The sequence below is a fragment of the Dermacentor albipictus genome, chromosome 3, assembly GCF_038994185.2.
Source record: "Dermacentor albipictus isolate Rhodes 1998 colony chromosome 3, USDA_Dalb.pri_finalv2, whole genome shotgun sequence".
Lineage (NCBI taxonomy): Eukaryota > Metazoa > Arthropoda > Arachnida > Ixodida > Ixodidae > Dermacentor > Dermacentor albipictus.
Window position 1 is genome coordinate 43,351,993 of NC_091823.1, and position 144,179 is coordinate 43,496,171.

The window sequence follows — 144,179 nt, forward strand, 5'->3', positions numbered from 1 at the left end:
TCAGCGCCTGCTCTCTCATGTGTGTCAGAAACACCGCAGACGAAGGGTTGTTGACAGGGAGCTCTTGGCATGTGGGCGGCGGACGAGTCCAGCATGTCTTTGACGGCCGAAGCTGCTTTAGCGAAATAAACTGCTCGGGTGGTGCCACCTCCGAGTAACAACTCGCCAAACTCGGGTCAGGAGCCGACAAGAATCTGTCACACGCATTATGAAGACACAATCACGGCACACAATGACAGTTTTTTAATGCGATCAGCGTTGTTTAGGTACATCAGGCACTACTCGGTCAGCCGGTGTCTAAACTCTTTCACGGCTCTCTTTAATCGTTGCGAGCGCACACCACGGGAGCATGTCCGACTCATAAAAGTGAGAACACCCGCTTTTTTTTTTTAAAGCTGACAATGAATAAAAGTTGCACGCCTGAAATAAACGCATGCGCAATCACGCCGTAGTTTTCTTTAAGTCAGATAGGCTGAACCTTAATGGTACATTGCCAGCGAGACAAAAGTTGCTGAGGTTGGAAGGCTGCGATTAGTGAATCGTTTGAACGCGCACACGCGGTGGTCGGCGCTTGCACTGCGGCGCATGCGTGTATTATTAATACGATCAACATTCTTAGTGTACATCCTCAATAAAGTGTCTTCCGCAATAATGTTTTTCGCTGCATTGCTTGAATGCTAATCGCATTAAGGTCGACAGTCATTGCGAGATGGATTGGATTGGATTGGAAAAACTTTAATAAAAGTCCTGCAGGACGCACGTCAGCGCGCAGTGGGCGTCTCCCACGCAGGGACCGACAGGGAATACCTGGCAGCCGCTGCGCGAGCCTGCTGGACGGCCCTTTGCTGGTCTTGTAGGAGCGGGCTTCTTAGGGTCTTCTCCCACTTGTCGGAGGTAGAGCCGGGCGGAGCGTTTCTGCACTCCCAGAGCACGTGTGCGAGTGTCGCCGTGACCTCGGACGAGGATTGCGAGATGGGTTCTGCTGCAATTTGTCGTGTTTGGTTTGCCTTTCATAAAATATTTTTTTCTGCTTCTGTTTCTCTTTGGCGAGATAATTGAAGCTGCTTTTGAAGACTCCGCCTACATAATGGCGATGCTTCTGTTTATTACGGATCAACAAACAATGCAGAACTGCAAAACCGAGTGGTAAGATACTATTATTTGATAAAAGTTGCCCGTTAAGCTCTAACTATCCAAATGTGACTAGCTCCGCAGTCGGAACGGCCAGTGAAATCGGCAATGCTAAAACGCACGCCATTCTTCCACAGGTAATAGCTTCATGCTATTTTCCCCGGTACAGGCAAACAACATGAAGGTAACTTCGAGCTCTGCCGCCATATAGAGGCATGTCCAATCAAATGCGTCTGCGTCACCATAAATGAGAAATGCGGTCATTCCAGGGATCCGGGCAAGGCTATATGAATAATTTATTATAATAGGAATATTATTAGTACTGTGCCATCAGCCTGTAGCAGTGATCATGAAGTTTTATTGCACGCTCTCGTCTTTTTCAGTACGCAGATGAGCTGCAGTATGCCGCACAATGATAGCTTTGCAAGATTTAATGTAAACGATGCCGCCAAATTCGGGAGATTTAACCAGTAAAATTTTAAGCGTGATGCAAAGTGGCGTCAAGTTCGCGCGAGAACCTTACGCGATAGCCTGTCCAGCCTTTGCTTGCTGTGTTAAATGTGACGGCGAGAATTCATGCGCAGTTGATCTGATCACCCACAAAAGTACACGCGGCGCATGCCCTAATAGACATATCTGAAGCATGTTGCTTAACTCCTGTTTAACTTCAATCGCACCTGATTCTCTTGAGACACGCGCAAGATTATCTCTACGATAATCAATCGTTCGATGCTGTATCGGGCATTATAGCTAAGTGCTTATCGAGGTTAGGATATTCCGGGCTCCTTCAGTCATTGCCCAGAGCAAACTTCCATTCGGCGAAATTGGCTCCATGCACCCTTCCTGTTCGGTAAACAGAGGCGCCGAGTCCCTCTCCGCAGCAGCGAGCTCAGCGTTCGATCGGTCAGCGATACATCCTATACATTTTCTCGTGGAGATGGGCGCCTCGTAACAAGCTGTTGTCCCAGGGAAGGCGCACGCGCGACCACGACCCGTGGACGTGACAGAAGAGCCGTTCTCCACAAACGCCGGATACAGTGACCGCTACGGAGGCTGCCTGTGACGTCAAATTCACGTCGAGAGCCGGCGTCTCGAGCGCTTCGAATGAGTAAAAATAGCAACCATGGTAACGAGAAAAAAATGAGCGCAGCGTTCTCGATCAGCGGGCAGTGTCTGTTCCGCTAAAGCATAACACAGAGCTATAGATACTCGCCTTAGAATTGTCAGCACGAGGTTGAACTTAAGGTGGTTAATGACTACTCCAAAAGAACGCATTTATCTCGCTCGTACCGTAAGCCTCGCGTAAACCTGCAACATTTCACGACGTAAAAGCGCAAATCTCTTTCCTAAACGACGCAAACAAACCGATTAGAGCAGCTGTATAAAGAGAACCTGCACCCCCCCCCCCCCCCGCCCCCCAAACAAAAAAAGAAGAAGCGCTCTTCAAGGCCACTCGCTCAACTCGATCACTTTTGCTATAGCCTGCTTCGAGAGCGCGACTTGTTCCTAGACTCCCCGACACGAATGCCAATGCGACCCTTTCGTACTGCGTGAAAACCCGTAACCGAGCGTCGGGTATGCAAACGAGAGCGTTCGCCCCTTCGCCTTGCCTTGGTTCGCCCGAGTCGTTTTCAAGGGCCCGCTCCGAGCCCTCAGGCACGTGGATTTGCAGCGCGAACGACGCGGGAGGAGATAGGAAAGCGAAAACAGTGTTGAACAACGTAGCCGTGCACACCTCAAACACGAACGTCCCTGAAATTCGGCGAGGTCACAGTGAGGTGTAACCTCACTCTGACCTCACCTTGAGGTGTAACCTCACTGAAAGTGAGGTTACACTACCGCGGAAATAATTTGCGGCTATGGCTAGAGCCCTCGTAGAGCAAGTGGGCGAAGTGAAATCTTTGTGATGATTAACTTATTTGCCGTGACTTAAGTATTTTGCAATGCCATTTACCCGACCTTTGAGTTGATACGAGCGACTAAGCTGCGGCAGCAATGCTCGAGGTTAAAAGAAGCGGATTAGCTGTCGGCCACAGCAGGTAACAGCGGAGGCTATCACAGCCAACAATCTATACCCTTCGCGCCGTTTGCGTTGCAGTGAAGGTGCTCCTATTTCGTTACCTGCTCCACAGTGCCTTTTCACAGATATACATAAACGCGTCAGTCTTGTGCACTGAAGCTTAGTCATGCGAGATGAAAGTAAACGCAGAATATCAAAGGTGCATGTGGTGGCTAAATATATTGAATTACACAACTTCCCGCCTGACAGTTCGAAAGCCTCTCGCTCCCAGTCGCCACCAGGCACAACGATTGATTACATATATCCACAGCCAGAGATTTTGTAGCCCGATTCCATCGCCCGTCAAGTTTGATTTACATAACACTCATCCACAGAGCTTCCTTTTTTTTTCTTTCCCTTGTTAAGATGTTACCAAACCAGATTTATCAGCGCTGCAGCCTTCACACAAACTACTATAGTCAGTCATCTTCAATAACAGCGGGCTTCGGAAATACAATTTACTTCGAATGTGCTTGACAACGTAATTCGCATGTTTGAAGTCCGCATGCATCAGCATTTAGATCGATATTTTCGCTAAATGACACAGTAACCCACTACATCACGCGAGTTTGCAGGCACGGTGTATAGCTTTCGATAACGGCAGACATCTCCGCGCGCGTACCTTGGTGACTGACCTGTTCGCAGTCAAAGAAAAAGAAAAAAAAACCTTGCTGAGTGTAAGGACAATGCGCTCGACACACACGCCTTAAAGAAACGTATATCTGCTTAAATGTAGGGTTGTCCCTCCTGCTTATTGACACGGGACTACGCGCTCTTTCTCAAGCTATAAGACGACGTCTGAACCGTCTGTCAGGCGGCTCCATAGTCTCGAGAAGCACAAGTCATCTGTGGAAGTAGATTTGGCCGCGGACTCGGTTTCAGTCACTCGGGAGATTCAGAAGGGGTAGCTGGAGCAGAAGGCTTCAGAGACGCTGCCGGTGACTGCTTGGCAGATTGTTCCCAGCAATGGTCGGGTCTTTCCACCGGCTCTTGGACGCGTCCGGAAGGTGACCCTAGGGGAGAGTTCAGTGAAGATTTGAAAGGGCTGTCCGAACCGGATGGCTTCCTAGACGTTGCTGGCGACTGTTTAGTGGATTTCGATTCTTTAGGAGGACTCTGCGGCACCTCTGTAGCTTGAGGGTGCCCAGAAGGGGAGCCAGGAGAAGAGGAGCCTTGAATTTCAGTCGGAGATTTAAAAGGGGTGGCCGAGTAGGAGGAGGACTTCCGGGACGTTGCAGGTGAGTGCTTGGCCGATTGTTCACGAGAACTCTTCGACTTTTGCGCCATGTCCTGGACACGGCTGCAAGACGGACCAGGGAGAGACGACACTTGAACCGAAGTCGGAGATGTGCCGGCTTTGTTACCTAAAACGGGGCATTCGACGGAACTCTGGGCAAGGTCAACCACCAGCTCCGAACTGCCGTAGGTAACGGTTGCTGCGGAGTCGCGAGCAGCAGCAGACGAAGCTGATTTGAAGTCTTCCGTAGTTGGGCTTTGCAGACGGCCATTAGCATCGGCAGGGCCCGTGGAAGCGCCTTCAACACTGCCGCGGGCGACATCCGGGGAATTGGCCGAAGCAGAACTCTGTACGCGACCCCCGGTGTCACCTCTGGTGGGGCTTTCAGCAGCGCCCGGGGCGGGAGTGCAGCGCGCTTCGTTTGCAGCGGGCTCCGAAGACGTAGCGGCGGGTTGCACGTCGACTAAGGGCGAGCAGGTGTCTGCGCCCGACGGATTAAACGTCCGAGGCTGTTGGACGCCGAGGCTTTGCTCGGGCTGGCGCGGAGCGTTGTCCTCCCTCGGCGTCGGTTGCCGCTCCACGTACGGCACTAACGCCGTTTTCGAAGAGCACGACATCGAGGCGCCCGACAGGGTTTGGGTGACGGAACCGAGTACCTCTCCCGCCGCGCCGTCTTCGGGTAGCCTCGCCGGCCCCGGAAGGCTTGTTACCAGAGTTTCCTGCGCCAACATCGAGTCGCGTCTCGATGAAGAGCGCGAGCTGCTCCTTCGCGGCGAGCTCGAGCCGAACCGCGGGCTGCCCCTCAGCGGCGAGGACGCGTTGCTCCCTCGGCGCGGCAGGGCGAGTCTCGCTGCGGCGGCGTCGGCAGCCCGCGCGGCCGCGATGGCCATGGCTACGGCCTCGGGGTTGGGCACCGCAGGCATCGGCGGCGGCACCGGTACGGGAGCGTCGTTCGCCCCGGGGCCGTTGACTAGCTGCACGCGGATGCTCACCGTAATGCCGCTCGTGTAGAACCTGTGAGCGGCAAGCAGAAAGTGCGGGTCTGTGGACTTATAAGTAATATATGATTCGCACTCTCAATCCCCCTCTGCAATGGGGTTGTAAAATTGGTGCCAGTTGGTTGTTAATACGGAAATTCTCATTCCGTCTTGATTTGATTACGCCAGCAGACAGAAAGGATCGCTGCTTATGCCTATAAACGGTTGCCATGTTATTGAATAAGCCGAAGGCCAGTGAAGTTTGAAAACAAAGAACACACAAATTTCCGCTGTTTGCAGCTAAACCGCCGAAATACTCGTTAATCTGACCCGTATGTTGGATAGTTGCGGACGATTCAATATAAGTAAGGCAGCCGCATCATAACGTTTATTGTCGTGACTATTTATTTATTTATTTATTAGAAGTTATTGAATACTTCGGATAATAATTTCCTTTGCTCACTCTGTCACTTTGTGGCAAGTGCCTCAAAAAATCACTACCTGCATGCGCCCTCTGGCAGTGAGCACGCACGCTAGACACTGCAATTACCCCTTTTTCGTGACAGTTTCGAGAGTTCAAATGTGGGAGTCTTCAAATAGCTACTAGCAAAAATCGTCTCTATAACCAACTTTAATAAGACAAAAGCTGAGAATACCGCGAGCCTGGCCTGCTAATCCTACCGGCTATCGGACACGTTCACTCTCTGTCAAAAGTTCAGGGCATACGTTGTTTGCGATCGTCCGCATGATTGTAGACTGCTTTATGGACATGTTTTCGTGGTACGCCATATAAGTTGCAACGCCCTGTAAAATGCGAAGAACACTCGCGTCCACCATGTCCAGCGGTGATCCGTTCACCGTACTCTGTGGTACGAGAAGCGCCACGGAAACAGCACCACATAGCCGATCGACCAAGACGCCAATGTACACTTTTTCAAATAGACTGTATACGCGCAGGGCTACCTTGGCCAGTGGCAAACGCGGCTTACAGACACATAATTGAAGCGATGTGTGTTCGTTAATCTAGCGCAGTGGGGCGCGAACATTCGCGCCAAGAGTGCAGCGTTGTCCACGTGACCGATCGTTCGTCACCGTCATCCCATATCGTGGCCACTGCGTGACAAGGCCAGGCGTTGAGCGACATTTCGCGCCGAAATTGAAGGCGTATAGGTGACGCGCGCGGTCGGCACGCACCACACAATGCCGGTGTGGAAGAGGAAGCTGGTCCAATGATAGACGTAGGAACGAGCATTCCTCTTCTGCGTTGTCCACAGGTAGTGCACCAGCTGCCAGGTGCAGAGCAGCATGTGGAAGAAGTGAAACTGCATGTCGCCGAAGAATATGGCCGCGTCCGAAGCCAGCGACGACCGGGGCCTGCGACAGCGGCGCGCCGTGAGCTCGTCGTTACACTGATGGATCGAAGGAAAGCCTATTGGGTTATGTATACGTCTGTTTGGACTATAATACGATAGGTTACGCCGTAATATTATTGAACACTTAAGGACCCCGCAGTGGTTTTTCCCATGGCTAACGGCCGTATATTTAGGGGTTAAAAAAAAGTTGTGTGCACAACTCTAACTATGCTTGCGATGAGATAATCAGTAATTGAAAGGCGTTTGTGAATTCTGAGCACCTTGTGCGTAACGTAATATGTTGACACCAGTGATTGACGGCGACGGCTATTGACGTTTATTTGATACAGTTCTCGTGCCATCTGTCAAAGTTATCATAGTGTTTACTTGCCATGAAATGTCGCAAAAAAAAAGGAACAAACACGGTTGTCCCCTTCAACAATGCGATGTTACACCTTGAGGGCGAGTGTGTTAACCATCGGAGAAACGAACGAAGCACCCCTTTTACACTCACGAGAGTTTCAAAAATGGCCACAGTGCTTAGAAAGAAGAGAAACCGTTTCTTTTCCTGTTTTGAAAAGGGAAGGCGTTCTGCGAGGAAGCGGGGTTTCTATGTGGTATTCTGAGAGACCCATGATATTCTGGGTGTCTTCGATTTGTCGTCCCTAACTGCTCAGCGCTTTCGAGGACTGTCCGGCCAGGCTATACTTCGAGCAACTGAGTGTTGGCACTCAGTGGCTCGAAGAGTCTAAGAGTCTCGGACATACTTATGGGCAGTTCGAGGCGGCAAATAAGAGGAGTCCTTCTTTAAAAAAAACCAGCAGAGGCCCAGAGTGGCTGGGCGACGTCCCTTCAGGCCGGCCGCACACCATATACTCGCTTGTAATTCGACGTTGCTTACCTGGCGAAGGTGAATGGAAGAAGAGAGCTCTTTAGCTAAACACCGTGCGCATTAGCATTCTGATGCGCTGAGCTGCCCCGATTTGGAATGAAGGTCTCCGTAATGACATATTATCTGGCGTTAGGCGTAATATCAGCCACTTTTCCCCCATCAAGTCAAAAGAATGTGGAATGTTAAAGGAACATCGCACTGAATACTGATGAGCTCTTCCATACGAGACCGGATGACCCTGTACGTTTTTTTCTTCCCGTTTTGTACATCTGGCAGTCCCACGTCAGATGGTAAGCGGTGTGCATAACTTGCGGCTTCCGAAGTTAGACGTCATTATTTCAGCATCCTGCGCAGGCAATTTCGACCCCCTAATTTTTCGTCCTTTGCTTGCACGCAATATATAAACATAATATAGACAATATAGGGCAATTCACTTTTAATGCAGCAGAATGTCACTTTTCAGAACTAGCCGCTTTAGTGACCTAACCTACTGCATTAATTATACGGAGAAATGAACCGAACACAACAATACCGTTGTCAGCGTTTATCGTGAAAACGATGAAATTTCCGCTGCGCAAGAGCCGTTTTGCTGGTAAACCGGTGACCATGCAGATAAAATAAAGATTGCGAAATGGCTGTGAAGCAAACGATCTCAGTGGGCTCGAGCCTTGACCAGCGGATACCGCGTATTCTGCGATTTCGCGGAAAACTTAAGCAAACCTAAGCACTGGATGAAAACGGGTAGCGTTCAAACGCGATACGGAACGTCGTCGTGAAGGTCCACTTGCGGCATAACCGACAAGAGTTTTAGGGTTTCATTAACCCTCTCAACGTCTATATAAAAGCAGTCAATATACTTGTAATCGAATCACTTACACCGGAGCCGCTTCCTTTCCTGTTTATTTTCTATTTCGTAGGTACTAGAGCGCTTGTATACAGGTGTCAACATACATTTATAACACTAGCACGTCTTAAAGAACACGAATATGTGACAGTACGCCCGAAGAGGACAACAGAAAAGAAGCTTTGCTCGTAAGGGAGTGCATGCATATTTCTCATTCAAATGGACCTTTCAGGTGCCTTTAAATGAGACGTCAAGCGCTTATGATCTCCGTCTCGTGAATGTCGATATAAAGTGGGCTACAGCATAGTTTACTACAAATATGCAAGGTGTTTGAAACCCCATAAACTACCCTTAGAAAGACTCTAGGTCACTACTCAGCTCACATTTGATTACAAACTTTCAATGGACTCCGTCCGACAGAAGCTGTATACATATAAATTCAGTGGAAATTTCTACTCCCATTATTGATGTGCTATGCATTTCACATGGGCTGCGTCCTTTAGGCGCAAGATGCTATGTGCGTGTTTTAAAGACTCCAGATGATTACACCTGTAGCTAAAGACTTCTTGCAATATTCTTACATTAAGATTTTAAGCAAATAATTGGTCGAAAATTAGAAAATATACACGAACTGTAATATTGACCCTAAACAGCAAACGGATGTACCGTCATCAGGAAAACGTTTTTGAAGCACGGGATCTGAGAAAAAAATTCAGCGGCGATTACGATACTCTCTAATGCGGAATTTCAGCGCAGCTCTATACGTGCTTTCAACACGCGATATACTGGCTGGCGTGGACAATTTGCCTCGTGCGGCACGTTGCAAACGGAGCGAAACGGGGCGCGACTACCTCGCTAATCGGGAGTTCGCGAGAAGCAGCGCGTGGGCGACGCGTGGGCGCGATTCGCAGCAGACGGCACAGAAAGAGACGACGCGCGCTACTCTGGCGCCATCTTGCAGCCGTCGTAGCCGCAGAGCCCGTCTTGCGCGGCACTACGCTTTCCTTCTCACGCTTACGCCCACACCTTCCTCCTCCGGTTTCTTCCTCATGGTTCCGCTGCACCCTCCCTCTCCATTTTCCTCCTCGCGCTCTCTTCGCTCTCATCGCATTTTCCATCCCCCGCTGCACTCCGCGTTCGCCCTTTCGCCCGCTGCGCTCGTTCGCTCGGTTACACCAGGAACGCCGACGCTCGACGCAAGAACGGCGTACGGGCCCCAACCCACGCACGGAACGGGCCCCAACCAGACGTACGCGCTGGTACGCGGCCGCACGCGCAGCGCCGCGTCTGAACGCGTACGGCGGCAGGCACGGAGGCTGCATGGCATGTTGACGCGCGGTGGTGTGGAGGCCTTGCACTGCTAGGTTTCTTGCGCCCGCGCCGGAAGCTGCCGCTAGCGTCACTCGCCCGACGCGCCTCACGTGACGACGGCGAACCAACGTGACTTCCGGAATGATTCTTTGCGTGGCGTGCAGGCAAGCCCGGGCAAGCTGCGTGCGTTGTGGTCGGAGTTCCGAGCGGGATTGGGTATTTTTTTATGGCTGCCGCTGAAGTCTTCAGCCGCAACGGGTGCATTATTAGGGAAATGTTCATCGCCGAAGTTAGGGACCTGACACAGCGTGCAGAACGCGTAAGGCACAGACCACGCGAGTGATCCTATGTATATATGCCGACGCTGCTGCAGGTTTCACCAAGTTCACAATATTGACAGATGAGCTGAATGAACCACTAGGAGTCCTGCAACATCATTTTTTTAAATATCAAAACAAATTTAAAGTTAAAACTTATTGCGTGCTATTGCCATCTTTAGCACATTGCCTTACGTGACCGTTAAGCGCAGGCTGAGCTGCCTTGAATCGCCGCGACGAAACGCGCGGCGACGAGCGCGCGGCAACTCCTCCATCGTTTGGGTGCTCGCCCTCTTCCTCCGCCGGGCGCGACGCGACGTCGAGTGAGCGCGGCGCGTGCGGACGCGTTCCAACGCTTACATCTGGTTGGGGAGGTGCGGTCTAAACAGCAGAATTCCTTCGCAGCCAATGCATCCGCCCTAGAAACCAAAGGTACGAAGGATACCTCCCCGTAACTGTCACATCGCTCGCCTAAATTTACGACTACGCTTCGAAGTAACATGGAAATTTGACTGCGTGAATTCGATGCTCCGAAAAACTTTTTTCCCTCTAAACCTCTTCTTCATAATCATCGCGATGAAAGTGTGTGTACGCGTGCATGTGCGTGTGCGCGAGTGAGTGAGCGAACGAATGAGCGTGCGTGCGCGTTCTGCACGTTCGTGCGCGCGTGTGCGTCTCCTGACATTTGCGATCTGCCGCATAACATCTGCTGTACGACACAGCTACGGCGCCTTTCTTAAGCGCTCCTGCAACGGCATCGCCTTCTCCTATTGCACAATGCGAATAATTTCTGTCGTCATACGAACCGCATAAACGTCACCTTATCGCAGTCGACGCTCTTGAGGTTTCCCGAAGTGCCGTCACGTGCCGGCGAGTTCCACCGTGACGCATTTTAACATGCGGCAGGCAGGGGCAGTGGGGCGACATTTTGAATCAGGTGAAAAAAAAAGGGGGGGGGGGACCGAATCGCTACATAACACGGCCCCTCAACGACAAATGTCCGTCTATTCCCGGCTCATTAGGAGCTCGTTTGTGCGAGTAGATGATCCTCGAGAACACGTTATTAGACGCGAACGGGCACTCACGGAGAATTTCACAGATTAATGGAACAGGTGTGCATTACGCAAGCAGGTTGAGGTTACGCAGAGGTATGCGACGACGACGCGCTTCGCGTGGGCGAAATAACTCGAAACAGGAGATATCCGGCGGAATACGCCTGCAGGTTCTCCTATACGTAACAAGGACATAATTTTAAACGCAGCGCGACCATATACGACACGCACGAAAGTAGCATTTGCTGGAGGTAAGGATTTGCCACGCGGAACTATATATGGTTATCGACAGCTAGTCAATACTGCTTCAATAATCGTTGATATTCAGATGCATCTCCTCAATTCAAGAAACCGTCTCCTTCGCATCAAGAAGACCGATATCACGAATTTGAACATATGCAGCAATAAATTTGTAACCTAAGTAAATCAGCCTGTATTATGCGCTTACTCACAAATATTTCCGAAACCGTTTACCTTGAAGAATTCAATCACTACCTTCCGGCTGCTAGTTGCTGGCCGCTGCCTCATGCGATGGGCCGCTCCCAGAGATTGTGCAAGCCGAGGCGACGCGGAGCAACCATGGACGTTATATAACGTGGAGTGAACACGTTTTCATTAACACAAATCAAACGGGGGCAAAGCCTGTACTGAGTGCCATGGAAACAGAAGCTCGGGAGAATCGTCTAACGAAGCAGTATAACGTCTTCGTTACGCAGCCGAGCGTGGTTTAAAACGTGAGTGCATGCTGGCTCATATAAACGCGAGGCAATACACAGAGAAGAATGGGTTGGAGCGTGAGCGCCACACTTTCTCGTTAAGCGCGATGCCAGAGACAATCGTTACATCGTTACACGGTGATCAGGTGAACAGCGTTTACGCGTGTAAACAAGGACCTTTAAAAAAAAATACGCTCCCTGTAGTGCCGAGTTTGGCTCGGTGTATAAGGTGTGCGACATAGGCTTCCGTCGGACGTGTCTGCGGTGTTGAAGCACCACATCTTTGCGTTGAGGAAGGCGCCTTCCGGTAAAAAAAAACTTGTCAAATCAACTGCACCGTGGGTGCTATAACTGAAGAATGGTCGATAAACAAGAACATAATTAATCGCAAGCACCAAGGAAGGCTTCGCCTAAAACGATCCCCATAGCGCGTGAGATCTCTTTCTATTCTTTTTTTTTGAGTGAACCAGAACTGCTAAAAAAAAACGTGATAACATTTTTTCCACTTCGACTGAATTACTCTCCTAAAGCACCCACCCCGGAAGAGGGCCACTGTAAGTGATGCCAGTGACGAGGAAACGGAAACTAAAGCGTTGAGGACTGGATGGAACCGCAATTGAATAGTTACGCAAGTCCACACGGCAATATAATTAGAATCCGGATGCCCATTGATCCCCTTCATGTTCGCGTTTGATCATTGGACGCGCCATTGACCAATGCGACCATTTTTATTCCGATTTCATCCCCTTTCACGTTTGGTCGTTGAGCTGCTTACCGACGCATCGACTAAATTTCAATTCCATTCACATTCCTCTCCTTGTCGCGCTTCCCCACTGGCGCTGAGCGGCGCCCCACCTGCCCAATGGCGTCAGGCATATATCGGTAAGCGACAGCCGAGGAGTGTAGATTGGAGGAGAGAAAAAAATTATCGTCCCATTTTATCGCTTCAGGCTTAACATCTACATTACATTTACACTTAACAAGACAAACAACGTAAAGGCACGCGGTGCCATGTGTATTTGCTAATGCAACGCGCGAACAAAGCCGCCGCGAACAATTAGCTATAGGGCGCGCTCATACCCGTGTGGCCAGCCCGACCACGCGAAGCAGTCGAATCCTTCGAAGCTATATCGGGGTTGTATAACGTCGACGGCCGCTCCGAGCGAACACAGGCGGACGGCAGCTGTGAGCAGGAAGTATGCTGTATAATGGCGACTCCTCGAAACGACCTCTCGAGTTCTATAAGGAGCACTTGGGCACGCGTGAGAACAATCCGCTCCGGGCACATCTACGCCGGAACGAACCACGCCCTGCGGCCCGTTATACATATTTCATCCTGACCGCAACGTCACGTTGCTCGGCGAGAAACACGCGTCGATTTGATCTGTCGCACGCAGTGAGGAATCACGCCAAGCCCAACGGCTTAATGCGCGGCGAACGAGTTCTGCCAGGACGTGCCATCGTTGGTCGTCGCTTTTGCGCGCATCTCGACATACCGCGAGCACCGTGCAGACTCTCCATTGAAGAACGTTGCGAAGTTTTCTGGACATTTTCTTTTTCCCCCCCAATCTCCTAATTTGTGGAACACGGCATGTTTCCAAGAGGTCTGAAACACCCGCCGCCAAGAGTATATGCGGACAAACGTGTAAGAAGGCTACCGTTGCCAAATTCACAAAGCTTTTTGTTCGTACAAAGCTTTTTTGTTCGTAAGTGCTGTTTCCCAATGGCCGGCCACATATGCTGCTGATGATAACTCCATCAGTGCGATTGGCTGAAATCTATTCTGAAGAACATTGCTAGGGCAATTTTTTTTTTCGGGGGGAGCGGGGGGGGGGGGTGACACAGCAAATACCAGCCTAACCTGATGCTGGACACATTCCCGAAGGCGGCCGCCAATGGCAAAAAATTCCTGCGAACGAGAAGATTTGTGAATACGGCGCGAAATATTTATTGTAATATCAACGGAATCTCTGAAATAAACACTCCGTAGACGAGCGTTCTTACACGTTTTGTCGATGATATATATATATACATATATATATCTATGTGTGTGTGTGTATGTGTGTGTGTTACTGGCCAAGTTGCACGGTAGCGGTGGGCCTCAGAATGTGCGTGATCATTGTCAATACAATTATCAATTAACCATGTTTTGCTAAATAACTGTTGAACTAATGACGCAGATGGTATGTTGTAATTGCAGCATGGAATAAGTGCGCCAACTCTCATACGTTACTATTTTTCTAGAAACATTGTGCTTTGAACTGTAGATTCGAAAAATAAGTTTTGTGAAATCTGCACTGAAGTGCGCTGTTCCTTCACCTATTAAGTTTCCACACTGTCAAGGAAAAAAAAAATAACGCCTCAGTCGTACTGAGCATATGCTATAATGCTATGTGCAAAAACGGAACCAGCATACAATTCTTACGAACGAAAATATTGATAAAAGCTTTGTTTGTCACGCATAGGTTGCTGCACAAAATTAACCGAACTGAATTTTGCTAAAGCAGTAGAGAGAGAGAGAGAGACAGAGAGGGAGGGAGGGAGGGAGGGAGGGAGGGAAGAGAAAAGTTAGCGTGAAGCGCCAGCGACCGCATCGAAACGTGCGCAATTCCACGTCCCTTGCAAAAGGTATGCATTACGTTCAATCGAACCTCAACAAAAAAATCGGCTAAAGCCAATAAAAAGACAACAGCGTTTCTACAATGAATTTTGTAAGGAATGCTATACTACTGATCGGAAAGACATATCCGTTCTTTGCAGCCCACGCAAGCTTCAGGTTTTCCTTGCTTCCCGACTGCATACTTGACACTGTTCGAAAAGGTGTCGCAGAATCAAATTCTGGCGTTTAGCATCCCATAGCAAAACTTGGGCAATGAGACACGCTGTAGTCGAAGGTACCGGATTAAGTTCGAGCCCCAGCGGTTTAAGCACACACGTATTTTCGCATTTGATCCCCCTCCATCGGAACGTGGCTGCTGCCATTAGCTTCGCTGCCTGAGCTTATCGTTTTGGATACCGAGCTGGTAGCAAAGCTATATCATTTAGCCTGATAACTTCCGCGTCAGACGGCATACATCCTGCGAAAGTGTCCGGAAGCTCTCAGGGCCTTCTATGCAGACCCTGCCAGCGTCCTGCAGTGAGAAGACGAACGCAATCGCTCGCGTAAACAACAACCTCCCCGATCGCAGAAGCCGGCGATAAAGGATCGAGCGTGACCCGCCGGCAGCGTGTGTATACAGAGGCGCCCTTCTACAGCCGCGGAAACGAGACCACGAGCGACAGCTACACGTCGTCGCACACCGGCGATGCCAATCTCGACCTTCCGAAGCTGTGACGTCGCCCCGTGCCACGTCAACCGCACGCATGTTCGCTCGTAACGAGGGAGGAGATTGTTAAAGGAAGGAGGTGAAAGTGGGATAAAGTGCAACGCAGCAACTGTCTCTCATTAGAGGTGCACCGACCATGATGCCCTCACCACCTTGGTCGCCCCAATCAGCTATAGTTATAGCTATAGCTATAGCACGCACAGCGGAGAAATTTTGGAGGGCGAAGTGAATCGACCCGAACGCGGCAGCCCGGCAAGAGAACGCGGGGAAGTGCGAAGTAAATGAGCCGGTTAAGATTCCCAGCTCGGATATTAGCAGAGGCGACGCCGCATGCTTTCTTTCTTCTTTTTTTGTTTCTTTGTTTGCTTGTTTCGTTGTTCGTGTAGCGTCTTGTTCGTTTTCTTATCTTATACTTTTATTGAAGTAAGCATTACACGGCATCGCTGTCACGGACACACACACATTGTGCGGCACTGAAGGCAGGGCAGATTTTATCCGTCCTTAAGTGGCGTTGACAATTTCTTTACTGTTTTTTCTTTAGGGATGCTGAGTTCGCGTTCTTTTTCTTTAATTTTTTATTCTTTGTCATGAAGGCTACAAGATCCGCCGGGGTCGCCCTGAAGCCGTAGCAGAAGTTCTGCTGCAAAACATTAAGTCGTGATTCGTAGCGAATTCTTGGTCCCGGTCGCTGCATTCCCGTTGGGGGCGGAATACGAGAACACTCCTGTGCCACTAAATTTAGGTGCGCATAAAAAAAAGCGCAATGTGGTCAAACTGAATCCAGACTCCCCCGTTACAGCGTCCCTCAAAGTCACATGTGCAGCCCAAGGATGCAGCCCGCAAATCCCCATCTGTAACGATGGCTACACGACCAGAGCGAGCGTGCTCTCATTGACTTCCGGAAGCATATGTGCGCTGACATGGACGATGTGTGCATAATTGCCTATTAAAAAAAACAAATCGCTGAACTTTGAGATGTATCTATATGGGGATGAGTTGAAATTCAAATTAAAGTTCAGGGTTTTACGTGGCGAAACCGCGATATGATTGGGAGACACGCGGTATAGTGGGACCCGACTCCGGAAATGTTGACTTCCTGGGGATCTTCAACGCGTACACAATGCACGGAACCACGGGCGTTTTTGCGTTTCTCCACTATCGAAATGTGCTCACCGCATCCGAGGTTTGATACCGCCACCTCGTGCTTAACAGAACAACACCACAGCTGCTAAACCATCATGGCGGTTGATGGGGATGAGTAAGCGCATCCGAGGGTCTCGATTTTTTGTTAGTCCTATAGCCACACGAAGCAACGAACATTAGAGCTAGAGAAAACATGGGGGAAGTTGATACCTACGTTTCATTGAAATGTAGAAATGATAAAGCAAGGAGAAACGAAAGCGGATGAAAAAAAAATAACAATTTATCACATGGAAGAGCCGAACCCACCTCTTCAACATTATGCGTGCGGCACTTTACTAATTAATACCGGTGTCATATGGCCACTTTTGATCGCGATCACGCCCGATCCAGATCGAAATTCTCGACTGCGACTGGCTCCCTCGCGCAGCTTGCGCAAAGGAACCAATCGCGACCGAGAATTTCGATCCGGATCGGGCTTGATCGCGATCAGAAATGCGCCGTGTGACACCCGTATAAGCTGCCGCTGCGGCCATCCTCCTTGTAATTTTTAGTGGTAAATGCGAGAGAAATGCGTTAGCACTACGTTGCATCTCTTTGAGGTCCCGGATGCGCATTAACCGCATTGCAAAGTGTCGTTCGGGAGCTCACTTTGCACACGTCCTGCCTCTTCGAGACTGACCAGCACCAGCTGCATTATAGCGTACGTACGTACGTTCGCCGGGTCACCGGCGGTCCCAGGCGTTATTCGGAAGCGCCAACTCTGTGTTAATTACGCCTGACTCGGCGGCCACGTGAAAAGTAGCGAGGCATCGGTACTGGCGCTGGTCACCGAAAATTGCTTCTCCCGCGTGAAGCGCGATGCCACTGCAGTGCGCAGCGGTATTGAGGAGGAGGAGGGCAAAGGCATCGAGCAGAGTTCGTTCTCCAGAGTAACGCCTGCGACCGCTGGTGTCTAGGTGCGCGTACGCGTGGCCATGTGGATATATTTTGATATTTCGTGGCTTTCCTTTAGAACGCGAAAAAAATTAATTACGTGAGGCGTAGCACACTACTGAGTCGGGTGCTTTAAAAAACAATATACTTTCGTATCAAAATTTGCGCGCTCAATTCAGTAATTAAAGAATTCGTTACTTAATATAATTATTCATAATTCAATTATGAAAAACATTCTCCCGATTTGGTACGTCACTGCTGAAAGAATGCCATTCGTCGCGTCCTCGTACAAGTTACATATTTTACATATATTTAAGAGCTTGGCTAACTTCAACTTGGACACCCTGTGTAGTAAGTACGATCGTGGCCGGTTGCGAGCACCGGATGCTTACTACCTTGATCCCTTGCATTTTGATTTCGAGAATATCCCGCATGCAGTCATCACGGAGGCTACGTACGCCGGATGCCGCCGATATCTCCCCCACGGGCGCTGTGGCCGGCCGCTTGGGATATGCATTAAAATGGCGCTATAATCTCGCACATTCGAATACGAGTAAGAGAAGTTGTAGTTTGAAAGAAAAAAAAAAGATGCCTCACAAGAAAACCCTAGCTTTCCGACCACGCCAGGAGTAATGTCGACTACCATCGCCATCTGTTCGCAAAGCCCTCAGCAACATGCGCTTCCAGTGAGAAAACGAACGACGTGACAGGCATCGAGCTAAGGAGACATAAGTGGTCACGACGGTGAACGGGGATGGGTGAACAGAAAGAATGGACGAATGAGGGGCACGACGCAGTCCGCGAAGCACAGGAGTGTATATACAGCTTGTCCGGTGTACACGTGGGGTAGAGTCGCTTGTTCTCATGACCACGGCAGTGTCGCCGAGTCTGCGGGTTCGTCGAGCTTGGGCACTCTATTGGCCCGTCTCAAGCTTATTTGGCAGCATCGAGTTCCAAACGCTGCGCCTATAGCGCTACCCGCATGCAAACTGGCAACAACCGAAAGGACGCCCGGCGCGATGGCACTCGTACTTAACCACACCTTCACGTGTCGGACACACGCGCACGAATATTTACGTTCGCGCCGCCAGCACAGCAGCGACGGCCGTGAATGGCTTACTCGCGTGTGCGCGCACCAAAGAAAATAAGTTCGAACCTAGCTGTTTCACTACCTTGTCCCTTTCTTTTTCCAGCAACTCGCCTATTCATTCCAAATGGAATGGAATGGAAAACTTTAATGACTCTTTTAAGGTTTTAGCGGGTCGAGGCCGAAGTCTTCATTCTTGAAGCTTGGGTCTTCTTCAGCCATGGATGCGCCCCTAGTCCAGGGCTCCACTGAGCCGGGCCGCCTCGCACGCAAACTTTTTTTTTTCCGTTCGAAGGACAAGAAGGAGTCGCACCGCTGCAGAGCTGTGCCTCATTCTGGTCTATAGGAGAGCCACATAAGAGCCTCCTCCGAGGCAGCTGCTCTCGGGTACGCATGACGATATCGCCGAGCGCGTTGTGCTAGTCGGTCTTCTTCGATCCGTCCACACCCTCCGGCGTGCTCTATTGGTAGCAATTCGGCTAGCCGACACTGGTGTATGAAAGGTGCAATAAATGCCCGTGTGATCGTCTGCCCTACTGCGTTGTCGTTCCTTTCTCCCCAGAGCACGTTTGAAACCCCACAATGTGCAGGCTCCACAAGAACGCGAACAGTGCTCTCAGTGTTGGGATTTCATTTTCTGTCGAGATGAAAACATACTGATATTCGTAAAGGAGCTCGTCTTCTGTCCCTGCTAGTAAAAGCAAGCGCTAGTCTACTGGGGCTGTAACACTAGTGCGGGCAGTCATTTACGAACAACAAGCTTTCTTCGTATTTCGTTTCTTCGTATTCATAGAGGACTTCATGCGCTATATAGAAGCGCTGTTTGTTCGGGAAATGCGCCGATAAATCGTGAGATGGAAAATATTATTAACAAAATCACTCGGCAAATGATAACCGCTTCTCAGGAACGAAGAGGAGCGCGAACTCGGCCCTAGTCCCGTCCGTGCAGATTACCGACCGCGTTCATCAGAAAATGGCGCCGAACAAAAAATGCAGCATGACATAAGTACGAAGTCTGCGCTGAAGGCGTTGTCTAACTCATTCATCTGACGTGCGGGAAAAGTAAAAAAATGAAGATAAAGAAAGAAAGTCGGCCAGATGGAACGCCTGCAGCCTACACGATATCTTCCGCGAGCATAATTACGGCGCCAACAGCTGCGTGCCAGACAATCTTCGCATCTGATGTTCGTGACTGCGGCTGCCAGCTTTTGATGAAAGACTGTTTCGCAATTGCCAGGAGTGCTCACCGAGGCACTTGAAAGATTAATTATCGAGTCTGCAAAAGCAGCACACATGGGCGACGGATGTATGAGGACGATCATTGGTTATTTGTAAAATAAGCAATTGATGTGTCTAGCCCGGTATACCTAGAGGCCCGGTCACGTTAGATTCGCGGTGCACCATTTACTGTGGCTGTATGACCATTTGTGAGTACTGGTGCCATGTCATATTCTTTTCGTCCTGGTCTTTGAATTGAATTTTGTTGTGTCGACGTACATAAAAATAATAAAACATAAAAGTCATCTTGCGTCACTTGGCCTCGTTAGCCGACCAATATAAAAAACTATGCCTCCTATATACTCCCGAACGACCAAACTTTCTTCAGCAACCACTCCAGAAATTTATATGCAAGTGCGAACAAAGATTAGACTTTGTTGAGATTGCACGTAGAAAAGCCGCTTCATTTTTTCTTGTAATTAGGTAATTAGGTAATAAAGCTAAGACTGTTCTTCGCGCCGTTGGAGGGGTGTGAAGGCCGACGTCAGTCAAGATGCCAATGTGACAACGTTTTCCCAAGTATTGGACAAGTATACAACAACGAGTACTTTGCAGCGCCCAAGACAACACTAAACCTATCCCACACTTCACATGCGAAACCGAAGTCCTCAGACGGAAACCACGCTCTGTTATGTTTGTCCACAGTTGACCAGTATGACCCTGAAGTCGCTTGAGGCTTTTCACATCCGCGTCTCCTTGCTACATTCCAATGTCGATTCGTATCTTATGTATTCCATCCTCTTTTCTTTCTCTCATCTCTACAGACTTACTCCTACTGTCACAAAGGCTCGGAGTTGCCAGAAAAGCTATGAAGTTGGCGCAAGAAAGACTTCCCGGACGACGTCAATTACGCGACGGCAAGCAACCATAGCTGTCGAACTCCCGCCAACTATAACCATGGAAAGATGCTATTCTGGAGATCACCAAGTTTCGCCATATTTTGTGTCATCATTGAACGGCGCCATTTTGAACCGATCAGAGAGGCCGCGTAGCTGTGAGTCAACCTCTAAGCCAATCAGAGACGACAAGGTGGCCAATTCGCCAACATGGTGGCATATCACTATGCCCAGAGTAGACCACCCATTTCGCGGAACGGGGAAGCTGCGCGGAGCACAAGGAAAAACGCCACCGTGAATACAAGAAGGGGGCACGCGTCGGAGAGCCCCCAACTTCTGAGCCTCAAAGGCCGCGCAGCGTGGCGGTTTCCCGCGTCGGGGTCGCGCCCGCGTGCTCACCCGAGGTAGAGCGCGTGGAAGGCGAGCAGGAAGAGCGAGGCCATGACGCGCACCAGGGCGGCCATGCTGGGGATGCCGGACACGCAGGCGTCCATCACGATGCCCAGGTCGGAGGCAGCGCGAGCCATGTGGAACACCTCGTCGCTCAGAAAGAACACCGTCTCCCATCGCAGCAGGCTCATGACCTCGGCCGCTGCTGCTGGCGGGGCAGTGGGCCCCTGCACGCCGGTGACACGAAAATAAATACCGCGTTTTTTTTTCTTGCCAAAAGCATGAAATGAATATGATGCAAAACCATGCAGTGGGTGACTCCGAATTCATTTTGACCAACTGGGGTTCTTGAACGCGCGCCCAGTGCACGGTACACGGGCGTTTTTGCATTTCGCCCCCATAGAAATGCGGCCGCGTGGCCGGGATTCGATCCCGCGCCCTCGGGCTTAGCAGCGCAATGCCAAAGCCACTATACGCCGCCACGGCGGGTACGCGGCGACATGAAAGCACGCAGGTATATTTAGGATGGCTTACCAGAATGGCAATGATAGATCAGGGGTTACTCGTCGAAGCTAAAGTAAGGCACAAAATGCACGCGTAACATAGCAACAAAGACATAAATGCCGCGTAGACAAGCTGCAGCTAAAATGAGGGGCAAGATAAACCTAATATAATAATAATATTTGGGGTTTTACGTGCCAAAACCAAAGATAAACCTACCTGGTAGATTTACGGAAAATCTAGCTAAAAAAGCTTTGCATATCCAATTATTACATTACGATTTATTTCTTGAAACTAAGATTGGTTGCTTGAATGCCAAGTGCAACAGCTTTACATAAATTTACACTGTTGATAATATTCGCCGCCTGCTTCACGCAGTGTATAAAGTCAATTCAACATGTACGGTGCACTATCTTTCAGCTCGAAATAAATAACGTAACCACAGATGTACAATATTTAAAAGCACCTAAGTGTAAAGTTATACGCAGTACCTTGAGTTAGGTAAGATGAAACAGAAAGGTCGCAGCTAAAAGGCGATAGAATAGACCTACGAAGGTGAAAGAAAATTTTCGTGACATGGTATTTTTCTTTAATGCGAGGCGTCGTACGTCGCCACGCCGTTAACAAAGAGGGAATGTGCGTTCATCTATCCATCCACATTCCATTCATGCACCAAAACATTCGTCCACCCAACATTGCGTCCACTCATCCACCCAACCTACCACTCTCTCACCCACCTAACCTGCCTACCCAATCACACAGTAAATCATTCATTTACCCACACACAATTCATTCATTCATTCCGTTTAGAGCCTACCTAAGCCTCAGACTATTCTCTCATCCAGTGCAAATATGAATGCGGGTGAAATAAAGACTATATAGAGGTAGAAACAGTGTCTTCAATATCAATGCTTGTCTTGTCTATTTAAAACTGTCTTCGTCTTCATTCCGCCCTCAATAATCTTTTCAACATATACGAACAAACTAGCAGGACAGATCTTAAATTGCATTCTATCACCCTTCCCCACCACATGCCGCAGTGAGGGCTGCGGGGAACTCTACAATTTTAGCAGCCCAATGCCTCAGCGAATTGCGTGTCTGGAGCTTCCCATCATTCTAACGGTCTCTTCCGTTCTCCCTGATACTCACTAATCACCTCCTACATCTCACTCTTGCTTCACCGCTTCATATTAATTTTGCATGACTGTTCTTTGCCAGCCGCACTGTACGTGCCAACTATGGCGGGGCTTCCCCGTGCTGGATGGCTCTAACCACATGCTCCATTCTCATCATTATTATTCTCATTATTATCATTATTATTATCATTATTATTCCCACCCTCTGTTGTCCGTTTACCTGTTCAATCACCCATCACTGTGTTAAGAATTTATGCAGCATACCACTCAGACGAGCATTCCTGGTCGACTACTATCATGTATACTGCTTTCCGCCCTCCATACCTATGGCATCGCATCGGGGTGGCGAGAACCCGGATGAGGTGGATCGACGCACCGGCGCTTCTGAACGAATGCAATAAAGCACGAGACATAGCTGCGGGTACCTGCGGGGGTGTCGGCGGGTGGCCCTGGGGAAGCGGTCGGGGGTGGGGCTTGGGCGCTGATTTCAGACGGCGCCTAGTTTTTTGGAGGTAGTCTCTAGAGTGCACTTTGCCCCTTCCATCCGTTTTCAATTATGTACGCCTATTGATTTTTGAAATTCACCAGGCTTACCACCGCATTGTCCATATATATATATATATATATATATATATATATATATATATATATATATATATATATATATATATATATATATATATATATATATTGGTTTTTCCTCTAAATTAAATTTGGGTTGCCTCGGCAACCCCTTTTCATTTATGTTCTGTTGTCTTTATGGCTGCTATGCCTTACAGGTAGTGCAGGCTTCCCACATTATTTTTTCCTTTTCTTTTTCGCAACGGAGAACATAACAAGCAATGGTACTATGACGGCCTTTTGCCCTTTGATTACGTGTTTGTTGTTATGTAATTCTGAGTCTGCTTGCGGCTTTCTTCACATTCTTAGCCAGAATTAACTGTTCCAGCTTATCTATCGGACACGAGGGACGAGAGACAAGCAGGCAACGCTAGATGGTGTTATTACCATGTAATTTTCACAGCTATTCACGCCCCGCAGTCCGAAATACTTAAAGAACAGCACACTTTCCAGCAAAACACGTAGCGCCCGTTGAAACATGTGTTGGCACGGCACGTATACCGTATGTGCTCCAAGGCGAAAAACCTCATTTGTTTTCAAGCGCCCATTGAGGCCTTGATCGGGACTGAGAAGCTGCAGATTAGTCCAGTTATTCGATATCTTCACTGGCTACTCTCTTTCCCATCAAGCAGAATAAGTTGAAGCTATATCGAACTGAATATTAATGAGGCGTTTACCCCCTCAGGCAATTTAACGACGCTCGGCTACAGACATTCCAAAAGCATCTCCTGCCGAGGAATTGTTCATTTTGTTTTCAAACCTCTTCGGGCGTTCAAGTCGGTCTTTGACCGACGACTGCGCTTCAGCGGTGGCCGATAACTCTGGAAAAATAAGCAGCCCGTCAAGTTTCGCGTTGCGTCGACGTCATCGCATACGTTCTCCTTACGTTGCTCTGACGCAGTTTCTTCGCTAAAACTTTTTTATCGTCGCTTCAGCCCCTATTAAATGCGTCTGGCCGTTTGGCCGTAAAATCAGGATTCCTTGCTCGGCGGAGGCGACCTGTTCATGTGGTATACGTTATACGACAAAAAAAAAAAAAGCGATGAGACTACGACACTTCGAATCTACTTAGTTCTGACGGGAACCAGGGGGAAAGATTTCAGGAAGGAACTGACAAAGTAGGATAAAGCTATATATCTTTTTTTTTTGTTTTAAAACACGAACAACGACGCCTGTGGCAGATACTCACCACCCTCTGTGCTGGACTTATCTACAACGGAAAGAGCGGTAACGCTTGTCCGTTGCTGCTGATCAAAAAGATTTGGCCCGATGTCTGCGTCTTGCCTGGTCTTCATATTGAGCATCACATTTGTCTGCGGGATGGTAGAGAAACCACCATGAAGTTGTCATTCAGCCGGAGACTAACGAGCGGCATTGACATATTAACAAAGTTCTCCCCAGATACACTTCAAGCTGCCGCTCCTTCTTTTTCAAGCATGCACACTTGTCACAATTGCACAGCGTCACTATGAATCATTCGAATGAACGTACAGCAGACCCATGCACCTGTCCTGCATAAGCCAGCCTGAGCCAGCCTGTATCTGAAATTTTTGTGGTCACTTCACCTCAATTTTCTCTCATTCCAACTACACGTTTTCTTTCTCTGGAACTTTACATTCTTGTTTAACACAAAATGTCGCCTCTTATGCACATCAGCTAGCTGTCTTGCTCAAATTTCTTAATTCGTTTTCACTTCAGAAATAACAGAAATAACATAGTGTTTCAGCGGAGCGCCGGCACAAGATTGTATAGGAATATACAGAGATGCCGCAGATGTAGCCAAAAAAAAAAAAAACTGCGTTAGCGGTGATATCGTGTGGCTGTGGGATCAGTCAGGATGTGCTAAAGGAAGTTGTCTATGTTGCACAATTCTTTCTGGGAAAACCAAATTTAAACCACATTTTTTTACGTTTGCTATCGCACGCCGCAAAACACCAAAGCGCGTGGCAAAGCGGTCACGTGTTGTAACTCGCACTGAGCTCGACAGTGTGCCGCTGCTGAGATGTCTATGCCAGCCAATGAGTGGAACATTGTCGATCGTTAAGAGTTCCATGCACTGTCTCGAAAAAGCGCTACATATCGCGACTAGCGCTGATCCAGGCACCTACGCGTTCCGGCACTCCCATATACGCCTTTACGTTTGTGCATCTACGTTTTGCAAAGCTCTGCAATGCCAGCTTGCATTACAACTCTCCAACAGCGAGTTTTACTTTTCAAGGGTGGTCTGTTCGAAGCCGGAAATCCTTATACCTGGCATCAGCGAGTGCGACTTTGGTCAAGCGACCTGCAGTAGCTAGACCAAGCCATATAGTGGCTATAGGAAGCTATAGACACCATGCTTTGCAGCGTGTGCAACATTCTGCACCGGCACATTCGTCATCACGCACACACTGACCGCATGAACATTTTGGGGCACTGTCATGTCAAATAGTGTTATGACCTCTCGCTATACAGGGTTTAACATAGCTGCCTCTGTAGTCGCAATTATCATGGCTTACCGAAGTCTCAAGCCGTGAAACGCCAGCAGCACGACGTAGCGTACGAAGTTGGCGACGCGGAAGTCGTCCTTCCCGCTGGCGAACACAACACCGAGGACCTGCGGTGTGCCGTGTGGCAGACGAACAATCTTTCTCTTTAGCTTTAGCTTGACAAAAATTTGTACAGCTTTAATTGAGCTTACATTCATTTTGGTTCCATGACTGTATCGTTGAGTGACATAATTGCCGCAAAAATGCACACACACTAAATGCGAAGGAAACACACACGCGACGATTCAGTCGGCACTCCAAACTGATTTATTTCAGGTGTAACCCTAGAATAAGTATACAAAGAAGCACATGCGCAGACAGCATATTTCACATCTGCCGGGACAGTTAGCTTTCAAAAAAACTAATCTCCGAGTTTTACAACTGTATTGAGGCGTCGCTAACACAGTCTCCCCCTCTTTTCTTTCTTCATTATGGAAAGCTTCCAATAATTCCCGAGCCATCTGATACTTGCTCCTGCCTAGAATCTTTTTATGTTGAAACCGCGGCTCACATTTGCAGAACTTTCAGTACGCGGGCAAATGCGCCGAGTTCATCTTTCTTTCCTATAGGCGAATTCGGCGAGCTTAGTCCACAGAAGGGCGTTTCTGTTTGCTATGCAGTGGAATCTCCCCTTGCGGGTGGCTGGGTTCCTCGTGGTAGTCCTTCAATTATGCGCTTGTGGAGTGCCTTGTGCATTGAGCCTCGAGTCGGATGATGGCAGGACGCAACATGTAATGTCACTGCCTGTTACTATGGACTACAGTCTTCTCTGGTCTGTAACACCACCGGTGGGCTACGGAAGATTTATTGGGACTTAACCGAAAATTCTTGATAGACATTGTATAGATTAATCAACGTTTTTGCGAGGGTTTGTAGGCTGGCTGCTTCTTCCGGAGCTGCGGTTAGTATGTGAAGCTACAGCACGGGTGCACGAACACTTCTCGGTGCAGTTAACTGACATAGTTGTATTAGGCTGGTGTTGCCTTCACTTTCTCTTCACTGTAGATATTTTCAGTATATACTTGTCTTCTGCATAGTTTGAACCGTCTTATTCCCTGCTGTATTTGCCATGCAATTTACATAGCTCTACGACCACTCCCTCCCTAATGTTTACCGTAACGCTATTCGTTCGTTTATCTTATCACTTGAACTGCTATGTTGTGTTCTGCTCGCCCACTGCTACCTCATCCATGACCGGGGTGCATAGTCTTCGTCAGGACGTATACGCTGCGCCTCTTTCCTTTTGTCACAACTAGTTGGCATGTTGCATTGCAGTGAACACATGTCTGAAGAGGAAGTAAACTAAAGGAAACCTAATAGAACGAGAACCAACGTGCACCTTTATGACGGCACAGATGGCGCAGTAGATGTGGAAGACGGCATCCATCTGTTGCATGTTCGCCTCCATGGCGGCCATCTTGGTTCACTGAGGCGCGTTCACCTGCTGTATGGTGATGTGCTGCTGGTAGAACCTGGAGGGGAAGCGAACGCATGCGTGCACGAGGAGTCAGCAACAAGCATGGCTCATTATAAAGTCAGCGGTTTCACGAAAGCTTGTCCGGCCAAACAGGTAACAAAAAAATTTTTGGGACGGTTTGGTACAGCGGAAGCTGCGGCCTTTGAGTGCAATAGAAACAGTGAAATCAGTCGCAAACAAGTTTGCAAGTTTAAAGCATTGCGAATGTGTATTACCCGTGGGAGAAGAGTTAATTCCGGGCGCATCTCAACATGTAACGAGCAGCGGAGTTCAGCGACGAACACATCCTGCAACCGTCAGCCCAGGCGGCAGAGAAACGCGACACAGTGCTACCACGGGAATGACGCATCTAAATCTTGAGACATCACGAAGCCCCAGAGCGCGACAACGTATACGTAAATGTTGGCGTTCGACAGCAAACGCGCCCAGCAACTCGGTTGTACGAGAGCAAGTGCTCTTAGCGGAGGAGGTCCGAGTACGAAAACAGGAGAAAGAGCCAAAGACAACCTGTAGGTAGAGTTTTGTTGTTTCGTTGCGTGATTCCATAGAGAGCAGAGTCGGCGACCAGCGTGTCTACAGCGGCACTACAGATGGCTATACGTATACGGCGACTCGCTGTGTGTGTGTGCGCTGTAAATTAAACTGCGTACTTAAAAGTGAAAAAAGGGTGTAAAGCTTCTATAATTCGCACCCTTACACTCGAGAAGGGGGTAAAGGTGCCAGTTACAGACCGACAGCTGCCCGTGGCAGGAGCAAAAGAAGACCAAGAGTCGGGTTACGCTGAGCAGTGGCCGTGCCTGAGTCATGGTGGACGTAATAATTTTGTTGTGCGGGCCAGCCCTACAACAAAACCATGCCTAGCACTGCTTTGCTTACTAGTCTTATCCGCTCTTCTACCAGACGTTCCAGACATTTCATGACCGCCACGAGCTTTTGGATGGACGTTCGGTGGTACGCATCGCAATGTGCACGAAGACGCTTCGATGCGAGTTTGGTATTAGTTTGGTTTTTCTTGTATTGAAACCAACCTTCCAAGTGCAATGAATTGATAATACACGCTCCTTGTATAGATTACGCTTGCCTGCGTTTTCATGTTCTTTTTCTTTTCGTTTTTTACAGCGGAGAACATTCCCCCTTTTAGGTGAAAGACACACGAAGTGTTAGGCAAACTAGTAATTTGAAACTGAGCCACCATATTTCCTGTTTTCCCAATTTCTTCGTGCTTCCTGCATGAGCAGGTTCGATTTGCATCATGCGGAACCGCTTACGGCTGCTGATCCATCAGTTACCTAACGCCACATTGCTGCAAAATACCCTATTCTGCTACACAGCTGAATGCCAAATGCTCTAACTCATCGTAAAAAAGGGCCGATGGTCATTTCAGATGCGTCAGGACCACACAACAGTCTTGAAAAGATACCCAGGCCGCACACGCACGTATATACACTCGGATGGCTAGCAGATGACACAGGGAGCAATCCACCCTGACTCCCGTATTCTCAAGCAATCATCGACTATAAGATCTTCCTCCATTTAGTGATTATTATTATTATTATTATTATTATTATTATTATTATTATTATTATTATTATTATTATTATTATTATTATTATTATTATTATTATTTATTGGCATCCCCTTCTAAAGGGGGCGGCCGCAAATAGTCACCAGGCCTGCTTGACCTTATCAAGTAAACCATAGATATAGATAGCCTTTAGTCTGTCTCCTTAATATTTTCTCTCTTATTTAAAACCTTTATTAACTACCTTGCATAGTTGCTGTAACGAACCCGGTCCTGTCAATTCCTTCCCCGCTTCTTTTTTTCACCAATACTCTGAACGTCTCTTGCTTATCTCGACCGTTGACCGGTTAATGCTTCCATCCACTTTTAATCTCAGCGCATTCTGGAATGTGTACGTTATGCACGGTTCTATACCCAGGTGAACACCATCCCCCGCCGAGGCCTATAGAAACCTGTGCTTCACTGCAAACCTGCAGACTCACTTCAGAAACTAGGGCAGGGCAGGTCGACTGAACGAGTCATGAAGGAGCATGAACGAGTCTTGACTCGTTCATGCTGTGTATAGTGTATGTTGTGTATAGTGTATGCTTTATAGTGTATGTGTATAGTGTATGCTGTGTGTGTACACAGCATGTGTTACATGTTGTGCAGCATGTAACGAGCGCACGCCTAGAGCGGCAGCGCACTGTCCCACAATCGACGTCACACGCGAGAGGGCGCCGTTAAACCATCTCGGAGCTAACTGACTATTACACGATGATATCGTAGGCTCATAGGTGCCGCATTACAACGCCACATCTATGAGCAACATATGTGACTCGCTAATGGAAAGCGCATCCGCTTCTTTGTGCAGCAACGCTATAATACGTAGTCACGGTATACGCCAGCTGCTTGTGCACATGATTAATACTCAAAGTGGGAGGCATCATTTCTGCACTACAAATCGAACACTTGATATCAAAATTGTCCATGGACAATTCCAGTTTCGATTACGTTGAAGGATTGTTGTGCGGAAACTTCAAAACAAACAAACAAACAAACAAAAACAAATGTCGGCAGATCGCTGTGTGTTTCCCGTGTGTTTTGTGCATCCTGAACTGAAAGCTACCCTGTATTCGCATTTCCACTTGCCCAGGTCAACGCCTTATGAGGATGCGACATTTCATTTTTCTCTTCTTCACTGTTTCTCGCAGTTTATAAGGCTAAGCCAACGCACACTTAAATGTTATATGATATGAGGAACTTTATTTGGTCCTGAAGGTCAACCATAGGTTGACGCGGGCCGCTCCCACGTTGGGACTGTCAGGCCGAGCCCTTCAGCCACATCGCGGGCCTTCTGGACTGCCCGTAATTGGTCAGAGTGTGATTCGCTGTGTAGCATTTGCCGCCACCATTCTTCTTCCTTGTCACAGTCTGTGAAGACCGCGGGGCACTGCCAAAGCATGTGGTCAAGAGTAATGATGCCATTGCACTTATTACAGTTGATTTGAGTTTCCCTCTCAGGATAGATCCTGTTAATAAAATGTCTTAAATGTCTCCAATTTTTTTTTACGAACTATCTCGTTGCCGTTTCCATGTACTGTTTTAATGCGTTATTCAGCACGACTAAAAGTATTTACTCGCTCCTTAAGGTAGTACACAAGGGCGAAACCTAGGATCGTTCGCACGAATCAGTGAGAAAAGGATAAGGTAAAGGTCTCCATAGTTATATTCGCTTTACTGATTGCTAGGATGGCCTTCACAAACACGTCGTCGTTATCTGCAGCGTGTTATGACCTTCTGGTGTTCATCATGCGTTCGTGGGTTCGATTTATGACCGTTGCGCGGCGATGAAATCACGATGGCGATGGAATGAGAAAAACACCAGTGCAAACTGAAATTTTTGAGCCCGATAAATAATCCCGTACGGTTAATGCTAATTCGAAGCTCTGAACAGTACACCACCTTCAAGGCGAAAACACCGGCTTCGTGACGTCACAAAACTCGTATAATGCGTCAAACTACCGCAATTCCCAGTGTAGCTATATACACAACTGTCGCAGGACGCTGCCGTTTCTCAAAATATATATATTTTCTGCGAACAAGTAAATAACCGGGAATGAATGAACGCTGCCCAAGAGCGAACTTCCACGTAACGAAAAAAAAAACATTTTTTTTTTATAGAAGCGATTACGCACGTGTGAAACAAGGAGCCGAAAAGACAAAAATAGAGCACATGCGGAACACACATTAGAAAACGGCGACGTTCTTGCGACGAAGAAGAACACAAAGAAGGGAGCGCCTGTCGGGTGAGTAAAACACAAGGTGAATGTACTTTATGAATAAAAGATGTGATATGGCGCTGAAACGCGCCGCAAGGACTTCCAACCTTTGTGTGTGCGTGTGTGTGTGTGCGTCGTAATGTATACTCCTTATCAGAAGTTTAGCTGAGGAGTTCCTGTTTGAAGCGTCGCTTACAGTGAGCTGAAACAGGCTCCTCTGGCCTGCGCTCTTTTGACGTAAGCGATATCTCTCGACGCTCGACCGCGGTGACGAAAAAAGAAAGTGCGCAGAGACGTAAACGTGGGGAGCATCATGCAGGCGTGACAGAGAAGCATGTGCGCCTTCTACCGAAGTCTCTGCTTGATAAGCTAGCCTGTGGCTCCAACCCCGGATACGTCTCCACGGACGCAGTAACCTCATTGACCCGGATGCTAATAGCATATCTCTGTCTCGTCATATTAGAAGCGCAGCACGCAGGAACGGCACCGTCCATGCCATCGCGTCGCTTACTCTATGTTTATCTACAATGCTGGGAGCGACCGCCGGGTGACGTGACGGTCTCAGAGAGAAAACAAAGTCACTCTTCATTAAGTGCAAGGATCCGGTACACGCATGCGTTAATTCGGCTTCACCCCCAGCTTTACAGGAACTCGGAGAACATGAAACACGGTTAGTAGCTTTCTGCGCATGGGACTGTTTCATTCGAAGGCACATCACTTGCGGTCGACGAGTGACACTATACACTACAATGATGTTGAAAAAAAAATAAATTGTGGGGTTTTACGTGCCAAAACCACTTTCTGATTATGAGGCACGGCGTAGTGGAGGACTCCGGAAATTTAGACCACATGGGGTTCTTTAACGTGCACCTAAGTACACAGGTGTTTTCGCCCCCATCGAGATGCGGCCGCCGTGGCCGGGATTCGATCCCGTGACCTCGTGCTCAGCAGCCCAGCACCATAGCCACTGAGCAACCACGGCTTTTTTTTTTTCTTTATTGCCGACTTCAACGCGTCAGTTTACAAAATCAGTCCGCGCGAAGAACACAACACGTATGTTAAAAATACGTCACCCTCACTTGGGGTTACGTGATGAGATTAAAATTCACGCATGTGTAGCAAAGCTTCCATTCTTGGAAGCCACTCAGGCACTGGGTCTTGTATCTTGTATCCTTCAATAGCTCTGCTAACAGATTCACAAAAATACTGTCTTATGGGCCTGGCATCAATGTCTGCGTGGCTGACCGCCATCCTGGATCGCCAAATACTGTGCAGGCCCAATATCATAATCATGTCAAAAGGAATCCCGTCTTCACTCTCGACGGGCAGAAATCTAATTCCGAAAGCATCAACCGGTAAGTCTTTTTTAATCGTGCGTTGGAGAATGTCCCAAAAGAAAAGGGCTTCCCAACAATCTAAGAAAACATGTTCGATAGTTTCCGGCTTTTGGCATATGAAACAATGATTTCCCCAAGGCACAAAGAAACCCTTCGCTTCCAAATACGTCTTGACTTCAAGAGTGTTCGTATGGAGCTTAAAGAAGAAACTTTTAACTCCGCCTGGTACAGTCATTCTTTTTACACGTTTTAGAACTGACTGCCATGGACCTGCACAGTACAACGACCTGTACAACGGTACCGGAAGAAAGACCTCACACAGGTCCTTATAAAGTTTCTTTCGCGACACCACTGACAAATATTCAAACGAAAATCGCACTTGCAAGACGCGACATGCCATGTACACCTCTTTAAGGAAGCCAAAAATGCTCCCTTGCATACTCTCCGAACTAACAACCAAATTTGGCAAAACCCTGCCCAACCTAACCTGACACACAGTTCGCAAAAAGGGGTCATTCGTGTCACGAAAAAACATAAATCGGTTAACCAACTGGCGCAGATATAGATGGGCCAAACCTAGTCCTCCAGAGCGGACGCGGTGGAACAGATTGGTGCGTCGTGTCCGCTCCCAAGTGCTTCCCCACTAAAAACCGCAAATACACGGTGCAGCTTCTGCACATTGACGCGAGAACAATGAATTGCTTGCAAGACATACCACAGCTTGGTTACAAAAAAAAGGTTACAAATTGTGGCACGCGCGAAAATAGACCAGCTGAAGCCTTTGAGCCTGTCGGCCTTCTCACGCATTTCAGCAACTTGGCATTTCCAATATGGCTCACTGTCGCGATAATTCTCCAGCGGCACTCCTAAATATTTTACTGGGGTTGCTGTCCAAGTCATGTTTGCGAAATTCGTTGGGGTTAAGGGCCAGTCGCCGTGCCAGAACCCCAAACACAGCCCAGTTCACAGCACTCCCGCTCACAGAACAAAAGTCTTTCACAATTTGAACCACAACACGAACGCTTTCGTAGTCAGCACAGAATACGGCAATGTCATCAGCATACGCGAGAATGCGGACCTCCGCCGCATGCAAACGAAAACCATGAACGCTGTTGCTTTCAATAACGCTCAAACAAAAGGGTTCAATATACAAACAAAAAAGCAATGGTGACAGGGGGCAACCCTGACGCACAGAGCGTTGCACTTGGATGCGCGCTCCCACCCCCTTATTTACTAACAACCGCGTCGTGCATCCTCTGTACGCCATGGTTACGCCTTGGCAGATGACTGATCCAACATTAACGTGCTCTAAAACAGAGAACAAGAGGTCATGCGGCACCCTGTCGAAGGCTTTCTCTAAATCGAGCTGGAGCATTGCGATGCTTTCATGCAAAGCATCGCAACACTCGAGCACGGACCGGGCTGTGTGTATGTTGGTATATATGGTGCGACCTTTGATACCACAGGTCTGATGTGGTCCCACTAATTCTTGCATCACGGCTTGGAGTCTTTTAGCCAGAATTTTCATGAAGATCTTGTAGTCTACATTAGTCAGGGATATGGGTCGGTAAGCGGTAACCTGTCGCAGTCTAGCTTCATCTTCGCTTTTTGGTATTAAAATTGTATGGGATGTTAAAAATGAAGGAGGAAGCATATCCTTGTCATAAGCCTCATTAAACAGTGTAGCTAAAACCGGTGCTAAATCATCTTTGAATGCCTTATAAAGCGGTGCTACTAGCCCGTCTGGTCCTGGGGACTTTCCCGGGTTGAGGTCTTCTATGGCTTTCCGCACTTCTGTTGAAATGGGCAGTTCTAGCCGCTCTTTCGTATCATCACTAAGCCGCGGCATTAAAGAGGAAACGGGTCTTGAAGTCTTCGGTTCTTACTTTGGTGTAACCAAAGAGCCCGCTGTAGTATTCATAAAAGGCCCTTTCTATATTTCCTTTGTCTACGTAGATTACACCGTTCCACTCTATTTTTGGTATGTCATTCTTGCGGGCGTGCCTTTTTTCCAAGCCGAGAGCACGTTTTGTGGGCATTTCGTCCGCTATCAGCCGCTGTGCCCTCGCCCTCACGATCGCTCCTCGATATCGCTCCGTATCTATTGCCTCTAGTTTCTGCTTGACGGTGCGCATTTCTTCGGTGCAAGTGCCTGGCTGCTTTCCTTCTTGCATTATCAAAAACTTTAGGTCATCTCTCAGCGTGTTTTCCTGCAGCCTTTGCTTTTGCTTTATAGCGCACGATCGTTCAATTGCCATCATTTTCATTGCCTGCTTAAATCTTTCCCACTTCGCTCCCAGAAGTTCGTTGTCCGCCATTGGCAGTTCGTGTATCGCCGACGTAACGCGATCCACGAAGATATCATCGTTTAGAAGCTTCTCATTAAGTTTCCAGTTTTCCCACACAAATTTGCTTTTCGTTCCTTTTCTTTTACCTACATGGAAGACAACAAGACAATGGTCACTGAACGGCACTGGTTGTACGCTGTATTCGCCGCAGTACGGTATCAGTTCAACAGATACGTACGCCCGATCCAGACGCGCGTGACTCGTTCCTTGGTAATGGGTAAACCGAACGCCAGAACCACATCCGAGGCAATCACCAACATCCTCTAGATGACAGCGATCAATTATGTCACCTAAACAGGCTGTACTCGCATCTCGGTAGGGCGTCGCACTGGTTTTGTCGCGTGCCATGCTTACGCAGTTGAAATCGCCAAGTAAGACAAGCAGACGGTCTGTGTCACAATGGTTGCCGACTGTCTCAAAAAGGTTTCGCCTCTCTTCCGTGTTAGTGTGTGCGTAAATACAGATAATACGCAATTCCACACCAGCAAGTGTGATGTCACAGACAATCCATCGACCGAAAACGCAAGTCTCAACTCTTTCCACAATCGCTCCCAGAGACTGGCGAATCAACAGCATGCAACCTGCCGAGGTACCCACGGCATGAGACACGCAAACATCATACCGACTACTGAACGAGAGCACCATTCTGTCGGTCTGGTCTTGACTCTCGATTTTGGTCTCTTGTATCGCTACAATATCCAATTCCTGCTCAGTCACGAGTCTCAGCAGCTGATTTTGCCTCCTCCTGGATGAAAGACCCCTGACATTAAGCGTGGCTACTACGAGGTGTCTTTCAAATGCCGCCATCGTTAAGCAAGACCAGGCCGCCAGTACGGCGCTTACCTTCATGCGCACAACGCCGCGCCGTGTAGTGCCGTCCCTCCATTATTAGGTCTTCGGGTTGTCGTCGCGAGGAAGCGACGACGATCGTTGCCCGCTGGTGACACGCTGCTTTTTCCCTTCACCTACGCCCCACTGGCGGTCTAGGAGACGCAATCGTTGCTCCTGGCTCATTGCACTGACATCGTCGTGGCGTCGTTTCGCAGCCGCAGGGTCAGACTCCATGGGTTCCTCGTTGCTTTTTTCAGAAGGGCGTGGAATATCTTGCGATGAATTGGTATCCATGCTCGTGGTTGCCGACTTGGGGGTGCTGGGCGCTGACTCACGAGTCCCTGGCATGGCGCCTTCCTTTTCATCGCTCAGCGCTGCGGCCGTTGGGCTCTCGACCACTGGGTTGGAGGCAGCTTGCTCAGCTTCATCCTCGTCCATGTGCAGCTCACTATTATCGCCGAATGTTCCTCGAGTCGCGGCGCGGGCGTATGACTTCGTGCATTCAGCCTCTTCATGCCCGAAGGCGTGGCACTCGCTGCACTTGGGCACCTTGCAGTCCCGCCTAATGTGGCCTGTGTTGCGGCAGCGGAGACATATCGGCGCACGCCCGGGCACGACGACTAATACTGTACCGTTCCCGATACGCAGCTGATGGGGTATGCGCTCGAGGCTTGCACCTTCTCGAAGAACCAGCCGCACAACACGAGTGGTCGAGTCGGCGTTTTCAAACCCGCCGGTCTTCCATCTATCGCTCGAAACTTCTTTCACTTCGCCGTACTCGGCGAACGCCCGCCTCAGAGTTTCGTTGCTGACGTTGAAGGCACACCAATGCACCTTCAGCCGCACTTCCTGCCTTTCAGGGTCAAAGACAACGCAAGTCTTCCCTTTAACAACAATATGCCCGATGTCGAGCAACTTTTTCTTGGCTTCTTCACTACGGAAGTTGACTAACCAGACGTGCGACATCTGGTACGCTCCGATACCGCCCACCTGTTCAATGACGCCGGCTTCTTTCATCGGCTGGCGGAAATCTTCTATCCTGTAAGGCCTTCCAGCGGTGTCGCAGTGAAGAACAACCATTGTTTTCAGTCCTTCTCCGGTTGGCAGCGGCGGCAGTACAATCCTGTAATCTTTCAGGCCGTCCAAAAACGATGTTCCGCGGCCAGAATCGGCCGTTATCACAGCTCGCGAAGAGCCAGCCATCCTACGTCCTTTCACGACCGTGGCCGGAAGCAGAATGACTGAGCAACCACGGCGGGTTACAATGATGTTGAAGGAATCCGTAAAGCTTCTACTGCACCGCGACCACTCTTGGGAGGCTTCAAGTGCACACGAGAATCATAAAACGGCGTCTGGTAAATGTAAGCCAGGGTCTGTAAGGTCGCTGGTGCCACGTGCGCGCGCATGCGTGCGTGTTTGCGTGTTCAGTATTGCACCGACGCAGATCTCGGAGGCCGCACACCCAGTTAGCGTGTCCAAACTAGGAAGCCATCATACAGGGCACACCCCTTTAGACACGAGGGTCCTATTCCAGACACTGACAAATTGCAGGATGCTTGCTTCCAGACGCTATTAATTTGATGGCACTATTATTTAGCTCATTCTAGGCATTTTTAAGTGTTGCCGAACGATTCAAGACTGCAAGTATAATATTATTGCAAGGCGTGGTACAAAGCGGTCGTCGTATAATGGTTAGAAAGCTGGACTAGAAATGGAGTGAACTTCAATTCAATACAAGGTGTGCCTGCTTCTGGATATAAAATTATATTTCTTGCATCAAGTTGCACTGTGCCTAAAACAAAGCCTGGCGTATACAAACGAGTACGATCGGCCCAATTTGTTGGTGATATCTGTTCGCAAAATTTACTGTTCGTGAAATTGTGGCGCTAGAGCGAGCATATTTCTGATACAGTGCTCACAGCATATAAATGCCCGTGTTTTCCCGTTATTGTTGTAAAAAAAGAGAAGAAAAAGAAGTTTTGCATTTACGGGCGCGCCTCTGTTCCTGTTCAGATTTTAGAGCAAGATCGCAGCTTATGGCCTGGATCATTCTTCAGAAGAGTACAGGCTTGGCCTGGTTGGTAATACATAGTTACAGTGGAAGCATAGCGCGAAAAAGACAATCGACAAAGACTAGACAGGACAAGCGCTCTACATGAAGCTTCATGGATCATTCTACATGAAGCTTGATACTTTTACTCGCCCCGTTCGTCAAGAGAAACGTATGAATTTGCCTTCAACTGCACCTTTCGCAGTGCGCGATCTCCAACGCGTGGCGGCGTTATATCATCAATTCTGCTGCCTACAGTTTCGCAAAGCATGGTATATAGAGGCAAGCTTAAAAACGACGCAGACAAAGACAAATTTGCATTTCCTTTTTGAACAAAGCAAGTAGCAGTGCTAAGTGTTACATTGAACTATCTGGACCATAAAATGCGATCTCAGTGTAAATTTTGAGCAAGAGTAGAGCAGCGATAAGCACTTTTTTTTCAAAGAATATTGAAGGGAAAACGTAGGTCTCTGTATACAATGCAATGGACCCGGAGACACTGAAATTATATATAAGGTAATGCTGCGCTTTATAATGTGCATCGTTTGTGTAACAGTAAACGCTTTGTTTATACAGGATGCACGCGTTATCCAGATTCATGTCATGGCCGATTCACTTGACAAGAGGCATTAACCCTGTCACTTTTTTTTATTTTACAAGAGAAAACATCCGATTCGGGGCGCCTATAGGTGAAGCAAACACGGAGCAAGTCGAAACAAAAATCAAAGGTCATTTAGTGGTAAATGCGAGAGAAATGCGCTAGCATTTCGTCGCACCTCTGTGAAGTCCCGTATCCACGATGTAAACCGCGTTCACCCCATTGTAAAGTGTTGTTCAAGAGCTCATTCGACACATGTCCTGCCTGTTCGAGGAGAAAGTGCTACAGACGGTGAATATACAGGGTATTTCAGCGAACAACTTGAAAATATCTTTGAAATTGCCTGTGGTAGATAGCACAATTCTAGTCCATGAGCTGCTCTACCCGAAGAGGCGGACGTTACCTCCACACACACACAAAAAAAAAATGAAAATGCATAATCAACTAATTAAAAGAGTCGCTAAGTAAGTTGTAACTAATTACCTTACATCACATGTTGCAATTCATAAATTCTAGCGGGTGAGACTGCGAGGCATATCCACTTGAATAGAACTGTATGGACGACAGCATCTAAAATATATGTGCAGTTAAGCTTGCGGTAAAAATGCCGTGTCGTTCCACTTATTTTCTTAACGAAACGTTGAGAAATTAAAAATTAAATGCTGGGGTTTGATGTGCTAAAACCACGATAGGACTATGAGGCAAGCCGTAGTAGCACACTCCGTTAATTTCGACCATCTGGGGATCTCTTAACGGGACACGAGCGTTTTTGCATTTCGCTCCCATGGAAATACAGACGCCACGGCCGAGATTCGATCCCGCAACCTCCTGCTTAGAAGCGCAACACCATAGTTGCTAAGCTATGTTAACGAAACGAAACGTCGTTATGCATCGAAGCACAAAAGTAACTGGAACACCAATGAACTTCCCCGCAAAGTTCGGGAATTAGTATCTCGAAACCGGCGTCATGCTGAAAATTCGCTCCAAGTGTATCCGCCTTGCGACCTTCCCGGCTAGAATTTGAAGATTGCAATATGTGCCATAAGATAGTTAGTTATTACTTAATTAGCGATTTTTGTTAATTATTCGGTTATGCAATTTTTTAAAGTAATGGCCGCCTCTTCGAGCAGGCCATCTCATGGCCTCCGTTAATTTCGACCACCTGGGGATCTCTTAACGGGACACGGTCGCTTTTACATTTCGTTCCTATGGAAATGGAAAGGTTATTGTGTTGTCTGCTACAGGCAATTTCTACATATATATATTTGGCAATTTATACATATATATATTTGAAAGTGTTCACTGAAGCACCCGGTATACTTATAAGCGAATCCATCTGTCAGGTTAAAATCCACTGTGCATGCTGCTGCTCCTGAAGAAGCCGCTAACATTTCTTGCGTTCAGTAGTAGGGATTAGTTTCTCACTCTGTTTCACTTTAAACTTTACGACCACAGTGTCGATGCACGGCTCGTAGCTAAAACCGATTTTGAACATCAATGTGCAACCGTTCCGCTTGACCAGGAGCGTCAGGTTAGTCGTTTCTGTTACAGCCTCCCGGTCGAAACAACGTCGATTGTGGTGCCATGCCACGAGAGCGAATCGGAAGCCTACGCTTGCCCTTGGAGCCATGATGTGCGCATGCGCCGTGCCTACCCATCGCCTCCTGGTTACGTCACTCCCCGAGGGAAAACGGCCGACTGTCCCGAACAGCATTCCCCGGCAGACCAGCAGCGTGGCTTGGGGAAGTGCGCGTATATCCGCGGGGCGCGCGAACGCACCTGAGCTGGAGTGCGTGGAAGATGAAAACGACCGCGCAGAAGACGAGCCCGAAGAAGTCGGCCGTGCTGCCAAAGCCGTTGTTGAAGTAGATGATGAATTCGATGGCCGAAGTCACGGCGTACACCAAGTGAAACGCGGCGTCCAGCAGGAACGTGAAGGTGTCCATGTCCATGGCATGCCGCTGCAGAAGAACCGTTGCGAAGCCGTTTCAGCCACGCGCACTCTCTGTCTTCCTTCGCCTCTGTATTTATTTCGCCAGCGAGTGAATGAGTGACGGGCGCCGAGCGCCGTTCGGGCCACTAACTTTTCGCATTATTTTTCCCTTTAATTTCTTGAGCGAGTTGACGAGTCACATGTGACGCGCACAGTGGCCGACTGTCACTTTTCAAGTTTTACGCATATTACAGCGAAGCTGTTCATGGCTATGGTTCCGTGCATGTTTCTTCTGCGTGTGTAGAAACCGCGGGTCGATCCCAGAGATATATCGCAATACCGCGCCGACCCGCGGCGGAGGTGAAGCAGGCTTGAAGCACTCCGCCAACTCGCAAAAATAAGTTTAGCATCTTGGGTCCAAATAGAGCTCATACCAGATATTACGCTTATGAGAATAGACATTGCACTTTGACCCGCGTTGGCCATGTCTACGTTCGCACCGCCCTATCTTTGTCCGCGTTCCAAGCGCTTGCGTGTTTACTTTCCCTTCCGCTCTACCGTGGCGGCGGTTCCTTCGAAACGTCACGCGTTTCTAGTTTCCTGGAGCGGCGGTCCCGTCGTCCACGTGAATGTACACAAAAATCACGGTAAATGAGTTCGTACTTTTGTTCTCAATACTGTGTCACCTCAGTGTCATGCGCTAAACAGCTTCGCTGGTCATCCACCTTCACTGAGCTTCCTTCTTGAGTAAAGTGAGTGAGTGAGTGAGTGAGTGAGTGAGTGAGTGAGTGAGTGAGTGAGTGAGTGAGTGAGTGAGTGAGTGAGTGAGTGAGTGAGTGAGTGAGTGAGTGAGTGAGTGAGTGAGTGAGTGAGTGAGTGAGTGAGTGAGTGAGTGAGTGAGTGAGTGAGTGAGTGAGTGAGTGAGTGAGTGAGTGAGTGAGTGAGTGAGTGAGTGAGTGAGTGAGTGAGTGAGTGAGTGAGTGAGTGAGTGAGTGAGTGAGTGAGTGAGTGAGCGAGCGAGCGAGCGAGCGAGCGAGCGAGCACCGGATTCCTGCAATCAAGTTTTGGCTCGCACAAACTATAAAGTAAATAACTAAATAAATAAATGCAGCTCGTTTTGAAGGTTGAATTGCAATATATGCTAATCAAAAGGGTCATGGTACTAAAGAACACTAAACTGCGTTTCAGTCAGCGTTCTTCACTCAGGTGTTACCTGTTGGGTTGGGCTCAAGTTACAAACGCTCACAGATTTGTAGTTCCGAGCAGGGTGTGTGGCATGATTTTGCCACGGGTTTTGTCGAGCACGGTGGCAGTTTACAAAGCTGCAATAGTTACAGTCAATACCAAGCCTGATCGTTTCCAGCATTTTAACTGAATTCAATACACATGACATATTCTATCTATCTTAGTTCGAACACAACCACACACATGTGCCGGTCTGTTTACTCGTACGATTTCCTTCGCACGTGTAGTCAGCAATGGAGCGGATCACGATGGTGCCAGCAATGGTTAAAGGGGACGACGAAGGTACGAGAGGCGCGTAATTAGATGTGCAGTTCGTCCATAGCACATTTCACAGCGCAGATAGCCGCGCAGGAGAGTGAAGTGGATCACAAGCTCTAACCGTTCAAGTGCCGGCGACCTAACGAGGCACCGTCTCACCTATGCTGTAGCAACCGTGGGTCAGAGGTCGAATTTTGGTGGACCCAGGTCGCGTCCTCGCTCCGCCGGCCAGCCCCGACCTTCTTGCAGTTCTTCTTCACCTCATCGCGTGTGGCGCGAGATTTGCCGATCTGCCACCCCCTGGTGGCGGACAAAGCAAAGAAGCAAACACTTCAAATGCAGCGAACCCGAAGCAGTGCTGGAAACAAAGCGCGACGGACGTGCCCAGCATGTGCGCCTCCGTCCGGCTCGTTCGTTCGAAGAAATGAAACATAGAAACCAAATGAAAGCAAAATTTCGCATTTTAAGAGCAGCGAAAACACACAGTAAAGGCGGCGTAAGGGAAACGAAAGAAGAAGATGTTTGGCGTGTCGGCAGTCCAAGCAGCCAGACGGAAATTCAGAAACAGTCTGGCGGAATCCATGGAAGATTCAAAACAACGTCTGACGTCAAAGGGCAAGTTTTGCCTCAGCAGTCGTGGCTCGCGAGTGCGTCAGCCGGGAAGGTGAATGCATTCGCTGCTCTGCAATCGTACCACGCGATTACGGAAGAATAAATCGTTCGGTCGAGGACACCAGACGGCTGTCTTGCTTTACCGCTGCGCTGCCTGCGTTGTTCTCTGAAACGTGCGCTGACTTCAGGTATACATCGCGCAGTAATTTGCCCGTGCAGTGGCACAGACGCTGGCCCATTCACACACCAAAAAAATACGCATGTCCTGTTTTATGCTATCTACTCGGACGCGAAGCGACAGACTCACGCAGGCCAGACACGTCTGACATTTGTCTAGGAGGCGCTGTCGCTACAAATAAATGCGTCTGCTGACTCTCAATGCCCCGACTTCTCTACTCCCCCTCCATTATTCTTGCTCTTCTTCTTCCTTCTCTCCTTTTCCTTCGCCATCTCTTTTTACCTCATCTGCGTTAAATGACGTGATTCTATTTTTGCAGGTGGGACCTTAGAAAGGAGAGTTCCCCACCCCACCGTCATGTTTTCACTTTTATATTCACGCAGCTTCGGCTCTGCACTTATATTTAAAATGAAATGTAGCAGCCTAACTTTCTGCAGGGCTTTCCTGCTCGCGCCACGGTATCTCACTGGCTATTGCGTTGCTGCTGAGCATGACGTCGCGGGTTCGATACATGCGTCGCCATGACAACCGCATTCCGATGGAGATGGAGCGTGAAAGCATTAGCCTGAGTTTTCGGCGTACGCTAAAAAAAGAAAGAAAAAAAAACTGAAGTGGCCAAAAGTAACCTCGAGCCTTGCATCACAATGTGTCTCGTAGCCTTCGTGCTAATTTGGGACGTTAAATCTTATCAATCACGTGGAATTAATTTTGCCATTCTGCCGCGGATGTGGCCAACATGCGAACTCAGCGCTCAGATCCATGCTTTTCTAAGTTCATACCCAGCGACCTCGGGTCATTGTGCGGTTGGTGACAGAGTGTCTGATATAACTTAAGACGCGCCACGATATGCCAGTAGCTATGGCGTTACGCTGCTCGCGACCGCGGAGATCACGTGGGGCCGGTAGCGGAGTGCTGGCGCCATCTCTCGTCGTAGCTGAATTAACCGGTTCCAGTCTCAGCACGTATGCCATGATGGGAGGAGCAACATCGGGAATAGCAATAGGGTCGCGAAGAAAATACAAGTGCCGGCGAACGGCGATGAAGCCCCCGAAAAGGTGATGGAGCCTAGCAACCCCACAAATATTTTTTGGCGACGCCTTTAAGTATACTGCCGAACACATAGGCGCTTTCGTGTGATTGGCATCTACGTACTTCGTGTGATTAGTTCGCCTATTGAACATGAGATGTAGTCAGACAACACAAGATCACATTCTGCCAATTTGTAGCAGTGTTCCCCAATTCTTTTTTTTTTTGACGACGTCGCCAGGTCGCACCTCAAAACACCCATTTTTTTAGCGAGAAGTCGTCAAGTGTTAATGTCAATGTCTCGCTCGAAACCTTGTCCTTTTTTATGTATTATTTGTTTCAAGACATCTTGCTCATTCTTGTTTACACTATATAACTTAAAGTCACTTGCGGTAACGGTGACACATTGGACACATTTTTAAAAGAATTCCTAAAATGTTATGAGACCCCGAGAATGTGCTTTCCCATGGCAATCAGCTTTGATGCACCCAAATGGCTCACTACTAAGCTCCTTGGTACGTATTTAAATGTAGCCACAGAAAGAGGAGAATATATCCCGTTTGGGATGAAATGGGGGCGGGACATTGAACGTAGGCGAAGTTCCTTGAGGAATGTTACCAAGGCGAATTTCTAACGGAGTTACCGAAATCTCCGAAGTTCTTCGTTGCGCAGCTCACTTTGTTGTACAGGTCGCACAAAGTAGCATTCATAATATAGCAGGCTAAGCATGTTGAACCAGAGAAAACGTTTATCTGACATGAATTCAAGAGAGTCCTAGTGAAATAATTTGCCAATTTCTTTGTGTTTGCACACTTTGCCTGAAATAATCTGCGAATGCAGCCAACCTTAATGCGCCAAAGTTCAGAGCATGCTCCACAAGGAAACGCAGAAATAAAGTTAGCCTGCAGACTGCCGATTGCCGCTATCGCCTCCCTTCCCGTCAAAATTATTGGTTCATTTACAGGATCTTATTCCCTACTGCGCTCGTTGATATTCGCGATCTTTTCGCCCTACAGGCGTATTCGAAGACGTCGTTAGGGTCATCAGTTACCATTACATGATCACGTCGTCATCAGCTGCCACGTATTTGTCAGCCGTCTCCACCCGCTGATGCGTTACAACAACCAGCGTACGAGCTGAGCGATCCTTAGAGCGTTGTAGCAGGACTCCTGAGGCGGGAGCGCTCGTAAAGAGCGCCGCTAGCGTTAGCGCTAGCGCACGTACCCCCGTGACGTCTACGGATGCTAGTGGAGGCACCGCAACCATGGCGTTCGTTGTATATCAATAAACTGGCCGTCTGGGACGCCTAAACCCCTTAATCGCAAAGGCAAATTCGTTGTAGTGGTCCTGTTTGTAGAGGCGTGCACAATACATTTGAAAGATAGAAATTCGGTTGGGACATGATCAATCCTTCGGTGTACAGGTTAATTCGTTGTAAGGGTGTTCATCGTAGAGGCTCTCGACTGAATAGCGCTTACTAGACAGCGACTAGAAGAACTGAGAGACGAGCAAATCAAAATCATGGAGAAACAAATTGTAGAATCATCACCAAGCACCTCGTGTGCTGGTGAACGCCGGACAAAGCGTGGCAATTACTATGTATATCTTCAGCCCAATTTACACCGCAACTTCGCCGATTTAGAAAAATAAAGGCCGTCGGATTCGCTCCCTCGTATCGCAGTTCCCGTTCCAGCGAAATCCCAGCTACGTGTACGGTCTCGGGCACAACAGTCATTGGTCCTCGCACCCGAGCCACAGAAACAGGCAGCGACGGCGGACCGACCATGCATGCATGAGTCAGGCGCGACTGCTTACAGAAGAAGCTACACGTAAAGAGCCTCCGTTCATCTATAGTGCCTGAGCACCTGTCCACAATTATCAGTGTCATCTGAACTGGAACCCTCGTGCGCCGTTTTCGATCATCGACGCATTTCTATGGGCGTATGGTCACCGTGCCAGCCAGCGCATGGCTGACTATTTGCAGCGACGTAGGTGGCCCGGATGTTGACGAGGGGCGTAATTTGCCATGCACCGACGTTGCCGATACCGAGTGCTTTTCGGCATTTGTCAGCGAAGGAAGCTCCGAGTAACATGGCATCCACAGCGCAGCTCGGCTTAACGCAGGTTAGTAGTTCTCGCTTAATCCTCACCTATTTTTGCACATTTCTCTGCCGCTGCTGTTGATTCGCTTTTAGTGGATTACAGTTTGAGTTGAGGACTGTGCCTTGCCGTTGTTCTTTGTACACAACGATCGAAACATCAATGGAGATCAGTTATTCGCAATCCCGCGCAAGGTGAAGGACACTTCGTGAACGGGCAAATGAACGTGGCAAATAAGCTCTGTGGAACCCCGCCAATTCCACGAAAGCACTCGTGGTCCTCGGCTTGCGGGCTTCCGCAAACTAATTTCAAACTGTATACATGGCGTACACTTGCGGTGTTCCTCGCATTGCCAACGGGACTTACCCGACTTCATCAGCGGCTGCACAGCACGTCGGACTATATCCGTGCCTTAAAATTGTACCGGAAGAGCGGTTGTCACCGCTAATCTAGTTGCGCCTTCTTGGTGTGTTATCACTGGCATCGGTACCTTCGCAAACCCGTCGGGAACTCTGCCTACGGGAATCTCGTAGACGTTCATTCTTTTAATTTACTATGACTGGAATGCTCAACGCATGCATTATTCGCCAGTGTATACAGAGGCGGCGCCTTATTTATGTTCAAAGCCTATCAGTATTCTTGTGCGTGCATGTAATGCGGAAAAGTTCCACGGCCGTTCAACGAAAGAACGTAACCAAAATAGCAGCAATTAACGTCCTGACTTGTACGTCTGCAAGGACATCACTGTTGTACCACATGTGACATTTCTATTCCACATTGGCGGAGAGGGTACGGATGGCGCGATTCCCCGCGAAGGAAAACTGCTTGTTTGGTCGCACAATATGATGAGGCTCTTCATCTGCTATCATTATTGCTTCTTTAAAGCCGTTTGTCACGCAGCTACTTCAGAAGCACCCTTCGTGGAGCAAGTCGGGCATTCGTCGACGAATGATACAACCAGAAACCGCCCTCCGCTGTAGTCAGTCTGTCACTGGGTATAAACCAGTCAATAAAAAAAAACTACTCTAACGCGTACTTTGGAATCTATGTGAAGCAAACCTCTCGTGAAGCGAATAATTAAGCGTTATAACTTCGCTCATTTCATTCCTGCTTATTTAACGTAAGTGTAACTGGTGCGCACATTCGTGCTATACGCAATGTGACAAATTCTTTATTGTCGTGTATTTCTTAATTTGTTTCAAAAGTGCCACTCACTTCTTTGTCGATGACCCGTTGTTGGTATGTGCCGTAGTATGAAACTTTATGCTCTTCCACGCTTTGAAGAAGGCTGGCCAGCGAAGCTGTGTATGTGGGCCCCTTAATGGCGACCTGCACCTCCGCCGCGGGTCGGCCCCACATTGCGCTCTCTTGGGGATTGGCCCACGTATGAAAAATTGGTCTACGTGTAGACGCGATCCGCCAGATCGCAGCCATAGACAGGTTCGTTGCAAAAATCAGGATGTAGCGATCGTCTGAGGCAGTGCGCGTTTGCATGATAGTATATGTGCGATTGTGGCCTAATGGTTAAAAACAACTGACCGCAGGTGGGACACAAATCCACTTCCTCGCATAGGGCGTGCGATGTATACTCGTAAATATGACAATGCACTCTAAGACGGCGATGCTTACTGGATAATTTTTCAAGATAAATTAACCATGCAACTTCTGAAGCAGTGAAGTTAGGCAAAAAATTCCAATTAGAAAGTTGCAGAGCGTTTTGCGAAACGTCCGAATAAGGTTTGTCTGTTACGTATTAGTGTTTTTCAACTTATTGCGGATGGCCGCGAACTACAACACGCACACGCACACACGCACACGCACACACGCACACACACCATGTGACCTGCACGCTTACCCGTCGGGATTGCACTGCTGCCATGCGTTCCGCGCACAAACGAACATATCAGTTACCCGGGTGTGCTGCTGCTGCGACTGCTTATCGCTGTCATGAACCGCCGCGAGGCAAGCACATGGCTGGCGTTCATCCCACAGCCAACGCCTTCGTCACTGCACTGTCACTTTTTAAGCGGCAGCACGCCCTGCCGGATGCATTGTTCGTTTGTGCGCGGACAGTTTCAGAGCGCTGCAAATTAAGAAATTCGCAGGCGCTAGTTGGAATCAATTGGCGCAGGACAGGGGTAATCGCGAGATCGCAGGGAGGGGCCTTCGTCCTGCTGTGGACGTGAAATAGGCTGATTATGATGACGAAAATTTAATAATGCAGGCAGGCAGCCACGCTTCACATCTTCGGAAAGCAAAAGCGGGTGATCGAGCGGGCCACCCGCTTTAATCTCGCCGCGACAAAACTGCAATTTGCGACGTAAGCAAAGGACATCACTTCTGCACATAATGCTCCAAAAATGTGATGCCCCGCCAATATATGTGCCCGAGCACCGCGTCAGCTTCATATCCGTAAAGAGAGCAGCGACATTTTTGGCGGTCCCCAGATTACGAAGTGCGTAAATCCGCTCGCAAATTTCACATCTTCTTCGCTCGCTATGGATAACGAAGGCACTGGCCGTGAAAAGGCACGCGCCTGCATTGTGACGCATCGGCTGTTATTGATAAAGCTTCAAAGGTTCAAGTGGATTTCCTTTTTTTTTTTGTCATCGCGTCACCTCTTTCAGTGCCTTCCGAGTGTCCGGGAATTCCGCATCTGATTACGAGTACTTGTCCCGCTTGTCAGCATTCTTGTCTTGTGCTCATCTTTCCTCGATAACTTCATGCGGCCTTCGACGAACAGGGGAGAGCCTCGTGTTTAAAGTTCCAAATTGTTACATGTCGCAATTTGCTTTGTATTTGCGACAATGAAATGGGCTGGAAATCGGCAGTTTTGCCTATCGCAAAGAAAATCGATGAGCGCTCGCTGCTTTGTCTTTGTTGTTCCGCTTGGTTGGCGGCAGATTACAGACGGTCGAAAACTGGTAAGAGCTTTTCAGCGCGCAGTCTGATATCCCCCGAAAGGACGCGCAAAAAAAAGAAGGGAAAAACCAGGAGAGCGTTGATGGTATATCAACAGCGCCTGTTGGGTGACGCATGATTCCGAGAGGAAGCTCTCCTTCCGTCCTCAAAGCATGGGGCCTCGCGGTTTAGAAAGCCGTCAGCTTGCACCAAATTTTGAATTATTTCGACTAAATTGAATGTCAAGAAAAGGACGTGCAACGAGTGTTCATACACAACTGTAACGTGCTGCGTATGTTTTATAAGGCGATAAAGTAGAATACGCACTCGGTCTGCTTCCATATGAATTACGGCTCGTGCCATACGCGCCTCACATCCTGTGTATAGTTTAATCTAGGAAGGAGTCACTGGGATGACCAGTGAAACAAATTATCGATGCTTACAGTGTCGTCGTTTCCAACACATTCACCAACAAATCACTCGTGCGCCATACTTCGGGCTTTATAGAGCTGTATAGGTTGTAGAACTTTTTTTTTTCCTCTTACATCTTATTGAACACCTAGTCTGATATCTCATCGCTGCAGAACAATCCTTGATACAGGATACGAATTGTTACTGGAAGCCTAGAGATGGCAGAACAATGAGCTTGAGCTAGCACCAGAGATGTGGAGCAAAGGTGGCGCGGTATTCTCTACTGCAAATCTTTGCGGGACGTTTGCGAGTGCGGAGAGCTTCATGAGATGTGGATGCGACGAAAGCATTTCAGCCGGGTCGCCACTGTCTGACATTATGTGCCAATTCTTCACACACGAAAGCACTTTCGATTGCGCACACACTTGGCATGTTTCCTTGCATGCAAGTCCATGAAATTTCGAAAGCTGATTCGCAGGATGCGATGCCAGCAGGAGAGGCTTCAATCATGCATGACATTTTCCCGTTTTTTTTAATGACGTTAGAAAAGTTACTCGACATAAACATCCCTCCGGGATTTCTCCCTCTCACCTGGCGACTACTTTTTGCAAAAGTGCGCTTCGGTATTGATGCACTTCCTCCGAATATAACACATCACGCTGTCCTTGGCTTGAATTTCATGATGAAAGAAAAATCTTTTTTTCTGTTTCCTAATACGCCATGGCGGTACAAGTTTGCTGGGAACTCAATCGTGTGTGTGTGCTTTGACCCTATGCGGGTGTGTGTGTGATTTCTTTTATTATATATAAACGGTAATCAATAATCATGAGGTAAAATAGCATGCTAAAGGCATGCTCGGTTTTCTATGAAGCTTTTGCTGTGGCGATAAAGAGCAGCGGCTGGAACGAAGCTCGGGCCCTTACGTTCTCCATGTAGAAGGCCAGGTGCACCAGAATTGCCCTTTAGCATTAATTGCCAATAAATGAGTAGAATATAGTGTTGAAGCAATGTTCTCAAAGCTATAGAACTGGTACGTGCTTAATTGCTTAACTAAACTCATATTAACCTCACCTAAGCAAACAAGTCCACGCGGTGGTTAGCGCATGTGATGCAGGTCCCAGCACGTTGCCTCCGAGACTTACAGCACGCCGCGAGCTCTACCCTATCTCGGAGGTCATGCAAAAGAGTTCCGTGGGTTTTCGACGCTCTGGGTCGCGCGCCATTTCTCGCGAATGATAATGGAGGCGGTTTTTGCTGTCGCAATGCGACACAGATTTTCCATCTCGTCGCATACCACAATGCATCAACTCGTCACATGTCTTCAGCGGCGAGCCGCGGCGCAAATGAGCGCCGGCAACCATGACCTCAGACTACCTCGTTTCAATCATTCAGGACTGTACAGAATCGGGAGTGTCCTTTCAGGCAATGCGTGACTTGGCCAACATGCTCTCAGTGCCACACTGCATACCATGCTCAGGGCGGGAAGTCCTGCAGTCGCATTCATCTCGATCCCACGAATGAATCCATTTGATTCCCCCTGTGAATATATTATCTCTATATTTACGTTTAATGTACGGCGTCCCGTCACATCGGTTGCGCTTAACATCTTTCCTATGGCATTTCAATCCATCGAAAGTACACAAACTTGTGGAAACGCCCCGATACGGGCGAGCTCGTTCATATTTGAACGAGCTCGCAATAGTTTTAAAGAAATAGTGGTATAACGCAAAGGTACCGCCAAGTAATATTTGTGACCATCTCTAAAGCTAATAACTATTTTCATTATTTCACTGCCTTAAGCTTAGTTATTTTCTTCGTGCATTAGCCTTGTGGCGTCAACACGGCACCTTTTCTTCCCGGTAACCCGTTTTTACCAGCAGATTACGCAAAACGAGACGCGTAATCCATTTACAGCACTTATGGTTCCCGGCTCCCTTGAGGCGCCTGCATATAGGTTCGTTCGATTCAGAAAAAGTACACAGCACCACAAATGAAGAGTTGCAGGTGGTGCCAGTTGTGGTGCGCCAGACTGCACCCACTCATTACAAGGTTCGAGGGTGCACTGCACCGTGGCGTGCACCTTGGCTTGCACCCGGTGCAAATTGGCACAGGGCTGCATGGTGCACCGCTGTACTTGGGTGAATCGAAGGCCTAGGTGCATAGTCACTCGATTGAATCGGATAAGCCTTAAATAATCCAAGCACAAACCACGTGTCATTCTCCGCGTCCACCATTCGTTTACTTTGGAGCGGTGCTTCTCTAGCTTTATGCTCAAAAGAATAAACTTCGTTTGTCGAGTCATTATTGCCTAAGCCTCGCAGTATACAAAGACCTCGGGTAGAAGTTGCTAATGCACGTTAAGCTCCCTGGCCATGATTTCTATATCGCTTTCATTCACCGCATGCAACGCTGTGGAGGCTAGCAAGACCTTTCGCAGTGGCAGCGTTCACGCTAGAAAAACGTTCGGCGAATTTTACCTGCAATTATGTGAAACTCCAAAGTTCTTGAAAGGCTCGGTAATAAATCTAAACAATATAAATCTGAGGGCTCGGAATTAACTACTATGCGCATTTTAATACATTTCTTTTCGATAATTTTGCTTTTAGTTGGCGTTAATTTCGCGAGCCGATCATGCTCGCGCGAGCCATGCACTTGGACTAATTTACATTTACCGGCGGCTTCGCATCGTCTATATACGGTGCAAGCTAGTCCCTCATACGAGAGCAGCTCAGCACGCGTACAGACATATGGCAAAGTCATTAACGTTATCTTGTTCTTCTAGATTGATGTACGATGCAGCTATTTGCCAGCTTAACTGTTAGAATACTTTATTGTGACGTCTCGGCTTTTCTCGAGCTTGTGCCTATTGTTCGCGTTTGTTTCAGGGTAACTTGTTGCTGAATGAACCAATAGGAATGGTAACCGCAGCTCTTTGCACACTGGCCTACGCTTCGTGGAAGTGCTACCTCGGCTCGTGCGCTCTTTTCTATAAAGTTTGCTCTCTCTCCCCTAAGCTTCGTGCATAGATAGGAGTGTTCTGGCTTTGTTCTCGTATTTCAAGCCTTTGAACCACTCTGCTCGGGAGGCGATCGCATGGTTTCTCTTCCCTTCGCCACTCTCCCCACGGACGCCCGGTCCTACTCGCGGCTTTTTTGATGTTGTGTCGTATTTATCTTTTCGTGTGCCCTCAATCTCTTTCTAGCCACGAAGACCAGTGGACGCCGTCTTCGCTGTGTAACATTGAAGACTGCGACTACAGCAGCCCCAGGGTATTCAACATGAAGCGGCACAGGTACAACCTCCACGCCTGCTTGAAACACCCTCTCCGGGACAGGCCAGCGAGAAAACCGAAGGCTTGCTGTGGCGAGTCGTTCGTGACGCTTCACCGGTACACTCGTCACCGCGAAATCGAGCATGGCGACGGACACCTGTGCCGACTATGTGGACGCCTCTTCCCCAGGCAGTCGCACCTCGAGCGGTGAGCACCCCAATTATCTAATTATTCCTACTTGCCGAGCTTCATGGTAGCACCGGACACCAGAAATTACGCGATAATCGCCAGTATGATTATAAACAGATTATTTCTATGAAAAGAGAGAAACTGTCATCCACTTGACTGTAGCACGAAGCTACGAAAGACGCCCATATGTGCTTCTCAGAAAAAAAAAAAACAACTTCGCAGATGTATAAAATTGGCAGTGGCTTAGCTCGGCTATGCCAGGATATGCGTAGCGAAAGCTAAGGCATAGCAGGGTTAGCCTTCGTTAATCTTGATTCCAAGACCTCCTTAGTCTGGTTGTCTAGCTATGTTGCGGCTTTTAGCCAGTCGTTCGGCGCGCTGTTAGTCTGTATCCTGGGCGATTCGTTTCCTCTTCATCTCGTTCCGATGTCGATTCCAGGCCTCCTCCTGCTTATCAGAATTGTCGCCGTCCATACTGCCGCCTCAACTGTGGTTACGGCGCACGCGAGCTCTCCTTTTCAATGCTCCGACATGTTATCAGGCATGCGACGCAGCTAGCGAAGCAAGCGGAGGCGAACGCGGTGTGACGAGGAACGCGGTGTGACGTCATGTGCGTCCTCGGGGCCCGGCCACGGCGAATTCGCAAGTTCGCGGCCAGTAAAGCTTTCCCTTCAAAAATTCGTCCGCTGAACCAACTCCTTACCGGGGCAGTCGCTCTACCGTCTGAGCTCACCAGGAGATCGCTGATCGAGGGCTAATTAATCAACAACTCGAGATACTGGGACGCTGGACATGGCAAACCAGTTTTTCGTAAGCCTGCATCGTGGAGGAAAGGATCTGCTAATCCTCCTCGTTAGCAGATACTTTCTCCTGCGCTTTCGTCCACTCTGCGGGCTTCCGCAGAAGTGATTTGCCATATTCAGTGTCCCACTGCTTCGTGTTGATTATTTCAACCTCTCTGTGTGATCTGAAAGCTCCCTGGCTAGCACAGATGGCACAGCGACCACTTCGGCAAGGCGTTGGTCCCAGGTTTCAATCTTTCCACAGTCCAGGAAAATGAAAAGCTGCAATGAAACGTATTGCTGCTCCAGCTGACTGTTATTTTCTCGCAACTGGTGCTGGCCAGTTTCTAGCAAGAACGTCTACTGAAACCAGTAAAATTAAATTTAGGCATTCCGCCGCTACTGTGAATCTTGATGAATAGGATGTAGAATTTTGAATCGATTCTTCTGTTTGACTAATTTGAAACAGTCGCCGCAAGATAACCGAGGGAAAGCGTGCGAACTCATAGTGTACGAGTGCGTCCTACATTTACTTTCGCTAGAGTAACCACTAGAAAGTGACGCATATATATCGTACATACAAAAAATTACTAGCGCTGAAAACTTGTTCTTTCTCTTGTATGCTCAGAGTAGGTCGCATGCTCCAAGGCATCTAAAACGAATGTTGCGTCTATATTCTTTTGGCGCGCACAATATTCTTGATTGCAATGTTACCAAAAAAAAAATGGTTAAAGCTCGCAGGTTCACATGCCACACTAGAGTTACTGTATTGCGTTGGCATTGTTTCATTATCGTTCGATTTTATCCATCGACATTGCTTCTTTGGAATCGCCTTTACGCAGAGTAGTGTAGTGCAGAGCATTACGCAACCCAGCCAGCCAGTCGTGCAATGCTTGCCACTTTTGTCATGTGCCTATGTATGCGCCGCTCCGGCGCTTCTCGCCTGCTACTACACTCTCAACGCGACATCAGTAAAGATCACTGCAATGCTATCACACCAGCACTTTTGACAGGCCAAATACTGTGCATCGGTGCGAGTACAAGCTCATTCACGCATTCAATATAGGCGTACCTTGCAACGCATCGATGCCCTCAATATTGAACCCGTGCAGAGTTCTGTTAAATGCAGGACGTGCTGACAATCGGACGCTAGATGGCGGCGTGACGTGCGGACGTGTCTGCATCAGCTCCGCCAACCGAAGTTGTCCTATACTTGTTCCAATGTACTTTTTCCTCACGATTTCTCCTGCAACGACTCCGGGAAGTTACAAGGAGCAATTGGATGGCGCATCTAACACGGTAGGTCCACTGAAACCTTTTTTGTGTGTCCTTTCTCCGACACCAAGGGTTAAGCCTATTTTGGCTTGGCACGACATCGGTTCCGCCGTAGCGCGGGAAGGTGCGGCCGCTCGCTGAGCCGACGCCCAAGAGCGTTCTAAAACATTCCGCTATGCCTTACGAGGCAATGGTACAGGGAGAGCAAATCTCCAAAGAAGACGCCGAGTCCAACGGCTGGATTACCGCTCACAGAAAGCGGAACGCGGACAAAACCTGCGTCGAGAACGAGACGCGCAAGGCAACGCAAAAAGGCACCCGCGTTGGCGCCAAACAAGCCAGCCAGCTAAGAAAGGTTGCCGCAGCCTCCAGGCTACCGCGCCTGCCTAAATCCCACTTTCGAGTTGTCGTCCGCCCGGGGGGAGGGCTGGACGTGCGAAAATGCAGTCAGATCAAAGTCACGAACGCCATTTTAATGGCGGCCAAGCTGCCCCCGGTGGCAGCCGAGGAGGATATTGTGTGTGCGAATGCAATGCAGAATATCTTTGTTATAAGCACACCCTCCGAACTGAACGCCACTGCATACTCCCAGGTCCGAGAGATTATCTTGGCGGACAAACGGCACCCTATCGCGGCATACATTACGCCTCCGGGTAATACCTGCAGAGGCGTGGTCAGAGGCGTCGATGCCGATCTGCCCGAAGCTGCACTGCAAAGCCTTTTTGTCACACCCAGAAACCCGATGGTGCTCGGAGTCAGGCGCATAAAAGAGTCGACTACCGTGATCATACTGTTCAATGGCATGAAAGTGCCCAACTATGTGCACTGCGGCCCCAACATGGTGCGCTGCACGCTGTACAAGAGGCAAATAGACACTTGCCGCAACTGCGGACGGGTCGGTCACAGGCACGACGTTTGCCCCAGACCGACCGAAAAAGTGTGTGAAAAGTGCGGAACTTTGCAAACCACAAACGGACACGAATGTGTGCAACCCAAGTGCGCGCTTTGTGGAGACGCTCACCTCACCGGCGACCGAACTTGCAAAAACAGGTATCAAGTTCCTTATGTCGTGAGGAGACGACGCAGAAGAGGAAGGAAACGCGGCAACAAGAACAACGCGACGAGCAACGCTGGGGGTCGAGGAACCCCAGTTCCAGCCACAACGCCAACTACGAACGCTCCCAGGAACGCCACCGCGGAACGTTCTAGATCGAGATCCAGGAGCAGATCCCGGGTCCGGATCGACTCACAACCAACCTGGGCGGAAAAGGCAGCCAAAACAGGTGAGACCTGTGCTCCCGCACAACAAGGGCAACTCCAAGAGCAAACGCTAGGCAAAATTCAATCACTCGAGCGCCAAAAAGCGTCTCTTAAAAAGGAACTGTCTGAAATTAAGTCATTATTGCAGGAAATGCAGCAGAGAGAACGCGCGATCGGCGGCCAAGCTGTCGCAGCAGCCGCCTCTCTTAACAGAGGCGCTAAACGCAGGGCGAGCCCCGAGCCCATGGACGACGAGGAGACGCTTAACGTCTCGGGGATTAAGCAACTGCTTGACCAGCTAAGATCGGACATAGTTGTGATCGGACAAATCGGACAAATCGGACAGATCGGACAAATGTGAACGCCGACAAAGCCGAACAGGTGGCTGTAGCCATCGCCATGGCCACCACGAACCGTTCCACTATTTTCAGACTCGCGAGCTGCCGTTCGAGCATTCATGAAAGGCTCGGTATGCAAGGAAGCCGCTCGCGTTCTCTCTGCAGCATCTTGGACAGGCAAAAAACACTTAATCTGGTTCCCCGGTCACATGGGCAGCGATGCTCATGAAGCCGTCCCCAACGCCAACGAACTTGCTCACTCCCAGGCGCGAGATCTCACCCGCCGCGCCGGAAGTGGGCAATCGGAGGCTGGGGGATGGCAATGGCACAGGGACCCTCTCCTTACTTTTAACGAGGTCTGCAGGCACTATCAACTAGGGCGTCGGAAGTTTCCACACCCACACCTAAACAGACCACAGGCAATCACCCTGCGGATGCTGCAGACGGAGACGTATCCGTCTCCATTTATTTGCTCAAAGTTCCTAGGTGGCATCAACCCGGGCTGTCCGCGCTGTGGACATCCCAGATGCACTCTTAAGCACATGCTCTGGCAGTGCCCCGATTTGTGCGGGGGCTCAGGGTCTCCCTCTTCGGAGGAAGACTGGCTCCGGCTCGTCACCAGCTCCGCCAAGGAAGAGCAATTCAGGGCTGTCCAGAGAGCCCGCGATATCGCCGAGAGTCTCAACCTCCCGGCTCCGTCGTGGGTGCGGCCCGCAGACGCTGCCCCCTAACGGGGACACTCGTCTTCTCAGGACCAAAATAAAAGTTTTGTCTGTCTGTCTGTCTGTCTGTCTGTCTGTCTGTCTGTCTGTCTGTCTGTCTGTCTGTCTGTCTGTCTGTCTGTCTGTCTGTCTGTCTGTCTGTCTGTCTGTCTGTCTGTCTGTCTGTCTGTCTGTCTGTCTGTCTGTCTGTCTGTTAAATGCAAACGCATTATCTAAGGCAATTTTGTTGCCGCCATTACACACAGTTGGCTGCCATGCAATTCAGGCATGCATGCATGCAGTGTCCCCCATACCAGTGCATCTATTCGTGCTTGAAGCGTCAACTATCGAGGCTTTATAACAGCGTTTTCTGTCTGTCGTCTCGGCTCCATGCAAAGTTTGACATCGAGTAAAATGTGCAGGCTTTAAATAAACGAGACCACAGAACAAGATATTGTGGTGGAAATTGCTGTAGTTTGAGAAAAGTATGCGTCAGTACTGGCTGAAGTTTTGATAAGCTAATTAGTCAACGTCCAACTTGTCAGAAATTTCTAAAGATCGACTAATCGCAGAAGTGTCGTTCGGATAGCTTTTGAGCGATTTCTAAACTTGTACATGACCTCCGTAAGGAAAAGGCAAGACCTGTAAAACGTTACATCTATGTTTTTCTGTGAGACCAGAGTACAAATCCGGTATTTATACTTGAAAGTGGTGGTTAGCCGAGCTTGTTGGTACGACGAGATATGCTCTTGCAAACGGCGAGCGAACCTGACTCTGATGTTCGTTTGCTGGCGTCTCCCTCTGTCCTTCGCTTCTGCAGGCACATGCTCGTCCACACCCGAGAGAAGACATACGGGTGTGGTCTATGCGGCTACGCCACGCCGTCGTCGTCGAACCTTGAGCGCCACGTGGGCACGGCAAAGTGTCGTCGGGACGCCCGGCGGATCGCCGCGGGTCTCGCCGAGCGACCCCAGCCGGAAGGCCTGGTGGCAATCATACCGGACGTCGCGACCATGCTTGCCGTGCGTGGTCTGCTGGAGCTAGGCCGCGGCGTAAGGATCTTTGGGCGGGGCCGTTGCGCCCGTCAGCGGGCACAAGGTGTGAAAAAAAGGAAGGTGTAGAGCGTTCTTCTGAAACCCGGTGCACGTGCTTCGTGACAAGTTGTCCCGTTGTTGCTCTTCGATCAGGGCTGCCATTACGGACCACGTATTCGGCTTCGACAAACAAAAAATGCTCTTCGGTAAATCAAGCATTGGTTAAATGTCCAGACTGGCTTCAGGACAACATTAATTTGGGCTAAATGGTGCATACATGAATTACGAAGGAACAGCGCCAACTAAGAGGAGCACGAGAGGGAGAACGACACAGGACTGTCCTCACTGTCCTGTGTAGTTCTCACTCTCGTGAACGTCTTAGTTGGCGCTGGTTCCTTCCTAATTCAAGCCCAGAACCCAAAATAGCACCCCCACCTCCACCCCCCGCCTATTTTGGGTGATAGGGCAATGTTTGATTTACCAATGCGAGAGCGGTTAAACTACAAGTTTTGCTTCTGGTCAGAGACGCGCTCAATCAATGCAGCTGCTTACGTCGCATATCGACGGCGTCCTGCACCAGCACAACGGAGTCTTCGCTCGTCCATCCTTTACTAAAATGGTTTAAATTTCGTTCTCGATCCGTTGTGCTATCATGGATTCACGTCGTATTACATGACATTTCAGCACTCACTGAGCCAGCATAACCAGACTTCAATGACATTTCCGTTGTGCATTGAGCCATCATTTTTCCGCTGACGGCGTCATTTCTCGTTTAATTTTTTTACGTAAGGTTAGGACGTGGTTTTGACAAGTAAAGCCCCATAATTGATTATGAGGCACGCCGCTTATCTATTCCTAGTCGGTCAACAAATTTGGTCAACATTTTACAGACGATGCAGTAAAATATAGCAGCATCGTTTGTTCCCAGAATCTAGCGGCTGTAATCAAAGCAATTCAAATAACCAGACCACCTAGAGACACATTCATCAGTTAATCTGCCGTTTCGTTTAGAAATCTGCCTTCTTAACCAGGCACCCAAACCAATTGGATTTATGATGTACAAGTTTAAGCGCCCGAAAAACCTTCGAGTCACAAGACTGAGTGAGGTACACAAAAAATATCACCATCACTACAAAATCTTGATTTACGAAGGGAAGAACTGTGTACCGGTAAAAAAAAAAGTTAGTCTAAACGGTGAAAGGAAAATGACCAATTGAAAATGCAACACACTATACAAATACCAAAATTTTGTTCTTTCTACTGGGCACAAGTTTCAGTGGCCACATTTGTCTGTGTACTCGTAATCTCTGTATCCGAAGAGAATTGTCATCGTAATAAATAGGGGCCACCTCTTATTCAACGGAACGAGAAAGGTTTGTGTGTAATCGAGGACAGTGGAAATCTGTAAACTAACAAAGTTGAGAAATGCATCATCACAAATTATTCCTCCCCACTTCCCACACGCGTGGGAGTGCCTCATGCAATGAGCCCATAGACGTTTAATTTTCCAGCAGACGTTAGCAACCGACAAGTTGGCCTGTTCTGAGAGCTAGTTGTATGTTCTACGTACAACACTACAGGCACTGCTTAAAATACGAAGGATCGTTTCTTGTTATCCCAATGGATCGATATTAGTATGGCGGTCGTGCAAGAACATGGTCAGCAATGTGTCACGTGGGTGGAAAATGAAATCAAAATTTTCAACAAGACGGCAACCATTTTCGTTCCACCTAGAATGCGTAGACCCAGATTTGCACGAGTAAGCTATGTTACTGAAACAATGCATTGAAACCCAACAAACCCCTACAGTATCCTACATCTTAATCTATAATCGCCATTTCATTCGAGTATCTGCGTTATACTGCATTCGTGTAGTGTACGTACAAACGATGCCTCACTTGCATCGAATGCGCATGTTTCGTGGCAAATCTAGTTTCAGGACTGCTCCGGACATTGACAAATTTCGCCACGTTGCCAAATTCACCGCCTTGCCAGTTCTGGCGAGCTCACAGGGTCGCTAAGACCTGATCGGCTAGAAACGCAACTGTGATAACATTTAACAAGCAGCAGCAGACTCTGCGAGCTCTCAGCTGCTCTCTGGAATAAATGTTTACATAAATAAATGTTTACATAAATAAATGTTTACATAAATAAATGTTTACATAAATGTTTAAATGAATAACCACAAATCTTCAAAACTCATCCACCGCAAGGCCCGGTGAGAGTGCGTGCCTGCATCAGATGATCATGGTCCAACTTTCGTTTTTTTTTCTTGGCACCAACAGCCTTTTCAATTCAGGCTCGCCAGCATTCTTTAGGGCTTCCTATTTATAGCGCGTGAGAGTTAAGCAATCTGTTCATGCTGTTGCGAGCACCTGCACCGGGTTTCTCTAGACGCTCTCTTCCTGACACTTCATTCCTTTGTCAGCCTTCGTTACGCGCAACGGCCTGTGTTCGATCTCCGTGAGCATGTGCCCCGTGAGACTGCGTTTTTACACGATGCTTGCTTGACCGTCACATAGTTAGGTTATTTAGTCATTTCATTGTCTCGTGTATTTCCATGTGATCATGTTGACATGTGCCAGACATATATTCTCTTCCAATATAGTGAATACGCAACATAGTCCTTGACGTCATATTTAACAAAATTGGAGAGCAATCAATTCAGAGTTTTCGTAGTTTGATAGCATGTCTTTTTTTTTCAGCTTAATTTTTTGGGGGGCAGTTCTTTACCCACATGATTTCTTTGCTATCCCGGTAAGAAACTTCTGTAGTCGCTCACCATTTTGCAACACGGTGATTTCGATCTTCATACCATATGGGATTGTAAATGTGGATTCACACGTGGTCTACGGACAGGATCTAACACGTCTGCGACTGTTTGTATGTCCAGACTGCATGCCGCGTAACTGCTTGACCGCACCGCGTGCAACTTTGCTGGTTCGACGTGCCTTTGTCCGAGGATTGAACCAGGTATTCTGCACTCTGTAAATTCACTTCACTGGCAGGTGTCTGCGCCCTGCGACACGTCTGAGTGCCTAATAACGCTGCCAACGGCACAACTGTACATAGCGTTCTCTCAACGCAGTAGTATTCTGGCACAACTTGCCTCCATTAGCGCAGGGTCCAATCAACTTGGTCATTCAGAGACGCACAATAATTACCACGATGTATCGAGACGTATGACCGATCTCTGTGACAAGCTACCATGGTGCTGTTCTTCAATTTTCCATGTTTTGATCTCGCGATATCTTGGTTCATTGCCTGTTTCATTGTCATGCATACAGCATGCATAACTCCGGCTATACGTTGCTTTTAATGCAAGTGAGTTTGTCAACTGTTCCGACGCGTGCTGCCGTCTGTGACAGTCACCGTTCTTTGTGTTCATGCTGTGATAATACCCTGTGACCTACCATGCTGTGATAATACCCTGTGACCTTCCATGCTGTGATAATACCCTGTGACCTTCCATGCTGTGATAATGCCCTGTGACCTTCCATGCTGTGATAATGCCCTGTGACCTTCCATGCTGTGATAATGCCCTGTGACCTTCCATGCTGTGATAATGCCCTGTGACCTTCCATGCTGTGATAATACCATGTGACCTTCCATGCTGTGATAATACCATGTGACCTACCATGCTGAGGTTACACCCTGTGATGAACAAGCTGTCCCGTACATACTTCTATGGTTGAATAAAGCCACTCTTACCACTTTAATACTCGTGTGGCGGATTGTTTCGTGGCTGCTTTCTCCAGCTGGTCTGCTTCCGCTCGGAAAGCGTCGTCCAGAATTAAATCTTAGTGACCTACAAGCATTACTGGCGGGGGAACTCTGACGCTCCAATTAAAGAAGTTCTGAAGCATGTCAGTTGAGCCAGTATGGAAATAGTGGGTATGGTACATGGACGTGCCTAAACTTCACCCTTCTGGCTTAATTGGCTTTGTGACTTGGCAAATCGACCATTTCCCATGACATTCTGCGTTCTAAATGCTACCATTCACACTGAATACTAATGTACGCAGATGTAGTACTTCGGTGTGTTTAGAAGGATCATTGTTGGAAAGCGAGAAAGCTAAAGCGTCGTAAAGCCAAAGATACGAAGATTAGACAAATCCATGAAATGCCCATTATTTCGATCGTAACCAAACAATTTCGGCGCCCGTGCTCCCTCTAGTAGTTTTTCTAGGAGCATCTATGGACCGAGCATACGATAGCGTTACGTTCTTATGCTCACGCCCATTCTGCTACATCGAAGGTAAGATCGACGGATAATTCCCTTGCATGTTGGACAAACGCTGCGATTAGCGAGCAATGTAAAAATGAAATCTGGGTCAGTCACGGGCTTGATAAAACTGTTCTAGTAAAATCAACAATATATGATTGCTCTCGAAAGACTGGTATCTACACCTTAAATCTACCTCCTCTCCCCCCTCCCAAAAACAAAGTGCGCAATGTCAGTGAAGGTCATCGCAAGTGTGCATGGATCGGACCTTCTCCATAGCCCCTGATCACGTTCATAAAAGCGAAAAAAATTTACGGAGTATGCGACGGTTCCCTCTGCGAGAGCCTGTACGACACTCGCATCAGTAATCGCTAAGGTTGGGTGTCAAGCATTTGGAAACTGAAGTAATGGCAGTGGATGGATTAAATAACCTACTACGAATATTTTATTAGATAGCTGGTAGATGCCGATTTTGAAGTAAAGACATTTTGAACAGTTTTGTTGAAACCAGAGCCCACAATGAAATTCTCAATCATTTCATTATGGTCGCTAGCATGTGGCTACTAGTGTCAGCCTTGGCCACACTATCGTAGCGCGTGATCATTGCTGTAGTCTTGATTAGTAGCCAACGTCTCCGGGAAAGTTGCCAGCTTTGCGAACGTGCGGGCCTCTGTGACGATTCATGTGTGGTCCACAGGCAGAATGTAACGTGACTGCGACTGTCCATATGTCCAGACTGCATGCCACGTGATTGCTTGACCAAACTGCAACACGCGGTTTACTGGGACAAGCAGTTATGAGCTAGGAATTTTAAAAAAGAAACGTTAAATTTAAAAACTTCACTTTCGGTGGGCTCATCGTAATAGGAAATCGAAGCCACCTTTGGATCTCTAAAAATACGATTAGCTGCGAAAGTGTGACATGACGAATCTCGGCAATCGGGAGCGCGCGAAACCGAAAGGCTGCAGTGAGCGCGAAGCCGCGGAACTCGAGGCGACGTTCTGCTTACGTCAGCGAGCAGACAGCGAGAAGCACGCAGGAGAAGAGCGCTGGCTGCCCGCTGCTGCTGGGTGACGTAAGCAGAACGTCGCATCGAGGTGCACGGCTTTCCGCATAAGCACATAAACAGCTTGGATTACGACTTGAATCTCGTTTCTCTGTCTAACCCGTCCCTTCAATTCCACCCACCCCTCCCCACGTCCGTCCCACTTTGATGTCCGAGAAATATGGTCACGTTAGTGATGCACCCAAGGGGAAACGGCTCCCTCAGGTTAATGGAAGTCATATTGAAACAATGGAAGTCAATGGACGGGGTGGAGGAACAAGGGAGAATCGGGGTACGAAAACCGACGGAATAAGTGTCTCGCAAAATGTTGGGCACTTCAACTGTGCTGTCAGGGGTAGAGAGTAGAACAAAAAAAAATCAGTGGCGATGTAGCGGTAAATGCGACATAAATGCGTTAGCATTATTACCAGTGTGTACAGAAAGCCACCGGACACGGGAAAGTACCCGAGCTTCGACTCGGCGCACCCAAGTGGGCAAAAGCGATTCGTCGCAGCTGCACTCTTCTCCCTGGCATTCCGCGTCTGCTCCTACCCCACTAAACGTAAGCAAGAACTATAGGTTGTGAAAAGGGACCTGTTGAACAATGTTTACCTTCTACTAGTGCTCAGAACACAGGAGCGCAAAGAAACAGTGAAGCTCGCGGTGGTACCTTACACAGTTGTAACAAGCAAAGCCCTTGCAAGAATTTTTAAGGGGTACGGTGTGCAAATCACCTACGTGCCTTCTCGAAAACTTGGCCAACAGCTGGTTCACGCAAAAGACCCTTTGAAGCCCACTGACTACTCGGAAGTGATCTACAAGATACCATTCAAGGAGTGTGACACATCGTACATCGGTTGGGGCGGAAATGTTAAACGGGGCTTTTAACGACACAGGAATGAAGTTGCCAGGGGCCACACAGCCGTGAACGCCCTGGCGGAACATCGCGAACTAATCGGACACAGTATTGACTGGGACTCGGCAGCCATCATCGCAAAAGAGAAACACTTATCTGGCCGTTTGCTTTTAGAATCCCACTGCACTCAACAAACTAGACGCACGATAAATAGGGCACGGGGTAATCTTCCCGAGATATACAACCGTACGCGGCGCCACCTCACCCGTAAATAGCCGCACGTCCGTGCTTATATCTTCATTGTGATCAAGGGCCCATACGGGGCCCGATACGTGATGTTTATTTTTCTTTTATTCTTGGCGAGTGCGCATATTTTTTGGCACCACAACTACGTCACATCGGTTGGAGGTCACAAATCCATGAATTAAACTGTTTAAACTGCAGTTACCACGTTGCAAAGTGTTGTTGAGAACCCACTCTTCGTATAGCCTCTTCGAGGAGCGAAGTGCAATTGACGGTGGTTTAGAAGAGACCGCCGTAATAGCGACGAGCAAAGTCGGCGATCGTCGAGAATCTGATTTGCGGGTCAAGTGCATCGCCTTTTATACACGGCTCGTCAAAGGTTCCAGCGTAATGGCTGGTGCCCGCGTGCCTTCCAGGAAGTCTCTATGAAAATACTGCACAGTTCGTGACGCGCATACAATGAGATTACACAAGGCTCAGCGAAAACGTATACAATTAACAGGTAAAACCCGCGATAAAATTAGAGAAGCTCCCGATACAGAATGGCGCGTCTTGCGCTGAGCGATAATTTTTCAGCACTTGTTAACCGGCGAAATGCGATCACCGGATAAACAAGTACGCGCGTTCAGTATCTGGGTGTTATCCTCCTTTTTTTTAATATGTCCGCTCTTAGGCGCCCTTCCTGCGGCGAGCATCGGCGTAACCGAGCGAACGAGCACAGTGAAGGATGAAAGCGCGAACGCGGAGAGAGAGATTCTTGTTTGGGAAGGAAGAAACAGGGGGTAAAGTGCAGCGCAGTAACTGTCTCTCAGATGAGGACACCTCGACCGCGCTGCACAGGTGGGATGGGGTAGAAAAGAGTGGTGGAAGAGACAGGGAAGCAGCTGCAGCGGTCGAAACACCGTAGGTGTGGGGAGGGGGCTCAGAGGCGATCGGCTAGGGCGATGTCCTCGGCGAACACCAGAATCGCTCGGAAGAGGCGCTTCTGGCTTGAAATGCAGCCCGTGGGGTGCAGCGGATTGTCTACCGTTGCACAGGGAAGGTTGTGTGCACGGTAGACTTTTGCGAGGCCCGCGCGCGCGTTCGATAAAGTCGGGCACTCGCACAACAGGTGTTCTAACGCGGAGGGCAGCGGGGGGTTGACAGGCGCGCGGAGTAAAGCGTAGGAGGAGGGTATGCCGAAAGCGCGTGAAAAGCGTAGTGCGTCGGCGATGGCCACGAGATGGCGCCAGAGTAGCGCGCGTCATCTGGGAGGTCTGTCTGTGGCGGCTGCTTTGAATCGCGCCCACGCGTTTCCGGCGCGCTGCCTATCGCGATCTCCAGATTAGCGAGGCAGTCGCGGCACAATTCGTTCCGTTTTCAACGTGCCACACGAGACAGATTGTTCGCGCCAGCCAATATATCGTGAGATGAAAACACGTATAAAGCTGCGCTCAAATTTCGCATTGGAGAGTATCGTAATGGTCGGTGAATTTTTTTAATGACAATTCAGATCTGTATAAAGAACTATCGACGCAGCGAACTTGGTGTTCTTGCAGACGAGCTCCTATTTTAGGGGGATATACTTTTTCGCTAATAACGTGAGCTTCAGAAGATTAATTGGCGGCACAGAAGTGGCGGCACCGCAACCATGCCGTTCGCCGTAAATCAATAAAGCGGCCGTCGGGGACGCCTAAACCCCTTCATTGCACAGGCAAATTCGTTGTAGTGGTCGAGCTTGCATAGAGGCATTCACAATACATTTGAAAGATAGAAATTCGGTTGGGACAAAATCAATCCTTCGTTATACACGTTAATACGTTGTAAGAGCGTTCATCGTAGAGGCGTTCGACCATACAGCGCTTACTAGACAACGGCTACAACAACTGAGAGACGGGCAAATCAAAATCATGGAGAAACAAATTGTAGAATCATCACCAAGCACCTCGTGTGCTGGTGAACGCCGGACAAAGCGTGGCAATTACTATGTATATCTTCGGCCCAATTTACAAAGCAACTTCACCGTTTTAGAAAAATAAAGGCCATCCAATTCGCTCCCTCGTATCGCAGTTCCCATTCGAGCGAAATCCCAGCTACTAGTACGGTCTCGGGCACAACAGTCATTGGTCCTCGCACCTACGCCACAGAAACAGGCAGCGACGGCGGACCGACCATGCATGCATGAGTCAGGTGCGACTGCGCACAGAAGAAGGTACACGTCAAGAGCCTCCGTTCATCTATAGTGCCTGAGCACCTGTCCATAGTTATCAGTGTCATCTGAACTGCAACTCTCGTGCGCCGTTTTTGATCATCGGCTCATTTCTATGGGCGTATGGTCACCGTGCCAGCCAGCGCATGGCTGACTATTTGCAGCGACGTAGGTGGCCCGGATGTCGACGAGGGGCGTATAATTTGCCATGCACCGACATTGCCGAGTGCTCTTCGGCATCTGTCAGCGAAGGAAGCTCCGAGCAACATGGCATCCACAGCGCAGCTCGGCTTAACGCAGGTTAGTAGTTCTCGCTTAATCCTCGCCTATAATTGCACATTTCTCTGCCGCTGCTGTTGACTCGCTTTTAGTGGATTACTCTTTGAGTTGAAGACTGTACCTTGCTGTTCTTCTTCGTACACAACGATTGAAACATCATTGGCAGATCAGTTATTCGCAATCCCGCGCAAGGTGAAGGACATTTCGTGAACGGGCAAATGACCGTGGCAAACAGGCTCTGCTGAATCTCGCAAATTTTGGAGGCACTCGCGGTCCTCGCCTTGCGGGCTTACGCCAACTAATTACGAAAGGTATACATGGCGCACACTTGCGGTGTTCCTGGCATTGCCAACGCGACTTACCCGACTTCATCGGATGCTGCACAGCACATGGGACTATATACGCGCCTTAAAATTGTACCGGACGAGTGGTTGTCACCGCTAATCTAGTTACGCCTCCTTGGATTGTTAGCACTGTCATCGGTACGTTTGCGAAAGCATCGGGAACTCTGCCTTCGGGTAGCGCTTACTTTCTTTTCTTTAATTTACTACTCCCATAATGCTCAACACATGCATTCTCCGCCAGTGTATACATAGGAAGCACCGTATTTGTGTTCGAAGCCTATATCATTCTGCTTTTGCGTGTATGTAATGCGGAAAAGTTCCACGACCGTTCAACGAAAGAACGTAACCAAAATAGCTGCAATTCACGTCCTGACTTGCACGTTTGCAAGGACATATCCCTGTTAATTGGAACACAGGTGACTCGTTATATTCTATATTGGCTGAGAGGGTACGGGTGGCGCGATTCGCCGTGAAAGGAAAAGGGCTTAGGTTTGGTCGCACAAAATTGTGAGACTATGCGTCTGCTATGATTGTTGCGTCTTTAAAGCCGCTTGTCACGCATCTACGATGGAAGCACTCTGCGCAGGGCAAGTCGGCCTTGAAAATCGTCCACAAACGATGCAATGAGAAGCCGGCCACCGCTGTAGTGTACACCCAGTGATTGAAAACTCAATACAAAAAAAAGATCTACTCTAACGTGCACTTTGAAATCTATGTGACGCAAACCTGTCGTGAAGCGATTAATTGAATGTTATAAATTCACTCATTTCATTCCTACTTCTCTAACGTAAGTGAAACTGCTGAGCCCATTCGTGCTATACGCAATCTGACAAATTTATATTGTCTTGTACTTCTTAATTTATTTCCTTCAAATGTGCCGCTCGTACCTTTGTCGATAACCCGTTGTTCGTAGGGGCCGTAGTATATAACTCGTTGCTCTTACACGCTGTGAAAAAGGCTGACCAGCGAAGCTTTGCATGTGGGCCCCTTAATGGCGACCTGCATCTCCGCCGCGGGTCGGCCCGCGGTATCGCGCTCTTTTCGGGATTGGCCCACGTATGAAAAATTGGTCTACGTGTAGACGCGATCCGCCAAATCCTAGCCATAGACAGTTTCGCTGAAAAAAATCAGCATGTCGCAATCGTCTGAGGCAGTTCGCGTTCGCATGATAGTATACGCGCGATTGTGCAATCCACGTCCTCTCATTGCGCGTGCGACATATAGTGGTAAATATGCCGATCCACACTAAGACGACGCGACCAAATGCATGTTACTCACTTTTGTATGTATAGTGGGTCACGCTATATTTTCTATTTTGCTTAATAGATCATTATTCACGAGTTATTAATCGTGCAGCCACCGAAGCAACCAAGTTAGGCAAAAAAATTCCAATTATAATGTTGCAGAGCGCTTTGAAAAACGTCCGAATAAAGTCTCTTTCGTTAGGTATTAGTGTTTTTCGGCTTACTGCGGATGCCCGTGAAATAAAAAAAAACACCACATGACATGCTCGCATGCGCGTCGTGATTGCATTGCTCCCAAGCGTTCCGCGCACAAACGAACGTAGCATTTAGCCGGGTGTGCTGCCGCTGCGACTGCTTATCGCTATCATCCACCGTTGCGAGGCAAGAACATTGCTGGCGTTCAGCGCACAGCCAACGCCTTCGTCACTGCACTGTCGCCTTTTAAGCGGCAGCACGCCCTGCTGGATGCTTTGTTCGTTTGTAAGCGGAAAGTTAGTGCTGCAGTCATTGCGAGCAAGCGGTTAGGCTGCGTGGTATTTTTTTTATTGTCATTTAGCGGCATCTACAGTAAGGTGAAAAACACTAATACATAGATGGAAAGTTAGAAACTGCTTAATCAGACGATTTGCAAAGCGCTCTACAACTCTGTAATGCGAGTTTGTCTAAGTGCGCTGCTTCAAAAATTCAGTAATTAATACTGAACAATTATCCAATTAACCAAAATACAGATTAGCATGACACACTACATACAAAAGTAAGCAGCATGCATTTGGTCGCGTCGTCTTAGAGCGCATCGGCATATATTTAAGCTCGGGCTAAAGTTAGCTGAAACACCATTTATTTATTTAGTTCGGTAGGCAGTTATCCGAAAGTGACGAATTCTACAGCATTGAAAGGGTAGCGGTAGTAGTAATAAAGCTTAGTAGGAGGTATAGAATGAAGGTAGTACAAACCTACGCTCCAACCTCCGGTCACTATGATGAACAAATTGAACAGTTTTATGAAGATGTTTATTTAGCGATGCGAAAAGCTCAAACTCAATATACTGCAGTCATGGGCGACTTCAATGCAAAAGTGGGGGGAAAGCAGGCTGGTGAACAAGCAATTCCCAACTACGGCGTGGATTCCAGGAACACTCGAGAAGAGATGTTGGTAGAATTCGCGGAAAAAAATGAGCTGCGAATACAAAACTGCGGAAGCGCCGGTACAAAAAGTGGACCTGGAAAAGCCCTAATGTTGCAACAAGAAATGAGATTTCATACTTTCTGCCGATCCCAGCATTGTGCAGGATGCAGAAGTGTACGTTAGGGTGAAGGGGTGCAGTGATCATAGGTTGGTGAGGGCTAAAGTTCACTTCAACTTGAAGAGGAAAAGGATAAAATTGGTCAGGAAAAGCAGGTCAACCTAGAGGCAGTAAGCGTAAAAGCACACAAATTCATGTTGGTACTTGCAAACAAATGTGTAGCCTTAAAACAGAGAGATGATGACATATAGGTAATATATGAAAACGTAATTAGGCTAGCTTCAGAAGCATGCAGCACTTGAAGTGGGAGGAAAGATATCTCGGTAACCTATGATTTGAAGATGACATTGTCCTGTTCATCACACTGGGGACGAGTTACAACAAATGATTAAGTGCCTTAACAGAGAGAGTGTAAGAGAGGGATGGAGATTAATATACATGTGACAGATAATGATCAATAGCCGGGTAAGGGAACAAGAAATCAGGATGGCCAGTCAGCTTCTAGAGTCTGTCTAGGAGTACGTTCACCTAGGGTAATTACTCACAGGGGACCCTGATCATGAGAAGGAAACTTGCAGAAGAATAAAGATTGGTTGGAGCGCATTCCGCCAACCTTGTAAGATCCTGACTGGAAGCTTACCAGTATCGTTAAAAAAAAAGGTGTAAAATCGATGTATTCTACCGGTGCTGACATATGGGGAAGAAATATGGAGATTGGCAAAGCTCGAAAACAAGTTAAGGACCGCGGAAAGAGCGATGGAACGAAGAATGTTAGGCGTAACGTTGAGAGACAGGAAGAGTCATGTGGGTCAGAGGAAACGGTGACAGCCGATATTCTAATTGACATTAAGAGGGGAAAATGGAGCTGGGCAGGTCATGTAATGCACAGGTCAGATAACCGGTGGACCATTAGGGTTGCAGAATGGGCGCCAAGAGAAGGGGAGTGCAGTCGAGGACGGCAGCAGACTAGGTGGGGGGATGAAATTAAGAAATTCGCAGGTGCTAGTTGGAGTCAGTTGGCACAGGACAGGGGTAATTGGAGATCGAAGGGAGAAGCCTACGTCCTGCAGTGGACATGACATATGATGATGATGATGATGATGATGATGATGATGATGATGATGATGATGAAAGTATATTAACGCAGGCAGCCACGCTTCGTATCTTCACAAAGCACACACGGGTGATCAAGCGGAATTCGCTTAAGAGTGGCCCTATACTACCAGTCCGCGTCGGCATGTTTAAACTTAGTCTCGCCACGACAAACCTGCAATTTTCCACGTGACTAAAAGGACATCATGTCTAATGAATGCATTGTTGCGCAAAAAAGGCAAATAACGACTTGGGAGCGAGAGCCTGAAACGACAGGTCGAGCGCTAGACCTGTCGTTTCATACTCTCCCTCCCAAGTCTTTATTTTCCTTTTCGGCGCATCAAAGTATTCATTAGATCCCGACGAACTCGCCCAGCGACAAGTTCTACTGGACATCCCGTCTGCACATACTGCTCCGAAAAGTGATGTCCTGCCAATGTGTGTGCCCGAGCACCACGCTAGCCTCATCTCCGCAAAGAGAGCAGCGACCGCTTTTGCGGTCCGCTGATTACGAAGTGCGTAAATCCGCTCGAAAATTTCAAGTCTTCTGCGCTCGCTGTGGATTGCTTTACAGTAACGAATGCACTCTCCGTGAAAAGGCACATGCCTGGCAAAATGGCGCATCAGCTGTTATATGGTAGAACTGCAAAAGTTCCAGTGGATTCTTTTTTTTTTGGAGGCGGGGAAGGGGAGTAATCGTATCGCCTCTTTCGGCGCCTTCCGAGTGTCCGGAAATTTCGCATCTGATTACGAGTCCTTGTCCCACTTGTCAGCATTCTTTTCTTGTGCTCATTCCTCGATAACTTCGTGCGGCCTTCGACGATCTGTGGGGAGCATCGTGGTTCAAGTAGCGACAACCACGGTGAAGGGCGTAACGTGTATTTGCTTGTTGCAAATACAAAGCAAATTGCGACAATGAAGTGGGCTGGAAATGGAAAGTTTCGCATATCGCAAGGAAAATCGATGACCGCTCGCTGCTTTGTCTGTCTTTGCTGTTCCGCTTGGTTGGCCGCGGATTACAGACGGTCGAAAACTGGTAAGAGCTTTTCAGCGCGCTGTCTGATATCCCCCGAAAGGACGCCCCCCTTCCCCCCCCCTCAAAAAAAAAGGAAAGACCAGGAGAGCGTTGATAGGATATCAACAGCGCCTGTCGGGTGACGCATGATTCGGAGACGAAGCTCTCCTTCCATCCTCAAAGCATGGGGCGTCGCGGTTTAGAAAGCCGTCAGCTTGCACCAAATTTTGAATTATTTCGACTAAATTGAATGTCAAGAAAAGGACATGTAACAAGTGTTCATACACAACTGTAACGTGCTGCGTATGTTTTATAAGGCAATAAAGTAGAATGCGCACTCGGTCTACTTCCATATGAATTACGGTTCATGCCATACGCGCCTCACATCCTGTGTATAGTTTAATCTAGGAAGGAGTCACTGGAATGACCAGTGAAATAAATTATTGATGCTTACGATGTCATCGTTTCCAACACATTCACCAACAAATCACACGTGCGTGCCATACTTCGGGCTTTATAGAGCTGTATAGGTTGTAAGAGGCAAAGAAAGAGTTCTACATCTTATTGAACACCTAGTCTGATATCTCATGGCTGCAGAACAATCCTTGATACACGATACGAATTGTTACTGGAAGACTAGAGATGGCAGAACAAGGAGCTTGAGCTAGCACCAGAGATGTGGATCAAAGGTGGCGTGGTATTCTCTACTGGGAATCTTTGCGGGACGTTTTGCGAGTGCGGACAGCTTCATGAGATGTGCATGCGACGAAAGCCTTTCAGCCGGGACGCGCTGCTGTGGAATTAATCTGCCAATTCTTCGCACACGAAAGCACTTCCGATTGCGCACTCACTAGGCGTGTTTCCTTGCATGCACATCCCTGAAATTTCGAAAGCTGATTAGCAGGAGGCGATGCCAGCAGGAGAGGCATTCATCATGCATGACTTTTCTTTCTTTTTCTTTTTTTTTTTTGTAAGGCCGTTAGAAAAGTTCTGCATAAACTTCCCTCCGGGATCGCCCCTCTCACTTGGCGTCTACTTATTGCAAAACTGCACTTCGGTCATGATGCACTTCCTCCGAATATAACACAGCACTCTGTCCTTGGCTGGAATTTCATGGCGAAATAATTTTTTCCGTTTCCTAATACGCCATGGCCGTAAAAATTTGCTGGTAAATCAATCGCGTGTGTGCTTTGGCCTCTATGCGGGTGTGTGTATGATTTCTTCAATAATTTCACTTCAATCAATAATCATGAAGTAAAAGAGCCTGCTAAAGGTATGCTCCATTTGCTATGATGCTTTTGCTGTGGCGATAATGAGCCGCGGCTGGAACGAAGCTCGAGTCTCTGCGTTCTCCATGTGAAAGGCCAGCTGCGACAGAATTGCACTTAAGCATTAATTGGCAATAAATAGGTGGTATATACGTTGAAGCAATGTTCTCAAAGCTATAGAACTGGTGCATGTTTAATTTCCTAATTGAACTCCTCTTAACATCGCCTAAGCAAACAAGTCCGTGAGGTGGTGAGCGCATACGATGCAGGTCCCAGCACGCTGCCTCCGAGACTTGCGGCACACCGCGAGCTCTACCCTATCTCGGAGGTCATGCAAAAGACTCCCGTGGGTTTTCGACGCTCTGGGTCGCGCACCATTTGTGGCTAATGACAATGGAGGCGGTTTTTGCTGTCGCAATGCGACACGGACTTTCGATCTCGTCGTGTACCACAATGCATCAACTCGGCACATGTCTTCACCGGCGAGCCGGGGCGCAAGTAAGTGCCGGCGACCATGACCTTAGACTACCTCGTTTCAATCGCTCAGAACTGTACAGAATCTGGAAGACAATTTCAGACAATGGCGTGACTTGGCCCACGTGCTCTCAGTGCCACACTGCATACATGCTCACGACGAGAAATCCTGCAGAGTCGCATTCATCCCGATCCCCGGAATGAATCAATTTGGTTCGTCCTGTGAATATATTATCTCTATATTTACGTTTAATTTACGGCATCCAGTCACGAAATCAGTTGTGCTTGACCTCCTTATTTTTTAATTTTCTATGGCATTTCAATGCATCCAAAGTACACAAACTTGAGGAAACACCCCGATACGGGCGAGCTCGTTCATATTTGAACGAACTCGCGAGAGGTTGCAAGAGTGGTACAACGCAGATAGCTCCAAGTGAAATTTCTGACCACCTAAAAAGCCATTACCTACTTTCATTAATTCACTGCCTTAAGCTTAATTCTTTTCTTCGTGCATTAACCTTGCAGCGTCAACTCGGCTCCATTTCATCCCGGTGACCCCTCCTTTTCTGCAGATAACATAAAACGAGATGCGTAATGCATTTATAACACTTATGGTGTTTTCCCGCCTCCCTTGAGACGCCTGTATATAGCTTCGTTCGATTTGGAGACGGTACACATCACCATGAACGAAGAGGTGCAGGTGGTGCCAGTTGTGGTGCGCCGGACTGCACCCACTCGATGCAAGTTTCGAGGGTGCACTGCCCCGCGGCGGACACCTTGCCTTGCACCCGGTGCAATCGGGCACGGGGCTGCATGGTGCACCGCTGTACCTGGGTGAATCGAAGGCCTAGGTGCAGGAGGTGCAGAGTCACTCGATTGAATCGGATAACCGTTAAATAATCTAAGCACCAACCACGTGTCATTCTCCGCGTCCGCCATTCGTTTACCTGGGAGTGGTGCTTCTCTAGCTTTATGCTCACAAGAAGAAACTTCGTTTGTCGAGTCACTATTCCCCAAGCCTCGCAGTATACCAAGACCTTGGGTACACATTGTTAGTACATGTTACGCTCCCTGACCATGACTTCTATATCACTTTTATTCACCGCATGCAATGCTATGGAGGTTAGCAAGACCTTTCGCAGTGGCAGTGTTCACGCTAGAAAAACGTTCGGCGAATTTTACCAGCAATTACGTGAAACTCTAAAGTTCTTTACAGGATCGGTAATTAACTTAAAAGAACACATTTTAGGGCTCAAAATTGGCTGTAATGCGCCTGTTAACAGATTGATTTTCAATAAATTTGCTTTTAGTTGGCATTAATTTCGCGAGCCGCGCATGTTCGCGCAAGCTACTTGGAATGATTTACATTTACCGGCCGCTTAACATGGTCTTTATACGGCACGCGCTAGTCCCTTTTACGAGGGCAGCTCAGCACGCGTATAGGCATAGGGCAACGTCATTCATGTCATTTGTTTTTCTACATTGATGCACGGTGCAGCTATTTATCAATATAACTGCTAGAATACTTTATTTTGACTTCTCGATTTTTTTCGCGCTTGTGCCTCTTGTTTGTATTTGTTTCAGGGTAACTTGTTGGTGCCTGAACCACTAGGAACAGTAACGGCAGCTCTTTGCCATCACTCAATAGGAAGCAGAGTTAACGTTAGTCTGCCTAGCCCAATCTCCTTCATCTCCTGTCGCTATATCTTAGTCATACGTTTCATTTCAATACAAGACGCTCTGCGTATCTTCAGATAAGTGCTCTTTTGTTAGTCTGCAGCTGCACTGCAAGCATCTCGCAAAAAAATAAAGGCATTCTTTTAAAAGAGTGCGAAATCTCCCTAGTAAAGGGAATTCGGGTTGACAGTGATATCGCTGGTCCGACTGGTACTTGCAGGCACTATCACTTCGCAATCGCCCCTCGGAACAATGTTGTCAACTCTGCGTCGCTCGCCATTCGCCTTCAAAAATGGGGGCTGGGACCATCGGAACCCAAGAAAAGACGCGAGCGCGGTGGCCAAGCGAGCAGTCCGCACATTTCTCTCGACAGCTTCGTGTCCAGCACCCCGAGGAAGGCTTCACGAGCAGGAGGTTCCACCCGCAGAGTTGGCCGCCAAGAGCAGGTCTCCCTTGCTGCATCCAGGATCTCGACGTTACTTCGCACTCTCACTAAATACACGGTAAGTTTTTTTTTTCTATTCGTACCACATGAAAGTTTCACTTGTAACTTGAAAGCTCGAAACATTACCGACATCATGCACGGCGAGTATACAGCGCGTAAAACCGCATGCGCACCCAAACGCCTTACGAGTGTTCGCGGAGCGTCGGTTGCTGTATAAGTCCGCGCCTACATGGTGTGCGTGCACTTCTCGTATACGGCTTGCTCTGCACCCGTCCTAAACATGTACCGTCATACCAAAACTTCCAGTCTTGGCTAAGCAGCATGATCTTGCACGGAAGCATGAGTTTCTTGGTTTTGTGTGACTTGCATCGCGGAAGGGCCAAGTGTGGGCGACCCATACAGTGCTGCGCTACCAGCCAGAAATTGTTCGTCGTACGATAAATCAAATGCAGAACTTTGCTCAATGTAGAGCTCGTGCAAAGGGACACAGCACTACGGCCTTGCATAGCGTCCGCCCTTCTTCGCATGAACTGCACAAAAACACATCTATAAGCACGAAACCGCACATTAACCATAAGGCTGCGACGAAATACTGTGATGGCCCTTTTATTGTTTCACCTCCACTTGCCCAGCGGAGTTTTTCAGTGATCGAAACGTGTCGCACGTCTGTTGTTGCATGTCATCCCCACCATGGTTAAGCTACATGCTGAATCGAGCCGTCTGCAGCACTTAAAGGGCCGTCTGTCTGCGCTGCAGAAGCTCGACCATGGCAGCTCGATCCGTTTTCGCAGTGAAAATTAGGTTTACGTGGTCTTCAAGTATCTCATCGTTCGGTAGACTTTAACTGCGCTAGAAGAGGCAGCCAATCACCACAGTGTGCTGGACCCATTATGAGACCAACTCATCGATTGGTGGTGGACACTCGCACTATAGGAGCACGTTCGCATGCGACTCCGTATAAGTGGCCAGCGCTACATCAAGTTTATCAAAATTAATCTGCTGTTGCAGCCTCAGACGGAAAAATCGAGATTCATGTACAAATAATTTGTATCACGCTACAGCTTGATTACGAATGGTAAAATTGTGCACGAATATTGTCCACTGCAAGGGCGACAGCTCAGCCACTTTCGGATTTAATTTTCGGTACCATTGTGTAGATGTCAATCCTGCTTAAAGCTTACTTGCACAATGTGAAGAACGTGTCAGGCCTCTGAGATTGTAAACGCTTTAATCACGGCCTCGAAGCTGGCGCTGTTCTTTAGGTCGGTCTACGGAATTCGCCCGACCGCACCCACCATCTGCAACAGTGTTTTCCAAACTCCTGCAATTGTCGTTAGCATATCGTTCTGTTTGCCGAATGAAATGCGTGCTGACGGCGCCTCTGCAGGAAAAAATTCGCCGTCCTACTATAGGGAACTTTGGTGTTAACATCTGTGGGAGCTTCATGTATGGCGGTTCAGCGAGTATCGTGATGATGGCTAGTACCACGGACACTCCAACAGTTAATTCAATCCTCGCGGAACCATGATATTTGGTCTAATTAGCCGAAGCGTAAATTAACATACGGTGGCAAAATATCTTTATTATTTATTTATTGTTATTCATTTATTATATACGATTATCGCCTGTTGCAAGTAATATAATTATAGTCCTTGAGCTGGATTACTCAGAGGAGTACATTACATGTACGAGCAATCTAAACGCATATTGAACGAATTAACAAAAATTCATTAACATAATTACTTAACGACACATACTGAGGTTCGAAATTTCAGCCTGTGAGCTTGCAGGACATTTGGAATGAATTTCCAGCATTACACCAGTTTGGAAATATGTTCCACTTTTTTTAACAAGACACTCTTTTATGCACTGCAGCACAAATGTAACTGTAACGCCCTTAGATTCGTCCCACACTCTGGCAACTATAATCTGGAAACTCATGTCAGTCAGGACATTCAGTTCAAGTGAAGGAGTCTTGCAAACTCACCTGCCACAATTCGTAAATTGCAATGTGTTCCGTAATTAAGAAGCTAAATTAGTGCAATTTTGTTACTTAGCTGAATATTTTCGTTTTCTGGTCCTAGTAATGTCCGTCTCTTAGCGCAATTCTTGTCCTTGAGTTGGATTATTCGATCTGCGACAGACGGTTTTTAACGTTTCCGGAGAACTTAAACATCATCGCCCCGTATAAAGTAATGTGAGCCGAAGCGAGTCCCATAGCTCAATGGGTTCAACTGGTATTTTGTAGTCTTCGTTATTGGGAGCGTCACACAAACTTTTCGCCATCCTGAAGCACAACAGCGGGTAATATATACCGAGCGAGCTCATAATTCTGCTGAAGTGATGGCTTGGCGTCGATGATGACGTGTCTGACCGTCTTTTATTCCTGTGCGACATCCACTATCTCCCCCAATGTATTTCCTTCAACAGTTCCCGCTCCAGTCCCTCGTTATCGACAGATTGGGGCTTATGTGAAGGCGCAGTTAAGTTATCGGTTGGTTTACCGAGCTATGTCTAATTGGAATCGTTGCTAGTTCAGTTAAACAAGGCGCCGTGTTTATGAGGTGCACGTTACGTTTCATATATGGTTCGTATGCTCTGTTCGTTTTCCAGAATACCAGTACCACGACTACTCTGAATGTACATGACTGAGTTTTCTTTTTTCGTCTTGTGAGCGTACTTCCGAGTCGGTAGTAGTTAAACGACATTTCCATTTTTAATGTAGTGAGTAACGTACAACGTCATGGCGCTCATGTCCAAATGAAAAGTTGGATAGCGTGTGCTGGCCGAAATTTTCGCATTTTTTTGGAATATCTTCTCCTTCTGGAAAACAAAAACGAGCGTCATGGCTGCTAGTCTGTGCCCGACGTCCCCAAACAGTGATGTCATGGACACAAACCGTCTTCTTGAATGCGCATTCATTTTGTTCTTCCCGACGACACGTCCGTGTCTTTTTTTCTGCATTCAGGACGGCATCCACTCGTCCATTCCGTGGTCATCTGGATTAGAACGCAGTGAGCCCACCCTCGCACACGTCACAACTCGGCTGTTCCTGCCTTGTAGCGTGGTATGTTTTCCTTTTCTGCCGTTTTTCAATACAATATAGGTGGCGTGGTTGACCTGAAGCCATTTTTCTGTTCCAAGTGCACGCCAGTTGTGGCAGCTTCTGTCTCGCCATGATGGACAACGCCACTCGTTAATCGGTCCTCAAAATCCTTTTGCTGACACACGTTCGGCTGCGTACTTGCTTGGCGTGCCAATAAAGTTAACTTTAGCACTGTTCAATAGCGACACGGGCTGTCGTTAAATGTGTGCGTACTATAGTGACATGCATGCCTCGCGCCTCTAAATGAAATGCGACCTCGTGCCAAGTTCTCTTGCAAGACTTGAGCTCACGTGTTCACACCACATTCGGTTAAACGTCGCTCATGCAAAACTCTTGCACGCACTGCAATTGACGCGTTCCCCGCAGCGCAGTGAGTTCAATGTGAGTGACGACTAACTCATGCTTCGCGCGTCTCTACGCACTATGCAGCTCCTTAGGGTTGCACGGTGCACTTGAACCTTAAATTAGCACTGGCAGTGTTTTGCACTACACGAATGCGCTCTCGTGCTTTCTCAAAGACGCTGGCCTTGGGCAGACACAAGAGCACGCAGTGTGCTTGTGTGTTGTGTAATATATGCACGCATAGTTAATTTCATGTCCTTCCCTGTCATCTGGAGTAGTCTCCTACGCATATCGTCAGTCAAAGCATGTTCTTCCGCCAGGGATACCACGAGCAGAAGCAGTACCTCTGTACCGCCTGTGGTTCGGCGTGGCATTCACAAGCGCCTATTGCTTCCGCATTGGAATGGCCGACAGCCCTGCTTGCGGCAACTGTATGTGACTGCGAGGAGACGATCAAGCACCTCCTCTGTTATTGTCCCCGTTAGAATCTGGCGAGAAAACTGCTCGCGACCATGCTCAAAAAAGTGGGCGATCGCCCTTTAATCGACAGCGGAAAATGTTCCAGGGCACTGGTCCAGACGGGTTTCGGCACTCTATGCCTTAAGTGTTCTGCTCAAGTCCTAAGGGCTTGTGAATTGTGCGACCGAGTTAGAAAGTTGTTCCGCGTAGCATCGCGTTATTGTGAAACTCTTTGTCACTTTGTATTTTTATTAGCTTCTTTTAATCCCTTTTACCCCTTTTCCCCAGACCAGGGTACTTACACTGGTTGACCTCCGCCTTTCCTTCCTTTTTCTTTTCTTCAGAATCCTTTAAAAGAGTTTCCCTCACTCGTCTCATTTTTTTTATTTGTTCACTTCGCATTGCACGCACAACACAACGGTTCTGCAACATTTGAATTTCGAACCACGCGCTTCAGGAAGCATGCCACTTACGATGCCACTTAAGCTTCATTTCCTGCCTCCGCCTCCCCCTCTTACTGTTTTCAGAAGTTGCCCGTTCACGCTGCGCAACACCATGTCGTATGAGCAAGTGCCCTGTCCTTGCAACCAACTGGAAAGGTGAGTGATGTTAGCGGCTCGAATCTTCTTCCTTTTCCTCCCGCTTTGTGTGAACATTAAAAAAGAAAGAAAACACCCCTTGTCATAAACGTTATTCCTGAGCACTCCACCACTCAATTATGATAGGTGCTTTGCTCTAGATTGTTCACCTCGTCCATTGGTCCTCTTCTTCGTCACTCGGTGCCTATGGCCTCGGAGATACTGGTGTGCGCACCACCCGTTCTCCGAGGCTATGGCCTGCGGTTGGTGTTGCCTCTGCGGTCTAGGACAGGCGCTGCAGGACACTCCGCGGTGCTTACTGCATATGCTCCCACACTAGATGCATGCCCTCTGCTTCCATAAAAGCAGATTGTCAGTTTTAAACGGGGATGAATCGAAACTTCTTCGAGCAGAGGTCAGTGCCTCGGCAGTTAGAATAGAGCTTTGAAATAATGGACGTAAGGGCCTTTGTAATGCTAAGTGACCTTAACATATGCAAGGAAGGACATAGGAGGTTTTACGTATCCCTGGAACACCGCGCAACGTTATTAATTTCTAATGTTACTCTCCGCGTTTTGGCAAATACCCTGATCGCTCGGGGTGGTCACTAGCAAAGTTCTGAGAACATTCCATGATTTCTTTTTTTGATAAGTTGGGCACTTCAAATAATTAGCCAGTAGGCTATGCAAAATATCCGATTGTTCGGCCGTCTCAACGACGTTGTAGGCAAACGTTTCTAAAGTGCGCATCGCCACCCACCCTTTCTCCACCTGAAGGAGTTTCAACAGGCTAACCACCATACTTAACGATTATCAGTTTGATGAAATCGAAGTGCAGGTCGCAGCACAAATGAAACTATATGCTCAATGTTTCACGTTCGCCCGGAAATCGCGCCTTGTAAGATTTATCCTTCATTGCATTAGTCGACGTTTAGAAACATGTAGTTTCTTTAAAAGCTTTATAAGGTGTACAGACTATTTCTTTAAAACGCTGAGCAGGGTTATTAGGTTAAACTAGATGACTAAATTATCATTGTGCGACGCACGAAATGTCAGTATTGCCGTGAGCGGTGCCTTTTTACGCAAAAAAGGAGTACGTAGTCATGAACTCGAGGAAAGCTCGTCTGGTCGGGTCACTGTTTCATTGTAGGTCTGTTTCATTGAGAAAAAAGGAAGCCCTAAGAGTTCCGAGATGTCGACTAACTCTCTTGACTTGGTCAGAGACCGTAACTTTATTTCTAAAAAAAAAAAAAAAAGTAACCATGAATTTTTCACACTAGCTCCTCGCAGCGTCATTAATTTCAACAGCGTATCCTCTGCATTAATTCATGGATAAACGAGGATAACATTGCATTATCGAGTAACTCAATATGGCTTAGCGAAGCCTGAGCTTCTTTTGAACAAAACAGCTCGTAGTTCAGAAAATGCATTGTGGAATCCGTGGCCTCATGCTACCACAAGGGCGGCGGTTTCGCTTGGGAAATTTATAGTAAACATAAATCCTAATTTCCATAAAATTTCTTTTGCCAAGTATATGAATTCCTTCCTGAAAGAATACTTCAACTCGGCTCTTCAATGTAGCGCATCGTTTTCAGTGTCCCTTAATAAGTGTTCTGTGGCCCCTAAGAGTTGTTTGCTCAGCACATCCCTTGCAAGTGGCCGCAAGTTCTAAGCTTCGTGGAAGAGCTACCTCTGCTCGTGCGCTCTTTTCTATAAAGTTTGCTCTCTCTCCCCTAAGCTTCGTGCATAGATAGGAGTGTTCTGGCTTTGTTCTCGTATTTCAAGCCTTTGAACCACTCTGCTCGGGAGGCGATCGCATGGCGTCTCTTCACTTCGCCACTCTCCCCACGGACGCCCGGTCCTACTCGCGGCTTTTTTGTTGTGTTGTATTTATCTTTTCGTGTGCCCTCAATCCCTTTCTAGCCACGACGACCAGTGGACGCCGTCTTCGCCGTGTAACATTGAAGACTGCGACTACAGCAGCCCCAGGGTATTCAACATGAAGCGGCACAGGTACAACTTCCACGCCTGCTTGAAACACCCTCTCCCGGGCAGGCCAGCGAGAAAACCGAAGGATTGCTGTGGCGAGTCGTTCTTGACGCTTCACCGGTACACTCGTCACCGCGAAATCGAGCATGGCGACGGACACCTGTGCCGACTATGTGGACGCCTCTTCCCCAGGCAGTCGCACCTCGAGCGGTGAGCACCCCAATTATCTAATTATTCCTACTTGCCAAGCTTCATGGTAGCACCGGACACCAGAAATTACGCGATAATCGCCAGTATGATTATAAACAGATTATTTCTATGAAAAGAGAGAAACTGTCATCCACTTGACTGTAGCACGAAGCTACGAAAGAAGCCCATATGTGCTTCTCAGAAAAAAAAAAAAACTTCGCAGATGTATAAAATTGGCAGTGGCTTAGCTCGGCTATGCCAGGATATGCGTAGCGAAAGCTAAGGCATAGCAGGGTTAGCCTTCGTTATTCTTGATTCGAAGTCCTCCTTAGTCTGGTCGTCTAGCTATGTTGCGGCGTTTAGCCAGTCGTTCGGCGCGCTGTTCGTCTGTGTCCTGGGCGATTCGTTTCCTCTTCATCTCGTTCCGATGTCGATTCCAGGCCTCCTCCTGCTTATCAGAATTGTCGCCGTCCATACTGCCGCCTCAACTGTGGTTACGGCGCACGCGAGCTCCCCTTCTCAATGCTCCGACATGTTATCAGGCATGCGACGCAGCTAGCGAAGCGAGCGGAGGCGAACGCGGTGTGACGAGGAACGCGGTGTGACGTCATGTGCGTCCTCCAATTCGCAAGTTCGCGGCCAGTAAAGCTTTCCCTTTAAAAATTCGTCCTGCAGTGTTTCCGGGATGCGAACGCAGAACCAACTCCTTACCGGGGCAGTCGCTCTACCGTCTGAGCTCACCAGGAGATCGCTGATCGAGGGCTAATTAATCGACAACTCGAGATACTGGGACGCTGGACATGGCAAACCAGTATTTCGTAAGCATGCATCGTGGAGGAAAGGATCTGCTAATCCTCCTCGTTAGCAGATACTTTCAGTCATGCGCTTTCGTCCACTCTGCGGGCTTCCGCAGAAGTGATTTGCCATATTCAGTATCCCACTGCTTCGAGTTGATTATTTCAACCTCTGTGTGATCTGAAAGCTCCCTGGCTAGCACAGATGGCACAGCGACCGCCTCGGCAAGGCGTTGGTCCCAGGTTTCAATCTTTCCACAGTCCAGGAAAATGAAAAGCTGCAATTAAACGTATTGCTGCTCCAGCTGACTGTTATTTTCTCGCAACTGGTGCTGGCCAGTTTCTAGCAAGAACGTCTACTGAAACCAGTAAAATTAAATTTAGGCATTCCGCCGCTACTGTGAATCTTGATGAATAGGATGTAGAATTTTGAATCGATTCTTCTGTTTGACTAATTTGAAACAGTCGCCGCAAGATAACCGAGGGAAAGCGTGCGAACTCATAGTGTACGAGTGCGTCCTACATTTACTTTCGCTAGAGTAACCACTAGAAAGTGACGCATACATATCGTACATACAAAAAATTACTAGCGCTGAAAACTTGTTCTTTCTCTTGTATGCTCAGAGTAGGTCGCATGCTCCAAGGCATCTAAAACGAATGTTGCGTCTATATTCTTTTGGCGCGCACAATATTCTTGATTGCAATGTTACCAAAAAAAAAATTGGTTAAAGCTCGCAGGTTCACATGCCACACTTGAGTTACTGTATTGCGTTGGCATTGTTTTATTATCGTTCGATTTTATCCATCGACATTGCTTCTTTGGAATCGCCTTTACGCAGAGTAGTGTAGTGCAGAGCATTACGCAACCCAGCCAGCCAGTCGTGCAATGATTGCCACTTTTGTCATGTGCCTATGTATGTGCCGCTCCGGCGCTTCTCGCCTGCTACTACACTCTCAACGCGACATCAGTAAAGATCACTGCAATGCTATCACACCAGCACTTTTGACAGGACAAATACTGTGCATCGGTGCCAGTACAAGCTCATTCACGCATTCAATATAGGCGTACCTTGCAACGCATCGATGCCCTCAATATTGAACCCGTGCAGAGTTCTGTTAAATGCAAACGCATTATCTAAGGCAATTTTGTTGCCGCCATTACACACAGTTGGCTGCCATGCAATTCAGGCATGCATCCATGCATGCAGTGTCCCCCATACCAGTGCATCTATTCGTGCTTGAAGCGTCAACTATCGAGGCTTTATAACAGCGTTTTCTGTCTGTCGTCTCGGCTCCATGCAAAGTTTGACATCGAGTAAAATGTGCAGGCTTTAAATAAACGAGACCACAGAACCAGATATTGTGGTGGAAATTGCTGTAGTTTGAGAAAAGTATGCGTCAGTACTGGCTGAAGTTTTGATAAGCTAATTAGTCAACGTCCAACTTGTCAGAAATTTCTAAAGATCGACTAATCGCAGAAGTGTCGTTCGGATAGCTTTTGAGCGATTTCTAAACTTGTACATGATCTCCGTAAGGAAAAGGCAAGACCTGTAAAACGTTACATGTATGTTTTTCTGCGAGACCAGAGTACAAATCCGGTAGTTATACTTGAAAGTGGTGGTTAGCCGAGCTTGTTGGTACGACGAGATATGCTCTTGCAAACGGCGAGCGAACCTGACTCTGATGTTCGTTTGCCGACGTCTCCCTCTGTCCGTCGTTTCTGCAGGCACATGCTCGTCCACACCCGAGAGAAGACATACGGGTGTGGTCTATGCGGCTACGCCACGCCGTCGTCGTCGAACCTTGAGCGCCACGTGGGCACGGCAAAGTGTCGTCGGGACGCCCGGCGGATCGCCGCGGGTCTCGCCGAGCGACCCCAGCCGGAAGGCCTGGTGGCAATCATACCGGACGTCGCGACCATGCTTGCCGTGCGTGGTCTGCTGGAGCTAGGCCGCGGCGTAAGGATCTTTGGGCGGGGCCGTTGCGCCCGTCAGCGGGCACAAGGTGTGAAAAAAAGGAAGGTGTAGAGCGTTCTTCTGAAACCCGGTGCACGTGCTTCGTGACAAGTTGTCCCGTTGTTGCTCTTCGATCAGGGCTGCCATTACGGACCACGTATTCGGCTTCGACAAACAAAAAATGCTCTTCGGTAAATCAAGCATTGGTTAAATGTCCAGACTGGCTTCAGGACAACATTAATTTGGGCTAAATGGTGCATACATGAATTACGAAGGAACAGCGCCAACTAAGAGGAGCACGAGAGGGAGAACGACACAGGACTGTCCTCACTGTCCTGTGTAGTTCTCACTCTCGTGAACGTCTTAGTTGGCGCTGGTTCCTTCCTAATTCAAGCCCAGAACCCAAAATAGCACCCCCACCTCCACCCCCCGCCTATTTTGGGTGATAGGGCAATGTTTGATTTACCAATGCGAGAGCGGTTAAACTACAAGTTTTGCTTCTGGTCAGACACGCGCTCAATCAATGCAGCTGCTTACGTCGCATAACGACGGCGTCCTGCACCAGCACAACGGAGTCTTTGCTCGTCCATCCCTTACGAAAATAGTTCCCTTACGAAAAACGTCGTATTACATGACATTTCAACACTCACTGAACCAGCATAACCAGACTTCAATGACATTTCTGTTGTGCATTGAGCCATCATTTTTTTCCGCTGACGACGTCATATTGACTTCTCGTATCTTTTACGTAAGGTTAGTATGTGGTTTTGACAAGTAAAACCCCATAATTGATTATGAGGCATGCCGCTTTCTATTCCTAGTCGGTCAACAAATTCGGTCGACATTTTACACACGATGCAGTAAAACCTCGCAGCATCGTTTGTTTCCAGAATCTAGCGGCTGTAATCAAAGCTATTGAAATAACCAGACCACCTAGAGACACATTCATCAGTTAATCTGGCGTTTCATTTAGAAATCAGCCTTCTTAACCAGGCACCCAAACCAATTGGATTTATGATGTACAAGTTTAAGCGCCTCAAAAACCTTCGAGTCATAAAACTGAGTGAGGTACACAAAAATATCACTATCACTACAAAATATTGATTTACGAAGGGAAGAACTGTGTACCTGTAAAAAAAATGTTAGTCTAGACGGTGAAAGGAAAGTGACCAATTGAAGATACAACAAACTATATAAATACCAAAGTTTTGTTCTTTCTACTGGGCACAAGTTTCAGTGGCCACATTTGTCTGTACACTCGTAATCTCTGTATCCGAAGAGAATTGTCGTCGTAATAAATAGGGGCCGCCTCTTATTCAACGGAACGAGAAAGGTTTGTGTAATCGAGGACAGTGGAAATCTGTAAACTGACCAAGTTGACAAATGCATCATCACAAATTATTCCTCCCCACAAGCGAGCGAGTGCCTCATGCGATGAGCCCATAGACGTTTAATTTTCCAGCAGACGTTAGCAACCGACAAGTTGGCCTGTTCTGAGAGCTAGTCATATGTTCTACGTACAACACTACAGGCACTGCTTAAAATACGAAGGATCGTTTCTTGCTAACCCAATGGATCGATATTATATGGCGGTCGTGCAAGAACATGGTCAGCAATGTGTCACGTGGGTGGAAAATGAAATCAATATTTTCAACAAGACGGCAACCATTTTCGTTCACCTAGAATGCGTAAACCCAGATTTGCACGAGTAAGCTTTGTTACTGAAACAGTGGTGGATTGAAACCCAACAAACCACTATAGTATCCTACATCTTAATCTATAATCGCCATTTCATTCCAGTATCTGCGTTATACTGCATTCGTGTAGTGTACGTACAAACGATGCCTCACTTACATCGAATGCGCATGTTTCGTGGCAAATCTAGTTTCAGGACTGCTCCGGACATTGACAAATTTCGCCACGTTGCCAAATTCACCGCCTTGCCAGTTCTGGCGGGCTCACAGGGTCGCTAAGACCTGATTGGCTAGAAACGCAACTGTGATAACATTTAACAAGCAGCAGCAGACTCTGCGAGCTCTCAGCTGCACTCTGGAATAAATGTTTACATAAATGTTTACATAAATGTTTAAATGAATAACCACAAATCTTCAAAACTCATCCACCGCAAGGCCCGGTGAGAGTGCGTGCCTGCATCAGATGATCATGGTCCAACTTTCGTTTTTTTTTCTTGGCACCAACAGCCTTTTCAATTCATGCTCGCCAGCATTCTTTAGGGTGTCCTATTTATAGCGCGTGAGAGTTAAGCAATCTGCTCATGCTGTTGCGAGCACCTGCACCGGGTTTCTCTAGACGCTCTCTTCCTGACACTTCATTCCTTTGTCCGCCTTCGTTACGCGCAACGGCCTGTGTTCGATCTCCGTGAGCATGTGCCCCGTGAGTCTGCGCATATTTTTACACGATGCTGGCTTGGCCCTCATATACTTCAGTTATTTGGTCATTCATCATTTCATTGTCACGTCTATTTTTTTTTCACTCGCCCTCTTTTCATTCCTTGTGATCAGTGGCGTAGCCAGAAATTTCGTTCGGGGGGGGGCTCACTTTGCAGCTCGGCCTGCTCCTTATAAAATTAGTCGAGGGATCAATATATATATATATATATATATATATATATATATATATATATATATATATATATATATATATATATATATATATATATATATATATATATATATATATATATATATATATATATATATATATATATATATATATATATATATGTCATTCAACAACCTTGTTAATATTTTTGTACATATGCAACGAACAGGGGAAAATCTCAACGACACTTTCCTTTGTAAGAATGTATTGCGCAGGACTGTCAGCGGTTGTTCATTGCGAGTAATTGCTCCGAAATTAAAGTCGCAACAGAGAGCACATATAAAAAGCAGGAGTTCTGCAACATATACGAGGGCGAGTCAAATGAAAGTGAGCCAATTCGAATATATGACAAACCGGGTACTTTATTTAAAAGTAGTCACCATGAGTATTTAGACACTTGTTCTACAAACGAGTCGCGTAATTCCCGTATCATAAAACTCCTTGGATTGCTGCCTCAAAAATCTGTAGATGACTACACGTCATCTTTCGACACGAATCTGGTTCCCTTGAGCAGTTTCTTCAAATTTTACCAAATGTGGAAGACGCAAGGCAACAGGTTTGGGCGGCATGAGGGATGTTGCAGCGCTTCCCACTTGAACTTTGCCAGTTTTGTATTAACCACATCAGCGACGTGGGAACGGGCAATGTCGTGAAGGAAGATGTCCCCAATGCGCAATTTTCCACGTCGTTTGTTCTTAATTGTGACACGCAGCCGATCCGATCTTTCACAATATCTGAAACGATTTAGAGTCTCTCCAGGTTTAGAAAATTCGATCAATAGTGGCCCCTAACGATCTAAAAAGAAGTCAACGCTTTTCCGGCATAACTGACGGCCTTTGTTTTCCTTGGGAGCGGTGAATTCAAATGTTTCCACTGTAAGATTTGCCGTAGTGTTTCAGGCTAGTAGTAGCGGCACCATGTCATCCCCGGTCACAATTGCAGACAAAAAGTTGTTACCCTCATCTGGGGTTCTTTGACGTGCACTTAAATCTAAGTACACGGGTGTTTTCGCATTTCGCCTCCATCGAAATGCAGCCGCCTTGACCAGGATTCGATCCCGCGACCGCGTGCTCAGCAGCCGAACACCATAACCACTGAGCAACCACGGCCTTTTCGATTGTGTTGGGGGGGATTGCACGGTGGCTTTAGCCCGGCCGTGGATCGTCTTGGTAACTTTCATGTGCTTCTTTGAACAGTTTGCTACAACGCTTCTTAGTGGCCAATGAAACGCAATGTTCAACGCATACGGCAGCCATACGGCGAATAATTTCTTTTTGGGAAACATCTTCATTTGTCAAAAACCTCACGACACCAAGCTGTTCAACTTTTGAAGTGTCGATAATGTCATGCAACCATGTTAAACCCCATGTATGAGAGCATTAAAGAACATTTAACCTCACCTCTGCATGTCACTTGTAAATGAGATGCGTATGTGCTACGCGCATGCCTCGAAAATAATGAACCGAACCATTATTGCGCCGGGCGGGTTGTCTCACTTTCATTTGACTCGCCTTCGTACATTAGAAATGCGAAGATACGATGGAATATACAAATGTGAAGATACAGTTTGATACAAGGCAAAAAATTGTCACTGGAAACAAAGTTAACTGCGCATATACACAAAACCTCGCAACAAGATGTTTAAATATACGCATAAGCCTCCAATAAATCTACGTACCTAAGAAAAAGCCACTATATATAATGCGTCAATTAAGGCAAATAAGCAGGTTGCGCAACCACAGATTCACAGATCACAGCACCCCCCCTCCTCCCTCCACTCCCAAAATGTATCGCGTGCGACGGAAGGCGGCGCGCTTCCTCCCCGCTTTTCTCCCTTGCGCACACAAGACACAGCCACCATCGTCGGCTCACCACCTCCCCTTCCCCCCCGCACGCTTTCACTCGGACATAGAGCATGCGGCGCGCGGTCACGATGTTATCGCCCTTGGCCTTTATTTATACGGAACATGAGGGCAACGACAGGAATGCGCCTGGAGTCTTCATAGAGCTGCTATCGCAATAATAAAATAGTATCCGGCAACTGAAGCATCCCGTCGCCCATTACTTTTCGCAAAAGAAGTAACAAAATCGAACTTTCACCATGCGAAAATTCGCTGCACCGCAATAATGTCTTCTTTTTTTTTTGTGGGCGGGGGGCGGCGAAAAAGTATAACGCAAAGGAAAGCATGTTGGCTACAATCGAATGCCTACTTTGGGCACCCAGTGTGGCTACCGAACGATTATCGAAGAAAGCGTGTGAAGCTTGGTCCACAGAAAACCATACGCGTACGGCTCGGTATCCTACACCGGCGAGACAAAATTTTCCGGAGTGGTTGCGCTCAAGCGAACGCGTTGAAATCCATCGAGTCCCCGCAGTGCTGGCGGCGAGCGACTATGCATTGTTTCTTTTTCTCGTCTGCTAGCCAGAAAGCGTCCAAAACTCTGCCAGGCGAAAATGCAGTCGGCCAGAGAAAAACAAACGCGCATCCAAGTGCGCCGCGCGGTTATCGATGCGGCACGAGTAAAACGCATGCGCTCTGGCTGGATCGGAAGCCCGCGGGTTGCGAGAACAAAAAAAAAGAATGAGAAAGAAAGGAGAAAGAGGCTCAATATATCCTCGCGAATAAAAGTCCAGGTCGAAAAATAAATAAGAACTTAGTTACAATGGTGGCTTTAGTGTCTTGACATGGATGCTTTGGCGCAGGTGAAAAAAAAATGTTTATATTCTTTTCTGTGACCTGATGGCACAAATGAACCACCAGAACGCTTTGTCTCATTGGACCTCGCTGCGTGCTTTGTCAACTTGTCTGATAGTATGTTGATTTCGCTTGTCTCGTTGTATGGCCCGATGTACGACTTTAGAAAAGTCGATGCACCTTTGGCGTCAAATGTTTACAGCAGCATTAAACCCAAAAAGTTCCGGAATCGAAAATCTAAAGCACGACTTTGAAAATGTCAATGGACCTTTCGCATCAAAATGTTATGAGAACTTTGCACCCACAACGTTTCAGAATTGAAATCCAAGCGCTTCGTAGATTCCGCAGCCTCCGCGAAATGCCGAGACGACCCCCCCTCGCCTTCAAAACGCCCTTGAAATTTTGTGCCCAGTGGGGCTCCTTGCGTTACGATATGTGACTCCCTATGCATGGGGCGTTGCCCCGAAATCCAGCCCGATTTAGCAATGTTCGCGCTAAAATGTCTTTTCGAGCGTGAATTAAGAACATTCTAGACAAAATCGAGCATGATTTCTGGCGCCGGGAGTTGTTTTGGTCGGCGGCACATGACTGCACGAAAAAATTTCGGGGGGGGCTGAAGCCCCATAAGCCCCCCCCCCCTGGCTACGCCCCTGCTTGTGATCATGTTGACATGTGCCAGACATGTATTCTCTTCCAATATAGCCAACACACGATGTAACCCCTCATGTCATATTTAACAAAATTAGAGGGCAAACAATTCACTGAGGTTTCGTAGTTTGACAGCATCATGTTTTTTTCTTTCAGCTTAATTTTTTTTTTGAGCAGTTCTTTATCCACATGAATTTTTGGCTACCCCGGTAAGAAACTTAGTAGTCATTCACCATCTTGCAACTCGGTGATTTCGATCTTCATACGATATAGGATTGTAAATGTGGATTCACACATGGTCTACGGACAGGATGGAACACGTCTGCGGATGTGTATGTCCGGACTGCATGCCGCGTAACTTCTAGACCGCACCGCGCGCAACATTGCTGGTTCGACGCGCCTTTGTCCGAGGATTGATCCAGGGATTCCGTACTCTGTGTAAATTCACTTCACTTGCAAATGTCTGCACTCTGCGACATGCCTGAGCACCCAATAATGCTTCCAAAGGCACAATTGTACGAAGCGTTCTCTCAACGCAGGAGTGTTCTGGCACAACTTGCCTCCATTAGCGCAGAGTCCAATCAACTTGGTCATTCAGAGACGCACAGTAATTACCACGAAGTATCGATACGTATGCCCGATCTCTGTGACAAGCTACCATGGTGCTGTTCTTTAATTTTCCATGTTTTGATCTCGCGATATATTGGTTCATTGCCTCTTTCATTGTCATCCATACAGCGTGCATAACTCCGGCTATACGTTGCCTTTACTGCAAGTGAGTTTGTCAACTGTTCCGACGCGTGCTGCCATCTGTGACAGTCACCGTTCTTTGTGTTCATGCTGTGATAATACCCTGCGACCTTCCATACTGTTATAATACCATGTGACCTTCCATACTGTTATAATACCCTGTGACCTTCCATGCTGTGATAATACCCTGTGACCTTCCATGCTGTGATAATACCCTGTGACCTTCCATGCTGTGATAATAACATGTGACCTTCCATGCTGTGATAATAACATGTGATCTCCCATGCTGTGATAATAACATGTGATCTCCCATGCTGTGATAATAACATGTGATCTCCCATGCTGTGATAATATGTGATCTCCCATGCTGTGATAATAACATGTGATCTCCCATGCTGTGATAATACCATGTGATCTCCCATGCTGTGATAATACCATGTGACCTTCCATGCTGTGATAATACCATGTGACCTTCCATGCCGTGATAATACCATGTGACCTTCCATGCCGTGATAATACCATGTGACCTTCCATGCCGTGATAATACCATGTGACCTTCCATGCCGTGATAATACCATGTGACCTTCCATGCCGTGATAATACCATGTGACCTTCCATGCCGTGATAATACCATGTGACCTTCCATGCCGTGATAATACCATGTGACCTTCCATGCCGTGATAATACCATGTGACCTTCCATGCCGTGATAATACCATGCGACATTCCATGCCGTGATAATACCATGCGACATTCCATGCCGTGATAATACCATGCGACATTCCATGCCGTGATAATACCATGCGACCTTCCATGCCGTGATAATACCATGCGACCTTCCATGCTGTGATACCATGTGACCTTCCATGCTGTGATAATACCATGTGACCTACCATGCTGTGATTATACCCTGTGTTGAACAAACTGTCCCGTACATACTTCTACGTTTGAATAAAGCCACTCTTACAATTTTAACACTCGTGTGGCGGATTGTTTCGTGCCTACTTTCTCCAGCTGGTCTGCTTGCGCTCGGAAAGCGTCGTCCAGAATTAAATCGTAGTGACCTATTGCATTACTGGCGGGGCAACTCTGACGCTCCAATTAAAGAAGTTCTGAAACATGTCAGTTGAGCCAGTATGCAAATAGTGGGTATGGTACATGGACGTGCCTAAACTTCGCCCTTTTGCTTAATTGGCTTTGTGACTTGGCAAATCGACCGTTTCCCATGATATTCTGTGTTCTAAATGCTACCATTCACACTGAATATTAATGTACGCAGATGTAGTACTTCGGTGTGTTTAGAAGGATCATTGTTGGAAAGCGAGAAAGCTAAAGCGTAGTAAAGCCAAAGGTACGAAAATTAGACAAATCCATGAAATGCCCATTATATCGATCGTAACCAAACAATTTCGGCGCCCGTGCTCCCTCTAGTAGTTTTTGTAGGAAGATCTATGGACCGAGCATACGATAGCGTTGCGTTCTTATGCTCACGCCCATTCTGCTACATCGAAGGTAAGATCGACAGATAATTCCCTTGCATGTTGGACAAACGCTGCGCTTAGCGAGCAGTGTAAAAATTCAATCTAGGTCAGTCATGGGTTTGATAAAACTGTGCTAGTGAAATCAAGAATATAGGATTGCTCTCGAAAGAAAGACTGGTATCTACAATTAAAACTACCTCCCCTCCCAAAAACAAAGTGCGCAATGTCAGCGAAGGTCATCGCAAGTGTGCATGGATCGGACCTTCTCCATAGCCCCTGATCACGTTCATAAATGCGAAAAAAATTTACGGAGTATGCGGCGTTTCCCTCTGCGAGAGCCTGTACGACACTCGCATCAGTAATCGCTAAGGTTGGGTGTCAAGCATTTGAAAACTGAACTAATGGCAGTGGATGGATTAAATAACCTAATACGAATATTTTATTAGATAGGTTGTAGATACCGATTTTGAAGTAAAGATATTTTGAACAGTTGTGTTGAAACCAGAGCCCACGATTAAATTCTCCATCACCTCGGTGTTGTCGCTAGCATGTGGCTACTAGTGTCAGCCTTCACCACACTATCGTCATAGCGCGTGATCGTTTCTGTAGTCTTGATTAGGAGCCCACGTCTCCGGGAAAGTTGACAAGCTTGGCGAACGTGCGGGCCTCTGTGACGATTCATGGATGGTCCAGAGGCAGAATGTAACATGACTGCGACTGTCCATATGTCCAGACTGCATGCCACGTGACTGCTGGACCGAACCGCACCACGCGGTTTACTGGGGCAAGCAGTTATGAGCTAGGAATTTTAAAAATCGTTAACGTTAAAAATTTAACTTTCGGCGGGCTCATCGTAATTGGGAAATCGAAGCCACCTTTGGATCTCAAAAAATACGATTAGCTGCGAAAGTGTGACATGACGAATCTCGGCCATCGGGAGCGCGCGAAACCGAAAGGCTGCAATGAGCGCGAAGCCGCGGAACTCGAGGCGACGTTCTGCTTACGTCAGCGAGCAGACAGTGAGAAGCACGGAGCAGTAGCGCGCTGGCTGCCCGCTGCTGCTGGGTGACGTAAGCAGAAAGTCGCATCGAGGAGCACGGTTTTCCGCATAAGCACATAACCACCTTGGATTACGACTTGAATCTCGTTTCTCTGTCCACCCCACCCCTTCAATTCCACCCACCCCTTCCCACGTCCGTCCCACTTTGATGTCTGAGAAATATGGTCACATTAGTGAAGCACCCAAAGGGAAACGGCTCCCTCAGGTTAATGGAAGTCATATTGAAACAATGGAAGTCAATGGACGTGGTGGAGGAACAAGGGAGAATCGGGGTACGAAAACCGGCGGAATAAGTGTCTCGCAAAATGTTGGGCACTTCACCTATGCTGTCAGGGGTAGAGAGTAGAGCAGAAAAAAATCAGTGGCGATGTAGCGGTAAATGCGAGATAAATGCGTTAGCATTAGGACTAGTGTGTACAGAAAACCACCGGACACGGGAAAGTACCCGAGCTTCGACTCGGCGCACCCAATTGGGCAAAAGCGATCCGTCGCAGCTGCACTCTTTTCCCTGGCATTCCGCGTCTGCTCCTACCCCACGAAACGTAAGCAAGAACTACAGGTTGTGAAAAGGGACCTGTTGAACGATGTTTACCTTCTACTAGGGCTCAGAACACAGGAGCGCAAAGAAACAGTGAAGCTCGCGGTGGTACCTTACACAGTTGTAACAAGCAAAGCCCTTGCAAGAATTTTTAAGGGGTACGGTGTGCAAATCACCTACGTGCCTTCTCGAAAACTTGGCCAACAGCTGGTTCACGCAAAAGACCCTTTGAAGCCCACTGACTACTCTAAAATGATCTACAAGATACCTTTCAAGGAGTGTGACACATCGTACATCGGTTGGGGCGGAAATGTTAAACGGGGCTTTTAACGACACAGGAATGAAGTTGCCAAGGGCCACACAGCCGCGAACGCCCTGGTGAAACATCGCGAACTAATCGGACACAGTATTGACTGGGACTCGGCAGCCATCATCGCAAAAGAGAAACACTTATCTGCCCGTTTGCTTTTAGAATCCCACTACACTCAATAAACTAGACGCACGATAAATAGGGCACGGGGTAATCTTCCCGAGATATACAACTGTACGCGGCGCCACCTCACCCGTAAATAGCCTCACGCCCGTGCTTTTATCTTCATTGTGATCAAGGGCCCATACGGGGCCCAATACGTGATGTTTATTTCTCTTTTATTCTTGGCGAGTGCACATTTTTTGGCACCACAACTACGTCACATCTGTTGGAGGTCACGAATCCCTGAATTAAACCGTTTAAACTGCAGTTACCACATTGCAAAGTGTTGTTGAGAACCCACTCTTCGTAGCCTCTTCGAGGAGCGAAGTGCAAATGACGGTGGTGTAGAAGAGACCGCCGTAATAGCGACGAGCAAAGTCAGCGATCGTCGAGAATCTGATTTGCGGGTCAAGTGCATCGCCTTTTATACACGGCTCGTCAAAGGTTCCAGCGTAATGGCTGGTGCCCGCGTGCCTTCCAGGAAGTCTCTATGAAAATACTGCACAGTTCGTGTCGCGCATACAATGAGATTACACAAGGTTCAGCGAAAACGTATACAATTAACAGGTAAAACCAGCGATAAAATTAGAGAAGCTCCCCATACAGAGTGGCGCGTCTTGCGCTGAGCGATAATTCTTCAGCACTTGTTAACCGGTGAAATGCGATCACCGGATCAACAAGTACGCGCGTTCAGTATCTGGGTGTTATCCTCCTTTTTTTTAAGATGTCCGCTCTTAGGCACCCTTCCTGCGGCGAGCATCGGCGTAACCGAGCGAACGAGCACAGTGAAGGATGAAAGCGCGAACGCGGAGAGAGAGATTCTTGTTTGGGAAGGAAGAAACAGGGGGTAAAGTGCAGCGCAGTAACTGTCTCTCAGATGAGGACACCTCAACCGCGCTGCACAGGGGGGATGGGGTAGAAGAGAGTGGTGGAAGAGACAGGGAAGCAGCTGCAGCGGTCGAAACACCGTAGGTGTGGGGAGGGGGCTCAGAGGCGATCGGCTAGGGCGATGTCCTCGGCGAACACCAGAATCGCTCGGAAGAGGCGCTTCTGGCTTGAAATGCAGCCCGTGGGGTGCAGCAGATTGTCTACCGTTGCAGAGGGAAGGTTGTGCGCACGGTAGACTTTTGCGAGGGCCGCGCGCGCGTTCGATAAAGTCGGGCACTCGCACAACAAGTGTTCTAACGCGGAGGGCAGCGGGGGGTTGACAGGCGCGCGGAGTAAAGCGTGGAAGGAGGGTATGCCGAAAGCGTGTGAAAAGCGTAGTGCGTCGGCGATGGCCACGAGATGGCGCCAGAGTAGCGCGCGTCAGATGAGAGGTCTGTCTGCGGCGGCTGCTTTGAATCGCGCCCACGCGTTTCCGGCACGCTGCCTATCGCGATCTCCAGATTAGCGAGGCAGTCGCGGCACAATTCGTTCCGTTTTCAACGTGCCACACGAGACAAATTGTTCGCGCCAGCCAATATATCGTGAAATGAAAACACGTATAGAACTCTGCTCAAATTTCGCGTTGGAGAGTATCGTAATGGTCGGTGAATTTTTTAATAACAATACAGATCTGTATAAAAAACTATCAACGCAGCGAACTTGGTGTTCTTGCAGACGAGCTCCTATTCGAGGGGGATATACTTTTTTGCTAATAACGTGAGCTTCAGAAGATTAATTAACGAAATTTTAGTATCATTTTTATCGGTGCCTTAGGCACATTTGTTAAAATAGCGAATATGAAGGCGGACTCAACTTAATTCAACCCTTCTTTTTTTTTGCTATCGTAAATAATTCGGTATATTTATCGTCGAATTTCCATGGTGAAACCAGGCACTATCGAAACCAAGCGCCGCTGTAGCGCGGAAAAGGTTCCCCGCTATCATATCATACCGAAACACCTCATGACTCCAAGTGCGAGGAACCCGCCGTGGTTGCTCAGTGGCTATGGTGTTGATCCGCTGAGCACGAGGTCGCGGGATCGAATCCCGGCCACGGCGGCCGCATTTCGATGGGGGCGAAATGCGAAAACACCCGTGTGCTTAGATTCAGGAGCACGTTAAAGAACCCCAGGTGGTCGAAATTTCTGGAGTCTTCCAATATGGCGTGCCTCATAATCAAAAAGGGGTTTTGGCACGTAAAACCCCATAATTAAAAAAAAATTACAAGCGCGAGGAAGCTTGGCAATGAATGTCACTTGCGGTATCGGTGAGAGATTGGTCAGATTTTTGAAAGGAAGAATTTCGAAAGTGTTATGAGATCCCGAAGGTGTGCTTTCCCTTCGCAATCAGCTTTGATGCACCCAAATGGCTCACCACTAAGCTCTTTGGCACGTATTTAAATGTAGCCACAAAAAGAGGAAAGTACATCTCCTTCGGGATAAAATGGGGGCGGGACATTAAACTTAGCCGAAGTTCCTTGAGGAATATTATGAAGGTGAATTTCTAACAGAATTATCGGAATGTCCGAAGTTCTTCGTAACGCAGCTCACTTCGTTGCACAGGTCGCACAAAGTAGCACTCACAATAAAGCAGGCTAAGCATGTTTAACAAGATAAAACGTTTATTTGACATGAATTCAAGAAAGTCCTAGTCAAATAATTTGCTCATTTCTTTGTGTTCGCGCACTTTGTCTGAAGGGATATGCGAATGCTGCGAAAGTTCACAGCATGCTCCACAAGGAAACGCAGAAACACAGGGAGTCTGCAAACTGCCGAATGCCGCTACCGCCCCCCTTCCCGCGAAAATTATCGGTTCATTTACAGGATCTTTTTCACTACTGCCTTCGTTGATATTCGCGTCCTTTCGCCCTACACGTCGTTACTGTCATCAGTTGCGATTACATGATCACGTCGTCATCACCTGCCACGTACTCGTCAGACGTCGCCACCCGCTGATGCGTTTCAACAAGCAGCGTACGAGTTGAGCAAGCCCTAGAGCGGTGTAGCAGGACTCCTGACGCGGGAGCGCTCGTAAAGAGCGTCGCTAGCGTTAGCGCTAGCGCGCCTCGGTGACGTCTACGAAGGCCAGTGGCGGCACCGCAACCGTGCCGTTCGTCGTAAATTGATTGATTCGTCGTAAATCAATAAAGAGGCCGTCGGGTACGCCTAAACCCCTTCATTGCACTGGCAAATTCGTTGTAGTGTCCTGCTTGCATACAGGCGTTCACAATACATTTGAAAGAGATAAATTCGGTTGGGACATGATCAATCCTTCGGTGTACAGGTTAATTCGTTGTAAGGGCGTTCGTCGTAGAGGCTCTCGAATGTATAGCGCTTACTAGACAGCGGCTACAAGAACTGAGAGACGAGCAAAGCAACATCATGGAGAAACAAATTGTAGAATCATCACCAAGCACCTCGTGTGCTGGTGAACGACGGACAAAGCGTGGCAATTACTATGTATATCTTCGGCCCAATTTACACCGCAACTTCACCGTTTTAGAAAAATAAAGGCCGTCGGATTCGCTCCCTCATATCGCAGTTCCCGTTCGAGCGAAATCCCAGCTACGTGTACGGTTTTGGGCACAACAGTCATTGGTCCTCGCACCTAAGCCACAGCAACAGGCAGCGACGGCGGACCGACCATGCATGCATGAGTCAGGTGCAACCGCTTACAGAAGAAGCTACACGTCAAGAGCCTCCGTTCATCTATAATCTATAACGCCTAGGCACCTGTCCACAATTATCAGTGTCGATCTGTGGGCGTATGGTCACCGTGCCAGCCAGCGCATGGCTGACTATTTGCAGCGACGTAGGTGGCCCGGATGTCGACGAGGGGCGTATAATTTGCCATGCACCGACGTTGCCGAGTGCTCTTCGGCATTTGTCAGCGAAGGAAGCTCCGAGCAACATGGCATCCACAGCGCAGCTCGGCTTCACGCAGGTTAGTAGTTCTCGCTTAATCCTCGCCTGTAACTGCACATTTCTCTGCTGTTGACTCGCTTCTAGTGGATTACAGTTTGAGTTGCGGACTGTGCCTTGCTGTTGTTCTTCGTACACAACGATTGAAATATCATTGACAGATCAGTTATTCGCAATCCCGCGAGAGGTGCGGACATTTCGTGAACGGGCAAATGAACGTGGCAAATAAGCTCAGTGGAACCCCGCAAATTCCACGGTGGCACCCGCGGTCCTCGCCTTGCGGGCTTACGCCAACTAATTGCGAACTGTATTCATGGCGCACACTTGCGGTGTTCCTGGCATTGCCAACGCAGCTTATTCGACTTCGTCGGATGCTGCATAGCACGTCGGACTACATACGCACCTTAAAATTGTATTGGTCGAGTGGTTGTCACGGCTAATCTAGTTGCGCCTCCTTGGATTGTTAGCACTGGCATCGGTACGTTTGCGAAAGCATCGGGAACTCTGCCTTCGGGTAGCGCTTAGACTTTCTTTCTTTTAATTTACTACTCCCGGAATGCTCAACACATGCATTCTCCGGCAGTGTATACAGAGGAAGCACCGTATTTGTGTTCGAAGCCTATCATTCTTCTTTTGCGTGCATGTAATGCGGAAAAGTTCCACGACCGTTCAACGAAAGAATGTAACCAAAATAGCGGCAATTCACGTTCTGACTTGCACGTTTGCAAGGACATATCCCTGTTAATTGGAACACAGGTGACTTGTTCTATTCTATATTGGCTGAGAGGGTACGGGTGGCGCGATTCGCCGTGAAAGGAAAAGGGCTTAGGTTTGGTCGCGCAAAATTGGGAGACTATGCGTCTGCTATCACTGTTGCGTCTTTAAAGCCGCTTGTCACGCTTCTACGGTAGAAGCACTCTGCGCTGGGCAAGTCGAGCTTGCAAATCGACCACCAACGATGCACTGAGAAGCCGGCCTCCGCTGTAGTGTATACCCAGTGATTGAAAACTCAATACAACAAAAAAAATAATCTACTCTAACGCGCTCTTTGAAATCTATGTGACGCAAACCTGTCATGAAGCGATTAATTGAATGTTATAAATTCGCTCATTTCATTCCTATTTCTCTAACGTAAGTGAAACTGCTGAGCCCACTCGTGCTATACGCAATCTGACAAATTGATATTGTCTTGTACTTCTTAATTTATTTCCTTCAAATGTGCCACTCGTTCCTTTGGCAATAACCCTTTGTTCGTAGGGGCCGTAGTATATAACTCGGTGTTCTTACACGCTGTGAAGAAGGCTGACCAGCGATGCTGTGCATGTGGGCCCCTTAATGGCGACCTGCATCTCCGCCGCGGGTCGGCCCGCGGTATCGCGCTCTCTTCGGGATTGGCCCACGTATGAAAAATTGGTCTACGTGTAGACGCGATCCGCCAAATCCTAGCCATAGACAGTTTCGCTGAACAAAATCAGCATGTAGCAATCGTCTGCATGAGGCAGTTCGTGTTCGCATGATAGTACACGCGCGATTGTGCGATCCACGTCCTCTCATTGCGCGTGCGACATGTAGTGGTAAGTATGCCGATGCACACTAAGACGACGCGACCAAATGCACGTTACTCACTTTGTATGTATAGTGGGTCACGCTATATGTTCTATTTTGCTTATTGGATAATTATTCACGAATTATTATCTGTGCTACCTCTGAAGCAACGAAGTTAGGCGAAAAAATTCAAATTAGAAAGTTGCAGAGCGCTTGGCAAAACGTCCGAATAAAGTTTCTTTTTATTAACTATTAGTATTTTTCGGCCTACTGCGGATGCCCGCGAAATAAAAAACAAGTACACCACGTGACGTGCTCGCATGCGCGTCGTGATTGCACTCGCTCCCAAGCGTTCCGCGCACAAACGAACGTAGCATTTAGCCGGGTGTGCTGCCGCTGCGACTGCTTATCCTTATCATCCACCGTTGCGAGGCAAGAACATTGCTGGCGCTCAGCGCACAGCCAACGCCTTCGTCACTGCACCATGGACTGCACTGTCACCTTTTCCGCGGCAGCATGCCCTGCTGGATGCTTTGTTCGTTTGTACGCGGAAAGTTAGTGCTGCAGTCATTGCGAGCAAACGGTTACGTCGCGTGGTATTTTTTTTTATTGTCATTTAGCGGCATCTACAGTAAGGTGAAAAACACTAATACATAGATGGAAAGTTAGAAACTGCTTAATCAGACGATTTGCAAAGCGCTCTACAACTCTATAATGTGAGTTTGTCTAACTGCGTTGCTTCAGATATTCAGTAATTAACCCTGAACAATTATCCAATTAACCAAAATACAGATTAGCATGACACACTACATGCAAAAGTAAGCAGCATGCATTTGGTCGCGTCGTCTTAGAGCGCATCGGCACATATTTAAGCTCTGGCTGAAGTTAGCTGAAACACCGTTTATTTATTTAATTCGGTAGGCAGTTATACGAAAGTGACGAATTCTACAGCATTGAGAGGGTAGCGGTAGTAGTAATAAAGCTTAGTAGGAGGTATAGAATACAGGTAGTACAAACCTACGCTCCAACCTCCAGTCCCTATGATGAACAAATAGAATAGTTTTATAAAGATGTTCAATTAGCGATGCGAAAAGCTCAAACTCAATATACTGAAGTCATGGGCGACTTCAATGCAAAAGTGGGGGAAAAGCAGGCTGGTGAACAAGCAATTCCAGACTACGGCGTGGATTCCAGGAACAATCGAGAAGAGATATTGGTAGAATTCGCGGAAAAAAATGAGCTGCGAATACACAACTTCTTAGGAAGCGCCGGTACAAAAAGTGGACCTGGAAAATCCCTAATGGTGAAAAAAGAAATTAGATTTCATACTTTCTGCCGATCCCAGCATAGTGCAGGATGCAGAACTGTAAGGTAGGGTAAAGGGGTGCAGTGATCATAGGTTAGTGAGGGCTAGAATTCACTTCAACTTGCAGAAGGAAAAGATAAAATTGGTCAGGAAAAAACAGGTCAACCTAGAGGCAGTAAGCGTAAAAGCAGACAAATTCATGCTGGTACTTGCAAACAAATGTGTAGCTTAGAACAGAGAGATGATGACATATAAGTAATAAATGAAAACGTAATTAGGCTATCTTCAGAAGCATGCAGCACCTGAAGTGGAAAGAAAGACATCTCGGCAGCCTATGATTTGCAGATGACACTGTCCTGTTCATCACACTGGGGACGAGTTACACCAAATGATTAAGTGCCTTAACAGAGAGAGTGTAAGAGGGAGATGGAGATTAATATGCATATGACAGACAATTATCGATAGCCGTGTAAGGGATCAAAAATTCAGGACGGCCAGTCAGCCTCTAGAGTCTGTGTAGGAGTACGTTTACCTAGGTGAATTACTCACAGGAGACCCTGATCATGAGAAGGACACTTACAGAAGAATAAAGATTGGTTGGAGCTCATTCGGCCAACCTTGTGAGATCCTGACTGGAAGCTTACCATTATCGTAAAGAAAAGTGTAAAATCGATGCATTCTACTGGTGCTGACATATGGGGCAGAAATATGGAGACTGAAAAAGCTCGAAAACAAGTTAAGGACCACGCAAAGAGCGATGGAACGAAGAATATTAGGCGTAGCGTTAAGAGACATAAAGAGAGCGGTGTGGGTCAGAGCAAACGGGGACAGCCGATATTCTAATTGACATTAAGAGGAGAAAATGGAGCTGGGCAGGTCATGTAATGCGCAGAGTAGATAACCGGTGGACCATTAGGGTTACAGAATGGGCACCAAGAGCAGGGAAGTGCAGTCGAGGACGGCAGAAGACTAGGTGGGGCGATTAAATTAAGAAATTCGCAGGTGCTAGTTGGAATCAGTTGGCACAGGACAGAGGTAATTGGAGATCGAAGGGAGAGGCCTACGTCCTACAGTGGACATGACAGATGATGATGATGATGTATTAACGCAGGCAGCGGTCGAGCGCTCGACCTGTCGTTTCATACTCTCCCTCCAAAGTCTTTATTTTCCTTTTTGGCGCATGAAAGTATTCATTATATCCCAACGAACTCGCCCAGTGACAAGTTCTACTTTACATCCCGTCTGCACATACCGCTCCGAAAAGTGATGTCCTGCCAATGTGTGTGCCCGAGCACCACGCTAGCCTCATCTCCGCAAAGAGGGCAGCGACAGCTTTTGCGGTCCGCTGATTACGAAGTGCGTAAATCCGCTCGAAAATTTCAAATCTTCTTCGCTCGCTGTGGATTGCTTTGCAGTAACGAATGCACTTTCCGTGAAAAGGCACACGCCTGGCAATATGACTCATCGGCTGTTATATGGTAGAACTTCAAAAGTTCCAGTGGATTTCCTTTCTTTTTTGTAATCGTATCGCCTCGTTCTGCGCCTTCCGAGTGTGCGGAAATTTCGCATCTGATTACGAGTCCTTGTCCCACTTGTCAGCATTCTTCTCTTGTGCTCATCTTTCCTCGATTACTTCGTGCGGCCTTCGACTATCTGGGGAGAGCATCGTGGTTAAAGTAGCGACAACCACGGCGAAGGGCGTAACGTGTATTTGCATGTTCATGTTAAAAATTGTTAAATGTTGCAAATACAGAGCACATTGAGACAATGAAGTGGGCTGGAAATGGGCGGTTTCGCATATCGCAAGGAAAATCGATGAGCGCTCGCTGCTTTGTCTGTCTTTGTTGTTCCGCTTGGTTGGCCGCAGATTACAGACGGACGAAAACTGGTAACAGCTTTTCAGCGCGCTGTCTGATGTGCCCGCGCAAGGTCGCGCAAAAAGAAAAGAAAGAAAAACTAGGACTTCGATAGGATATCAACAGTGCCTGTTGAGTGACGCATGATTCCGAGACGAAGCGCTCCTTCTGTCCTCAACGCATGGTGCGTCACCGTTTAGAAACCCGTCACCTTCCACCAAATTTTGAATTATTTTGACTGAATTGAATGTCAAGGAAAGAACGTGTAAGAAGTGTTCATACCCAACTGTAACGTGCTACGCATGTTTTATAAGGCAATAAAGTAGAATACGCACTCGGACTGTTTCCATATGAATTACGGTTCGTGCCATACGCGCCTCACATACTGTGTATAGTTTAATCTAGCAAGGAGTCACTGGAATGACCAGTGAAACAAATTATGATGCCTACGATGTCGTCGTTCCCAACACATTCACCAACAAATCACTGATGCGCGTCATACTTCGGGTTTTATAGAGCTGTATAGGTTGTAAGAGGCAAAAAAAGAGTTCTACATCTTATGGAATACCTAGAATAACATCTAATGGCTGCAGAACAATCCTTGATACAGGATAGGAATTGTTACTGGAAGACTAGAGATGGCAGAACAAGGAGCTTGAGTTAGCACGAGAGATGTGGATCAAGGGTGGCGCGGTATTCTCTACTAGGAATCTTTGCAGGACGCTTGCGAGTGCGGAGAGCTTCATGAGATGTGGATGCGACGAAAGCCTTTCAGCCGGGTCGCCACTGTCTGAAATTAATCAGCCGATTCTTCACGCGTGAAAGCACTTTCGATTGCGCACACACTTGGCATGTTTCCTTGCATGCACATCCCTGAAATTTCGAAAGCTGATTCCCAGGAGGCGATGCCAGCAGGAGAGGCAATCCATCATGCATGACTTTTTTTCTTTTTCTTTTTTTTTTGTAAGGCCGTTTGAAAAGTTCTTCTGCATAAACTTCCCTCCGGGATCGCCCCTCTCACTTGGCGACTACTTATTGCAAAATTGCGCTTCGGTGACGATGCACTTCCTCCAAATAAAACACAGCACTCTGTCCTTGGCTGGAATTTCATGGCGAAATAATTTTTTTTCCGTTTCCTAATACGCCATGGCCGTGCAAATTTGCTGGTTTAATTTTAAATGTAATTAAATGTTTAATTTCCTAATTGAACTTCTCTTAACATCGCCTAAGCAAACAAGTCCGTGAGGTGGTGAACGCATACGATGCAGGTCCCAGCACGCTGCCTCCGAGGCAGCACACCGCGAGCTCTACCCTATCTCGGAGGTCATGCAAAAGACTCCCGTGGGTTTTCGACGCTCTGGGTCGCGCACCATTTGTGGTTAATGACAATGGAGGCGGTTCTTACAGTCGCAATGCGACACAGATTTTCGATCTCGTCGTATGCCACAATGCATCAACTCGGCACATGTCTTCACCGGCGAGCCGGGGCGCAAGTAAGTGCCGGCGGCCATGACCTTAGACTACCTCGTTTCAATCGCTCAGAACTGTACAGAATCTGGAAGACAATTTCAGACAATGGCGTGACTTGGCCCACGTGCTCTCAGTGCCACACTGCATACATGCTCACGACGAGAAATCCTGCAGAGTCGCATTCATCCCGATCCCCGGAATGAATCAATTTGGTTCGTCCTGTGAATATATTATCTCTATATTTACGTTCAATGTACGGCATCCAGTCACGAAATCAGTTGTGCTTGACCTCTTTATTTTTTAATTTTCTATTGCATTTCAATGCATCCAAAGTAGACAAACTTGAGGAAACACCCCGATACGGGCGAGCTCGTTCATATTTGAACGAACTCGCGAGAGGTTGCAAGAGTGGTACAACGCAGACAGCTCCAAGTGAAATTTCTGACCACCTAAAAAGCCATTACCTACTTTCATTAATTCACTGCCTTAAGCTTAGTTCTTTTCTTCGTGCATTAACCTTGCAGCGTCAACTCGGCTCCATTTCATCCCGGTGACCCCTCCTTTTCTGCAGATAACATAAAACGAGATGCGTAATGCATTTATAACACTTATGGTGTTTTCCCGCCTCCCTTGAGACGCCTGTATATAGCTTCGTTCGATTTGGAGACGGTACACATCACCATGAACGAAGAGGTGCAGGTGGTGCCAGTTGTGTTGCGCCGGACTGCACCCACTCGATGCAAGCTTCGAGGGTGCACTGCCCCGCGGCGGACACCTTGCCTTGCACCCGCTGCAATCGGGCACGGGGCTGCATGGTGCACCGCTGTACCTGGATGAATCGAAGGCCTAGGTGCAGGAGGTGGAGTCTCTCGATTGAATCGGATAAGCGTTAAATAATCTAAGCACCAACCACGTGTCATTCTCCGCGTCCGCCTTTCGTTTACCTCGGAGTGGTGCTTCTCTAGCTTTATGCTCAAAAGAAGAAACTTCGTTTGTCGAGTCATTACTCCCCAAGCCTCGCAGTATACCAAGACCTTGGGTACACATCGTTAGTACATGTTACGCTCCCTGACCATGACTTCTATATCACTTTTATTCACCGCATGCAATGCTATGGAGGTTAGCAAGGCCTTTCGCAGTGGCAGTGTTCACGCTAGAAAAACGTTCGGCGAATTTTACCAGCAATTATGAGAAACTCTAAAGTTCTTTATAGGATCGGTAATAAACTTAAAGGAACACATTTTAGGGCTCAAAATTAGCTGTACTGCGCCTGTTAACAGATCGATTTTCGATAATTTTGCTTTTAGTTGGCGTTAATTTCGCGGGCTGCGCATGCTCGTGCAAGCTACTTGGAATGATTTACATTTACCGGCGGCTTAACATGGTCTTTATACGGCACACGCTAATCCCTTGTACGAGGGCAGCTCAGCACGCGTATAGACATAGGGCAACGTCATTCATGTCATTTGTTTTTCTACATTGATGCACGGTGCAGCTATTTGCCAATATGACTGCTAGAATACTTTATTGTGACTTCTCGACTTTTTTCGCGCTTGTGCCTCTTGTTTGTATTTGTTTCAGGGTAACTTGTTGGTGCCTGAACCACTAGGAACAGTAACGGCAGCTCTTTGCCATCACTCAATAGGAAGCAGAGTTAACGTTAGTCTGCCTAGCCCAATCTCCTTCATCTCCTGTCGCTATATCTTAGTCATACGTTTCATTTCAATACAAGACGCTCTGCGTATCTTCAGATAAGTGCTCTTTTGTTAGTCTGCAGCTGCACTGCAAGCATCTCGCAAAAAAATAAAGGCATTCTTTTAAAAGAGTGCGAAATCTCCCTAGTAAAGGGAATTCGGGTTGACAGTGATATCGCTGGTCCGACTGGTACTTGCAGGCACTATCACTTCGCAATCGCCCCTCGGAACAATGTTGTCAACTCTGCGTCGCTCGCCATTCGCCTTCAAAAATGGGGGCTGGGACCATCGGAACCGAAGAAAAGACGCGAGCGCGGTGGCCAAGCGAGCAGTCCGCACATTTCTCTCGACAGCTTCGTGTCCAGCACCCCGAGGAAGGCTTCACGAGCAGGAGGTTCCACCCGCAGAGTTGGCCGCCAAGAGCAGGTCTCCCTTGCTGCATCCAGGATCTCGGCGTTACTTCGCACTCTCACTAAATACACGGTAAGTTTTTTTTTTTTTCTATTCGTACCACATGAAAATTTCACTTGTAACTTGAAAGCTCGAAACATTACCGGCACATGCACGGCGAGTAAACAGCGCGTAAAACCGCATGCGCACCCAAACGCCTTACGAGTGTTCGCGGAGCGTCGGTTGCTATATTAGTCCGCGCCTACATGGTGTGCGTGCACTTCTCGTATACGGCTTGCTCTGCACCCGTCCTATGTACCGTCATACCAAAACTTCCAGTCTTGGCTAAGCAGCATGATCTTGCACGGAAGCATGAGTTTCTTGGTTTTGTGTGACTTGCATCGCGGAAGGGCCAAGTGTGGGCGCCCCATACAGTGCTGCGCTACCAGCCAGAAATTGTTCGTCGTACGATAAATCAAATGCAGAACTTTGCTCAATGTAGAGCTAGTGTAAAGGGAGACTGCACTGCGGCCTTACATTGCGTCCGCCCTTCTACGCATGGACTGCACAATAACGCATTTATAAGCACGAAACCGCACATTAACCATGAGGCTGCGACGAAATACTGTGATGGCCCTTTTATTGTTTCACCTCCACTCGCCCAGTGGGTTCTTTCAGTGATCGAAACGGGTTGCACGTCTGTTGCTGCATGTCATCCCCGCCATGGTTAAGCTACATGCTGAATCGAGCCGTCTGCAGCACTTAAAGGGCCGTTTGTCTGCGCTGCAGAAGCTCGACCATGGCAGCTCGATCCGTTTTCGCAGTGAAAATTAGATTTACGTGGTCTTCAAGTATCTCATCGTTCGGAAAACTTTAACTGCGCTAGAAGAGGCAGCCAATCAGCACAGTGCGCTGGACCATTTAAGAGACCAACTCATTGATTGGTGGTGGACACTCGCACTAGGAGCACGTTCGCATGCGACTCCGTATAAGTGGACGGCGCTATACATCAGGTTTATCTAAATTCATCTGCTGCTGTAGCCTCAGAAAGAAGAACCGAGATTCGTGTACAGTCATTTTGTATCACGCTACAGCTTGATTACGAATGGTAAAATTGTGCACGAATATTGTCCACTGCAAGAGCGACAGCTCAGCCAGTTTCGGATTTAATTTTTGGTACCATTGTGTAGATGTCAATCACGCTTAAAGCTTACTTGCACAGCGCGGAGAATGAGTCAGGCCTCTGAGATTGTAAACGCTTTAATTACGGCTTAGAAGCTGGTGCTGTTCTTAAGGTCGGTCTGCGGAATTCGCCCGACCGCTCCCACCATCTGCAACAGTGTTTTCCAAGCTCCTGCAATTGTCGTTAGCATATCGTTCTGTTTGCCTGAATGAAATGCGCCGTCCTACTTTAGGGAACTTTGGTGTTAGTTTCTGTGGGTGCTTCATGTATGGCGGTTCAGCGAGTATCGTGATGATGGCTAGTACCACGGACACTCCAGCAGTTAATTCAATCCTCGCGGAACCACGATATTTGGTCGAATTAGCCGAAGGGTCCAATTAACATACGGCGGCAAAATATATTCATTATATATTTATTGTTATTTATTTATTATATACGATTATCGCCTGTTGCAGGTAATATAATTATAGTCCTTGAGCTGGATTACTCAGAGGCGTACATTACATGTACGAGCAATCTAAACGCATATTGAAAGAATTAACAAAAATTCATTAACATAATTACTTAACGACACATAGTGAAGTTCGAAATTTCAGCCTGTGAGCTTGCAGGACATTTGGAATGAATTTCCAACATTACACCAGTTTGGAAATATGTTCCACTTTTTTACCAAGACACTCTTTCATGCACTGCAGCACAAATGTAACTGCAACGCCCTTATATTCGTCCCACACTCTGGCAACTATTATCTGGAAACTGATGTCAGTCAGGACATTCATTTCAAGTGAATGGGTCTTGCAAACTCACCTGCCACGATTCGTAAATTGCAATGTGTTCCGTAATTAAGAAGCTAAATTAGTGCATTTTTGTTACTTAGCTGAATATTTGTTTTGTTTTCTGGTCCTAGTAATGTCCGTCTCTTAGCGCAATTCTTGTCCTTGAGTTGGATTATTCGATCTGCGACAGACGGTTTTTAACGTTTCCGGAGAACTTAAACATCATCGCCCCGTATAAAGTAATGTGAGCCGAAGCGAGTCCCATAGCTCAATGGGTTCAACTGGTATTTTGTAGTCTTCGTTATTGGGAGCGTCACACAAACTTTTCGCCATCCTGAAGCACAACAGCGGGTAATATATACCGAGCGAGCTCATAATTCTGCTGAAGTGATGACTTGGCGTCGATGATGACGTGTCTGACCGTCTTTTATTCCTGTGCGACATCCACTATCTCCCCCAATGTATTTCCTTCAACAGCTCCCGCTCCAGTCCCTCGTTATCAACAGATTGGGGCTTATGTGAAGGCGCAGTTAAGTTATCGGTTGGTTTACCGAGCTATGTCTAATTGGAATCGTTGCTAGTTCAGTTAAACAAGGCGGCGTGTTTATGAGATGCACGTTACATTTCATATATGGTTCGTATGCTCTGGTCGTTTTCCAGAATACCAGTATACCACGACTGCTCTGAATGTAGATGACCGAGTTTTCTTTTTTCGTCTTGTGAGCGTACTTCCGAGTCGGTAGTAGTTAAACGACATTTCCATTTTTAATGTAGTGAGTAACGTACAACGTCATGGCGCTCATGTCCAAATGAAAAGTTGGATAGCGTGTGCTGGCCGAAATTTTCGCATTTGTTTGGAATATCTTCTCCTTCTGGAAAACAAAAACGAGCGTCATGGCTCGCTAGTGTGTGCCCGACGTCCCCAAGCAGGGATGTCATGGACACAAACCGTTTTCTTGAATACGCATTCATTTTGTTCTTCCCGACGACACGTTCGTGTTTTCTATTTTTTTTTCTGCATTCAGGACGGCATCCACTCGTCCATTCCGTGGTCATCTGGATTAGAACGCAGTGAGCCCGCCCTCGCACACGTCACAACTCGGCTGTTCCTGCCTTGTAGCGTGGTATGTTTTCCTTTTCTCCCGTTTTGGCGTGGTTGACCTAATGCCGTTCTTCTGTTCCAAGTGCACGTGAGCTGTGGCAGCTTCTGTCTCGCCATGATGGACAACGCCACTCGTTAATCGGTCCTCAACATCCTTTTGCTGACACACGTTCGGCTGCGTACTTGCTTGGCGTGCCAATAAAGTTAACTGTCGCACTGTTCAATAGCGACACGGGCTGTCGTTAAATGTGCGCGTACTATAGTGACGTGCATGCCTCATGCCTCTAAACGAAATGCGACCTCGTGCCAAGTTCTCTTGCAAGACTTGAGCTCACGTGTTTACATCGCATTCGGTTAAACGTCACTCACTCAACTCTTGCACGCACTGCAATTGACGCGTTCCCCGCAGCGCAGTGAGTTCAATGTGAGTGACGACTAACTCATGCTTCGCGCGTCTGCACACGCTGTACTGCTCCTTAGCGTTGCACGGTGCACTTAGACCTTAAATTAGCACTGGCAGTGTTTTGCGCTACACGAATGCGCTCTCGTGCTTTCTCAAAGACGCTGGCCTCGGCCAGACAGAAGAGCACGCAGTGTGCTTGTGTGTTGTGTAATATATGGACGCATAGTTAATTTCACGTCCTTCCCCGTCATCTGGAGTAGTCTCCTAGGCATATTGCCTGTAAAAACATGTTCTTCCACCAGGATTACCGCGAGCAGAAGCAATGCCTCTGTACCGCCTGTGGTTCGGCGTGGCATTCACAAGCGCCTATTCCTTCCGCAACGGAATGGCCGACAGCCCTGCTTGCGGCAACTGCGACTGCGAGGAGACGATCAAGCACCTCCTCATTTGCTGTCCCCTTTAGAATCTGGCAAGCAAAATGCTCGCGACCGTGCTCGAAAAACTGGACGATCGCCCTTTATTCGACAGCGGAAAAAGTTCCAGGGCACTGGTCCAGACGGGTTTCGGCACTCAATGCCTTAGGTGTTCTGCTCAAGTCCTTAAGGGCTTATGAATTCTGCGGCCGAGTTAGAAAGTTGTTCCGCGTAGCATCGCGTTATTCTCGCGTGAAACTCGCGTGAAACTCGCGTGAAACTCTTGTTCACTTTATATTTGTATTTGCTTCTTTTAATCCATGTTACCCCTTTCCCCAGACCAGGGTACTTACACTGGTTGACCTCCGCCTTTCCTTCCCTTTTCTTTAGAGTCCTTTAAAAGAGTTTCCCTCACTCGTCTCATTTTTTTTATTCGTTCACTTCGCATTGCACGCACAACACAATGGTTCTGAAACATTTGAATTTCGAACCACACGCTTCAGGAAGCATGCCACTTACGATGCCGCTTAAGCTTCATTTCCTGCCTCCGCCTTCCACTCTTACTGTTTTCAGAAGTTGCCCGTTCACGCTGCGCAACACCATGTCGTATGAGCAAGTGCCCTGTCCTTGCAACCAACTGGAAAGGTGAGTGATGTTAGCGGCTCGAATCTTCTTCCTTTTCCTCCCGCTTTGTGTGAACATTAAAGAAAAAGAAAACACCCCTTGTCATAGACGTTATTCCTGAGCACTCCACCACTCAATTATGATAGGTGTTTTGCTCTTGATTGTTCATCTCGTCCATTCGTCCTCTTCTTCGTCGCTCGGTGCCCATGGCCTCGGAGATAGTGGTGTGCGCATCACCCGACCTCCGAGGCTATGGCCTGCGGTTGGTGTTGCCTCTGCGGTCTAGGACAGGCGCTGCAGGACACTCCGCAGTGCTTACTGCATATGCTCCCACACTAGATGCATGCCCTCTGCTTCCATAAGAGCACATTGTCAGTTTTAAACGGGGATGAATCTAAACTTCCTCGAGCAGAGGTCAGTGCCTCGGCAGTTAGAATAGAGATTTGAAATAATGAACGTAAGGGCCTTTGTTATGCTAAGTGACCTTAACATATCCAAGAAAGGACATAGGAGATATTACGTATCCCTGGAACACCGCGCAACGTTCTTAATTTCTAATGTTACTCTCCGCGTTTTGGCAAATACCCTGATCGCTCGGGGTGGTCACTAGCAAAGTTCTGAGAACATTCCATGATTTCTTTTTTTGATAAGTTGGGCGCTTCTTCAAATAATTAGCCAGCAGGCTATGCAAAATATCCGATTGTTCGGCCGTCTCAACGACGTTGTAGGCAAACTTTTCTAAAGTGCGCATCGCCACCCACCCTTTCTCCACCTGAAGGAGTTTCAACAGGCTAACCACCATACTTAACGATTATCAGTTTGATGAAATCGAAGTGCAGGTCGCAGCACAAATGAAACTATATGCTCGAAGTTTCACGTTCGCCCGGAAAGCGCGCCTTGTAAGATTTATCCTTCATTGCATTAGTCGACGTTTAGAAACATGTAGTTTCTTTGAAAGCTTTATAAGGTGTACGCAGACTACTTCTTTAAAACGCTGAACAGGGTTATTAGGTTAAACTAGATGGCTAAATTATCATTGTGAGACGCACGAAATGTCAGTATTGCCGTGAGCGGAGCCTTTTTACGCAAAAAAAGGAGTACGTAGTCATGAACTCGAGGAAAGCTCGTCAGGTCGGGTCACTGTTTCATTGTAGGTCTGTTTCATTGCGAAAAAAGGAAGCCCTAAGAGTACCGAGATGTCGACTAACTCTCTTGACTTGGTCAGGGACCGTAACTTGATTTGTAAAACAAAAAAAAAAGTAACCATGAATTTTTCACACTAGCTCCTCGCAGCGTCATTAATTTCGACAGCGTATCCTCTGCATTAATTCATGGATAAACGAGGATTACATTGCATTATCGAGTAACTCAATATGGCTTAGCGAAGCCTGAGCTTCTTTTGAACAAAACAGCTCGTAGTTCAGAAAATGCATTGTGGAATCCGTGGCCTCATGCTACCACAAGAGCGGCGGTTTCGCTTGGGAAATTTATAGTAAACATAAATCCTAATTTCCATAAAATTTCTTTTGCCAAGTATATGAATTCCTTCCTGAAAGAATACTTCAACTCGGCTCTTCAATGTAGCCCATCGTTTTCAGTGTCCCTTAATAAGTGTTCTGTGGCCCTAAGAGTTGTTTGCTCAGCACATCCCTTGCAAGTGGCCGCAAGTTCTACGCTTCGTGGAAGTGCTACCTCTGCTCGTGCGCTCTTTTCTATAAAGTTTGCTCTCTCTCCCCTAAGCTTCGTGCATAGCAAGGAGTGTTCTGGCTTTGCTCTCGTATTTCAAGCCTTTGAACCACTCTGCTCGGGAGGCGATCGCATGGCTTCTCTTCCCTTCTCCACTCTACCCACGGGCGCCCCGTCCTCCTCGCGGCTTTTTTGATGTGTCCTGTTTCTTTTTTCGTGTTCCCTACATTCCTTTCTAGCCAGGACCGCCAGTGGACGCCGTCTTCGCCGTGTAACATTGAAGACTGCGACTACAGCAGCCCCAGGAAATTCAACATGGAGCGGCACAGGTACAACCTCCACGCCTGCTTGAAACACCCTCCCCCGGGCATGCCGGCGAGAGGAGAGAAGGTTTGCTGTGGCGAGTCGTTCTTGACGCTTCACCGGTACACTCGTCACCGCGAACTCAAGCATGGCGACGGACACCTGTGCCGACTATGTGGACGCCTCTTCCCCAGGCAGTCGCACCTCGAGCGGTGAGCACCCCAATTATCTAATTATTCCTACTTGCCAAGCTTCACGGTAGCACCGGACACCAGAAATTACGCGATAATCGCCAGTATGATTATAAACAGATTATTTCTATGAAAAGAGAGAAACTGTCATCCACTTGACTGTAGCACGAAGCTACGAAAGAAGCCCATACGTGCTTCTCAGAAAAAAAAAAAAACTTCGCAGATGTATAAAATTGGCAGTGGCTTAGCTCGGCTATGCCAGGATATGCGTAGCGAAAGCTAAGGCATAGCAGGGTTGGCCTTCGTTAATCTTGATTCGAAGTCCTCCTTAGTCTGGTTGTCTAGCTATGTTGCGGCGTTTAGCCAGTCGTTCGGCGCGCTGTTCGTCTGTGTCCTGGGCGATTCGTTTCCTCTTCGTCTCGTTCCGATGTCGATTCCAGGCTTCCTCCTGCTTATCATAATTGTCGCCGTCCATACTGCCGCCTCAACTGTGGTTGCGGCGCACGCGAGCTCTCCTTTTCAATGCTCCGACATGTTATCAGCATGCGACGCAGCTGGCGAAGCGAGCGAAGGCAAACGCGGTGTGACGAGGAACGCGGTGTGACGTCATGTGCGTCCTCGGAGCACGGCCACGGCGAAATCGCAAGTTCGCGGCCAGTAAAGCTTCCCCATTTAAAATTGGTCCTGCAGTGTTTCCGGGATTCGAACGCAGAACCAACTCCTTACCGCGGGGCGGTCGCTCTACCATCTGAGCTCACCAGGAGATCGCTGAGCGAGGGATAATTAATCGACAGCTCGAAATACTGGGCCACTGGTCATGGTAAACCAGTTTTCCGTAAGCCTGCATCGTGGAGGAAAGGATCTGCTAACCCTCCTGGTTAGCTAAGATGGTAGTGTGGGTCTCGGGTTCGAATCCCAAACCAGGGTAAATTTCGTACATACGGAAAGCACTAGCGCTGAAAACTTGTTCTTTCTCTTGTATGATCAAGGTAGGTCGCATGCTCCAGGTCATCTCAAACGAATGTTGCGCCTACATTCTTTGGGCGCGCACAATATTTTTCATTGCAATGTTACCCCAAAAAATTCGTTAAAGCTCGCAGGTTCACTTGTCACACTTGAGCGACTGTATTGCGTTGACATTGTTTCATTATCGTTCGATTTTATCTATCCACACTGCTTCGGTGGAATCACCTTTACGCAGAGTATAGTGTAGTGGAGAGCATTACGCCACCCAGCCAGCCCGTAGTGCAATGTTTGCAACTTTTGTCATGTGCCTATGTATGCGCCTCTCCGGCGCTCCTTGCCTGCTCCATCACTATCAACTCGACATCGGCGAAGATCACTGCAATGTTAGCACACCAAAACTTTTGACGGGACACATGCTGTCCATCGGTGCCAGTTCAAGCTCATTCACGCATTCAATATAGTCGTACCTTGCAACGCATCGATGCTCTCAATATTGAACCCGTGGAGAGATCGGTTGAATGCAAATGCATTATATAAGGCAGTTTCGTTGATGCTATTAGACACAGTTGACTGCCATGCAATTCAGGCATGCATGCATGCATGATGTGTACCCCATACCAGTGCATCTCTTCGTGGCTCAAGCGTCAACTATCGAGGCTTTATAACAGCGTTTTCTGTCTGTCATGTGAGCTGCATGCAAAGTTTCACGGCGAGTGAAATATGCAGAGCTTAAATAACGATACCACAGAACAAGATGTTGTGGTGGAAATTGCTGTAGTTTCAGAAAAGTATGCGGCTGAAGTCGTGATGAGCTACTTAGTCAACGTCCAACTCGTCAGAAATTTCTAAAGATCGACTAATTGCAAAAGTGTCGTTCGGGGAGCTCCAGAGCGATTTCAGAACTTGTACGTGATCTCCGCAAGGAAAGGGCAAGACCTGTAAAACGTTACATGTATGTTTTTCTGCGAGACTAGAGTACAAGCCCTCTATTTATACTTGAAAGTGGTGGTTAGCCGAGCTTGTTGGTACGACGAGATATGCTCTTGCAAACGGCGAGCGAACCTGACTCTGATGTTCGTTTGCTGACGTCTCCCTCTGTCCTTCGCTTCTGCAGGCACATGCTCGTCCACACCCGAGAGAAGACATACGGGTGTGGTCTATGCGGCTACGCCACGCCGTCGCCTTCGAACCTTGAGCGCCACGTGGGCACGGCAAAGTGTCGTCGGGACGCCAGGCGGATCGCCGCGGGTCTCGCCGAGCGACCCCAGCCGGAAGGCCTGGTGGCGATCATACCGGACGTCGCGACCATGCTTGCCGTGCGTGGCTTGCTAGAGCTCGGACGCGGCGTAAGGATCTTTGGGCGGGGCCGTTGCGCCCGTCAGCGGGCACAAGGTGTGAAAAAAAGGAAGGTGTAGAGCGTTCTTCTGAAACCCGGTGCACGTGCTTCGTGACAAGTTGTCCCGTTGTTCTTCTTTGATCAGGGCTGCCATTACGGACCACGTATTCGGCTTCGACAAACAAAATATGCTCTTCGGTAAATCAAGCATTGGTGAAATGTCCAGACTGGCTTCAGGACAACATTAATTTGGGCTAAATGGTGCATACATGAATTACGAAGGAACAGCGCCAACTAAGATGATCACGAGAGGGAGAGCGACACAGGGCTGTCCTCATTCCTGTGTAGTTCTCACTCTCGTGAACGTCTTAGTTGGCGCTGTTCCTTCCTAATTCAAGCCCAGAATAGCACCCACGCTATAAAGACAGGCGGGGGCCGGGGGGCAAGGGAGGGGGGGGGAAGCATATTCTGGGTGTAAGGTCAATGTTTTATTTACCAATGCGAGAGCGGTTAAACTTCAAGTTTTGCTTCTGGTCAGACACGCGCTCAATCAATGCAGCTGCTTAGGTCGCATATCGACGGCGTTCTGCACCAGCACAACGGAGTCTTCGCTCGTCCATCTCTTACGAAAATAGTTTAATTTCCGTTCTCGATCCGTTGTGCTATCATGGATTCACGTCGTATTACATAACATTTCAACACTCGCTGAGCCAGCATAACCAGACTTCTATAAAATTCCCGTTGTGCATTGAGCCATCATTTTTTCCCGTTGACGACGTCATATTGATTTCTCGTTTAATTCTTTTACGTAAGGTTAAGACGTGGTTTTGACAAGTAAAACCCCATAATTGATTATGAGGCACGCCGTAATGGCGGACTCCAGTAATTTGGACCACCTGGGGTTTTTTAACGTGCACCATACTCTACGTACATGGGTGTTTTCGCATTTCGCCAACATCGAAATGCGGGCTCCATGGCCGGGATTCCTAAGGTGTGGCATAGAATGTACTTAAATTTACTTGACGTTCATTCCCCCCCCGCCCCGGTTCAATGCGAACCCATCAGTCAGCATGTAGTTCATTGAGTTATTGTGTGATCCACTTTATGGGAGTGTTGCGCAGTGCTAGACGAATTCTGGCACTCCTACATGGTGCAGTTGCCGTAAAATTGGTCCCGTCGTATGCTTCTCCTAAACATCGGACGCGACTGGTGGCGCGAAGACGGAATGCGGGCGGCATATCGACGTGCCGGTGTCGGATGGAAAGAGGATTTGGCGCCCGTATAGGTGCCGCGTCCCAGAGCTTACCCGTACTCGTGAACCCAGCATCATTCGTTACATCCTGCTGCAGTGGCAGCGGCGCTTTTTAGCCATCTCAAGTACTACAAAGGCTGTTGCGATCAAGTTTTATATACTATAGCGCATGCGTTGACATCTATGATCACGTCCCGAAGCGAATTCACCAGTTTAAATAGCATTGACCCTACTTAGTATGCAAGAAAATCTAGCACATGGCAGCTCGAACCTTCCCATCGTTATTCCCAAAAGTCGAGGCACTCCAGGACAGCGAATTAGTGGGACATATTTGCTCCTATAGAAAACATAGGCGCTTAAAATTTGGGAAACATATTACAGACAATGCAGTAAAATGTCGCAACATCGCTTGTTTCCAGAATTTAGCGGCTGTAATGAAAGCTATTAAAATAAGCAGACAACTGAGTGACACTTTCGTCAGTTAATCTGCCGTTTCGTTTAGAAATCAGCCTTCTTAACCACGCACCCAAACCAATTGGATTTACGATGTACTACAAGTTTAAGCATCAGAAAAACCTGCGAGTTTCATAACTGAGTGAGGAGCACAAAAAAAAAAATGTAACCATCACTACAACATCTTGCTTTACGAAGGGAAAACTGTCATTTAAATTTCTGTAAAAAAGATATTAGTGCGGACGGCAAAGATTAAGTGACCAATTGAAAATGCAACAGACTATAAATACCGAATTATTCTTTCTAGTGGGCGCAAGTTTCGGTGGCCCCATTTGTCTGCATAATCGTAATCTCTTTATCCGAAGAGAACTTTCATCGTAGCAAATAGGGGCCACCTCTCTTATTCAACGGAACGAGAAGGGTCTTTAAAATTTAATTTGAGATGTGTGTGTGTGATCGGACAGTGTAAATATGTAAACTAACCAGGCTGAGAAATGCATCATCAATAATTATACTTTCCCACTTGCCACACATCTGGGAGTGCCTCATGCGATGAGCCCATCGACGTTTAATTTTCCAGCAGACGCTAGCGACCAGCAAGTTGGACTGTTCTGAGAGCGATCACTTCTACACACAACACTAAGCGCACTGGTCAGAATATGAAGGATCGTTTCTTGTTATCCCAATGGATCGATATTAGTATGGATGGCCTGCAAGAACATGGTCAGCAATGTTTCACGTGGGTGGAAAATGAAATGAAAAATTTTCAACAAGACGGCCACCATATTCATCCCACGCTAGGATGCGTAGACCCAGATTTGCGCGAGTAAGCTTTGTTATAGAAACAGTGGATTGAAACCCACACCACTACAGTATCCTAGATCTTTATCTATAATCACCATTTCATTCTAGTATCTGCATTATACTGCACCCGTGCAGTGTACGTACAAACGATGCATCACTTACATTGAATACACATGTTTCGTGGCAAATCTAGTTTCAGGAGTGATCTGGACATTGACGAATTCCGCCATGTTACCAAATTCACCGCCTTGCCAGTTCTGGCTGGCTCCCAGGGTCGCTAAGACCTGACTGGCTCGAAACGCAACAGTGATAACATTTGACAAGCAGTGGCAGACGCTGCTCTCTCGAATATATATGTATATATGTATATGTATATATGTATATGTATGTATGTATATGTATGTATGTAGCCGGGTAAGGGTGCATGCCTGCATCTGGTGATCGTGATCAAACTTTCGTTTTCTTGATTTTTTCTTGGCACCAACAGCCTTTTCAGTTCACGCTCGCAAAATTCTTTGGTGCACCCTATTTATAGCGCGAGAGATTTAAGCGATCTGTTCATGCTGTTGCGAGCACCTGCACCGGGTTTCTCTGGACGCTTTCCACCTGACTTTCCATTTCAGTTGTCCGCCTTCGTTACGCGCAACGGCCTGTGTTCGATCTCCGTGAGCATGTGCCCCGTGAGACTGCGTATTTTTTACACGATGCTTGCTTGACCGTCACATAGTTAGGATATTTAGTCATTTCATTGTCTCGTGTATTTTTTTCCCACTCGCCCTTTTGTTCTTTGTGGTCATGTTGACATGTGCCAGACATGTATTCTCTTCCAATATAGTGAATACGCAACATAGCCCTTGACGTCATATTCAACAAAATTGGAGGACAATCAATTCACAGTTTTCGTAGTTTGATAGCATTTTTTTTTCAGCTTAATTTGGGGGGGGGGGGGGCCAGTTCTTTACCCACGTGATTTCTTTGCTATCCCGGTAAGAAACTTCTGTAGTCACTCACCATTTTGCAACTCGGTGATTTCGACCTTCATACCATATGGGATTGTAAATGTGGATTCACACGTGGTCTACGGACAGGATCTAACACCTCTGCGACTGTTTGTATGTCAAAACTGCATTCCGCGTTACTGCTCGACCGCACCGCGTGCAACATTGCTGGTTCGACGCGCCTTTGTCCGAGGATTGAACCGGGTATTCTGCACTCTGTAAATTCACTTCACTGGCAGGTGTCTGCGCTCCGCGACACGTCTGAGTGCCTAATAACGCTGCCAACGGCACAACTGTACATAGCGTTCTCTCAACGCAGTAGTGTTCTGGCACAACTTGCCTCCACTAGCGCACGCTCCAATCAACTTGGTCATTCAGAGACGCACAGTAATTACCGCGAAGTATCGAGACGTATGCCCGATCTCTGTGACAAGCTAACATGGTGCTGTTCTATCATTTTCATGTTTTGATCTCGCCGAATATTGGTTCATTGCCTGTTTCATTGTCATCCATACAGCATGCATAATTGCGGCTACACGTTGTTTTTTAATGCAAGTGAGTTTGTCAACTGTTCCGACACCTGCTGCCGTTTAAGACATTCACCGTTCTTTGTGTTCATGTTGTGATAATACCCTGTGACCTTCCATACTGTGATAAAACCCTTTGAACTATCATGCTGTGATAATACCCTGTGACCTTCCATGCTGTGATAATACCCTGTAACCTTCCACACTGTGATAATACCATGTGACCTACCATGCTGTGATTATACCCTGTGATAATGAACAAACTGTCCCGTACATACTTCTACAGTTTAATAAAGTCACTCTTACAATTGTAATCCTCGTGTGGCGCATGGTTTCGTGGCTACTTTCTCCAGCTGGTCTGCTTCCGCTCGGACAGCGTCGTCCAGAGTTAAATCGTAGTGACCTACAAGAATTATTGGCGGGGGAACTTTGACGCTTTTCTTAAAAAGGTTCTAAAGCATGTCAGTTGAGCCAGTATGGAAATATTGGGTATGGTACATGGACATGCCTAAACTTCGCCCTTCTTGCTTAATTCGCTTTATGACTTAGCATGTCGTGGAAAACGGTCGATTTGCCGTGCTCTAAATGCAACCATTCACACTGAATAATAATGTACGCATATCTATTGCTTTGATGTGTTTAGAAGCATCATTGCTGGAATTGAGAAAGCTAAGGCGTAGTAAAGCCAGAAGTACGAAGATTAGATAAATCCATGTAATACCCATTATTTCCATCGTAACCAAACAATTTGGGCGTCAGAGTTCCCTCTAGTAGTCCTTGAGGAATATCTATGGACCGAGCATACGATAGCATTGCGTTCTTATGCTCAGGCCTATTCTGCTTCATTGAAGGGAAGATCGATGGCTAATTCCCTTGCATGTTAGACAAACGCTGCGGTTAGCGAGTGGTGTAAACATTCAATCTAGGTCAGTCACGGGCTTGATAAAACTGTTCTAGTGAAATCAAAAACAGATGTATGCTCTCGAAAGACTGGTATCTACACCTTAAATCTACCTCCTCTCCCCCCTCCCAAAAACAAACTTAGCAGTGTCACTGAACGTCATCGCAAGTATGCATGGATCAGACGTTCTCCATAGCCCCTGATCACGTTCATTAAAGCGAAAGTTATACGGAGTATGCGACGGTTCCCTCTGCGAGAGCCTGCACCTACTAGCGACACTCGCATCAGTAATCGCTAAGGTTGGGTGTCAAGCATTTGAAAACTGAAGTAATGGCAGTGGATGGATTAAACAACCTACGAATATTTTATTTGATAGCTGGTAGATGTCGATCTTGAAGGAAAAACATTTTGAACAGTTCTGTTGAAACCAGAGCCCACAATGACATTCCCAATCATTTCGGTATGGTCGCTAGCATGTGACCACTAGTGTCAGCCTTGGCGAGACTATCGTCATAGCGCGTGATCGTTGCTGTAGTCTTGATTATGAGCCAACGTCTCCGGGAAAGTTCACAGCTTGGCGAACGTGCGGGCTTCTGTGACGATTCACACACGGTCTACAGACAGGATGTAACGTGACTGCGACTGTCCATATGTCCAGACTGCATGCCACGTGACTGCTTGACCGAACCGCACCGCGCAGTTTACTGGGGTGAGCAGTTATCAGCTAGGAATAACAAAAATTTATGAACCTTAAAAAAATTCACTTTCAGCGGGCTCATCGTAATTGGGAAATTGAAGCCATGCGGTTAGCTGGGAAAGTGTGACATGGCGAATTTCGGGAAACCGAAAGGCTGTAGTGAGCGCGAAGCCGCGCCCCTCGAGGCGACGTTCTGCTTACGTCAGCTTGCAGCCAGCGCCGACAGCGAGAAGCACGGAGCAGTGGCGCGCTGGCTGCCCGCTGCTGCTGGGTGACGTAAGCAGAAAGTCGCATCAAGAGCATGGCTTTGCGCATAAACACATAAACAGCTTCGATTAAGTCTTGAATCTCGTTTCTCTGTCCAACCCGCCCCTTCAATCCCACCCACCCCTCCCCACGTCCGTCCCACTTTGATGTCCGAGAAGTATGGTCACATTAGCGATGCGCCCAAGGGGAAACGGCTCCCTCAGAGTAACGGAAGCCGTACTGAAGTAATGATGGAAGTCAATGGACGGGGTGGAGGAACAAGAGAGTATCGGAAGGCGAAAACCGACAGCATAAATGTCTCGCAAATTGTTGGACACTTGAACTGCGCTGTCAGGGGTAGGCCTGAGTGGAATAAAAAAAATTCAGTGGCGATGTAGCGGTAAAAGCGAGAGAGGTGCGTCAGCATGACGTCACATCTGTTGGAGGTCACGAATCCACGAAATAAATTGTTTAGACCGCGTTCACCACCTTGCAAAGTGTTGTTGGGGAGCTCACACGACACACGCCCCGCCTCTTCGAGGAGCGAAGAGCAACTGACGGTGGTCTGGAAGAGACCGCCGTAATAGCGACGAGCAAAGTCGGCGATCGTCGAGAATCTGATTTGTGGGTCGAGTGCATCGCCTTTTATACATGACTCGTCAAAGGTTCCAGTGTTACGGCTGGTGCCCGTGTGCCTTCTAGAAAGTCTCGATGAAAATACTGCACAGTTCGTGTCGCGCATACAATCTGACTACACAACGCTCAGCGAAAACGTATACAACAGGTAGAACCAGCGATAAAATTAGTGTAGCTCCCGATACAGAAGGGCGCGTCTTGCGTTGAGCGATAATTTTTCAGCACTTGTTAGCCGGTGAAATGCGGTCACCGGATAAACAAGTACGTGCGTTCTGTATCTGGGTGCTCCTTTTCTTTTTTCTGTTCTTCTTTTTAGAGCGCAGCTCGCGCCTTTCCTGCGGCGAGCGTCGGCGTAACGGAGCGAACGAGCACAGTGAAGGATGAAAAAAGAACGCGGAGCGCAGCGGGGGATGACAGGCGCGAGGAAGAAAGCGGAGGAGGAGGGTAAGGGGAAAGCTTGAGAAAAACGTAGTGCAGCGGCGATAACTACGAGGTGGCGCCCGAATATACATCGCGCGTCTTAAAACGCGCGTCGTGTGGGAGGTATGTCTGTGGCGGATTGCTTTTTTCAAACTTGCGCTTGTCCGGTTCGGTGTTTATGTGAGCTTGCGAGCACGGCCAGAGTAAATGAACTCGCTCCCCAACTCTGGGCCGTCCAGCAGGTCCCCGACGCCGCCAGGAAACTCAAGCTCCCGGTTCCGTCGTGAGAGACGCCCACTCCATGAGAGCCCAAAGCTTTCGTGGCCTGCAGGACCTTGAATAAAGTTGATTTCCTTCCTTCCTTCTGTGGCGGCTGCTTTTAATCGCGCCCACGCGTCTCCGACGCGCTGCCTCTCGCGATCTCCAGATTTGTGAGGCAGTCGCGCCACAATTCGTTCCATATTTTCAACGTGCCGCACGAGACAGATTGCCCGCGCCAGCCAATGTATCGTGAAATGAAAACACTTACAGAACTGCACTCAAATTTCGCGTTAGAGAGTATGGTAATCGTCGGTGAATTTTTTTTTAACAATACAGATCTGCATAAAAAACTATAAACGCAGCGAACTTGGTGTTCTTGAAGACGAGCTCCTAGGTGAGGTGGATATACTTTGCCGCTAATAACGTCAGCTTCAGAAGACTAATTAACAAAAATTTATTAACGTTTCTATTGCGGCCTTAGGCACAATTGTCTCAATGGCGAATTCGAAGGCAGACGCAATTTAATGCACCTCTTTCTTTTAATTTGCAATGTCGTATCTAATTCGATATATTTATTGTCGAATTTCAACGGTAAATCCAGGTAATATCGAAACCGAGCGCCGCGGTGGCGCGGGAAGGGTTGCCCCAATATCATACCAAACGCCTCACGAGTACAAGCGCCTAGAAGTTTGGCCCGTTTGGCACCGAATACCTCGGCCAGTCGCAGCAGCCACTGATTCGGCACGCTTCGTCTGGCATGCATGTGCGGCTGTGTGGCGGGTCAGGATATTCCGCGACCTGCTATCCTGTCGCAACCTGCTCAGTCTCGATATTGCCTCGATTGAGCTTTGGAATTTGATTATGAATATTTCGAATTAGGTGCTGCCTTCAAGGTTTTTAAAATATGGGCATGCATGAAAATGTCACTACCTCCAAATCTGTCATTTATACAACTGCCCCCAAGGCACTAACATAAAAATAATTAATACTTAGTCTTCTGAAGCTCACGTTACCAGCGACAAAGTATCCCCACCTATCTTAGAAACACGTCTGCCAAAGCCCCATGGTCGTGGGGCTCATTATTTTTTATTAAGAAAACTGTATGGTCTAAAAAGAACAAGAAAAAGCTCTCCCGTAATCGAGAGTAGATGTAAGCATGAAATGGCTACCGCCAAAGTAGAGTGGTTGGAGACAATACTATAGTCACAATCTTAAAATAGATGTAGTGCATTTTCGCAACGCGTCACACCCCGCCCAACCACACCGCACCACGCCACACTGTACACTGGTCCATATGGATGCAATAGTTTCCTGTCACATACAGAGGCTCATTGCACGCCTCGTCTAGGTCAAACAGCCATCCGCGGTGCGCCGGACGCTACTAGGGATCCCACATGCAAGTAGGTTCCACGCTACCAGCTTGGACTCTGCCGGACGCGACGCGGACTTCACGCACCGCTGGCGTTTAAAAGAGCGCAGTTAATTCTGTCTCAGAGCCAAAAGATAACAATCAAGTGTGTATATATAGTGCCCTGTGTCTGCCTTTTGAACGTCGCTATTCGAAATGACAGAACTTCAGCGTACTAGAAGTTACAGCTTGAATGATATTGTGAACAAACATTTGGAAGAGCTCGGAAGCAATATTTTTTGTAACTAGCTTGGGAGAGAGAGAGAGAGAGAGAGATGCATAGAAAGGCAAGGAGGTTAACCAGAGGTAGTTCCGGTTGGCTACCCTGCACGGGGAAAGGCTTAAGGGTGATAAAAAGAATAAGAGAGTGGGAAGGGGGAGTTAGAGGGAAAGAGAGACGAGCACGAACAAACCGCGTACACTACAGAGCGGTAGGGGGCGGCGTTATTAAAGTCTATCGTCAAGTCCCGTAGACGGCAGCAACCTTAATAACCCGAGTAAGGCCTTCAGCGTGGATGTTTTTTGGGAGCGCTGCCCTGAAGCACCTCCCAGCATACGGCTATGCCTAGAGAATGAACATGTTGCTGTATGTTCACCTCGCTTCAAATTGTTTTGCTTGCTTTTTGACCCTGAAAAAAACCTGCAGACATCAGTGACCTCTTCGGCAGAGACTTTTATCAACGGTGTGTCAAACTCACGTGAATGTTATGTGTTTCAGTATCACTGTAAGACGCCTGCGGGACATGTCTTGCAAGCCTGCATTGCTGAGAAAGCTATCGCTATGTTGTTCAAAACAAGTTTAATCTACCATCACTTGCATCATCCCGTGTTTGTTGAGGCCGTCTAAACTAACCATCTTCGAAAACACAAAATCAAATTTGTTTTTATAATTTATCGGTATTTTATCAGTGTTGCCATTTTAGTGATATTGGCGCAAGATTGAGTGACTTTTTTGTTTGTTTACGGCAATGTTTGCTATTATCAATCAATGACTTTCTTTAGTGACTTCACAGTTGGCGATACTTTAACAACTTATAGGAGGAGGAGGGATATAGATAAGAAGAAGGTAGGGAGGTTAACCAGAATCACGTCCGGTTGGCTACCCTACACCGGGGGAGCGGGAAAGGGGGAAAACAAAGATAACAGGGAGAGAACGGAGGGAAGGAAAGAAGGAAATTGCAGTGAGTTCGCTGACGTGTGTGGTCTTACAGAAATTACAATTAGAGTCACAAATGGTCGCACAAGCCCGTCGTCCTTAAGAAGCACAAAAGTGCCTTCACAGCTTTTTGGGCCGACGGGCGATGGGCGCGGTGTTCCAGCAGCAACTGCACAGAAAGCGGCCGATTGTCCAGTTTTTGAAAAGCCCTGGCAAGTTCTTGTCTCTCAGGGGTGTATCGTGGACAGTGGCACAGCAGGTGGTCGATGTTTTCTACCGTGCCACAGACCTCGCATGCTCCACTGTCAGTCACTCCAATCAATGTAGAGTATGCCTTTGTGAACGCAACTCCTAACCAAAGGCGACAGAGAAGCGTAGCTTCACGTCGAGGAAGTCCGAGTGGAGGCCGGAGTTGCAGGGAGGGGTTTAGTCGATGCAGTCGTGTAAGTCGTACGTTAATAACTTATAAGTTAGAAAGATTGCTTGGAAGATGGCCTTCAAGAACACGCTTTGATATTCAAAAGCCACATGTAAGTGGCCGAAACTCGCTGTACGATGTATGCAATCCGTGACCATGACGAACCAGCGGTCGCCTTCACATTGTGATTGCGCTTCACATCACAGAGGTCATCATAGCTTTGACACTGTGGTCACAAATTAGAAGTTTCTTTATTATATACGAAACCTATTTGAATGCGTTTAAACGCTGCGGGCTCAGCGGTGTCACTAATCCATTCGTTTGGAAGACGCTTGGCAAGCGTGTCAGAGAACTAATTTACCAAAACCAAGCGAAATATATTTTATGCTCAAATTTAGAACACAGCGGACAAATAAGACATATATCGACTGCGTAAAAAGGCGTAAATAACGGAACGACTTAGCTCGTTCACGCGCGACTGAACAAATCGCTTCCGTTTCTCACACCTTTCAGACCAACCTGTGCTTCACGGCGGCTTTCAGCTAGATCAAGGGCAAGAATATGGTACTAAACCTGTACAAAGCTCGGGTAATTGTCATTGCCATGTTAACATGTGGCCAAGCGCATTCCACATAATCTAATTCTGCTACCCCGAATGTCGAGAAGCATGAAAGTTAGAGATAACACGCAGACTAAACGTTGTTTTCCTGCTAGGAAAACTACGTTGCTTGTGTTCTTTTGAATCGTGCTGTATTTGTTACCTTCCAATCTGAAGATAATTAAACGTTTAAGCTGTCATAATCCAGTATGTAAATAATAGAGGCGGGCGATTAAATATCGACTTTTTCAAGTACGAATCAAATACGAATAGTGAGTATTGAATATCGCATATATACAAACGCAGACGCACATATCTACAACAGGAATATTTGTTTCAATATAATTAGGAACACGCTCGCACTGAATATATTCAATGCAAGCGTATTCTTAATTATAAATAGTCAACTACCACGCACAATTAAGATCGTTTTAAACACAAGATCACAACAGTCGCGAAAAGAACTGCACGAATAGCCGCCTGACACCTTTAAGCCTGGTGGGAAACAAGCTTTCCAAGGATGACAGGCATTTGATACTGATAATAATAATAATATTTGGGGTTTTACGTGCCAAAACCACTTTCTGATTATGAGGCACGCCGTAGTGGAGGACTCCGGAAATTTTGAGCACCTGGGGTTCTTTAACGTGCACCTAAATCTAAGCACACGGGTGTTTTCGCATTTCGCCCCCATCGAAATGCGGCCGCCGTGGCCGGGATTCGATCCCGCGACCTCGTGCTCAGCAGCCCAACACCATAGCCACTGAGCAACCACGGCGGGTATTTGATACTGACTAACTTTCCAAAAACGCATAATCAATAGTTCAAAAAATACAAGAAGTTATGGAAAAGGAAAACAAAACGCTAAGGAGGTATTTTTGTGCCTTATACAGAATACACAGCCTTTCACAAGAAAAAAAAAAACATCACTGGTTGTATACGTTAGAGATAAAACTCCGACATGACTAGGCTGCAAGAAAGATTAATTGGCAGGCCATAAACACAATATAGCCGATTGTCAAGTATTAGACGAAAAGAGGAAACCGAGGGATCCGGTTCTGTAAGGGCACCGTTTTTGTAAGAACGCTCACGCGTATTTGCTAGTCAGAACCATATGAAACCAACAGATAATGAAGAAACGGAAAGCATAGAATAAATTATTTGTAGTTTCCTACTGAAACGCAAGAATGAGAAGCTAATGGAAAATGGAGGAAAACTCAACTTGCTGACAGTGAGAGCCTAATCCGCAACGTGTGCATTACGCGCGCGTTTCACTACAAATATGTTGCTAAGGCGACGGTAGTTCACAGGTACACGCATTCTTGGCTATTTGTGTATGTTTTCAAGATGTAACCCAAGGAGTGTTAACCAGCGCCGCACTTCCATCGCAGAACCGAAAACAAAGCTTGCATTACCGATATGTTTCTGCATTGCTTCGAAAACTTTGTAGCTGTTTTACTTCTGATAATTATAATTTGCGATACCTTGTTCCGCAGGTTGAGAACAGCAACCAGATTTGTACAGTCGGTTGTTGCGAAATATTTGCTAAGTTTTGATATTCGAAAGGACCGAATAGTTCGTTTTCGAATACGAATAAAATATTACACACCAACTATTCATATTCGAAACTGCGAGATTCACCTTTCCTATAGTAAATACATATTGTTGGTAAATTCACTGTTTTCCTTCAGCTGCACGAACGTTACACCAACATGACACATCTAGGTAAATTATTTACTTCACGTTAGCTTATATTACAGTGTTTCGAAATATCTACATTATTACAATCAACCTCACATTTATAGCGAGAATTTTATTGATTTTTTTGTCTCACTTCAGTGAGACGCTTCCTAAAATGTTGGCAACACTATAGACTGTAATGGTTCATAATGTACGATTGAGAGGCAGATCTGTCGATGAATAAGATATATTTCTCTGACGCATTTTTCAGCCTTTTTTATTGCAATGGCAATCGGGTAATCCGCAAGGGAGGCGAACGTTACAATATACATGCCACCTGGGCACGATCTGAGTATGCATTCTCCGCCCAGTCGGGAACATAAACTTCCGTATAATCTCCAATGAGTACTTTCCAACAAATCAGCATTAACACATTAAATAAAATAACGTGTCATCGTTTATTCGTCTGTGGCCGCTAAGGCGGCATCACCCAACCCCCCTCCCAGCCGCGCTGCGCGCCGGCTTGCTCCGCTCCCCTTGGAAGGAGCCCTCCGTGTAGGGCTTTGTGGTAAAGCATACGAAAAACGAACATGCACTGCAGAGAAGTCAAAAGGGAAAGTGTACGCAGGTAGCGGAGCAGCCGCTGTTGGCGTGGCGTCAATGCGGACAGAGTAACGGCGGCAGAGCGATCCCTGGTAGCACGTACCGCAAAGACCACGTTCCAATATATATATATATATATATATATATATATATATATATATATATATATATATATATATATATATATATATATATATATATATATATATATATATATATATATATATATACAGTGAAAGCTCGTTAATTCGAACTTCACTAATTCGAATTTATGGATAATTCGAACTACGCTCGCCTGGCACACGGCCAGAGAAACGCGCCTACTGCCTACACACAAGGCTGTATTGCCTCCAAAACGGAGAGAACAGCGAGAGAAGGCAAAATCGGAAAAAAATCTAACCGACGCGGGGTCAGCCAGAAGGCAGCGGCGGCTGCCGCCTCTCCGTTCTACGTAACCTCAGAGACTTCTTGCCCACTGCGAATCTCGGAGGCTTCGCAAATCTTGTACAGCTGCTAATGCTGTGCGGAGATGGCACGGCAAGCGCCAAAACACAGCGAATCAAGTACGTCGCAGCTGCGCTTGCAATCAGGAACCAACGAATCAGGGCCTTCGCCACCTTCACATGTTCAGCGTCTTTGTCTCGGCAGTCTTCATCGGTTGTGCACCTCTGTTTTCAGCTTAGGAGGCATCGGCCGTCGCGATTCATTGTGATGGTGTTAAGCCTCGGCTAATGTTCGTTTCATTGGACATCCGTGGTGTGGCACAGTCGGACCCAGAGCTTCGACTCGAAGATGGCGTGTGCCCGCGGCACACGCCATCACTTTTTGACTCGCCAAATTTCTGACATGCCCTACTGCTTCCAAATCGCAGTGTACTGTTGCTCTCCTTCACTTTCGTTAGTTCGAACTTTCGTTAATTCGAATTGAAGCGGCTACCCCTTGCGGTTCGAATTAACGAGCTTTTACTGTATATATATATATATATATATATATATATATATATATATATATATATATATATATATATATATATATATATATATATATATATATATAGAGAGAGAGAGAGAGAGAGATGACTTGCCCCACACCCATTCGAAAAGTAGTTGGTACGCCACTGACCAAGATTTAAACAAGAGCAATTGCGCTACTCGAATAAAACCTAGTGCATATTGCTTCCAGTACAGTGGAGTAGCTGCCATTAATTGTTATCGTTACTGAGAGTTATTTAGGTAATTGTAAATAATTATCTGACTCGAAACGTACTATCTTAATTATCAACGTATCAATGAGGCATTTGTAGGCACAGCCAAGGGACATACAACTGCGGTATTTTCAGCGACGTACTAATTACGTACTATTTTTTTCCGACTGATAAATAAACGCCACAAAATATGAAAAATACCATGCACAACTGGCTCAGAGCGGAGCGAGACAAGTTCAACGCTCTCATCCGCAAAGTGGTCAAGAGGGCTCTCGGGCTACCCATCAGGACCCATACCGAGGATCTCCTCAAGCTGGGAGTGCATGACACTGCCGAGGAGATTGCCGAAGCCCAAGAACGCGCGCAACTCACTCGCCTGAGCACCACAGCGGCAGGTAAACCCATTCTCGAAGAGCTGGGTTACCAACCTGCGGGATTCCCGATGGTCAGTACCCCGAACCCTAGGTGCATTCGAGACAAGTTCGAAGGGGCCCCTGTGCCCCGAAACGTCCATCCCGTCCATAACGAGGGCAGACGCAAGGCCAGAGCAGCAGCCATCCTCAAACAGATCAAGCAACGAGACATTAGAGCAAGTTTCGTCGACACCGCGGAGTACAGCGATGGGAAGACCTTTGCCATCGTTGTGGTCGACTCCAGCGGCAAGGTTTCCAATAGCGCCTCCATTCGCACTTCAGACGCCGGAGTCGCCGAGCAAGCCGCCATCGCCCTCGCCCTGCTAGACAGTCGTGAGTCCAGATATATAGCGATTCCAAAACCGCAGTTAGGGCTTTTCAGAGGGGTTGCATCGCCAAGCAAGCTGCTCGTCTTCTTAGCAGCTCGAGTCGATATGCTCTCACGCATCATTCAGTCCACTGGTTTCCCGCTCACGTAGGGTCGGTCGAGTGTGCTGCCCCGAACCCCAATGAGTCTACTCACGAGGCTGCGCGTGACCTCACCGACCGCGCTTCTTCTGCAAGAAGCACGGACTCCCCTCCTCCCTACAGCCACAGGGACGCTCCCGCTACTCACCACGAGATTATTAAATTCTTCTACATGTCTATAAGGGTCTTTCCACCCCCTGACTCCAAGCTGAATAAGGCGCTTAGGCTTCTGCAGACCAGCACGTATCCGTGTCTGTCCGTTCTCCACGAGGCTTACCCGGACGTGTATCGCGACGACGCCTGCCCCTCCTGCGGGCAGACCTCTACTCTAGCGCACATGCTGTGGGAGTGCGGGTCGACATACCCTAAGTTCATCAAGGAGGAGTGGGACTCGCTTCTGCGTAGCCCCGCTCTGGAACAGCAAATCCTGGCTGTCCGGCGTGCCCGCGACCGGGCCGGTGGGCTAGACCTGCCGGTCCCGACGTGGGACTAGCCGGGTGCGCGACGAGTTCGCGTCCTCGCCGGACCTGCAATAAAGTTTCTTCACTCAAATACCATGTGATTATTTGAGTGAAGAAACTTTATTGCAGGTCCGGCGAGGACGCGAACTTCACTCAAAGTTTCTTCACTCAAATACCATGTGATTGACACGCAGCAGTGGGTTTGAGCCGCATCTGACGTGGTTCGCTCGGCTCCCGCTTTTTGCCAACATTTTCGGATGTTTTTCGAGTGTATACCCCTGAACTTTCCACATTTTCGGATTCGTGAAGTCAAGAGGAACACGCCGATACCCGACTTTTGTGGGTGGGTGGACTTTTGTGACATTTCTTGCCGTTTTTCTTCTGACTACGCCGTGACCATGTGCTGTGCCTAACCGTGTTAGGGTTCGCGAGGTGAGGCATCGCTCGCCCACCTCTTCTCGTCGTAGGCTTTTCCACGGACTTTGTAATGGAGTGTGAGGTGGACGGGGAGTTTTTATCCGCCGAGGACTTCACTAAAGACTCCGGTTGGCAGCTTGTTGCCGCCAGACGTTCTTCAATGAGCAAGAGAAACGCGGTAAATGCCAGTGCGGCCGACGTTCAGCATAACACCGGTTTCAACGCTCGGCGTAGCGCCGACTGCGCGGACATTAAAAGCAAGATCATTCGAGGGGCCAGGATGCCTCCGATGCCCAAGGAAGAGGCAAAGATCGTCGTGCGGCCCAGGGGAGGCCTCTGTATCAGCAAGTGTGGACCTACCGCAGTCGCCGACGCCATATGGCAGGCTGCCGGGCTCGATTCGGCGTCGCGGGACACCGACACGATGTGTCCCAACTTTCAACAAAACATAATGGTGATCAGCACACCAAACAGGGACAACGCTGCACGCTACGTCGCCATCGAGTGCATCTCCGTTGCCGGCCAACGTTTCGAGGTGAGCGCTTACGAGGCCGCCCCCCACTACACGTGCAAGGGCGTCATCCGAGGCGTCTCCCTTACCGACGGGCCCGCGGCGATCGACAAAAAACTCGTCAACGCGAGAAATCCCACGGCGCTGGGCGCCAAAAGAATCAAGAACACCGGCACCGTGGTGGTCCTGTTCGAGGGGTACCGGGTGCCAAATTTTGTCTCCTACGGCGGCACTATCGTCAGGTGCACTTTATTTCGCAAGCAAATGGACGTGTGTTACAGCTGCGGGAGGCTCGGGCACCGCTCCGACGTCTGCCCTTCGCCCAACGACGCCATCTGCAGAGGATGCGGAGAAGCAAACCCCGACGCTCAGCATAGGTGCGATCCCAAATGCAAGCTGTGCGGAGGCGACCACCTTACCGCCGCCAAGGAGTGCAAGCGACGATTTCAGACGCCATATCTCGTCAGGCGCAGACGGGGGCAACGCTCCCGCGCCCTCAACGCCGAACATTTGCCGCCCATGGAGAACACGAATCAAGGCCGGCAAGCAACGCCTGAACGCCAATACGGACGCAGCCGCTCCCGGTCCAGGGGGAGATCCAGGTCTCGCGGCCGCTCCAGCGGTCGCACCAGGAGCCGCTCCGTCTCCAGGGCCAGGTCGAGGTCAAGATCTCTGTTGCGATCCAGATCAAGGTCCAGATCCGGTTCCAGGGGCCTCCCGGGTTCCATAACCCAGCCAGCATCCGGGCCTCAGCCCGCCTCCACACGTTGCGGAAAGCAGCCGACCCTTCTTTGGGCTGATCTGGTACGACCCAAGCCCGGCGCCAATACCCAGCCTGCTCCGACATCTCGTAGCAACCCGCCCACAGAGCAAGCTAGAGACGCGGAAGTCATTCGCTTACGCAAAGAAAACGACGACCTCAAGAACACGATCAAGACACTAGTTAGCGAAATGGCAGAGATTAGGAAACTCGTTTCGAATGTGTCGGGTAACGGAGCGTCAGTCACGGCCACCGAGACTCCAATCCCAGCTCCGGTAGACGGTACTGCGACATCCTCCAAACGCAGGGCAGTACTCAAACAAACATGTGAATCGGGAGCGTTGTCTGCAGAAGTCAGCGAGATTAAGCAAAGTCTCATTGGGCTGGCAGATGGCCTCAAACAGGTCACCGCTAGCGTCGCTTGCCTCAGTGATAACGTTCGCCAAATTCAGGTTGCGCTCGGGGACCCCAACAGGGGCCTCGGAGCTCTCGCAGATCGCATCGACGCCACTGAGGCGCGAATGGCTTCATCCGCCTCTGTCGTACAACCGCTAACCGTTCCCGCCATACTAAAGGAAGCTACACTTCATTATCCCAGCGCGGCGACAGGAGGACCCATTCTTTGCGCAGGCCTAACTGCCCCGTCAGGTGGTAGTCCGTCAGGTCAGCCATAATGGATAGATCCAAAGAAAGTTTTCGCATTTGGCAATGGAACTGCAGAGGGTATTCTAACAAAAAAGCCCCTCTGCAGCAGTTATTCAGGTCTTTCTCTGCGAAACCTCAGGTCATTGCTCTCCAAGAAACATTAATCTCCGCAGCCTCGCTCCAGGGATACAGGGCCGTGTCGGGCCGGCCCGGGGGGCGAGGGATTTGCACCTTGATCGATAAACGGCTAACTCATATCACCCACGACTTCAAGCTGGCGAGTGGTAGAATCGAATACGTCATGGTAGAGATCCTGCTCGACGTTCCGCAGCGGAATCAGCGCAGAAACAGCGTGTTCGTCCTAAATGTATATAGCAACCCCAGAGACTCGCGCCAGCAGTTCAAGACCATTCTCAAGAAGGCGACCGACTTGGCCGGCCCTCGACCCTTCGTCGTCGTCGGCGACTTCAACGCACCATATGGCATCTGGGGTTACGTCTACGACACTACCAAGGGGCGAAACCTGTGGCAAGACGCGAACGAGATGGACCTTACTCTGGTCACTGACAAGAATTTTCCTACACGCATTGGCAACTCCATCACCCGGGACTCGACACCCGACCTCGCCTTCGTGAGGAACGTCGAGGACGTGGGTTGGGAGAACACTGCCATGGAGTTTGGCAGCGACCACTACATTCTCGAGACCAACTTCAAGGTGTCTCGGAGTAGGGTTAGAGAATTCACGTTCATAGATTGGGACCATTTTCGCAGGATTCGTGATGAACCCGGGAGAGCCAGGGCACCTGCCACTCTCTAAGAATGGTGTGAAGGCATCCGGACCGACGCTTCCGCGGCCACCAAGAAAGTGGAAACAGATCTCGACGTCGAGCGGATGGACAGCAGACTAGCCCACCTGATCGAGGCCAAAACCGCCATGCTCCGCCGATGGAAGGGTCAAAGGCTCAATCGCAGACTCCGAAAGAAGATTTCGGAGCTCAACAAGGTCATCGAAGACCACTGCAAGGCGCTATGCCAGCAGCAGTGGGACGAGCTCTGCGAATCCATCGACGGACAGATGCGCAACGGCGAATCCTGGGGTATGCTGAAGCACCTTCTCGATGAAAGCGGCTCGAAGTCAAATCAAAGGCATACTTTGGCCCGGGCCCTTCACGAAGCCACCAGGTCTAACACGGTCGATGAACTCGTCGCAAAACTCGTATAGAAGTACCTGCCTGTCCATCGCGACGGAGATCCGTCGACCCAACTCCCGGACTACCGAGGCCCTCCACGACCCGAGCTGGATGAAGACTTCTCCATTGCCGAGGTCAGACAGGCCATCTTCGCGCTCAACCGCAAGTCTGCGCCGGGTCCGGACGGAGTCACCAACAGAATGTTGAGGAACCTCGACGACATGTCGATTGTCTTTCTGACCGACAAGATAAACGAGTCCTGGAAGAGCGGCATTGTACCTGCAGCATGGAAGACGGCCTGCACGGTGCTCATTCCCAAGCCCGGCAAGGCCCCGAACATCGACAACTTGAGGCCGATTTCTCTGACCTCCTGCGTCGGCAAGGTCATGGAGCGCGTCGTCCTCAACAGGCTTAACGGGTCCCTCGAAGACAACGAGGTTTACACTTACAACATGATCGGCTTCCGTGCCGGACTCTCAACGCAGGATGCCATGAAACTAATCAAGCATCAGATTGTGGATGGCCGTTCCAGAGACGTCAAGGCTCTGCTCGGTCTGGATCTCGAGAAGGCTTTCGACAACGTGCTCCACACCTTCATTGTCAAGACCATTTCAGACCTGGGTCTCGGTTCCAGATTCCACAACTACGTCAGCTCTTTTCTAACTGACAGGAAGGCCAAGCTTCGCATTGGAGACTTCCGCTCCGAAGATGTGCCCCTCGGAGGGCGGGGCACTCCTCAGGGCGCCGTCATCTCCCCAACATTGTTTAACATCTGTATGATTGGTCTTTCGGAGAGGTTGGCGCGCGTCGAGGACGTCAAGCACACCATTTACGCCGATGACATCACCATCTGGTGCTCCCGCGGCTGCGAGGGCAGAGTCGAAGAAGCCATGCAGGAGGCGATTGACGTGATCGAGGAGTATCTCCGCCCCACCGGACTTCGATGCTCCCCCGCCAAGTCGGAGCTGCTACTTTACAGAAAAGAGAAGGGAGGCAGACCCAAAGATTGGAAACCAGTCTCTGAAAGCAGCATCAGACTTCGCACTTGTGACGGGGGGGGGGGGGGGGTGATCAGGGTCGACGTTATTCGGGTCCTGGGCATGTTTGTCGAATTCAACGGCGGAAACGGAACTGCTCTGCGCAAGATTATCGCAAAGACGGACAACGCTTTCCGCCTAGTTCGCAGAATCGCAAACCGGCATCGAGGCATGAAGGAAAGCAATCTTCTCAGGCTGATCAATGCCTTCGTACTCTGCCACCTCATGTACACGATTTCTATGCACAACTGGCTCAGAGCGGAGCGAGACAAGCTCAACGTTCTTATCCGCAAAATAGTCAAGAGGGCTCTCGGGCTACCCATCAGGACCCATACCGAGGATCTCTTGAAGCTGGGGGTACATAACACCGCCGAGGAGATTGCCGAAGCCCAAGAACGCATGCAACTGAGTCGCCTGGCCACCACAGCGGCAGGTAAACGCATCCTCGAAGAGCTGGGTTACCACCCTGCGGAATTCTCGATGGTCAGTACCCCGATCCCTAGGTGCATTCGAGACAAGTTCGTAGTGGCCCCTGTGCCCCGAAACGTCCATCCCGTCCACAACGAGGGCCGACGCAAGGCCAGAGCAGCCGCCATCCTCAAACAGATCAAGCGACACGACATTAGCGCAAGCTTCGTCGACGCTGCGGAGTACAGTGACGGGAAGACCTTTACCGTCGTTGTGGTCGACTCGAGCGGAAACATTTCCAATAGCGCCTCGATTCGCACTTCAGACCCCGGAGTCGCCGAGCAAGTCGCCATCGCCCTCGCCCTGCTAGACGGTCGTGGGTTCGAAATATATAGTGACTCCAAAACGGCAGTTAGGACTTTTCAAAAGGGTTGCATCGCCAAGGAAGCTCTTCGTCTTCTTAGCGGCTCAAGTCCACATGCTCTCGCAAACCATTCAATTCACTGGTTTCCCGCACACGTAGGATCGGTCGAGGGTGCTCCCCCGAACCTCAATGAGTCTGCCCACGAGGCTGCGCGTGACTTCACCGACCGCGCTTCCTCTATAAGGAGCACTGACTCCCCTCCTCTCTACGGTCACAGAGACGCTCCTGCTACTCACAACGAGATTATTAAATATTTCTACATGTCCAGAAGGGTCTTTCCACCCCCTCACCCCAAGTTGAATAGGGCGCAAGCCGTTTCGCTTAGGCTCCTACAGACCAGCACATATCCGTGTCTGTCCGCTCTCCACGAGGCTTACCCCGACGTGTATCGCGACGACGCCTGCCCGTCCTGCGGCCAGACCTCCACTCTACCCCACATGCTCTGGGAGTGCGGGTCGACATACCCCAAGTTCATCAAGGAGGAGTGGGACTCGCTTCTGCGTAGCCCCGCTCTAGAAAAGCAAATCCTGGCTGTCCGGCGTGCCCGCGACCGGGCCGGTGGGCTAGACCTGCCGGTCCCGACGTGGGACTAGCCGGGTGCGCGACGAGTTCGCGTCCTCGCCGGACCTACAATAAAGTTTATTCACTCATTCACTCACTCACTCAAATACCATGTGATTGTGCTCCCACCCGCATCATAAGGCAACGCCCTCTAACAGGCTCCTTCTGAGTTAGTCAGAACGAAATAAATTAAATAAAGAAAAACATCGTTATCGAGCCTTATCTGTCGCGCCTCGGCCGAAGTAACACGTCGCGTTTGTTGTTTGTTGGAAACAAGCTGTGATAGATGCTGTCTTAGCATAGATAAAGTGCGCAGACGGTTCTTTTTTTTTCTTTTTTGACATAATTCTTACCACCACAAAAGCAAACTGACAACATCGGTGCAAAGGCACGGCCGCTCAATGGAACGTTTCCATTGAGCGGCCGTGGCAAAGGGTTTAAAGGTGCGTTTTGTTTCGTTGCAATCGTCATGTCATTATCTAATGAGCTGATTGAATGAATTCTTTTTTATTAAGAAAAGAGAGGAACGAAGGTAGGTGGTGGGGGAGGGGCACATACGAAGGTGAGGTAGACGCCCACTAAATCGCGCGAGCCAGGCCGCTAGCAGCGCCGAAATGGGATAACATTACTATATATAGGTGATCGGGGTTTTCGAGAATGGTCTTTCTGTAAAGCTTCAATATGGCAATGTAGAAAAGTATTGCTGCCGTCTCGATAATTATTGAATGTGGGACAGTGTGAAATGGAGATGCTGCAAGTTGGCTTCGCCTACGGAGTGTCAGAAGGTATATATTCGAGGAGCAGCGGCGTCAATGCCCTTCTCTCGGTCAGCCAACGCCAGCCATTTGTGAATGATGTCAGGGGTTGTGGCTGTGTTGGGAAATACTTTATTTATGAATATTTTCCGGGATCGGCCGAGGGTGAACGTCAGGAGAAGTGAGATGTTTGTGTCTCTCCCGGTTAGTGTACTTGAGGAAGCTGCGTATTCGTGCCATTTCGAAGTGAGAGTTCGGCGGTAAATCCGCATAGGGGTGGTCATCAACACCGGGAGACCCGCGTAAGAGAGGTTGGAGACGATAAGGTAGAACTCCAGATTGTGGGGTGGCAAGACCATGCGCCACCTCATTACCTCCCCCCGGGCCCCCACGTGTCCAGGCATCCTGGCGACTCTGACGCCAATACCATTCTTCTGCTTGTGCTTAGAATCTGCCGGATGCGTAGAGCAGTAACATCTTCCACACTGAGGTCCTCAATGTATTTTAATGATTCGAATGAGTCGGTGTAGATGGCGGATGGCGCTGTATTGTCTTGTAAGGCTGTCCAGGTGGCCAGTAGTTCTGCCTGTGCAGCTGTCGCGTAGTTTAGTGCACAAATGTAGCGTCTCGCCTCAGCGGTCGAACCAGGCCAGAGCCATGCGGTCGCCATTGAGCGCGGCGTCAGTATATATTGCGTTGGCGTTGTAGTGATTGTGCCATTGAAAGAGGCGCTGTCTGGCCATAGTGGCCCCTGTTGCGAGTGGCGTAGACATCTTGGAGGGGTGAAGGGTAGGAAAAGCAAGGGTGGTGTCTTCGCCTGCAGTGTTGCGGGGTTCTATGCGGACGCGTCGGGCGTCCCACAGCAGGGTGTCCTGGCCCTGTGTCGTGAGTTGCAGTCGATTATTCAATAATGTCTGATCATGTTTGATGATGTCGTCGATGGGTGGTAGGAGCGTTAAGTCTTGCAGTTTGCGTATATTCATGAACTTAGGGAGACCTGTAATAGTCCGAACAATTTGCCGGTAGATTATTTTAATGTTTTTTTCGGCTGTTTTTGATGGTGTTCCAACTGTACTTCCAGAGGTGATTTTACCATTGCGATGGATCTGATAAGGGTGGTGCAGGCTGGCTGCCGTGCCCCACTGAATTTGTTGGAGGCGCGCTTTATAGTGTGCAAGAGCCTGGGCCATTGCTTCTTAAACTAAGTGGTCCAAAATTGTCCCGTATTGCAAGTGTGTATGGGAGTCCTAAGAATTTTAACGTTACCGTGCATGGCCCTGAGTTTATGTTGACACAATGTCAACATTATTGCCTGCTGTGGCAGGAGGACGCTTCGTTTGCCATTCACACATAGAATAAGTTGCGTTTTCTCGGGTGCTAAGGTGAGTCCCAGTTTAGGAAGGGTGTCTTCGAGTGCAATAAGGGAAGCTTGAAGTTCGGTGACCATGTGCTCAATGTTTCTGCCATAGTCTTGCGCTTTTGTCCAAATGTGTTTGTCGTGCGCATATATTTTATTGCGGGCGCCAGTGCTTTGTCTCTAGTTCGCGGGCGACCATGAGCATGGTCACATTAAAAAGCAGTGGTGCCAAAATTGAACCCTGAGGGACTCCTCGATCGAGATAGTAAATTACTGGAATGTCATTGCTGTTGCTGCGAAGTCAAATGGGTCTGGCTTCAAGAAATCTTGCGACCCAGTCTAATGTTCGTTGGCTGGGATACAGACTTGCTAGATTTGAGATAATGTGATCTTGCTTGACATTGTCAAATGTTTTCCGCATGTTGAAAGCCAGGATGTAGTCTGGGGGTCCACTCCGTGAATTTCTATTAAGACCCTCCGAAGCAGTTCCCATGTTGGGCCTAAAATCGGCTTGGGACGGATGTAAGCCTGGTTTGCGATATTCGATGTAGTGGGTTATCCTTGTATGTATCATCCGCTTAGTGAGTTATCCTTGTACGTATCATCTGCTCAGTCAATTTATATATAGTTGGTGTGAGCAATATGGGGCGGAGATTGGAGATTTTTGTGGAGTCTCTCCCCGGTTTTGTTATCGGGTTGATTATTGACAGGCGCATGTGATCCGGAACAATTCCTTCCGACCACTGCTTGTTTATTACTTCTAGGAGAGCCATTTCAGCTTCTCCTGACAATTTTCGCAACATTTTCCAGGTGATACCATCATGACGCGGAGCTGAATCGCGTCCCTGTTTAATGGGTGCATAAAGTTCTCCCAGCGTTAACGGGGCATCTAGTTCAGGGCTCGTGGAATCTAGTTTTGGCGTTTCGAGGGGCGCGAGTGGTGTAGTGCTTGCGTGAGGGAAGAATGTTTTTGATGGTTTTCTCTTCGTGATTGTCGGAGCCGAGTCGAAGTGAAAGGGATGCGAATGGGAATTGACCTCTGCATTTGACAATGAGCTGAAGGAAAACACGATTCTTGCCTTAATTGGCAGCTGCAAATGGCAACGAGAGGAAGGCTGCAAATATATATCAGTCATGAAAGTGTGACGGTAGGCCTAACGCATCGACTATAATCAGAAATTATGAAAACCTGAAACAAACCGGCAGCTTCCAGAAAAATCGGTGGACGACTCCATCTTTGAGTCCTGGCCTGCGCACGGATGTTCTAGCATTTATGGCCTCAAGCCCTCATGCTAGCGTGTGGGGCGTGGCCCCACAGGTACCAGTTTCCAAGTCGTCAGTTTGGAGGTTTCTAAATCACTCGGCCTATCACTCGTACCAGATTAACTACATCAATGTTTCGATGATAGGGACCTGCAGAATCGTCTAGATTTCTTGAAATGGTTCCTCACAAATGCCGATGAGTCACCGGATCTTTTGAGCAACATCATGTGCACAGATGAAGCCAATCTTTGCAGAAACGCCCAGATAAATTTGAATAATGCACACCATTGGAGTGACTCCAATCCACAGTTGGTAAAGCGCACTCGGCACCATCAGTTCTCGTTCAATGTGTGGTGTGGAATTTACGCCAGTGCTTTAATCGGTCCCATCTTATTCGATTACACACCGACTGGACAGCGTTACATGGACGAAATCCTTGACAGAGTGGTGAATGAGTTTCTCAGCGAAGTCCCGCTGTCAAGTCTTCTACTTTCGTGGCATCAGCAAGATGGGGCACCAGCACACAGCATCAGCGGAGCATGAAACTGGCTTGATGCGACTTTTCAAGGCCTGTGAATTGACCGACTAGGTCACCTGACCTCTCTCCACTCGATTGATTTCTTTTAGGTTGTGTGAAAGATCGTTTTACATGATCGAGACGACGACGTCAGATGAGCTCGAGACAAGGATAAAGGCTGTCTCCCGTAGAATTCCAGCGTCGGTCATCAAGACAGCCACTGAAGATGCGATAAAGCGGGCTCAGTAGTGCGTAGCTGCAGAAGGAGACCTATTCGAACACGACGGCACTGACGAATTCACAGATAATAAGGAAGCACTGAAATCTGTTGGTTTTCTTTTTCTGTTTATTTTTATTTATTATTATTTGTGTGTGTGTGCGCGCAGGCGTCTTGATCTCCAATTCGGCCCATTTAGAAGTGGTACATTTACTTTCTTGAACGCATCAGTTTTGCCTTTTCTCTACATGTGGGTCGCTTCAAGGTCTGTTTATGCACTTTTATTTTTTGCCACGAGCTTGTTTTTGCAGAAGGTATACACTCTCATGGAAAAAAATAGAAATAGAAATTCAGTAACTTCCTTGCCATTGGGTATGCGTGATTCGAAATGATTTTTGCCAAAACGACGGCCCACGCTGGACGCCGACGCCGCATTTTATGTGTCACGGGGCCCTTATCGCTATCGCGTTTAAAGAGGCAACCCGAAGCGTTGGCTCCGAGCGCATCAAACCAGCGTTGTGACAGCGTGTTCGCGGTCATCGAGTGAGCTCTGTCCACGTTTACCTGCGCGCGCGAGACAAAATACTCATCAATATAATTAGTAAACAAATGTTTACTGCAGTTTATCGGCTGATAAGACTACGAACCTTCAAATTTTGGGCGATACTGAGACTCTTTATTGACCGAACAATTTGGACTATAAGTACGATCTTGCTGCTAAATTTGGGCAAAAACGCCGCAGCGGCGAAGCGGTGCAGGCGAAGACGCCGTGTTCGGCCTTTGGTTCGACGACGGCCTTCCTCAGATTTACAAAAAATGGTCTCGAAGGCCATACTGAGAATGCCGCAAGTGCCTGCATACATTAAATGCCTTCAAGCGACAACATGGTAATGACCAGAACCAACCAGAACTTTGCGCCATGCCAAAAACTTTTTCCTATTCTTTATGCTCGCCTTACGCAAGAAGATCATATCTGAGATTTCGACGCGTACCTTTGAGTGACAAAAGGGAATCTTAAAGGCTATGCCGCTATGCATTTGCTAGCTGCGAGCGCCGAAAGTGTTCGCAGAACAGAAACACGTTGTTGTTGCCAGGCTTTAAAGATTATTTATTTGTGAAACAGCCGGTATCCGTCGATCCAATCCAATTTGAGACGCAAGTTAAAACATGTTTCGGTTGTTGCTATGTGAAACAAGCAGCGTGCTCTGTCTGACGCAAATATATGCGCACGCGCTTAGCTGTTTCCATATTTGAAAATGTGCGCGATGAACAAGTGTTAGTTGGTCTTTTAGCAAAGTGGACATATCTAATGTTTGCTGGAAGCTTTTTGAATTCTCCCATCTCAACAAAAGTACCGGCGTGACAAGCGGACGAGTCGTCGTCAGGAGCTGGCACAATGGCCACAAGGCGATCGTGTAGGCTACTTAATAAGAAAGACATTACTCCAGCATCGGGGCCGAAATCAAGCAATGAAGATATGGATATTGACAGCGATGAAAAGTACGTATCGAGTTGTTCTTCGTCAGAGGACGAATACATGCCCCCGAAAAAACAAGACTCCTCGGATGAGTTTGAGGATGATGTTCCGGCAAAAAAAATTAAGCACAAAGATTTTCAACCCACGCATGTTTCAGAAAGTTCTGCCGATGAGCCTTTCGAGCTCGAATGTTTAGAAGTCGATTTGTCTGAAGGTGGAACATCAAGCGATGAGTTTGACGAGAATGTCAAAGCTGACACCAAAAAAAGCACCGAAAAGATGGCCGGGCCCAAGAAGAAATCCATGCAGAAGATAAAGATGCCGAAACTGGCACAGATAAAAAGAGCTAATAACATGACCCTGAACACTCGTATTTCCAATAACAATCTTTCTGAAAGAAGGCTTCAGTTGGAAAGTTTACCTGGTTCCAGTAAGGTTCTCCTGTGCGAGTTGAAAAAGCACAACCCGGCTGACTCTACCAATCAAGGCACTGCAGCGCTGTCAACTCAGGTGGACAAAGTCATACTGAAAGAACGTGTAGGTGATGGCAAGTCTTCTGAATCCTTAAAAGACGTTATCAGTGCTATGCTGCTTGAAAATGAACCAGAGGCCTCTTGCTCTTATACTGTAGATGACGCACCAAAGTCGGGACAGCATAAGTCTAAAAAGACTGCAAAGAATTCATTAGTATCCTCTGCAAAACAGTCTCCTTCATGTCAGAATGCGCGGTCTCCAGTCAAAACTAGAAGCAGGCAGTTTCAAGATGTGAAGACAGCCAAGTCCATGTTGTCATCTGTAAAAAGCGGAAGGAAGGCTGGCAAAACTAGCAACACAACAGAAACTCAAGCAAAAACGGCACCAAAGAAGTTGCCAGAGATAAAGAAACAGCAAGTGAGAGGAAAGAAAACTAGGCCACAAAGAGCCAAGTTCGAGAACAATGAGAGCTCAAGTGAATCTGATTGGGAAGAAGTCCCCGAAGGAGCAGACCTTGACAGCTATGCACCAGTTGTTCCTGAAAACGGAAT

The 144,179-nt window shown here is 48.0% G+C and overlaps 5 protein-coding genes, 1 long non-coding RNA gene and 1 pseudogene across 10 annotated transcripts in view; 3 read left to right on the top strand and 4 right to left on the bottom strand.

The window, feature by feature from the left end:
• Positions 1-3,634: 3,634 nt before the first annotated feature.
• Positions 3,635-41,827, bottom strand: LOC135902519 (uncharacterized). The gene is made up of 8 exons (XM_065432633.1): positions 41,687-41,827; positions 39,871-40,052; positions 27,007-27,139; positions 25,638-25,735; positions 24,329-24,452; positions 20,891-21,108; positions 6,599-6,778; positions 3,635-5,441 (listed from the first exon to the last, which is right to left on the bottom strand). Exons 6-8 carry the CDS (start codon positions 21,070-21,072, stop codon positions 4,073-4,075), a joined length of 1,731 nt encoding a protein of 576 aa, XP_065288705.1. The 5' UTR covers positions 21,073-21,108; positions 24,329-24,452; positions 25,638-25,735; positions 27,007-27,139; positions 39,871-40,052; positions 41,687-41,827; the 3' UTR covers positions 3,635-4,072.
• LOC135902597 (uncharacterized) lies at positions 34,917-36,694 on the bottom strand. The gene has a single exon (XM_065432791.2). The coding sequence runs from the start codon at positions 36,644-36,646 to the stop codon at positions 35,501-35,503; it is 1,146 nt and encodes a 381-aa protein (XP_065288863.1). The 5' UTR covers positions 36,647-36,694; the 3' UTR covers positions 34,917-35,500.
• Positions 40,329-40,510, bottom strand: LOC135902626 (U2 spliceosomal RNA; annotated as a pseudogene).
• A 3,547-nt stretch (positions 41,828-45,374) lies between the features above and the next one.
• Positions 45,375-87,239, top strand: LOC135902516 (zinc finger protein GLI4-like). 4 transcript variants are annotated; one of them, XM_065432631.2, is made up of 6 exons: positions 45,406-45,467; positions 75,019-75,301; positions 78,212-78,310; positions 79,678-79,749; positions 81,651-81,926; positions 84,426-87,239. In XM_065432631.2, exons 4-6 carry the CDS (start codon positions 79,706-79,708, stop codon positions 84,724-84,726), a joined length of 621 nt encoding a protein of 206 aa, XP_065288703.1. In that variant the 5' UTR covers positions 45,406-45,467; positions 75,019-75,301; positions 78,212-78,310; positions 79,678-79,705; the 3' UTR covers positions 84,727-87,239. The 4 variants fall into 4 exon arrangements, with proteins under 4 accessions (XP_065288704.1, XP_065288703.1, XP_070391503.1 ...); XM_065432630.2 differs by lacking the exon at positions 45,406-45,467 and adding an exon at positions 66,256-66,462; XM_065432632.2 differs by lacking the exons at positions 75,019-75,301; positions 78,212-78,310; positions 79,678-79,749; positions 81,651-81,926; positions 84,426-87,239 and adding exons at positions 51,958-52,233; positions 57,392-58,369 and having other exon boundaries at positions 45,375-45,467.
• On the bottom strand, positions 58,505-61,318 carry LOC135902518 (uncharacterized). The gene is made up of 2 exons (XR_010564530.1): positions 58,730-61,318; positions 58,505-58,687 (listed from the first exon to the last, which is right to left on the bottom strand). It is a non-coding gene; the product is annotated as an uncharacterized lncRNA (long non-coding RNA).
• Positions 87,240-98,568: 11,329 nt separating the features above from the next.
• On the top strand, positions 98,569-116,416 carry LOC135902596 (gastrula zinc finger protein XlCGF7.1-like). Its single transcript, XM_065432790.2, has 6 exons — positions 98,569-98,789; positions 106,839-107,121; positions 110,013-110,111; positions 111,479-111,550; positions 113,455-113,730; positions 115,790-116,416. The coding sequence occupies exons 4-6, from the start codon at positions 111,507-111,509 to the stop codon at positions 116,088-116,090; spliced, it is 621 nt and encodes a 206-aa protein (XP_065288862.1). The 5' UTR covers positions 98,569-98,789; positions 106,839-107,121; positions 110,013-110,111; positions 111,479-111,506; the 3' UTR covers positions 116,091-116,416.
• A 26,402-nt stretch (positions 116,417-142,818) lies between these two features.
• The window catches only part of Xpc (DNA repair protein complementing XP-C cells homolog), a 19,682-nt gene continuing 18,321 nt past the window's right edge, over positions 142,819-144,179 (top strand). Inside the window, exon 1 of one of the 2 annotated variants that reach the window (XM_065432628.2) lies at positions 142,819-144,179. This exon is cut by the window's right edge and continues 1,059 nt beyond it. In XM_065432628.2, coding sequence (XP_065288700.1) covers positions 143,074-144,179 — 1,106 coding nt within the window. In that variant the 5' untranslated portion in view covers positions 142,819-143,073. The other variant, XM_065432629.2, reaches the window with a different exon arrangement.

Coding starts and splice junctions, on each gene's coding strand:
- LOC135902597 (XM_065432791.2), bottom strand. CDS start 36,646: ATGGCTGGCTCTTCGCGAGCTGTGATAACGGCCGATTCTGGCCGCGGA.
- LOC135902596 (XM_065432790.2), top strand. CDS start 111,507: ATGTCGTATGAGCAAGTGCCCTGTCCTTGCAACCAACTGGAAAG. Junction 111,551..113,454: donor CCTTGCAACCAACTGGAAAG/GTGAGTGATGTT, acceptor ATTCCTTTCTAG/CCAGGACCGCCAGTGGACGC. Junction 113,731..115,789: donor AGGCAGTCGCACCTCGAGCG/GTGAGCACCCCA, acceptor TCGCTTCTGCAG/GCACATGCTCGTCCACACCC.
- LOC135902519 (XM_065432633.1), bottom strand. CDS start 21,072: ATGAGCCTGCTGCGATGGGAGACGGTGTTCTTTCTGAGCGACGAGGTG. Junction 6,779..20,890: donor TTCCACGCGCTCTACCTCGG/GTGAGCACGCGG, acceptor CCGCTGTCGCAG/GCCCCGGTCGTCGCTGGCTT. Junction 5,442..6,598: donor TTCCACACCGGCATTGTGTG/GTGCGTGCCGAC, acceptor TGCCGCTCACAG/GTTCTACACGAGCGGCATTA.
- LOC135902516 (XM_070535402.1), top strand. CDS start 54,448: ATGCCTTACGAGGCAATGGTACAGGGAGAGCAAATCTCCAAAGAAGAC. Junction 55,556..57,391: donor GGAAAAGGCAGCCAAAACAG/GTGAGACCTGTG, acceptor TCGCTTCTGCAG/GCACATGCTCGTCCACACCC.